Raw genomic sequence first — 144,179 nt, 5'->3', positions numbered from 1 at the left:
AGAGCAGCGTCATCCGCATATAATAAAGCGGGCAGTAGATATTTCCCTGCCCTAGGGATGTCCTTACACGCTGTGCCCAAAATTCCACCCAGATCGTTTATGTATAGTGTAAAGAGCAGGGGAGCAAGAATGCATCCCTGCCTTACACCATTGGTAATACTAATTTTCCCCGTACAGTTCCCTTTTCTATCGTAACGAACCGTGGCAGTAAGGTCCCTATGGAGGTCTGCTAAAAAATGCACAATATTTGGATCTACTCCAACACTAAGAAGCTGGCCCCACAACTTGGATCTGTTAACTCGGTCAAATGCCGAGGACAGATCTATGAAGGCGATGTACAAAGATCCTTGCTTCACTTGTGTATATTTCCCTATGAGCAGTTGTAGGTTTAAACTTTGATCAATGGTACTACGCCCCTTTCTGAAACCATACTGTAGAGGGGAAAGGGTGTTAGTCTCCTCTAACCTTTCAGTAAGTTTACATAGGACCACTCTCCCAAGGACCTTAACTTTAGAATCGATAAGGGATATGGGGCATTAATTTCCAGGGTCACCCCTATCCCATTTTTTGTAAATAGGGACAATCACTGATTGGGTCCATGATTCTGGGATTCCTGCTTTGAAAATTCTATTAAAAACATTAGCTAAGACTTTGGACCAAAATAAAATGTCAACTTTAAAAAGGTCAGAGGGAACCCCATCCGGCGCGGGTGCCTTGTTACTAGTCATTTTGCCAATGGCCACGGCCACCTCTTCCTCGTCCACAGTTAGACTATAAGGAAGTTGGGAAAAGGTGGTCGTAACCCCAGCCCCCAAAGTTTCCTGTTCATAAACAGACTTAAAGTGCAAGTGCCATTTGTCTGCTTGGATTCCACAATCCAGTTCATTATTGCTTGAATCTGAGAAAAAGGGTTGGTTGACCACGGCCCAGAACTTGGCGCTGCTTTTCAATACATCGATTGAGGTCAAGTCAGCCCAGGCATCCTCTCTGATCTCACGCCGCCTTTTTTCAATGGTTGTCTTGTATTCTTTCCTGAGGGTAGCCACGAGCATTCTGTCTACTGGTTTGGATTTAAGTGCTACTTTAAGTTTATGGTTAGCAGCAGAGCATTTCTTATCAAACCAGCCTTCCTTCCCTTGTATTTTACTTTTGCCCTGTCGCGTCAGGTTGTACAAAATGTCGGCACAAACCCTTTTATATGCCTCTAATACCTCATTGTCCCCCGCCTGATCATCCATACAGAGCTTTAAAGCCTCCTGGCTACTATTACAAAGATTACAAAAAAAATCCTCAGGAATTATTTTGCACCACTTAATTCTACGTGCCTGGTCAGTCAACCGCATATCACATTTATCTACTAGATTCAAGCTACATTCCTTAATAACAAGTACATTCTTAACTTTTAATACAACCAGATTGTGGTCACTAAAATGAGACCGCACAACTGAATAACTAGTGATTTGGCTTCCACAGCTGCTACTCAAAAAGATGTAATCAATTACAGACCTGCTGCCATGACCTGTGAAGGTGGGGATATCCTCATCACACCCAGTTGGTAATATTAACCCATTTTTGGCCAACAAGGATTCCAAGAAAATGCCCTGTTCTGAGTGTTCAAAGTGAATATTCTCCTCTTCCGGAGGACCGAATAGAACATTAGGGGGACATTTATCCTGACAGCCATGGACATTAAAGTCTCCCATTAAGATAATAATGCATTCAGACTCTATGGACTCCTTAAAGTTGGCCAAAAAAGAATTTAACCTCATCAAGTTACCAACTGGCTGGTCCCTATCAAAGGAATTATAAAAATTCATTACCAATACGGTATGGGAACCCCCTATGGGTAATTAGAACCGCAAGACAATAGGGGCTATCAGTTGCTATTTCTTTATAAGTGCCCGGGATTTTGGCGGATATCAAAGTAACCAGACCGCCTCTGGCCCGCCCCTGCGTTGAGCTGACTGCTGGGAGAAAAAAAGTGGTAAAACCATCAACTATGAGCATATTTTGGGTGGCCCAAGTCTCCTGTATAGCTATTATGTCCATGGTGCCTATGAGATCCCTCCAGAAGGGGTCATCCATTTTACTCCTAAGACCCGCAATGTTCCATGTAGCCAAAGTTATCTCCCGCCCTCCCATTGCGTTATCCATTTTCCCGCAGAGTGAGGCCCCGCCTTCAGCACCCTGATCTGTAGTTAAAATTAGATCAGTATTTAGCTCCTGCACGACGTGACTGCATTGTTCATTTTGTGAGGCAATGGGAAGGGTATTTTGCGTCTGTCTAATAGGTGAGCCCTGTTTTTATCAATCAACCCAATCCATAAATGACGGGCACTCATAGTGATTAAACGTCGGGATGTTAAAGTAGTTTTCTTGCCCATTCGCAATATGGTGGTCATGATATGGATGACTATTTCGAGGCCCTGCAGCGAACCCTCCCTGAAAAGGTCTGCCTCTTCTTCTCCTAACCAGGTTCCATCCGTCCTCACCGGCCTCATCCCACCCATGAGCTTGCACCTCCCATGGGGAATTAAACCTCTGTCTGGTTTTGTGTTCCTGTGGGCCCCTTAACCAACTCCATCTTTTGTCCACTTGATTCCCTGGTAAGTAGAAGTAAGAAAGGGGCCTGGCAGTGACAGTGCTTGCATGATAGCACGGAGTTCCTCCACAGATGTAATTTACCACTTGTGGGTTCTCAAAGGTGACCACGATACAGTCCCCTTGTAAATTTTTTCTATTTCTGCCAACCCAAGGAGTTCTCTCCACCATTAGAATGTTGCTGGGCATGTTGGGTGGTATAGGGTGGTTTTTAGACAGCCAGTGGCATACTTTGTTTTTCAGGGCCTGGTAAGATTCCGCTTCAGTTGGTGAAATTTCAGTAACCCCAGTCAGGATCACTACATATGGACATGCATCAGGAGGGAGATGGATGTTTCTACGGGCCTCTTATCTATTGGGGCCGGGTCCAGATTTGGGGTCAAGGGTGTGGAATCTTTAAATTTGACTTGAGGTGTGGAATCTTTAAATTTGACTTGAGGAGTTGTCTTAGGTTTGGCTGGGTTCGGTGTTTGTTTAGGGTCAGGGGTCTTTGTTATGGCACCTCCTGGATTGGTAGTATTACCAGGATTTCTAGGCACATTATTTTTAGCGATAGAGACACTTTTATCAGCTAAAGGTGGCTTGTTCACTGTGGTCTTCACATGGGGTGCCTTATTATTCAAGTTAAAGCTGGGGGCACTTATATCTTTGTGGATATTTTTTAGTATTGTTTCTAAGCAACGTAACCTGACCTCAATGGGTTCGAGGAGGATTTTTAACATTTCAAAGATATTATTGTTAACCATGCTTAGCCCACTTCTGTCCTCACTACTTCTAACTAGATTATTTACCTCACCACTTAGTTCCAAGATTTCCTCCAAACTACTGTCTACAACAGTGTCATCCGGGAGGCTTAAAGGTAGGCCAACATTGGCCGGGTGTGCTCCCCCAGTGTCATTAGTACGAGCAACCAGGTTGCTATTCGCAGTCGCAATCACCGGATCTGAGTTGGTTAAGTCTCGGTTATGGGTAGTGTGTGCTTTTTTCCCTTTACGAATGGTGGATTTGTTGGCCTTTTGTTTAGGAATTGCCCCCTCTTTCAAACCCCTTTGATTTGAAACACTAGCCATGGATAGATTATCAGCCCTCCTTTCCGTGACCGACAACATCAGGATGTCACTGGACAGGGGGGAATCCGTGATTCTAGTGCTGTTAGATTTATCCGCTGCTTTCGACACGGTATCACATGAACTCCTCCTAGAAAGACTGAGTGATGTGGGAATAGGAGGCACGGCTCTCTCATGGCTAAAAAGCTTTCTTTCCGATCGCACCCAAGGAGTCAGACTAGGCTCTCACTCCTCTCCATCTAGAGTGCTTACTAAGGGTGTGCCACAGGGCTCATGCCTTAGCCCCACGCTCTTTAACATTTATGTGGCCCCCTTAGCAAATATGATAAGATCCTTTGGATTCACTCCGGTGTCGTACGCTGACGACACCCAACTTCTGTTTCCCTTCACAACTCTCACACCGGCAATTCTTTCATCATTTGCCAGTGGGATGAGAACGATAGCACACTGGATGGCAAAAAACTTTCTTCAATGCAACGTGACCAAAACAGAGGTCATGCTGTTTGGAGGGGCGACACTCCTCTGGTCACCAGATTGGTGGCCTCTGGAATTAGGCCCGGTCCCCAACCCCAAGCCCATAGCAAAAAACCTTGGTGTTAAGTTGGACCAAGCACTCCTGCTCAAGGAACACACCACTCAGGTAGCAGGTGCCTGCATTCACGTGGTGGGGCTCCTAAGACGTGTCTTTCCTTTTCTGCCAGATAACCACAGAAAGACCCTCATCCAAACTTTAATCATAGGCAGAATGGATTACTGCAACGGGCTTTATCTATCGGCGAATGAAGAACAAATAGACAAACTTCAGGTTGTCCAAAATACGGCGGCAAGACTGGCCCTCAACGCCCCCCCCAGAACGCCCTCCCGCCCCCTACTGCACCTACTCCATTGGCTTCCTGTGAAACAGCGCATCAATTTTAAAATCTGTAACATCATACACAGATGCCTGTATGGTACCAGCCCCAAATACTTACGAGAGAAATTTATACCTTACTGCCCTAGACGCGCACTCCGCTCTAGTAACCATCTGCTGCTACAAGTTCCAAAAATAAGAAGAGCTAGACAGGGAGGCCGAGCCCTGTCCTACAAAGGACCCTTACTTTGGAACTCCCTGCCCACTGAACTGAAACAAATTAGCAATTTAATGTTGTTCAGAAAAAAATTGAAAACTTACCTTTTCACCAGGCCATAATACCTATCCCCCCCTCGCATTCACCCCTGTAGTGAGCTGCCCTAAAACTGCTGGCAACAGCGCAGAGATATCCCTTCGGGAATTGACTCAGGCGCTTTACAAGCAAATAAATAAAAAAATTAAAAATTATCAGTCTCATTACTAACTGAGCCACCGTCTGTCAGCAGATTGAGATTAGGGGTGGCCTCCAAACCCTCTTGGGAACTTGGAACATCATAGTCCCCATCGTTATGTACCATAACAAGAGTATTCGGACCGGTTACAGTGTTGGGCGTACAAGCTTGAGCGATAAGGCCTAAGGAGGATCGCTTAGCCATAGCTAAGTCTTGAGACACCCTTCTGTCCATTAAAACAATCCCCTCATCAATTAAGGAATGGGTGCGAACAATAAAGTCATCGAGGGTACCAGTCAACTTTTTTGCTCCTGCGGCTGCCATGCTTCTGGTCTCTCGACAGTTCATAACAGACCCTATAAATACCCACCAATAAAGCAGTTGGAAATATCAACAATTATGTTAACCGATCCCAATGATTCAAAAGCATGGGTAACTCCCAGCGGTGAAAAACATATAGGGTCGGCAAACTTACAGTTTAGATGTCCAAATGTCCGTAAGCTGGTGGCAATCGGGCAGGGTGTGTGGCCCAGGCCAGGCTCCTCAGGCCTCTGAGGGCCACAGAGGGCCCGCCCTTTGCCCGGGCTTAGCCCCGCGCTTGGTCCCGCACGCGTCCCGCTACACGGAGGGGGCGTTGCTGTCTTATGCGCCTCCGGACGCCTGTAGCGCGTCACTGATGGCGCCCCCGCAAAGGCTCCTGGGGGTTGTAGTCCCCCCGCTCGGCGGCCGCTCTGGTGGAAAGAAGCGGCGGCGGGGGGGACTCTGCTCCAGCTGCTGCTTTCCTGTTCTCCTCCTCTGGTCCTTTATTGCGTGGACACAGCGTTTCAGGGTCTGGCAAGTTCGTCTGCTTTGTGGCGTTCTCCCACAGCGCTCCGGGAGCGCTGCTGTCTTATGCGCCTCCGGACGCCTATAAAGCGTCACTTATGGCGCCCCCGCAAAGGCTCCTGGGGGTTGTAGTCCCCCCGCTCGGCGGCCGCTCTGGTGGAAAGAAGCGCGGCGGGGGGGACTCTGCTCCAGCTGCTGCTTTCCTGTTCTCCTCCTCTGGTCCTTTATTGCGTGGACACAGCGTTTCAGGGTCTGGCAAGTTCGTCTGCTTTGTGGCGTTCTCCCACAGCGCTCCGGGAGCGCTGCTGTCTTATGCGCCTCCGGACGCCTGTAGCGTGTCACTGATGGCGCCCTCGCAAAGGCTCCTGGGGGTTGTAGTCCCCCCGCTCGGGGGCCGCTCTGGTGGAAAGAAGCGGCGGTGGGGGGGACTCTGCTCCCATGTCTCCTTGTTCCCTGATCACAAAAGTAGGCGACAAGAGTTTTGGAACAACACCTTCATCCAAATGTTGAATCAACACAATGAGGTTTTGAATAAAATGAACTGTTGGGTCGTTGGTCTCCTGCCACACTCCACGGAGAACAACATACCCTTCCTACCTTATTCTTACTCTATACATGCCTCTTGTGCTGCCTGGATGTCGCTCATCATGGGCGCACATTGGTCCAGCTGCCTTGCCAACATCACTCTCCAACAATTGCAAGATGAGTTCTGGCAGAAAAAGACAGGCAATGCTGTTTGCTTAAAGAACAGTTCTACAAGCATGTCTAAGGACGAGAAGGAGGAAATGCTGGTATTCGACTCTACCAGTAGAATACGCTTCTCCAGCTTCAAAACAAGGACACTCGCCAAGTGGACCCCACCGGTAGCTATTGTTCGCATTTCTGGACTGATGTGTATCAGAGGCTTGGGAACTGAGTACGTTGGGGACAGCTCTTGTGCCATGACAATGACTCTAAATATGACATCTCCATCACCCCTTGTTGCCTCCCCAAACACCTACTTCGTGTGCGGAACAAAGGCGTACACTTGGCTTCACGAGAACTGGGGAAGCACATGTTACATAGCTTTCCTCCTCCCCCCTGTCTACATTGCTTCTCCTCTTCATCATCGCACCCGCCGCAGTGACAATGTGGCCAAACACACAGATACAACCTCTCAACAATTCCTGGATGCCATGAAGGGCATCCTTCCCTTCTGGGGACCAATAGCAAACAGTGGAGCCATTTGCCACCTCACCAGAGTCATGGAAGCCACCGTCAACATCACAGCTGGTATTCTGGCCAACAACACTGCAGAGCTCCAAGCAGTACGCCTCCTCACTCTTCAGAACTGCATTGTGCTTGATGTCATCCTAGCTGACCACGGAGGAGCATGTCGCATCATTGGCGCCAGCTGTTGCGTGAATGTTCCGGTTCATTCATCATCTGTCTACGAGGCTATTTCCACAATCCATCGAATAGCCTCCGACCTCCATGAAGCTACAGGCTCATGGTGTCTTGGTTCTTGGATATGGCAACTCCTATTGACATGGGGATGGAAGGTCCTAATGATTATCCTAGTCCCTTTTGCATTGATCTTCTTCTGCTGTCTTTGCCTTCATTGTGGCCCCCCACTCTGCGGCCTCTGTGCAAATGCTATCAAACCAGTCCCCATGAATGGCCGTGTCAAAAACGACAAGATAATGACTGAACGTGAGACACAGCTATTGATGAACATTGTAATTGTCTGAAAATGGTTTCGCCCTATGGCAAAAGGAGGGACTGTGGAAAAGTGGGTCTGCTATCTTGCCATTCACTCCACCATTTTGTGATTCACTCTACCACGTTGTGCCTTAACCTTCATGACTGACTTTCTCTCTGTATCACGAACACTCTGGAGCTGCACTTTTGACCTGTTACATTCCTGCACGGACACTCTGTTCATGCTTTGGCCTGCCACAAACTGACCAGCCCATGCTCAACCAGTCGGACAGGGTGTTTCCCAGATGTTTATCGTCCTCACCCTGCACACTACGCCCTGCACGCGTCCTTCAACAGGCTTATCAGACGTATCCTGCTTGCTGTGTAATCATACCTCTCACCTTTGCCCTGCAGTAGTCCAAACGACAAATATTTATGGACTCAATTGTATAAACATGCTTTTCGCCTACACCCTGCAGGGTCCTCACCTTTACCTGTGCTTATCAGATTAACCTTTTGTTTGACATGTAATCATGCTATGCCCTGCAGTACCAATTAATCAGAGTGACCTCTGTGTACTATGTAATTATAATGTTTTGCCCATATCCTGCGAAAACCCACAAAGGCTACTCACCTGCTGATTCTCCAGATTGACTATTTGCTTAGGAATGCAATAAATATTATTGATATAACTCCCTTACACGCCTGGGGCAGGATAAAGAGTATATAACACGTGAAGTAAGACCCTTTCTGCAGACTGCCTCCTCAGACAGCTATGGGTGTCTGTTTTTGATGCCTCTCCATCTCATGAGATTGTAATAAATATTCTTTCTTTCTGGCTCCAGCGTTGGTCTCAGTTTCTATTCCGGACCCTCGTGGACTATAGGGTGACCGTGGCACCTTTGGTGGTCTGCCAAAAGACCCCCAAATCCAGGAGAGACGAGAAAGAAGAAAAAGAGGAAGAGAAAGAGAAGAAATATAAAGAAAACATTGAGTGTTAGGAAAGTGACGAGTGTGAAGCTAGAAAACCAAAGTAAATCAGATTTAATTTTTTGAGGTAATGAAGATGAGACAGAAGATATTCTATGTTCATCACAAATAAGGTTTCACCAACCCAAAACACATAATTTAGAGCTATCTTTCCAACAAATTAGTATAACTTTGAATACAAGAACAAGAAAAAGGTTAAACAGGACAGTTTTGAAGAAAGATGATTAAAATCAGCAGGTGAGTACCAAGAAAAATATTTTGCATAGAGAATGGAAAATTACATGAAAAAAAAATCAATAACCATTTTGACCATATGGCTTTCCAAAAATCATTCACTTTAGGACATGATAAAGTAGATGAATAAAAGTACCATTAGAGGAGAGACATGAGCAACATAAGGGAGAAAGAGAAGTTTCAATTTTATGAAGGTAAGAGCGAGTAATAACAGCTCTAGTTGATACAAAAAAAAGATAGTGTAATATTGGCAGCTTTAGGGGTACTAAAACATGTATCCCACATTTTATCCCATTGATGGGAAGAGAATGAATAAGACAGATCTTTTTCCCATAAAAGTTCAATAGAGGATTTATCCCTCGTAGTGATAGAGGAAGACAGAGATGTGTATATGAAGGAAGTTCTGGGGTTGTAATGATTAGCAATATTGTACAACGGTGTCATACGGGTATCTGGAGTAACGTCAGATGTAAAGTTATTGTTTAGTAAAAAGGCATGATGTGCAGGAAATAATAGGTTATACTGTTGAACGCAAGAATCTATGAGAGACCAAATGATACACATAAAAAATACCCTTTTCCTTCTAATGTTTGAAATTAAATGATGATTGGCAAAATGTGATACATTTATTCTACCAAATAGAGGATGCAAGAAAACATTGACTAAAATCAAAACCTTGGGTAAATACTTTGTGTAATAGATGGTGGGAATACTTACAATTGGATTTTTAGATATGAATGTACAATTAGACATGGAAACAACATCCTGAAAAGAAAATTAATGTAATAAAGAGCGTTCAAAACAATCTATTTTGGTATAGGAGAGTCAATGTATTCTTTAGACATAGCATAAAATTGTCAAATTAAAAAGGCTGTATGATATAATTTAAAGCCTGCAAACCTTACACCACCTTTTGTCTTTGGTCGAATTAGCTTAGACCGAGCAATACGAACACGTTTATTATTCCAAAGGACTTTAGTACAAATAGAAGTGATTTAGAAAGAATAATAATTAGGGATTTGGATTTTAAAAGGTAATATAGAAAGCATAAAAAGATCATGAGGGACAATCATCATTTTAATGGTGTCTAATCTACCCTACCAGGATAAAAATAGAAGAGACCAGGAAGATAATAATTCATGTAGTTTAAGTTTTAAAGCAGTGAAATTATGAGCTAGTGTATCAGGTATGTTGGGGGAAACACATACCCCCAAGTATTTAATCTTATGGGGATACCATGTAAAGTTAGTCTTGTCAAGCATATCATGATAACGAGGAGTTTAGCGGTAAAGTCTCAGTTTTAGATTTTTAATTTGTAACCAGAAATTTTGGAATATAAAGCAATCTTTTGTAAAAAAAGGATCCAGGGAAGTGCAAGGATGAGACATATAGACTAGAATATCATCTGCATAGGCACAAATTTTGATTTCTTGGGAATTTAATTTAAAATAAGTTTTACAAGAGTTACATCAGACACGTTCAAGAAAAGGTTCTAGACAAAGAAGAAAAAGCAACCGAGAAAGAGGACAACCATGTCTAGTGCCTCTATGCAACTTAAAAAAGGGAGAGAATTGACCCTTAACAAACACACAAGCATGTGGTTCAATATATAGCAGTTTGATAAAAGAAATACATTTATGGCCAAAATCAAACCAATGAAGAGTGGAGAACATGCATTGCAAATTTATGAGATCAAACGCTGTTTCAGCATCGAGAGACAGGGCTGCTGGGGAGATGAGTATTTTTTTCCAAGGGTAAAAACATTCTGGAATTATCAGATACACGCCTGCCCTAAATCAATCCAGCCTGGTCAGGTTTAATAATAAGGGGGATGATAGCCTCTGAATGAGATGCCAAGATTTCAGCAAACATTTTACAATCGTAATTGATTAGCAAGATGGGTCAGTCATTTTTACAAAGGGTAAGATCTTTATCTAGTTTGGGTATAATATCAATAAGAGCTTCCAAAATAAACCACTGGCTTTAGAGTTAGACAAAAATTAACTAAAAAGTTCTAGTAATTTAGGAGCAAGAATAGAGGAAAAGAATGCAAGATGTTTGACAGAGAAACCGTCAAAACCAGAACTTCAGCTTTCTTTAAAGACTTAAGAGCATCAATAATTTCCTGAAGAGAAATGTTGTTTTTAAGGGTTTAAGAGAGTATCAGGAATGGAGGGAGGATTAGGGAGTCCCTGAAAAAAAGTTTTGATATCACATTCAGAAGGAGTTATATCTTCTGTATATAGTAGTTCAAATTGAACTGACAGATGTTCATATTATCAGAGTGAGAGGACATCATCTTGTGGTTATGTTCACAGTGAATAGGACCAATAGTTTCATCTTCTGATTTGATTTTTAAATTACTGTCCAACATTTTACCAGCCTTATTTTGGCCTCCATGGTATTTGGACTTAATCTTAAGAAGGACATTATAAACGTCGACCATAGCAATCTTATTCAGGGGAGACTTGGCTTTAATCATTTCCTGTAGGCTTGAGGAGGATTTGGAGGTGAAATAAGTATGTTCCAGAACCTTTCTCTACTGGAGAGCTGAAAGGTATTTAGCATTCAATGCTTTTTTCTTTCTGGCAGAGGAGGCAATAGCGAAGGCCCTGAAAGACGCCTTAAAAGCATCCCAATTATTATTTACAGAGGTATCTATAAATTGATTGATTTGAAAAAATTCATTTATAAAAAAGTTTGCTTCCAAAATAAAGGATTGGTCTGATAGTAAACAATTATTAAAATGTCAACGGCACTGTATAAAGGTGTTGAGGGACATATCAAAAGAAGACAAAACAGGAGCATGATAAGAAATAAAAATAGAACCGATTTCTGACGATTGAATAGAGGGGAGTAATGATTTGGAAACCAAACTATAACAAATACGAGACATAGTATGATGTACATTGGAGAAAAATGTGAATTCATAAACATCAGGATTACAAGTTTTCCATACATCAAAGAATGGACAAGAGGAAATGGCGTTCTGAAAAGCTTTGCAACAAGGGTTAAACTTAGACTTAGACTTTATATCAGTAAACGGGTCTAACCAATCATTAACATCACCAGCAACAATAATATTGAGATTAGGAAGAGAAGAAAGTTTCAATTTAATATTTTGCCAAAATTCAGGGTCAGATTTAACAGGGCTATGAATATTGAAGAAAGTGACTTGCTTTTGAATTATATTAGCATCAATCAAAACCCCTTGCCCATTTGTATCACATTCAGTTGGTAAAATTTTAATATTGAGTGGAATAGAATGGCAACACCACCACGCCGGCTAACAGCAGGAGAGAAATTAATCTGATTAACCCATTGACGCTCAAATTGAAGTGATTCAACATCATTTCAATGCGTTTCTTGTAAAAAGGCAGCATGTGTGTTAAGTTTAGATAGATGAGAAAGTACCTTTTGATGCTTGATGGGATGACCCAGACCACGGACATTCCACGAGACAACATTAAATATGTTGTGGAGTAAGTATACCGGAACAGGTACAATAGGCTGCAAGATATCAAGAAAACAGTCTGCTCTACCTGTATATTTCAAAGAACGCGATTAAGTCGTTAAATATACCACTCCAGCTATACTATGTGCGCAAGCAAGAGAATATAAGGCAATTTTTTAAACAAACATTTTATTTTTGTTTTGCTATTATTATCAGATCTCACATAAGTGTATAAATCATGTCTTTACACCATAAAATATATACAACAATAACATTGGCCCTCAATGGTGGAAATTCCCATGGACTACCTTTCATACAAATTATTTGTACAATCTCACACTCACATAGACCCATTCAGACCGTGAAGACACACTTAACATTCATCAAAAATTATACCTCGATTTGATACAAGGTCCCTATACAGATGCAACATAGAAAAAATTATTTTCCTGTAATAAGGCAATTGGGTTGCTGGTGTACGATCTAAAACGTATAAAGATTTGCATCAAAAGTTATAACGTAACTTTAAATAGATAAATTGAAGAAGTTGATCAAATCAGCATAATTCTTTTTTTACATAAATCAAACAATAAAATGCATGTGCAAGGAACAAAAAATTCAATCAAACACGCTGACGCGCATTTCGGTGTTACCACCCCCTATGTCAGGGTATCACCTTCTTCAGGGCGTGAAGGTAAATTTGTGTCAAAAGACCATGGGGCCTGTTAGATGGTGGAAAATATCAAATATAAAATAATTAGTTTTTCAAATAAATGATAATTTTTCAAATTTTTCATATTAATACTACACAGTTGTATATGTTTAAGTAGCACATGGTCTAGCCTGCGAGTGTTGAATAATATAAAAATATTGCAACCAATTAAGATTGCTCTGCACACGTTAAAAAGGTACATTGACAGAAAAAAGAAAGAAAAAAGGTACAATATGCGAAAAGAACATAAGAAGAAAAAATAATATGCAACACGTGCACAAAAATAATTAAAAAGGAAAAAACTAACAAAAACAACGATAACTTCAAAATCCCTAATTTGGAGGAAATATTTACAACCAAAATGACAGTGCAATCATTTTTCCTTCATGGTTAAGTATGGTCAAATCATGACTGCGTAATTTACTTGAAATATCAACGAGAGAGGTAGGGCTCGAGTCAACCCTCCTGTGCCCCATAAGGTTTATTAGAAACAACGGAGTTATTGTAATGAAGGACACGGGTCTCCTAACATAGAACCATTGGTTGTCCGACCTTCACGTTTTTAACCTTAATACGGGTTGGCCCGCATTAAATATTTTGTTTGGGTTCTAACCTTGTATTTCTTAACCCTGCACTCACTTATTTTGCACATACATCTGAGTTTAATCACTAGTGCACTCACCAACAAACCCGCTCCGCTGTAACTCAGGCGTTGTAGCACGCTGGGGCGGCATTCGGTCACCCCAGCGGGGACCCAATGATGAAGCATGTCACCAACTAGTGGTGAGTGAGGGTCCTTCTAAACAAAAGGCTGTTTGCCTTGCCTTGTTGGATTCAGTCATCCCTGCCCACAGTGTGGTCGCCTCCTGACTATTAGGACTAGACATGCTAAAACATAGTACTACCTGACCCAGGTAGGGGTCCGGGAATAAACTGTCACTTTATTTTGCTTTAGTATTTGGATTTTAAGTTGCACATAAGCACTCCTCTGTTGTTTCTAATTATGCGTAATTTACTTGCCTGGTGAAAAATGGAAGACTAAATGAGATAAGTTTGTCAACATGAGAGATTCAAGCAGGATGATTGAACTGATGGATGAGTCTGCAGCGGAAACAAAAAACTATGTATGGAACATCTGAAATAAGGATACATCTGATGAGGCACGGACAGAGTGAAACGGCTGTCCATGTTGTTGCTTACCTGAACAATAAGGATAAATGGAAAAAGCCAAGAGTAAAAGCGTTAAGGGATGGCAGCGAGTGAGTTTGAATTGGTGCACCCATCCACTAGGTGGAGTCATAAGCCTATAGATGGAAACAAGGAAAACGAATCGTACTCAGTCATGGTGGTTCCCAGGAGGAAAATGCTTGAAGTATCCTGAGGTTTACCCAACAAGACATTGAAGCCCATAGGATTTGCTTAATCAAAATTCTCATAGTGGAACAAGCGAGAAGACTATTATAATTTAATCTCTATACAGAGGGTTTTGTCACAACTAATAAATGGATCTGAATAATGGAATCTAAATGTTTAATACTGAGATGTTTTTCAAGGCTTAAAATGTCCGCCAATACTTGTGCTTGCTAATCTGCTTGTTACATTGTTTAAAGCATACAAACAACATAGCACAGATACTATTGACACTTTTGAAGGCTAAACCGTGCACCATAACTCGTGATTGAAGGCCTATTCGCTGCATTGTTTAAAGCATACAGATAACATTACACTAATACTGATATTAATCAAAAAGATGAGGACACTGCGGTCTACCTGGAAATGGGCAAGTCTCAGCCAACCAGGCGGAGAATCTACGTTGTCGGAACTGCTCAAATACCGGAAATTTTAAATAATACGTCGAAGATTCTGAAAAATACAAAACAATGAGGTAAACGGCTGGGTCAGATTGGAATTAACAAAAACGGAAATAAAGACAGGTCAACCACACGGGCGCTCGCAGATAATAAAAGAGGCTACCTCGTAGTAAAATGCGTCTCATCTTCCTGTGACTTTTAAGAACAGACCATGAGGCAGCAGCCCAGCGATAAAACCAGCATGAAACTCTAAGGCGAATGTTCCTGAAACACAAGAGGAGCTGTAATAAGATAGACAGACTACAAAATAATGCCATACGTGCAAGCTAATATCAGCTTGAAATACTTAACAGGAGACCAAGATAACAGAGTTCAGGGAAGCAGCCGGCAGATAAGGCTGTACACGGGTGCCCGCAGAGTGCTTTTAAGTGGAAACGCTGGAAAAGCCAGTCGTTTAAATCCTACCTGCAAGATCTATATATAAGACAAAAGACATCATTTATCAACCCTGAAATAATAAAAATAGGTAGTTATGAGAGAAAGAAAACAAGCAGTGTAGATGCACCGAATTAATATTTACTACTGCACGAGAAATTTCACAGAAAGTGCTTCAGATTTCGTTTGTGTCACACCTTTGCATCTGTACACAGCTTGCATTGTCTTTTGTTGAAAATATTTCCGTTCTTACAAACTTTATTATCATTGATAAATAATTGGATTTGGTGGCAATGGGAAAAAAACCTTTTCATCGCTCTTAAATACTTTTCCCGCATGTGATAAAGAATGCTCTTTACTGACGCCCCGTGTACACTTTGGAATCTTCCTCAGCCATAGTCATTATGCACCCGCTATAGGTGTTAACATCACTGGTTGTTATGTGTGCGGGTTGTATGTGAGCTGCGTCGCTGGTAAATCTGTGGAGATGCACTGAGCGGTACAGAGAAAGCCGGGAGTGGTGTGCGCGTGTCTGGGCACGATAATTAAAACCATATGTCAGCAATGCAAGTAATAGGCACCAATAGGCCATGGACCGAGCAATGCACCCGCCTTTGACCTATTGCGTGCTATCTTAAAAACGAACATGCAGGCAAAAGCCAATAGCATGACACAAAACAAAAAACACAAGCATGAGCGTGTACAATTCTAGGGTCCGTTTCAGAACCCAGACAAAAGGGCTCTCACCTGCGCGAGCAGTGCTGCGCACTGCAAGCTAGAGGCAAGCCCTAAAAAAGCACAGAAAAAATACTCATGTAAGAACAAGAATAGTAAAAGGGGGAGACAAGAAGCAAAAAAGTCAAATAAGAGAGAGAGAAGGGTGAGGAGAAATAAATAAGAAAAAGAGAAATGAAAGACAGATCAAGGATAAAAATCCAGGTCTGAATTGAGAAGGGTAAAGCGAAGGCCATGTGTACGCCATAAACAAGAACGGCAACAGAGAAGAAAACTAAAAAATTGGACAATAAGTAGCCTCAGAATAAAAGGAAACAAAGAGACAAGGGGTAAAGTAAGACATACCCATGCACAAACTTAAGAGTCTTAGTAACATTCATAATAAAATACAATAAAACAACAGAAAAAGGAAGTTAGTTATAGACAAAAAGAAGAATAAAATTGGAGCCGAAATAAAAAAAATCTGTGTAAAAAGTTGAGCATATTTGAAAATATCAAGCATTAGTCTCCATATTGTGATTTGTAATACTTTGCAGAAAGGTTTTCATTTCATCCGGATCATCTAAAGAACGTGAGGTGCCTTCATGGGTGATCTTACAGAGGCAGGGATGTCAAATGCCATATTGAATGTTCAAATGTCTCATCCGGGGACGAAGAGCTAAGAATTCTTTTCGACAGCATTTGAAACATCCTGTGAGATAAACAGGTTATGGCCAGACCAAATAAGACGGCATTTTACTTTAGCAGCCTTCAAGACAAGCATCAGGTCAGTGAATTCCAAAAAGAGCATCATGATGCCACGTGGCTTAGCTGAATAGGGTTAATGACGGCCCAAACGATGTGCAAGCTGAATGTTAAGAGGCGGTGTAGATTGAAGATCCAGGAGGTCTGGAAGAAATTTCTTCAAGAAGACCAGAAAGTCCATAGCAGTGGCTCAGGGACTTGGTATCCTGCAGAGAAAATCGAGTGTTGTATGCAGAGGAGCTGCTGTCGTCCTCTAGGCCAGATGACATCTGGGAGCGCTTATTGATATATTTGCATTCTGTTGCACAGTCAGATGCCCCCGACAATGCTTCCCTGTGAACATGATTTTTTGTGATCACATGTGCTGTATGATATATGTAACTATACCATCTATGACTACATTGCAGCCATGTGATGTTAATGGTTGTTTTTCTCTTATAGTTGTACATTTTTATTGCTCTTCGTGTACACTGTATGATACTCTATGAAAATCAATAAAAAAATGTAAAAAAATGGCGGCCAGAAGGTCATAGCCCTCAATGTTCTCAGGAAGACCATAGAGGTGAAGATTGTTCCGTCTATTTCGATTTTCAAGGTCTTCGGTGTGTAGTTTGAGCTTCTGAATTTCTTGTTCCAACATAGGTATCTTAGTAGTTACATCTTGAAGATCTCCCGTCATTGTTCCAACTCCGACATCTTCTCCTCTATAACAATCCATCCATCCTCAATTTGTTGCAATTTTTCATTAGTTGTACACATAAATGGTTGAAGACCACGTACCTCATCCAGAATAGAATCCAAGAAAGGATTCTGGGATGATAAAATAGGAGAAAGAGGATTGTTTGTCGCTCTTTTTGGTTTAGTACCTGAAGAAGACAGGGCGCTCAGGATCGCTTCTTTTGTTTTGAAGGAATGCATCTTGACGTTAACATCCCGAATGCGTCTGCAGTTGCCCATCTGTGGTGGCCCAACCCGATGGACCCTTTTTATTTTAAGCTTCATCTGACGGGGCTCAGGATCTCGGCGAAGAGGCCCTCCACCAAGGCCTCTAGATTGGACCCCTCCGCTCCTTCCTCCAGGTCCCGAATCTGAATGTTCTCCCTTCGGGACCAGTTTTCCAAGTCCTTTGTCTTCAGGAGTGCTTGGTGAAGTTGCGCCTGGAGAGCTTACTGCGCATCTTGTAACTTAGCGGGTGTCCAAGTCCTGTGCCCGTTCTTCCACTTCTAGTACTCTGGTCCCCACGGCATCCACGTTGTGTTGCAGCGTCATTATCTGCTCTGTGAGATCAGCCTTCAGTTGGGTAATGGATGACCGTAGAGCTTGCCTAATTTCCCGGCATAGCTCTGCCTTGATGTCCCTGAGGGAGGCCACAAGATCTTCTCTGGTGAGCCCCATCGCGCGCAACCCTTCAGCATGTGCTTGGCCCTTCTCGGTTGCCGTAAAGTAGCTTGAGACCTTGTTGGCCGCCTTTTTCAGTGGCATTGTGGCAGATAAACGCGTCTTCCTACACCGGGTCACAAGCCACCCCTCTGGATGAAAGCCTCCCAGGAACTGTTGAGACAAGTTGGTAGTGTGCTCCCAGGGAGCCTGGCTTGTGAGATAGCTCAAACTGTGGGCACCCTCTTAGGGTCAGACGCCGGCAATGTGACTGTGTCCTTAAGCCCAAGAAGTCGGCGCCCCAGCTTTGCTGGTCAGGATAGATTCATTGAGGAGTGCGCGCAGCCCTAAGTGCTCCCTCATGCAGCGTGATTGTTTGTGTCCTCATAGACGCCTCCACAGTCTGCCCCAGATCTACACCATTTTGAGGTTCCTTTGATAACATGGGCCAGACGTTTCCATCCTCACTCAAGAGTCCCACTGTAATGGGCTTTACACTGGGACACCTCGCACCCAGCAAAGGCGCCCCGCCTTAGGGCCCGCTCCCCTTTGGGCCTGGACGGTACCGTGTAAAGATGACGCTCTCCCTCTGAGCAGTGCCCCGGGCCATATCTCTGCTTTGTATCCGGGTGCAACGCCCGAGCGTCGTTGCGCCTCGTCCAGCTCTCCTCCACCTCGCAGCACAAACGAACGGCCGCTTCGGACGTCGCCGCTCGGGGCCCGCGGCACACCGTGCTCTCCGGCAACTAAGGGGTCCTTTATTCCGCAGTGATTGCGGCCCTCAGCGCCATCTTGGTTGCACCTCCCGGTCTCGGCCTCTCATCGGCTACCCCTCTAAGCTGCTTAAATGGCACAGAGTCATAGCCCCTCGGCAATTCTTTCTGGCCTGACTCCTTGCTGAAACTATCTGAGCATGCTGTAGTCCTCTATGTGTGCTGTGCGTGGCTTGTGGCAGTCTCGGTGGTCTGGAGCTGATGCGGATCACGTCAGCTCAACCATCTTGCCTTTAGTTATAATGGGGTATCCCAGTGACTCTCAGAACCTGGGTCCTAAAGTGAAACAAGAGTAGTGGTTCTGTCGGGGATAAGGAAATTTCTTAGTTAATCTAAATACATTGTCAGTCTTTACATATATTTGCAGGGGAACATTCAATGAACAAATTGTAAAGACACACCACCTTTCTTAGTATTTGTAAGATTTCCTTGTTTATATGAATCAATAAAGTATACAGAAGGGCTGTCCGAACCAAAAGTACTCATCTAATAAAAAATTACTCCAGTAAAAGAATATCAACACAGAAATCCCACGGAAGGGTGTCGGCTGACACCTTGTCCTCGAAAGTGCAGAGAGACCACCAAAGTAATCACCCTCTCCCAGGCTGTCCACTCCCTTGTCCTGATGAAGACCCACCTCGGATGCAATCAACTCTGCACCACAACTTAGGGTTGAAACGTTGACGTTATTCATATCAATCCGTCCATGACAAGTTACAACACATAAAGAAAAAGAATGCATTTAGTTGTGACTAATGAACCTCAAATGGACTGATGATAATTTATGTTTCCAGTATTGTATATGTTATTTGTTTTGATTCTTGTATAATCCACACATCACTTGTCACAACCAGTCACTGAAACCTTTTCACTCTATATGTGATTCCGTATCACTTTTGTTTCCGACAGCCCTTCTGTATACTTTATTCATACATATAAATAAAGAAATCTTACAAATACTAAGAAAGGTGGTGTGTCTTTACAATTTGTTCATTGAATGTTCCCCTGTAAATATATGTAAAGACTGACAATGTATCTAGATTAACTAAGCAATTGCCTTATCCCCGACAGAACCACTACTCTTGTTTCAACCATCTTGCCTGGCTACGCCCCCTTCAGAAAGAATTGAAGGCTCACCTCTGTAAAGAACATTTCATTACAATGGATTAACTTCCCACAACCCAGCTTCCACTCCCGTTACTTGTTGCCTTTCTGCTTGTCTTTTCCCAAGTGCAGTGCTCTTGTGCCTTTTGACTAAACTCGCTCTATAGAAATACTATATACATAGATACATTTAAAGGGTTAAACTTATTGAGACTATCGCCAGATGCTAGTCTCCCCAAAAAAACAAAAAAAATCAATGCTGCTCTAAAAATAAAGGCGCTGCAATTTGAGTTTAAGGCTGCAGCAAATGTACTTGCCGCCTTCTTGGGAGGTTAAACCCCTCATTAAAGGTCCAGGAAAAAGGATTGGATGTTTTCATTTTTAGAGGAGAGTTCTTCATTTGTGCTTGGTTGGCTTACTTTCAAGCAGGGTACACAGACTTTGTTAAGATCATACCAGGAGAAGTAACATATGCAACTTGCACATTGCTTGAAGTCAGAATTTAACATGAAGAGCATCGTTAGGGAGAGAAAAGTTAATTACAGCTCCTTTCATGGGCAATTAAAATGAAAAAGTTGAACCAAGAAGGATAACACACCCTTTTCCAGGAGGTGAAGCCAGAAAATACAGAGAGAATGGCCCAAAAATAGAAATGTGAGGAGAAGGGTCATGCCAATAAGGGGATGATACAGAAGCTAAGATGGGATCCCAAGTGTATGGGGCAGGGCTCGTGCACAAATAAAGTAGTTCTCAGTCCACCTACAAAAACAAATTTAAACAAGCATTGGAAATGCAATAGGTCTCGCAGCATTAGAGTTAGTGCTTTTAGAATTGTTTATGGTTTTTTTTGTAAATCTTTAACATTTTTGTTTCCTGTAGCCAATGCTAAAGAATTAAAAAAAAAGCCATAAACATTTCTAAAAGCTCTAACTCAAATGCTCCGAGACCTATTGCACTGTGTGAGGGTGAGGGGTTGAGGGTGAGTGAGGGTGAGTGAGGGTGAGTGAGGGTGAGTGAGGGTGAGTGAGGGTGAGTGAGGGTGAGTGAGGGTGAGTGAGGGTGAGTGAGGGTGAGAGAGGGGTTGAGGGTGAGTGAGGGGTTGAGGGTGAGGGTGAGGGTGAGGGTGAGAGTGAGGGGGTGAGGGTGAGAGTGAGGGTGAGAGTGAGGGTGAGAGTGAGGATGAGAGTGAGGGTGAGAGTGAGGGTGAGAGTGAGGGTGAGAGTGAGGGTGAGAGTGTGGGTGAGAGTGAGGGTGAGAGTGAGGGTGAGTGAGGGGTTGAGGGTGAGTGAGGGGTTGAGGGTGAGGGTGAGAGTGAGGGTGAGAGTGAGGGTGAGACCTGAAAAGCACCCCAGAATTAAACCGAGGATACAGAATAATAAAAATGGGGTCAATATTGGTCTCCTTTTCACAGCCGACAGCCAAAAAAACAGGGTGTTGTGGAGGACTCTGATTCTGGTGGAATCAGAATTTTTAAAAGTCATTGCCAATAAGGAATTTGTTTGTGTCTGCACATGTGTGCGCGCGCACATATGTATGTATGTGTGCTTGTGTGTGCACATGTCTATGTATGTGCGTGCATATCTGTGTGCATGTATTTGTGTGTGTGCTTGTGTGTGTGTGCATATCTGTGTGTGAGCATGTGTGGATGTGTGTTTGTGTGTGTGCATATCTGTGCGTGCACGTGCACGTATGCATGTGCCTGTGTGTGTTTGAGGTCATATCTGTGTGGGTTTGCACTTGTTTGTGTGTGTTCTTACCATATGCACAGCTTTCATTGTTGGATGCTTTAGTTAGCACCCCAGCACTGAGTGCCCTGGCGCATGAGACCGTTTAATCATTGACTGTCCTGGAGAAGGCTGCTGGATTCCAGACCTGATGCCTGGGCAACAGGCTTGTGCTGTAGAATCATCCCACGTTCAAGGGAATGGATGCACTTATACCTTTCTTGTATGACATGCGGCATAGTGGCCAGAGAGGAGGCATGATTCATCTGCATTCTGCTATATTTGAAATTGAAGATGATTTTTCGCTTGAAATGGGAGAGATCACAAGTAAACTCGTTTGTGCAGCTTTCAGATGGTTGTGTGGGGAGCTGTCACCAGGCCCAGGGGTGGAGCTAGACAGAATGTAAAAGTTCTCACTCTAAAAAGTCTTCCTGCAGACTAGATTGAAGATATAATGCCTCCCTGCAGATAAATGTGTATCGATGCTAAACTCTCTCTCTGCGGTCCTCAAACTAGTGGCAATATGTTCCTGTGAGTACTTTTTTTTGTTGTAAAGGTTAATCACAGTGAGAGACGGCAAGAGAAAGACGGAAAGGGCTTGTCTGTGCCAGAGCGGTCGGTGGACGAATGCCAGCATGCATGCACGAGTGGACGGAAGGCAGCATGCATGCACGGATGGGCGGCTGACAGCATGCTGCAAGGGTGGGTGGATGACCGCATGCATGAAGGGGTGGACGGAAGGCCGGAAGACAGCATGCATGCACGGGTGGACGGAAGGCAGCATGCATGCATGCACGGATGGGCGGATGACAGCATGCATGCACGGGTGGACGGGTGACAGCATGCATGCACGGGTGGACGGATGACTGGATCTGAACCGTTATAATTTCGTAAACGTTGAGAGCTGAAGCATCTGGTGACATTATATGTAAGAATGTACGCCTGCAAGATGTGTTTTGAACCCAACAGTATGGTGGTAGTAAAGTAATGCCCGTTATCTGTTCGGTTGGTAGTCATGCCTGCACTCGGTAGAAACATCTGCCATGCCTGCCCACCGGATGGCATTTTTTCATCACATGATTGCAGGGAGAGATAAAACAGCGGAAAGAGCTGTCTCGTACCATCGCCTGATACTACCCTCAGGGTACCCCGCCCATGTGGATGTTCAAAAGTGAAAGCGGTGCGGCGCTTTGGGCTACGGGCAAAAGGCTCCACGGCCAACGTTTGTTGCCAAGGTATACCTAGTTTTCTCACGGTGTTTCCCAGACTGAAAAGCCAGTGCACATGAGATATACGGGTGGAATGGCTGTCTTTATGTGGCTAATGTAAAGCCGCACGCCTACATACACACGTCTTGCTTTAAAAGCAGATCTCCTTTTATTTAACAAAAGCTCATGGAGTGCTAAAACGCCAAAAAAGTGCTTGGCGCGGCGTGGCTTGCAGTGGCCCGTAGAGGAGGCTCGAGAGGACGAGGGCAACAAACGGCACCGAACCTCCCGGCCAGAGGGGCACACAGAAAAGAGCGCAAGGCCGTACAGAGAGTTAGGGGGTGAGAGGCTGTCACCTAAAGCAGCAGCACTGGAACTCACACCTTGCGTGGCACTAAAAGGGCGTCCCCATGGTGCATCCACAGCGGCCTGGAAGAAAGAGAGTGTGTAACTGCCTTGAGTGCACAAAGCGATGAGCACTAAGTCACACCCAGAGACTTGTGGACCACAAAAGCGCATAAATGGCGAGCGCCAGACTAAACAAGAAAGGGTGGAGGGGGCAGGGGAGGAGGGGTCCGGGGAGGAGGGAAGGGCCAGAGGGACTTGATGGGAGTGGTGGGGAGGAGGGGGAGGGTATAGAGAGAGAGAGGAGGAGAGACAGGACAGGGGGAAGCAGCAGAGACACGGCGACGGCGGGCAGGGGAGGGGGCGGAGAGGGGAGAGGAGAAATGCGACACGGAGGGAAGGGGAGGGGGCGGAGCGGGGAGGGGGCGGAGAGGGGAGAGGTGCGACACGGCGTTAGACGGAAGGAAGAGAGGGGAGGGGGAGGAGAAAGAGAAATGCAACACGGCGGGAGGGGGCGGAGCGGGGGAGAGGGTGTGTGTGTGTTGTTAGGAGACGGACGTGCACGCGCACGCGCTTTTAAGGTCAATGCGCATGCGCATAAGCTCAATGCGCATGCGCATTGACCTTAAAAGTCACGGGCACTGCAAGGAATCGCCACGATTCCTTGCAGTGTGGATAAAGAGTGGATAACTCGCAATAGTCTCGCTTGCTCGATGCGCATGCGCATCGACAGGCGAGACCTAAAAAAGGATTTAGTGACAGCTTCTTCCCGAGTCAGCTTTTCATATTCTGACTACAGAACAATCATGCCCAACCAACCGGGGAGGATGGCGAGTATGACAGATAATTTATTTTATACAACAGAAGCTACCAACTTCTCTAAATGTCTGTGTCAAATGATGAATGCAAATAAATCTGTATTAAACAAGTTAACTCTATGAGGGTGATATTGCCAGGGGCGTCCTGTTAACGCAAAGAATACAATGCTCCTCTAAAAGTAAAGGCGGTGGAACTAAAGTTTATCTGCTGCTTCAAACGTATCTATCTCCCTCCTGGGAGTTCAATACCCTCAGTAAAAAAAATTGGAAAAATGATTGGATTTTTTCATATTAGATGGGAAAGGAACACCAGGTTTTTTTGTAAAAAGGTATTCGCATGAGGCCTATATACAGCTAATACTGTATTTGTGGAGAAAGTTCTGAAGTTCTGCAACATGAGAGGGGCTGGCTTGGAGGGGGCAATTTGACGAGAAGCATACATTTATGAGACAGAACAGGCGAGGTTACACTGGGGCTATCAAGATCACTGTAGACATACACCTTCTTGCCCATCTATGTGCAAAAGAGACACTACAAGGAAAAGGTACTTACCTAGAACCCTAGATGCCCAGGATGGGTATCTTCGTTAAATGCACAAACCTTAAATATCTCAGTCTAGATGCATGATTCCCAAACACTTGAAACAGAGAATGCAGCTCTCTGGTACTAAATATAAGGCCTACCCACAGACATCATCATCTCTGTGTTACATTTCAATGCAAATCATATAAAAGTATTGATTATCATGAAATCGCTCAAAAATTAGAAATTAGATTTAAAATGGAGCAGCAATTATGACCATACTAATCTCCCATCTTTTTTAGTAGGAAACAAATGATAGGAAACTGTTTTAACAGGTATACATCCACATATAAAGGAAAAGGTGCACTATCACTTTCAACCAACCAAGGAGCCATCGCATGTAGCATGGTGACTATTGGCACCCTAAGCCTATTTCTGTCGTTTAGATGTCCCTTCAAGGTCACAACATAGAAAAACTAATGAATCTGCTTCAGGTCCATTGGCACTTTCAGGGAAGAGGTTGGGCTGCTTATGAATTCATGAAGACACACCTTACAGAGAACTGTTGCTACAGTTAAGAAACCTTCTCGTCTTGAGTTTGAGATCTTTGTTAGCATTCATAAACACCATATTAATTAGGATGCTCGTCCTCTCCCAAAGAAGGTGGAAGAGGGATTACGAATGAAAGCAAAAGAAAAGGCAGAAGATGCCATAAATATCGGCATACTGTATTTAGCAACAATGCGGAACTAATTAGGAACCAGCTTTAGAGCTAAGCTTAAGGAACGAAAGTCACAATATCATTTACTTCTCGTAATAAAATGACACCTGCAGAGATAGCCCAATCCGCTGCCATCTCTGTGATTGCTGCAAAATCAAAAACATCCCTTATTGCCCTTGCAGTTTAGTTCAGGGACATGATTTCTTGTCCAATGAAGAGAGAAAATCCTATACTATACAGATGAGGACAGAGAGAAAATAACATCAGATATTCAAATGGAAACCTCTTCAAATAAGCCAACAGGTTTAGGAAGGCAACGAAAAAAGGAAGTGCACAAATCCCTCATTAAACCAGGACAATACAGGATTAGGTGAATAAAACTTTAGAGAATACATGACAAAATAATTCTACCCACCGAACCTAATTACATTGGAAAACATCCCTATTGACAAAGATCGGATATACATCTGCTTTGAATTAAGAGACCCAAGAGGCTAGAATAATCAGGTTCAATTTTAGGATGAGAAGAATAATCACATCAGAATTAGATTTTTACAGTTATCTCATATGCAGGTACATGCATTTTATGGTTTAAATCTTTTATTGAGTTTTCACAAAGAACATAACAGGAAGGCTTTGCGATGTCAGACATTCGTGGCATGCTCAGTGTCCATGCGCAATCGAAAAGTAAACGTAATGCCCACCGGGCCTGTGTAATGACGTAAAGCATTTGAAATACCTTGAAACTAAGCAACAGTTCTCTCCCCCCTCCTACCCCCCTTTGTCCACCAAAGAAAACGTCAGCTTCTTAACAATCTGCATGAGGAGGCAAAGAGACACTCATTTGGGCCTGCGTGTCCCTGTATTCTTAGATGTCTGTGGGTCTGGTAGCGGTGTGTCCGCCAGTCGTAGGAGACGTAGATATCTGGGACAGCTCAACTCGCGGAATTCCCCCTTGAGTAGTGTCACGAAGGGGCGCCACAGCTCTGGAAATTCCTCCCCCCTCCCGACCTGTACTAGAGACAGCTTTTCCATTCCGAGCACCATCCACAACCTGTGTAGCCAACTCGTGCGTGGGGGCTGTGTGGTGTTCTCCAGTGTGTCACAATGTATTGGGTAGCTGCCCCTAGGGCGATGGCGATTAGACGGCCCCAACGGGACTTCAGTGGGTACATCAGGGCTTTGGGCAGTCCCAGCAGGATGTAGGCGGGAAACCGGGGCAGCTGGGTATCCAAGTGGGAGTCCACCTCATCTATGATCGTGTCCCAGTATTCCCGTATGTGTTTACAGCTCCAGAGTAGGTGTTCCAACATGCCTAATTCCCCACACCCTCTCCAACAGCGGTCGCTGACATGAGGATCTGCCTGGTGCAGGCGCTCAGGTGTGTGATACCAATATGTGGCTACCTTGGTTAGGGTTTCAGTGAGACCAGAGTGGTATGCAGAATGCCGTGCTCTGTGATAGATCCGCTCCACTCCTTGTCTGTGAGGGCCCTACCTAGTTCCCGCTCCCACTGACATCTTCCTGCGTTGTATGTGTGGGTGTTTATAAGAAGCAGCTGTTGATAGAGGTCAGAGATTAATTTCTTCTCAGAGGTGCGGGTGACCAGCCATTTCTCATAGTGGGTAAGGCGACGTTGGGCTCCTGGTTTAACGTCAGGGTGAAGGGCCCAGTGTCGCACCTGCAAGTATGCTAACCTATCTCCCTCCGTGATCGCGTAGGCTTCCTTCATTTGCTGAAAAGAAAGGATGCCTTCCAGGTCGAAATATGCCCTAATGCCTTGCATAGAGTGCCTCGCCAATTAACAAAAGCTTTCGGGTCGAGACCCGGGGTGAAGTCAGGATTGGAGAATAGGGGTGTCAGGGGGAGGGAAAGGACGTCAGTTCATGCTTGGTAGCCACCCGGACCCACACCTCCATGACTGTACTAGTGATCTGGGATGCGTAAATTTTAGGTGGCCTGTGCCGCCGTGGAAGAAAGGGGATTCCCTGCAGGGGTATCCCGGCCACAGCCTGGTCCTGGAACAGCCAGGTCTTGCTCGATTCCAGCTGGTACCATTCCACTAGGCTCTGCAATTGTGCTGCGTAGAAATAGAGTTGGAGGTCCGGGACTCCAACCCCGCCATGAGCAGGTGGGAGGGTTGCGATGTCGTGTTTGAGTCACGGGCGACGACCCTGCTAAATGTAGCGTGCCAGCTCAGACTGCGTTTGCTGGATCCAGCCTTGAGGTGGTCGCAGGGGAAGGGTCTGGAACAGGTAGAGGATCTGTGGTAGTAGTGTCATTTTGGTGGCCGCTATTCTCCCAAGCCAAGAGAGCGAATGTCGTCTCCATCTCTGCAGCTCCTCTCGTAGCTGTGTACCAAGTCTAGTGTAGTTCGCTTCTACCGTGGCAGCCATGATGGGGCCCAGTAGGACTCCCAGGTCGGGGACCGTGGTGTCCGACCACTGCATATCGTGTTCTTCTCGTACCTCAGACAGGGTCTCAGGCGACAGAGAGATGTTGAGGGCGATCATTTACTTTGAACCCCGAGGCGAGCGCAAAGCTATGGAGTTCAACGAAGAGTGCACGCAGCAAGGGGATCGGTAATGGAGAACAGGATGTCGTCGGCGTAGAGGCTGATCTTATGAGTGTCACCTCCGAATTTAATGCCTTTAATGAGAGCATGTTGTCTAATTCTCTGCGCCAGTGGTTCCATGTAGAGGGCAAACAGGATTGGGGAAAGGGGACATCCCTGTCTGGTCCCTCTGCCTATCGGGAATCTGGGGGAGGTGTGACCATTAGCGCGCACCGTAGCATTGGGTTGCCTATAGATCTTGTTGTGTCCTGAGGCGGAAAGCCGGGACTGTTGTTCTTCATTTTTAAAAATAGAAACTTGTGTTTAGACTGATTTTGTGCTTTTAAAAATCACTCTCACTCTCACCTGGGCACTGTAGAGCGGCACTTGGCACGGGCAGCAGTCCCCAGCGCTACCACGCTGCCTCGACCCCCTCCTACGCCCCCAACGATCTCGGCACCGCGTGGACGGTGGCCATGCCCCCTTTAGGCCATGCCCCCTTCAAGCGCCAGCTTATAACGCTGAATACAAGCGCCTGGCGTTTAGATCTTGTTGTGTCCTGAGGCGGAAAGCCGGGACTGTTGTTCTTCATTTTTAAAAATAGAAACTTGTGTTTAGACTGATTTTGTGCTTTTAAAAATCACTCTCACTCTCACCTGGGCACTGTAGAGCGGCACTTGGCACGGGCAGCAGCCCCCAGCGCTACCACGCTGCCTCGACCCCCTCCTACGCCCCCAACGATCTCGGCACCGCGTGGACGGTGGCCACGCCCCTTTTAGGCCACGCCCCCTTCAAGCGCCAGCTTATAACGCTGAATACAAGCGCCTGGCGTTTAGATCTTGTTGTGTCCTGAGGCGGAAAGCCGGGACTGTTGTTCTTCATTTTTAAAAATAGAAACTTGTGTTTAGACTGATTTTGTGCTTTTAAAAATCACTCTCACTCTCACCTGGGCACTGTAGAGCGGCACTTGGCACGGGCAGCAGCCCCCAGCGCTACCACGCTGCCTCGACCCCCTCCTACGCCCCCAACGATCTCGGCACCGCGTGGACGGTGGCCACGCCCCCTTTAGGCCACGCCCCCTTCAAGCGCCAGCTTATAACGCTGAATACAAGCGCCTGGTGTTTAGATCTTGTTGTGTCCTGAGGCGGAAAGCCGGGACTGTTCTTCATTTTTAAAAATAGAAACTTGTGTTTAGACGGATTTTGTGCTTTTAAAAATCACTCTCACTCTCACCTGGGCACTGTAGAGCGGCACTTGGCACGGGCAGCAGCCCCCAGCGCTACCACGCTGCCTCGACCCCCTCCTACGCCCCCAACGATCTCGGCACCGCGTGGACGGTGGCCACGCCCCCTTTAGGCCACGCCCCCTTCAAGCGCCAGCTTATAACGCTGAATACAAGCGCCTGGCGTTTAGATCTTGTTGTGTCCTGAGGCGGAAAGCCGGGACTGTTGTTCTTCATTTTTAAAAACAGAAACTTGTGTTTAGACTGATTTTGTGCTTTTAAAAATCACTCTCACTCTCACCTGGGCACTGTAGAGCGGCACTTGGCACGGGCAGCAGCCCCCAGCGCTACCACGCTGCCTCAACCCCCTCCTACGCCCCCAACGATCTCGGCACCGCCTGGACGGTGGCCACGCCCCCTTTAGGCCACGCCCCCTTCAAGTGCCAGCTTATAACGCTAAATACAAGCGCCTGGCGTTTAGATCTTGTTGTGTCCTGAGGCGGAAAGCCGGGACTGTTGTTCTTCATTTTTAAAAACAGAAACTTGTGTTTAGACTGATTTTGTGCTTTTAAAAATCACTCTCACTCTCACCTGGGCACTGTAGAGCGGCACTTGGCACGGGCAGCAGCCCCCAGCGCTACCACGCTGCCTCAACCCCCTCCTACGCCCCCAACGATCTCCGCACCGCGTGGACGGTGGCCACGCCCCCTTTAGGCCACGCCCCCTTCAAGCGCCAGCTTATAACGCTGAATACAAGCGCCTGGCGTTTAGATCTTGTTGTGTCCTGAGGCGGAAAGCCGGGACTGTTGTTCTTCATTTTTAAAAACAGAAACTTGTGTTTAGACTGATTTTGTGCTTTTAAAAATCACTCTCACTCTCACCTGGACACTGTAGAGCGGCACTTGGCATGGGCAGCAGCCCCCAGCGCTACCACGCTGCCTCAACCCCCTCCTACGCCCCCAACGATCTCGGCACCGCGTGGACGGTGGCCACGCCCCCTTTGGACCACGCCCCCTTAGGCCACGCCCCCTGGCCGCCCTCTCCAGCAAACGCCATTAAAATGTGCCTTGCCAGGAAGCGCAGCGGACGAGCGCAGCGGACGAGCGCAGCGGGAGCGCCGTTTGCGCGCCGAAGGCGCGCATAAGGCAAGCCCGTCTGCGCCCGTCCGCGCTCGAACGGGCTCAGGGCTAGAACCTATGCCGGGGTCAGCTTCCAATAGGGTGAGTTACTCGCGCCGGGCCCTCTTAAGTCTCAGACCCACCACCAACACAATGTGTAATTATGTCCATGACTTAGACGAATCTTTCACTAGTTGTGCACTTTGTCACCCAGTCCATCTACAACTTACCGACCCACCTATTTCACACTCTGGCCTAAAACTAGCTGAACTGAATTGCAGGTCGCTCCCCATGCACGCTATGCTTATCAATCACCTGCTTGTGGACCACGACCTAGACATCCTGTTCCTTACGGAAACGTGGCTCACCACACACTCAGATTCGGATGTGGTTTTAGCTTTACCCCCGGGCTTCCTCATCCAGTCCCAATTACGCCCCTCTGGCAGAGGAGGCGGACTAGCCATCCTGCACCGGGATCATTTCTCTTGCAGAATTAGCGATGCCCACATCTTGGACTCTGAAAGTTGCCATTTTACCATCCAGCTGGCCCCGACAACATCGCTATTTACAACAAGGGGTGGTGAGGGACAGAGTCTCTGAATTAAGCAGAAAGCTCTCACCCAGTCAAGAGATCAGGGCTAGATCCAACACCGTTTTTTAGCTCACTGCACCATCCCAGTTTCAGAACCTGGCTGTATGCAAATTAGTCTGTTCCTGTCCCAGTGCATGATGGGAACAGGGCAAACCAAACTACAAAAGCCAATTCTTACACTGGGAAGGAAACAAGCTCCCGGGGACCGGTTTCTGGCATTACAGCCGTCTTCGGCCCGGTTTGCTTGAATCCTGATGGTGCAATGAGCAAGGGTCTCACATCTGAGAATACCCTTCCACGCTTAGGGTGGACAAAAATATTTACAACAAGGGGTGGTGAGGGACAACATCGCTGGCAGGCCTCCTAGTGTATCGCCCCCCCGGCCACTTTGGCCCCTTTGCTAGCACCCTTCTAGAATCGATATCATCACTGGCCCATTCAACGTCTAACTTCACTGTACTAGGGGACCTTAATATCCATTTTGATGACCCCCTAGACACAGGGGCCGCCGACTTGATCCTAGACCAGGCTGCCTATGGTCTCCAACTGGCCAACTCTGGAGCCACCCATATCAAGGGTCACCTGCTAGACCTAGTCTTTACTAATGTCCACACCCTCCAGGCCAAAGCGTCCCTCCCCCTTCCTTGGACGGACCATTTTTTGGTCCCTCTCTTTTGGCCAGGAGAATTCATGAAGCCCCACAAGCCCGGGACCTACACCCGGGACAGGGCATGGTCCAGACTCTCTACAGAGGACTGGGCCAGAGCCTTGGATTCTACGGGCCCTACCCCCTCAGAGGACCCTGTCACAGCGGACAGAAATTTTAGGAAGTGGATTTCCAACTCTCTTGATTCTATCCTCCCCATAAAAACTCGCGAAGATAAAAACGGAAAGACAGGATCAGCCCCATGGTTTAGCCCGGAACTCAGAACCCTCCGCAAGGAATGCAAAAAAGCGGAGCGACTGTGGAGAAAGGACTGGCTCCACTCCAGTAAGGACGCCTACCGAAGGTCGGTGAGAACCTATAAATCCGCCCTGAAACTTACTAAAGCCTCATACTACGATGCGAGAATAAAAAATGCCACCAACTCAGCGAGAGAGTCTTACCTCATCGCCAAAGAGCTCCTGAAAATACCACTACCCCCCTCTTCCAACAGGTCCCTTCCGGGCAGGAGCGATGAACTTGCAACCTACTTTGACTTCAAATCTCCCACATCTTAGCCTCTCTCCCACATCTTAGCCTCACTCCCGCAACCCAGCCAGCTAAACTACAGGGACAATGATGCGCCTGACACCCGCACAGGAAACACCCCACACCCACAGCTGACTGCTTTTAGGGCGGTTTCTCTGGACGAAGTGGGAAAGACTCTGGCCAAGATGAAAAGCGGCTCCCCTTGTGACCCCGCTCCCATGAGATTCCTGAAAACAGTTGCACCTGCTATCGTGTCCCCTATCATGGAGCTGATCAACACCTCGCTGTCCCAAGGCTCAGTCCCTCCGAGCTGGAAGGGGGCAGTAGTTAAAGCCCTTCTTAAAAAACCCCAACTGGACCCCGCCGACCTGGCAAACTACAGGCCGATCTCGCTCCTCCCGGGCATCAGCAAAATGGCCGAAAAACTGGTCAATGTCCAACTGTCCCAGTTCCTCGAATCCAACAACCTACTGCGTCGGTCCCAAACTGGGTTTCGTCCTGGCTACGGCACGGACACTGCCCTCCTCGCAGTCATCGAGGAGGCAAAGTGCATTTTGGATTCAGGGGGGTCAGTGACAGTGATCCTCCTGGACCTTAGTGCAGCCTTTGACACGGTGAACCACCGTGTCTTGCTCCACCGGCTGGCCAGGGCGGGACTCGGGGGCACCGCATTGGCCTGGATAGAGTCATTTCTGTCGGGCCGTTCGTTCCAGGTCTGGGACGGCAACTCCCGCTCAGCTTCCCTGCCTCTGTCTAGCGGGGTCCCACAGGGGTCCTCGCTAAGTCCCACCTTGTTTAACGCCTATATGGCCCCTTTGGAGGACGTAGTTGCCCCTTTCGGTATAAAGATTGTGAGCTATGCGGACGACACGCAACTGGTCGTCTCGCTCTCACATCTTGACCACTGCCCAGACAATCTGTTGAACTGCCTCCAGGAAATCCACCTCTGGATGTGCGAGTCATCACTCAAGCTCAACGGATCTAAAACCGAAGTCATGCTGATGGGCAAGAAATGGTCAGCAATTCCACCATCTGTCTGGCCCGATGCTTTTGGTGAGGTGCCCGCCCCGAAGAAGGAAATCAAAACTTTGGGGGTCTGGCTCGAACCAGATCTGTCCGTGAAAACCCAGGCATCCAAAACAGCGGGAACCTGCTTCGGACTCATGCGATAATCCGCAAGATCCTTCCGCTGCTCCCTCCTCCATCTAGGAAACTCCTGGTTCAAGGCCTGATCCTTGCACGATTGGACTACAGTAACGCCGTCTATTTAGGAGCCCCCGAAACTACTCTGGCAAAGCTTCAACGCACCCAAAATGCGGCTGCGCGGATGCTGATGAGTCTTCCCTCCAGAGCCTCTGCCAGACCAGCGCTCAAGGCCCTCCACTGGCTTCCAGTGCGAGAGAGGATAGAGTTTAAGGCAATGTGCACCGCCCATAAACTCCTCAACGGTCTAGGCCCTTCGATCCTGAGAGACATGGTCACCCCGTATAAAGCACCGAGACTCCTGCGCTCGGACAATGAGCGCCTGGCTAATGTCCCAAGATTCAGGAGGGTTCGCACTGGTGGTCGACGCTTTTCAGTAAAAGCGTCCTCAGGCTGGAACTCGCTCCCACGCTGTCTGCGGCTGGAACCCTGCTACCTACGCTTCCGCAAACAGCTAAAAACCCTCCTCTTCCCCAAATAGGACCACCTTTCCATTCTTGGTCATCGCAAGTTCTTACAGCGCGGGGATGCCTCCGGGTCACCAGGCGCTCTACAAATCGTTAAATAAATAAATAATTAATTAAAATGCGGGTGCAAAGTGTATCCCAGAGACCAAAAAGATGCAGGACCTGCTCTAGATAGGGCCAGTGCACCCTATCGAATTCTTTCTCCGCGTCGATGGTAAGAAGCATGCAGTCTGGCCGTGTCCGCGACCCGGCCTCAATGAGATGCAATGCTCTCCTGGTATTGTCGCTAGTTTGTCGCTGGGTTATGAACCCGGCCTGATCTGGTTCAACAAGTTGTTGCATGTACGGCGCAAGCCGATTTGCCAGGATGCCGGTATAGAGCTTAAAGTCAATATTCAATAATGAGATCGGTCGGTAGGAGCCGCAGCGGGTTTTATCCCTATCGGGTTTCGGTATAACCGAGATAGATGCCTCTAGTAGTTCTGCGGGAATTGCGCCCGGTTGGTCAAAGGAATTTAAAAGGTCCCGGAGGAGGGGGGCCACCTGATGGCAGAAAAATCGCTGGATACCAGTCGGGTCCAGGGTATTTCCCGGGTTTTTAGGCGGGAGATTGCGGATACTACCTCTTCTAGGGCTATTGGCTTGTCCAGGAAGTCAGCTTTGGCTGCATTTAAGGACGGTAGCTGCACTTCCTGTAGATATGTCTGACCTGCCTGGAGGTCAAGGGTGTCACCCGCGTAGAGGGACCGGTAAAATGCCCCGAAGGTCTCTGCTATATCAGCGTCCTCCGAGACTAGCCCACCCTCCTCCGTTCGCAGGGGCTGCACTCCCTGTCTCACGCGTTGCTCCCTCAGCCTGGTCGCCAATAGCCGTCCACAACGGTCCCCTCCCGTGTAGTATGCCTGCCGAAGATGGAGAGCTGCATACTCCGCCGCGTCTTGGTCGAGAGCAGTCAACATTTTTCTCTCGGTGCAGAGTTGGCACCAGGCCCTCATGGCTCCGGTGCGCTGGTGCATTTGCTCCAGTTCCGCCACTCGCTGCGTGAGCTCTGCTCATTTCTGTTCTCTGTCCTTATTGTTGGCTGTGGCCACGGAGATGAATTCACCTCGCAAGACCGATTTAAGGGCTGACCATTACATCGCCCGTGTGGTGTCAGCATTGTTGTCGTGGGTCAGGAATTGCGCAATGGCACTTTTAATCCGCTCCACCGTCGTGGGGGTACAAAGAAGGAATTCCCAGAGGCGCCAGTGTCGCTGTGGAGCCGGCGTTGCCGGTAGGAAGAAGGTGGCTCCCATTGGTGAGTGGTCTGATAGCGAGGCCGGTAGTATCTCGACGTCCTGGGCTCGTGCAGTTAGATGGGACGCGCAAAGAAAGTAATCTAACCTCGCATAGGATCTGTGGGCCCCTGAGTGATCGGTATAGGCTGTGCTGCGTGGATGAAAATGTCGCCAGAGGTCGGTAAAACCGAGCTCTCGTAGGTGTGCGTATCCCGATTCGGAAAGAGTTCCCACTTGTCCTGTGCGTTGGCAGGAGCGGTCTGCTATGTAGGTACATGCATTTTATATATGTTTAACTCTTCAAACGAATATTAATTTACCTTACATAAATTAAAAGAGGAGGCGTTTAGCAACAAAGAACTAGTTGCTTTAATTAAACACTGCAGCTGGGAGAGCCTGGATAGATTATATCTGCTAAAGATCTCTCGATGTACAAAGTTTTGCCCGTCAATTTATTAAGTTCATGAGGTACAATACATTTTTCACTACATTCCTAAAGAGCATCTTAGCTGTAAATCAATCACATGTGCGCATCATATAAGGACACAGATGGCTCTCGACCTCCAGGAGAACTAATGTGGGCCACTGTGTTTGTTCAAATGTTTGGTGTGAGGAGCGCGTGATCACTGCGCGTGGTGAGCATGTTGTGTCCTCATTGGTTGAGTGTACCTATCTACATGTGGTAACTAGCTTTGTGGTAGTTCTAGGGAACGTGAACCTTAGTGTTTTATTGGGGCTAATTACCTCGGACTTGTCTGCGGTGTAATTATCTATCTGTAGAATCGATCAGGGTTTTTCCCTGGGTATTTGCCTATAATTTATGGGGCACCCCACCTGTGACCTGTTTCTCGATAAGCGTGGGCATGGGGCGCAGGACCTGTCTGACCACGTATCTCTGACTTGGAGTTGATGGTGAGGTCACCTTGGGTGAATCCAACAGCAATGATGTGAGTTCATTGGAACTCCTAAGAATAATATGGCAGCCACTGGTATCATTTTTATCGACATTATCAACATTGTGTATGCAGTTGTCATCTTGCACATTGACACCGTTCTTACTGGTGGTATGTTTGCTTTGGTGTGCACGTACATTGACATTGTTCTTATTGGCAACAATAATAATGTACAAGCATGGATTATGGCTTACATTGATATCATTATTGCTGATGTCAGCTCTGCTGTCCAGGCACAAGTTACAGTATACATTGACATGCATTGTCAGGGTTATGTGGGCACATGCCATGGCATATGTTCACATTGCATTTACTGATATTACTGCTGTCGGGCCTGCACATATCATGACATTCTTTGACATCGTATTCATTGTTCAAGTTCAAGTTCAGTAATTTGTATAGCGCACTACTCACCCAGAGGGTCTCAAGGCGCTTGGGGAGGGTGGGTGGATTACTTATCGAATAGCCAGGTTTTTAGCTGCTTTCTAAAGGAGAGGTGGTTCTGTGTAAGGCGAAGGTGAGTGGGGAGGGAATTCCAGGTTTTGGCCGCTAAGTAGGAGAAAGATCTTCCTCCCATGGTGGATCTATTGATGCGTGGAATTGCGGCGATGGCTTGATTAGATGAGCATAGTTGGCGGGTGGGTGTGTAGAAGGACAGTCGTTTGTTGAGGCATTCTGGTCCAAGGTCGTAGAGGGCCTTGTGTGCGTGGGTGAGGAGACAGAACGTTACTCTCTTGTTGACGGGAAGCCAGTGGAGGTCTTTTAGGTGACTGGAAATGTGGGCTTGACAGGGGATGTCCAGTATGAGTCTGGCTGAGGCGTTTTGGATGCGTTGGAGTTTTTTCTGTAGTTTGGCTGTGGTTCCGGCGTAAAGGGTGTTTCCATAATCTAGTCGGCTAGTGACTAGTGCGTGGGTGACCGTTTTTCTTGTTTCTGTGGGGATCCAGCGGAAGATTTTTTTGAGCATGCGTAGGATGTTGAAGCATGATGATGAGACGGCGTTGACTTGTCTGGTCATCGAGAGGGAGGAGTCTAGGATGAAGCCTAGGTTATGTGCGTGGTCCGTTGATATGGGTGCTGTACCCAGGGCTGGTGGCCACCATGAGTCGTCCCATGTAGAGGGGGACGGTCCTAGGATGAGGACTTCCGTTTTGTCAGAATTTAGTTTTAAACGGCTGTTCTTCATCCATTCAGCTACTTCTTTCATTCCCTCGTGTAGATTGGTTTTGGCGGTGTTTGGGTCTTTGGTGAGGGAGAGGATTAGTTGTGTGCCGTCTGCGTAGGAGATGATGTTGAGGTCGTGTTGTTGCGCGATGGTTGCGAGGGGACTCATGTATACGTTGAAGAGGGTGGGACTGAGTGATGAACCTTGTGGTACGCCGCAGATGACTTCGGTGGCCTCTGATTTGAATGGGGGGAGGCGGACTCTCTGAGTTCTTCCGGCGAGGAATGAGATGATCCAGTCCAACGCTTTACCTTGAATTCCGACGTTGCTGAGGTGTTGTATGAGGGTGTTATGACAGACTGTGTCGAAGGCGGCGGAGAGGTCAAGTAGGATGAGGGCAACTGATTCTCAGCAGTCTAGTAGCATTCGGATGTCTTCCGTAGCAGCGATGAGTGCGGTCTCGGTGCTGTGTTTGGCTCGGAAGCCGGATGTGAGGGGTCAAGTGAATTGTTGGATTCAAGGAAGGCTGTGAGCTGGCTATTGACGGATTTTTCAATGACTTTGGCCAGGAAGGGGAGGAGAGAGATGGGGCGGTAGTTCTTAAGCTCAGAGGGGTCCGCTGTGGGTTTCTTCAGAAGGGCGCTGAGTTCGGCATGTTTCCAGCTGTCTGGGAAGGAGGCGGAATTGAGGGAACAGTTGATGATATTGCGGAGTTGGGGTGCGATGATGGAGTTTGCTTTGTTGAAGATGTGGTGGGGGCATGGGTCAGTTGGTGATCCTGAGTGGATGGAGTTCATCAGGCGGATGGTGTCTTCAGTGGTGATTGGGTTCCAGGCGTAAAGGTTGTGAGGGTGTTGTTTTAGTTCTAAGGAGGGTGGAGTGAATGAATGAATGAAAAACAATTTTTAACGCGCAACTAAGCCCAGATGGGCGTCAAGGCGTGGGTTGTTCTTCTGACAGGTTTTTAAAGCTGTCATGGATGTCGGCAATTTTGTTGTGGAAGAAAGAGGATAGAGAGTCACAGAGGTCTTGGGAGGGAGTGATGTCGTTGGTACCGGCGGTGGGGTTGGTGAATTCTTTGACGATGTTGAATAGTTCCTTGCTGTTTTGGGCGTTGTTGTCTAGACGATCTTTGAATGCTGATTTCTTGGTGGATCGGATCAATTGGTGGTGTTTGCGGGTTGCGTCTTTGAAGGTGGTCAGGTTGTCAGTGGTTGGGTTTTTTCTCCATGTTTTCTCGAGGGTGCGACATAACTTCTTGGATTTTTTAAGGTCATCGTTGAACCAGGGGGCCTTTTTGTTGCCTTGTTTGATCAGGTGGTTTTTCAAGGGTGCTAATTTGTCAGCACTATGGGTGATCCATTGTGTGAATTTGGTGGCAGCTTGGTTTGGGTCCGATGATAAGGTGGGGGTGTTTTGGTTAAGCGATGTAAGGAGCTGGTCGGTGGTGATTTTGTTCCAGTTTCTTCGAGGAATAGGTTGTGGTGGGATGTGGGTCGTGGTCTTTTTGTAGCTGAAGCGAATGCAGCTGTGGTCAGTCCAATGGAGAGCTGTGGTGTGATCGAAGGAGAGGAATTTGCTGGATGTGAAGATAGGGTCGAGCGTGTGTCCGGCTAAGTGGGTGGGGGTGTCGACAAGTTGTTTGAGTCCGAGATTGGCCATGTTGTCCAGAAGGGTGGTGGTGTTGCTGTCGTTTTTCTTTTCCAGGTGGAAGTTGAGGTCTCCCAGTAGAATGTAGTTCTCGGAGGTGAGGGCGTGTCGGCTGATGAAGTCAGTGATGTCTTCGTTGAATTGAGTGCGGGTACCTGGTGGTCTGTAGATGAGGGTGCCTCTAAGTGTGGTCCTGGGGTCGGTGTGGATCTGGAAGTGAAGGTGTTCGGCGATCGCGAGGTTATCGTCGGAGTTGCTCGAGATTCGGATGGTGTTCTTGTGGACGATGGCGATGCCTCCTCCAGTTTGGTTGCTGCGGTCTCTTCGGATGATCTTGTAGGTGTCCGGGATGGCCATGGCGATGTCGGGCGCTGATGAGGTGTTCATCCAGGTTTCTGTAAGGAAGGCGACGTCCGGTGATGTAGTGTCCAGTAGGTCCCAGAGTTCAGTGGCATCTTTGTGGATCGATCGGGTGTTCAGCAGGATACACTTCAGGTGGTTGGAGTCGGAGTTGTGTTTGGAGGGGGAGGATTTGGCATGGGTCCTGATGCAGGCGAACTTGCAGGAGTGGCAGGCGAATGGTCCGTGGGTGTGTCCTGGGGTAGCTACGCAGCATTGTGAGGTGTGTCCGGGGTTAAGGGCAAGGAGAGTAGCGGCGTCATATGTTATGCGGGTGAGGGGGGTATGCGAGGTCCAGGGGTCTGGCGCTGGGCGCGGTCCAGGTGCGGACGGGCGTAGACGGGCTTACCTTTGGCGCACCTTCGGCGCACGAACTCAGAAGTCCAGGCCACTTGTTCGTTGGGCCTACTTCACAGGCCTACGTGAGGGCAAGACTAAAATGGAGTCAGGCTTGAGAATTACAGAACCACAGACCCTCCTTTTGCCAATACGTAGGCAATAACCTAAACTCATGTCAATCTGAATCTAGGTCTATATCTATTCTCATCAGGTCATCAAGGTGTTGCTGTAACATTATCTTATTATCCTTCACTTCTCTCGGGACTGGTCTTCTCACACAGATCGTAGCACAAAGACTACAAATGGCGGGACCACACTGGATACATAAACAACACGAGAAAAGGATAGCTAACGCCATACCAAGGAACATCAGAATCTTCCATCCCCATTTGGACAGCGATTCCCATAACCATCCCATCAACGACCAGTTACCTTCGTCCACATGAATAGACTCAGAGATCTTATGTAGTCTAGAGATGGCTTGGTACACTCTCGGGGCATTATCTGGTATGAAAACGCAGCAACTAGATCTAATCAATTTGCTTACCCCACCTCTATCTGCAAGTATAATATCTAAAACAAAACGGTTCTGTAATGTCATAAGGCGATCCGCTTGAAGCTCAGCTGTAATATTGCTAAGGGCACCTGCGGTCTCATTTATAGTGGCCTCAACCACTCTCGTAAGCTGACGAATATTCCTACTATTAGCCATAGGACCCCAAAAGGGTAGGAAACCCTTGAAGAAGTCTCCAGCTTCTTGTGCGACAGTATCTTTCGCATCGATTATACCTCTACGATATCTTGTCTTATGGTAATCGGAAACAGCAGTGTATGTAGGGGAAAGCAAAAATGCCACGTAACATGTGCCGGTAAAATCAGATGGCAACCATGCGTATGCTCTATCATGACAAACAAAGTACGTGCCTTTAGCTGGCACGAACGGAGGAGATTTCTGGGACGTATAAACGTATGTGTGAACACACACACTCTTACCAAGCTGAGCTCTCGGATTCTGACCATTACCTTGCAAACAGAGATGACCTCGCTGGGGTATAATCCAAATAGGAGGAGACCTTTGCTGCCTTTCTTTCTCCGTCAAGCTAACACTATATGTCGTCTTATTCCAACCGACATATGCTCGTACCTCATCTCTAGGGATAGCGTTATACGCATCGATATCTCTAATCATATCAACTATTCCCCGTATCAAGGCATTATTACTTGCATTGTCTTTGACGGAACGTACATGAGAGGCTTCATTCGCATAGATAAACATTGATTGGAGTGCCCAAACTGACCCGTTAGGCGAAAAAGGCAAAACCAAATATGGCATTCCCTTATCTGTAGTATGTGGCATAAGACCACACACCCAACAATTTGTGGTATTTATGACTAGCTGATGCTGATGCAACATCTGTATAAACGAATTGTTCACAAATTCTGATCTTCGTGTCTGTTAATGTTCAGGTAACATATGAAACTCATGTGGAGAAACAGTAGAAAAAGAAAGAGTAGGTTGGGAGGTAGGAGTAAGTGGCAATTGTGTGACATAGAAAATCCAACCCACACAAGCTAACGTAATATTCACAAGCATAAGAAAACACATTATTAAAAAACATTTGCTACGAATCAATATACATATTCGGACTTTTAAATCAACTTTCCTAACACATTGATCAGACTCAAGAAACTCCATCCTCTAACGTGCTGCTCACGGAAATTTTCCTTCTTCACTTAAGTGTGCGCCAAGATCGCACTAACGACCCGGAACCACAGACCTTGTGTCAATACGCGGCTCACCCCTTAAGAACTTCCTACCGTGACCCTGCAGCTGAGTCCGGATGGTGACTCGAAAAAGGAAAAAGCAAAAAAAAGTCTCTTGATCTGACAAGGTGTAATTCACTATATAAAAAATTCTTTTTATTTGTCCATAGCAACAGGCTTTCTTGGCCTCAAATCCTAGCGTTCTTTATCAGGTTCAGTTGGATCCTTAAATAAAAGTTCCGGATTGGTGGTGTCAATCTTTAGATGAGGAGGCACAGCAGCTTGCAGAACATCATCATCCTCGCGTTCTGACCGTGTCCATGTCAAATGAGCATCACTAAATGGAACGAATTTGGGGACTCTCTCGCAATCTGTGTCAGCTATACCATCCCTCACCCACTGATCATACGGTAAAGGCAAAGGAACTTTTTTCGTATGGGTGGCATGCACCCAGTTCTTTTTACCAGCTACTCTAACAGGAGTTCTAGTGACCAGCAATACCAAATAGGGACCAGTCCATCTCGGTTCCAAATTCTTGGATCGCTGAAAATTCTTCATCAAGATAAAATCACCAGGTTGGATCGTGTGCCCTGGATCTGTAGTAGCTGTCCGCAAACTGTCATAGACCTGTTGGTGGAGAACACGTAATTTAGCAGTCAAGTCATGTAAGTAATCCACCAACATAGGGTACTCAATACTGCTGTATTCTTTAGGACGAGGCACACCCCAAACATTCGCAGGACGACCAAACACAATTTCATACGGACTAAGTCCCACTCGAGAATGCACAGTCGTCCTTGTTGACAAAAGAGCCAACGACAAGGCATCCGGCCATGTAAGACCAGTGCTCGCTTGTACCTTAGCTAATTTCAGCTTCAAGGTACCATTGTAACATTCAACAAGTCCAGCAGACTGGGGGTGATTCGCTGCATGGAACTTCTGATTTATTCCCTAACCAGCACATACTTTCTTCATGATTTGACCCACAAATTCACTCCCATTGTACGACCATACAATTCTCGGCAAACCATACCTAGGGAAGTACTCTCTCAGCAAAACCTTGGCTGTAGACAAGGCAGTATTATCCTTTAGGGGGTAGGCCTCTATCCACCTGGAAAAGGCACAAACAACCACAAGGACATACTTCAAATTATTGCATCTCTCCATATGTATATAATCTAGCTGTATCACCTCAAACGGATACGTTGGAGGAGCAAAATGACCAGCTGGAGTTGGAGTTCCCTTACCAGGATTATACTTCAGACAAATCATACAATGTTTCACCACGTTCTCTGCACATTTTGGAATTCCAGCATTCTGCCAAACTGGAGCCAACAACTTGCATATTCCCTTCGAACTTATGTGAGCCATTCCATGAGCCATTGTAACGACTGGGAGCACATACGCATCAGGCAACAGCCATCGCTGGTGTTCTGACAACTCAGCCCAACAACCTGTCGAATCCAACATACCCGTAGTCTCTCTCCAAACACTCACTTCTTTCTCAGTCGCTTCAGCCTGAATCATTTTCACACTTTCTATTGTGTTTTCGCACATTCCACCAGCCATAACCCAATTAGCTGGGCCTGCAACATACATACGGCTCATCATGTCTTTCGCTGTTTCCTTCGCAACTTCATCCGCAAACGCATTCCCTCGACCAACATCATCCACAACTTTCTTATGCGCACTACACTTCATAACTGCAATCTGCTTTGGGAGAATGAGAGATTCCAAAAGTTCATTCACCAACTGCCCATGCTGTATTTTGGTTCCGTGCGAAGTAAGGAATCCACGCTCTCTCCATAAACGCCCAAAACTATGGGCAACACCAAACGCATACTGGCTATCGGTGTAAACATTCACTCGCTTTCCTTCTGACAACACATACGCTCTAGTCAGTGCAATCAACTCTGCTGCTTGCGCAGAATTCTGTGGTATGCGTGCTGTCTCAACAACTGTATGTAAAGTTGTAATAGCATACGCTGCAGTTGTTTCACCATTCGGAAGCTTAAAACACGAACCATCTACCCATAGGGTACCATCAACATCCGTAAGGGGAGTATCCCTCAGGTCAACTCTAGCCTTCGTTTGTTCCTCTGTACGAAGAAAACAATCATGCTGTTCCTGAGGTTCCGTCTCTGTAGAGATCAGTAACAACGTAGCTGGATTCAGCACATTACATCTTTTAATGTGCACATGACTAGCCAAGCAATGTCAACTCGTAACCTGACAGACGTGCACTAGTAAGGTGCTGTGTCTTAGTCCTGTTTAATAAGGTATCCACTGCATGTGGGACCATCACAATCAACGTATTATCCAATACCAAACCAGCAGACTGTCGGATAGAAACAGCTGCTGCAGCTGTAGCTCTCAGACAACTCGGCAACACCTTAGCAACTGGGTCTAACGTTCCTGAAAAATACGCACATGGACGCTGCTTGTCCCCAAATGGTTGTGTCAACACTGACAATGCACAACCATTCTCTCTCGTGCACGTACAACGTGAAAGGCTTACTATAGTCTGGAGTACCCAACACAGGAGCCGAACACAATGCATCGTCAGACCAAGGAAGAGGATGCGGAGTATCTTTCAGAGTCAATGCTATCAGAGGTTTCGCCAACAGTGAAAAATTGGGGATCCACTATCTACAATACGATGTAATACCTAAAAAGGCACGCTCTTCTCTCTGTGTGGATGGTACATTCATTTGCGCAATTGCTTGAATTCGTTCTGGGGTCAATCTCCTTCCCTCCTTCGACAAGAGATGACCTAAGTAGGTCACTTCTTGGCGACAATATTGCAACTTTGAAGGTGACATTTTATGATGAAGGTCAGACAAATACCGTAACAAAGAAAGAGTAGCCTCTTTACAAATCTTTTCATCATCAGCAGTAATCAACAAATCATCGACGTACTAAATAAGAGTAGCACCAACAGGTAACACAAAACCGTCAAGCTGAGTTTTCAACGCCTGACTATAGATGGAGGGACTTTCACAATAACCTTGGGGAACTCTCTTAAACCGGAAGCTTCGGCCACCTAATGAGAAGCCAAAAATATCCCTGCTCTTCTCAGCAATAGGAATACTGAAGAAAGCATTCTTCAAATCGATGACAGAAAACAGAGTTGCCGAAGCAGGAATCAAAGACAACAAAGCAGTAATATCAGGTACCACAGGAAACTATGGCACGACAATCTTATTTACCTCTCGAAGGTCGATCACAAACCGGTACACAGGTGGCTGAGAAGCATCAGTACGTTTAAGGACAGGCAAAACAGGACTGTTACAAACATTACCTCTCGTTTCCTCAACTACACCCTTCTCAACCAGATCATAAACAATCGCTAAAAGAGCTCTCTCACCATCACTCGAGATCTTGTATTGGGGAATACGAGGTAGCCTAGCATTTGACTTAAGGGTGACAACATAAGGTGGAATCTGCAAAAGACCAACATCATTTGGACCTGTAGCCCAAAGTGTATCAGGAAGCGAACGCAATTCCAGTGGCAAACATTCCTTAGACAAATACATTGGGTAAATCACTTTCTTACCGAGGGTAAGTTGTACTCCTGAAGGAGAACAATGTAATGTTGCATACAATCTTTTCAGCAGGTCCAAACCCAATAGATTCTCACCACAACCAGTCGTTAGAATAAGTGGAGCTTCCAATTCACAAGGGCAAATGGAAAGGGACAAAGGACTTGAAACCGGATTACAAACTGGGACGCCTGAAAATCCTACTGAAACATTGGTCAAGCCAGACAAAGGTGCGCCAGGAAGTTTAGAGTGTATAATAGAACTCTTCATCGCAACAGTATCCAAAAGAAAAGGTTCTGCCACACCTGATGTAATCACTTCAACATAAGGTCCACTCTGATCTACTGGAACTGACACTACTCCCTCACTTTGTCCTTGGCTGTCCTAGTTATCATTATAACCAGAACTCTCACCTTCGACATAGTAATCCTCAACATAGTACTGGGCAGACTGACCACTCGGAACATTCTGTCTGTCAAAATAATTCGCAGAATTCTGTAGGGAAGAGGAACGCTCATTCTGAGGGATCACAGCACGTCCCATACCCCTAGGAACTTGCTGAAAACTACCACGACCTCTCTGACCATATACACCATTCGCACGCTGTAACAAAGCCGGGCAACTATTCTTGTAATGACCTTCCTCTCTGCAATAAGCACACTGATTAGGGCCAGGAAAGAATCGCTGAACATAAGGCTCAGGCTTCTGTAACAATCTCTGAAATTGTGGAGGTTGCTGAAACTGAGGCTGATTCTGACGAGGTGGATAAGCTTGCTGCAAAAGAACTTTCGTCTTTTAACTCTTTAGTTTTCTTATCCACTTTATCCTTCTCATCTTTATCCCTATTCTCGTAATATTGTGCAGTAGCCAATATCTGAGCCGACGAAGAGACAGCCCATGAACTCTCAGAGTCTTTTAACTTATTAGAAAGTTCGGGAAGCAAATTAAAAACAAAGTTATCCACAAACAACCTTTGACCACCCTCCGTACTCATATCCTGACCGCTATGATCAATAAACGTCTCTTCAAACCTAGTGAAGAAATCAGATACACTCTCGTCTTTCTTTTGTTTACATGTTGCTAACTTATCCCAATTCACTCGTAAAGCGGGCATCATCGTTTTCATCAGATTAATAATTCTACCTGGTAATTCTGAAACTAAAGGTTCAGGTTTAGCACCTCCCTCCTGTCTACCATCTGCAGCAACAATATTCGCCCAGGTATTACCTAATTCAGCAGCATGATTCTCATGACGAATCTTCGCCCACAAAGGTTAAGGGACTACATTACCCATCAACATATCGATGTCAGCTAAATTCATAATACAAGCTTCAACTGTCTGGGACAACTCCTTGTAATAACCAGCAGGATTCTTACGAGGGTCAGGTAAGGTCTGCTTAAGAGTCAAGACCTCTGCTCTCTTCCAAGGGACATGTACCCATACTCGCTGAAAATGAGCCGGAGCGGCCTGAATACCCAAATTTACATTAGCCTGAACTGCTTCTTTCCATACAGGAGGAACTTCTCTCATAGGGTACTGTTTCACTTTCCTCCTAACAGAGGAATCAGGTTCATACAATGTGTGAGGCGAAAGTCTAGATCTGGAAGCAGGTATTGTCTCTACGGCATCTGTAACATCAGATTCCACTATCATCCCTTTAGCAAAATCTGACTGAACATCGAGCACATCCTGCGGAATCGGACCCAACTCATTATCTTCCCATTCCTGACGCAGAAAAGTACACATCACATCAAAAACATACCTTTGCTTAGGCGGTTCCCACTGAAAGAAAACATCCATAACTGCTGGCAAATCATACCTCGGAGCATTTAAAATCCACCTACGAGCCAACAAATCCAACACTGTCCGTTCTTCAGAACTAGGAAGCTGACTACAACTCTGTTTACGTTCCGAAACAGGGGTCATAATCAGTGACCCAAACAATGGTGACAACAGATTAACAACAGTCTCGGTCATTCGTTTTCGAGCAGAAGGGGAAGGAGTAGACATAAGAACAGGAGAATAAGTATTCTGAGGCAAGGAAGGTGTAGGGACAAGAACAGTAGAAGTCGAAGATGCAGAAGCAGAAGGCAAAGGAGTTTGAGGCAAAGCTGGTAGCATGGCTGGCGACCCTAGAATGGAGGAGGCAAAACCATCTGTGGAGCACCGGGTGGCTGAACAACAGCAGGAGGTTGAACAACAAAGGGTGGAACAACCGGGGGTAATGGAGGCGCAGTAGTACCCTGCACATAGGGAGGTGGCAATCTCAGTAAATGAGAGATCAAAGGATCTTTTTCAAGGTCTTCCATTACTTTCGGAGGAGAAGATGGCAAGGCCGGATAACATTTATCTATGGCCATGCAACGCTGTCTATCTAAGACTTCACTCGCACGCTCTTCTCCATCTTCCTTAAACTGTCTAGCAGCTTGTAGTACTGACATATTCTTATCTTTCCTATCTCTCTTTGCTTGCTTAATTTCTCGCTGTTTGGCTTCCTTATGCCAAAGGCGGAAGGAGTCAAACATTGCCGGCCGGGCTTTCTTCTTAAATAGCCTAACTTCTAGATTGTCTAAAATCTCTGTTTCAAAACTACCATGTGGGGGCCATTGCAAAACACCATCTTTTTCCGTGTAGCGGACCCATACTTTGTTATAAGTAATAGGGCCCACTCCGTGTTTAGAATAGAGCTCATAAGTCGGAGTTCCAACCGGAGGTATTGGACATGAATCCTCCAATGGGGAATCGCTGTTACTACCACAAACAAACCAATTACCAAATTTACCAAGACCAGGCATCTTGCTCACTAGTCTGGTTTCAAACTTCAAAGGGAATCAAAAAATGATACACTCGTAAATATACAAGCCCTTCGGCTTTGGGTACTGCAGCAACCAAATCAAAACCAAGGAACCAAACAAAGTCGTGGGAGCGACCCACTTATACTTAACCAAATATCTGTCACGCCACCAGAAGACAGTCTATCGTCTCGCTTTACAAACATCAATCGGAGGGTCCAAGACAAGGCGACAGTCAGGGCAGCAGTCCTTCGTAGCCGTTGGAAAGCGGGAAGCCTCCCAGAAAAGACCTTTGGTCCACGTCGACATGCAGGGGTCGATGAAGTGAGGGCCCTCCGCCAGAATTTCCTCACGTGACTCCTCGCAATCTTCGGGCTTGGACCGGTACCACTGAAGTCGCCCCACGTTGGCCGCGCCAACAAAACACACACTCTGGCACAGCTGGCATTACTTAATGTGATTTAGATCCATTCTTCATCACCAAAACATAGTTCACACCAACCTCCACAAACATCCTTGACTTTTTCATTCATACAACTACAGCAACAACCACACAGACCCAACCCACCAACCCGAGGCTCCAGCATACTTGGACACCGAGCTCCTCTGTTGCTACTGAAGAACTGGGATGTCAAATACCCAGCGGCGCCAGGGACACGCCCAAAGTCCTCTGGGTTCCCTTGCCTTGGTACACAGAGACACGGAATACTTCTAGGTGGCGTCAGAGATCAAATTTATTAGCTGCAGCTAGTAGCAGACATCCCAGCAATACAACACAGTGTACAACTCAAGAAACTGCTCAATTTTCATAGAGCAAGACATCACCTTTTATACACAATATTCTCATTATAAATGTACACCCATTGCACCAAATTCTGACCAACAGGACACATTTTCTAACTGAGTATCACATTAACAAAAACCCAATTTACAGTAACCCAACCCAAAAGTTAATTATTAGGACTGTCCCAAATTCAATTTCCACAAGCCGGACAAACCTATAATTGAAAGCATTACCCATGTAATGAAAAGTCGTAAGGAAAGAAACAATTTAGATATTGATTAGGATAAGATATGTGCAAGGAAACTAAAGGTTAACGAGGTCCTGAACAGTGATTAAAAAACTCAGAAAACGATCAGCTAGTGAAACTGGGTTTGCAAAAGGTCAGTTTCAGGTGAAAAGGGTCACTCTCTCTGCAGTTCATTCAGAGTCAGAACAACCCAAGTTAATATATGCACGAACTCAGAAGTCCAGGCCACTTGTTCGTTGGGCCAACTTCACAGGCCTATGTGAGGGCAAGACTAAAATGGAGTCAGGTTTGAGAATTACAGAACCACACTACTTGCCTCCTACACAGGCATGGGCGGAAAATCCGTTCCGCTCGCGGATTTTGCGGATTTTCGGGAAATCCGCAATCCGCGAGATTTGCGAATTTCCTGCAAAATCCGCAAATCCGCGAGCAGCGGATTTTGCTCGCACTGCTCGCACTGTTCGCGTGAGTTCGCGCCCCGCGAATAAGTGCGAAATTGCAGAAATACGTTCTAAGCAAAACTGAAAGTAACTACTTACCAGGTTCAAAAGTTCAGGCACATCATTAGTAGCCATTTCCTGTAGTGCTTCCTGAGGGGCCCCTCCAGAGTTCAGTTGCCAGTTGAAACTATTATGTGACCCTGCTCTGAACCTCAGAATAGTTACACATATGCCACAAAGGTCATGAATTACAGCTAAGGGAGACAAGCAGGAGCCAGGCTGGAAGTTAAAATCCATTAATCAGCCCCTAATTCATTATTGTCAGTTGGGGCAGGGCAGGTGTTGTAACTAATTTTGCAACAATGAAAGCACTTAGCAAGTGCAAAAGATCACTAATCAGGGCGCACTAAGGAAGCAGGTGCCAGCTAAAAAAATATTCTGTGACACATTAATCAGCCCCAAATTAATTCAGGTCACTTGAGGCAGGGAAGGTGTGCTTTGCTTTGCCGAAAATAATGTACACTGGACAACCAGAGGGTGTGGTGATGAAACAGAGGGTGGCATGGGTGGGCCAGAGGGTGGCATGAGTAGTCAGAGAGTGGCAGTGGTGACAGAGAGTGGCAGTGATGAAGAAGAGTGTCCCAAACAGGTTGGACACGTAGAAACAACAAGTTCGCAAAACTTGCGACCCGACAGGTAAGTTCGCAAATTGCGAAATTGTAAAAACCCTCGCGAACTGGCAGAAACACGGGCGAACACAAAAAAAAAAAAAAATCCGCAAATTCGCGGGAATTCGCGGATTTTGCGGATTGCGAGTTCGCAAATCCGCAAATTCGCGGATTGCCAATCCGCAAAATCCGCTCATGCTTACTCCTACATCATCTGGTGCCACCCCCATTTCTTCCGATCTATAGAGCTCCACCCCCCCAATCGTACCCAGTAAAACGTTTATAGTCCAAATCTCAGATTTCATCACTTGTGCTTACATTCAGCAGGCCTACATTTCAAGGAGATTCACACCCACTATGCGACTCCAGCACAAATACAATGATGGAATGCGCCTACATACTCGGAGGACATTACCAAGCCAACCCACTCCAAAAGCAACACACTAGGCCTGTTGCTTGCGGCCTCTCCAAGCTCCAAGTAGAACTGAATGCTCCACTGAAAGCACACTACTTCGAACTGAGTGCCATGTTACGCTCAATACATCTCTGCAAACAAGCTCTACATACACAGACAAAGAAAGAAATGGGGTCTGATCAATCTCCCAAGTGACTTCACCCAACTCAAAGCACTTCTTTTACCAGTAGGCCCCTCATCACTTGAACAAAATAATAATTTGCAAGACTATAATTTCCCAGCAGTTAACAGAGAAGCAAAGTAGTCAAGCACTATTACTTCATCACCAAGAAGAGCCAGTATTGACAATGCAACCCAAAGATCCAGTGCAGATTGTTCCACATTGCGCCTTCCACAAGTGGGCTGCTTTCAATTTTGCAGACGTTTTCAAAATCCTGAACACTCACAAAGCCATCTTATATAATGATCGACACCGCTTCCTAAGCACCCCTTTGGTACTCCAGCCATCCTACACACGTGGCATACTTTGCATGGCAAGGTTTTAAACACAATCACTTCCCTTTATATTGACATCAGTCCTGCCCAGCAACCACCCCGGCAACAATTCAGAAAGAAACTGAAAACATCTCAAGAAGTGTTACAATTCCAGCAGACTAGGACTACCTGTTGCCTGCCTATAGGTCCTCTGATCCTCATTCAGTGCTCCGCAACCTCCTAGCAAGGTTTGCGCTATGCATGTACCACTATTATATACACACACACATTGGAAAATTATCCGGAACCACCTGTAATACTGAGCAATACATAACAGAGAAAAGTTTAAAAAAGGTTTCGGTATCTGAAGTGAAAAAATAGACTACATCACAAGCTCTGCTGCAGGCTGCGAGGAAGGGAGGCTCAGAAATAACTGCTGACATATTGGGGCCTATTTACGAACTTACCACGCAGTGCAGCGCAGCAAGTCACTTTGCTGCACTGCATGACAGCGAAAGGGCAGGATTGCACCATATTTAAGGCAATTCAACGCATTTCTGCCTTCCTCCCTGAGCTATGGCCCTTTTGGAGCCACAAGCGTAACTTTGTTGCATGCAGGATTGTTTATGTGCACAATGTGCTGCAGGAAGCAGCACACATAGAAAGAGGAAATACCGAGGAGATATAAAGGAATTTCTCCTCGTTACACCTCACCCGAGAAGGCATATCTTTTTTGGATATTCCCAGGTCTACCAGTTCTAGTAAATCTGGGATTGCGTCAAAAACCATGGGAGTTGCGTGGGAACACCCATGCAACACCCATGGAATGCCTCCCCAGGACAGAGTAAAGCAATGCAGTGATTTGTGCTGCATTGGCTTACTCCAGATTTATAGAACCACTCAGGGCCATACAACATGGCATTGTGTGGCTTCATAAATCACATGTAAGGGTTGCGTCACTCTTGACCTAAGTTGCGTGGTGCAAGAGCAATGCAAACCAGGTCATAAATAGGCCTCAATTTTTGTAGTCACAAAGAGGGTGGCTGTGAAGTTAGCATTGTTTTAATTGCTCCTCCATCACAACAGAATGCTTGAAGTTTTAAACTCTGCCATCTTGCAACACTGAAGTCACTACAATGATAGGACTTAACTTCTAGTACATTCGAGTGCTGAACAACTTCAAGGATAATTTCAAAATGACAGAAAAGTACAAAGATCCAATCTAAAATGTACAAAAGCTGAACCCCAAATTCTTCCCTGTCAAGAAAAAAACAGACATATAGTGTACCATGGAAACAATTTCCAAACTCACTATAATGTCCTTGAGATTGCTCAAAGCACTAAGGCAATCTTATGCAACTGGAAATCTCTGGAATGAGAAACAGCATCCAGCTGCTAACCGGAAGGAATACTGAGACAGAAAATAGAATATATAGCCTACAGGATTCAGAGGACAGAACGCTCTAATGTGCCTATTAATTTCCTGAAACTTTAATGTCATACTGGGAAGACATGGTGCTCCCTCTGCCAAGCAGAATAAAGTGCTCCTAATTTCCAGCAACATGGAAAGATCAAGCCACACACATATGGACCATCTACACCATAAATGTGGGTACAGATGGAATGCTCTAATTCACCTATTCATTTCCTGAATCTTTAATATTATGCTTGGAAGACTTGGAGTATATTAGGGCAGCACTGTCTCCGCCGAGAAGAATAAGACGCTCCTGATTTCCCCAGACATGGAGAGCTTGCCACACTCATATGGACCACCTAGACCATACAATTTCTTGACTACTCATTGGGTTGCAGTAATTAAGCCAGAGAGTAAATTACCTTTTAATATTCTCAATTGCTACTTGTGAGGAATGTGGAATATTATATAGTGTGACCTTACCGTGTAATGCACTCACAATACCGATTTGGGTCCAATTAGGCTCATTTGCTAAACCTTAGCTCAACCCTGGGTAGCTGTAGCTTCGAGTAGTCAGGCTTAAACTAAGGAACAAGTGTAAAACTTTTAGAATACGAAAACAAGGAAATAGGAAACTCCCAAAACACACAAAAGAAAACAGACACCAATTTATAAAAATAAATTCCATAGAAATGATCCCAGTATATAAGAAAGGGGAGGAAAGGAATATTCCAAGGAACCATAGGCCCATCAGCTTAATAGACAATGTACAGAAGATTTATTGAAGGCAAGTACTGGAGAGGGTCCAGGATTAAATGCAGGAGTCTCAGATCTTATCCCTTCTACAGGATGGCTTTATGGATAAGATAGGCACTATAGACCGAGTCTTCCGATTTGTTTTATCGCTATGGAAAATTGTTGTCCTGAGACGAGACCACTTGTATGTGGCATTTGTCGATCTTAATGCAGCATTCTATCTGGTCCAACAAGCAAGTCTATGAAGATGTGGAGTACTTTGAAAACACCAATTAACTTACTCCAGTTTATCTCCTGCCTTTATAGTGATAACTACGCCCAAGTTAGATGGGGGAGGAATAGAGAGTTGACTAACTGGATGAAGATAGAGCAAGGGTCTGTCGAACAAGTTACTTACCTTCAGTAATTTATCTGGTAGAGATTCTACCTAGCCGCAGATTGCATACCTTTGACTATCCCCAGGCATCAGACTGGATCTGGAAGACTTTCAAGCAGTACCCCCCTGTATGCCGGAGGTTTGCGTCTTTCGACTCCACCTCGGAGTTATCTGTGCTGGAAGTGATGTGCATGGTGCCTATATAGGTGCCACATTGGTGCACTGAAGTCAGTTACTTTTGAGACTTTTTATGCCAGGAGCACAGAGCCACGATGAGAACTGGCCACTGGTGTGGAAAACACTAAAACCCTGAAAGGGGGTGTCCCTCACACCTGATCTGGTTCGCAGAGCAGGGAGGATGAGTGGATCAGTACAGAATCTGTGGCTAGATCGAGTCTTACCAAAGGTAAGTTACTTGTGCATCTGATAGAGACTTCTAGCCTCAGATTCCCTACCTTTGAATAGATACTTAAGAAATAGAAGGTGGGATTCCGAATCCGATCAAACCAGAAAGTCCTGCAATATCGAATGGGCGAAGCGCCAGGCATGATGGACCTGACTGTCCAGGCAGTAATGTCTTTTGAACATATGCAGGCATGCCCATGACACTGCCTGACGAATATCCAGGACTTGAACGCCACACACTATCGATTTGGTCGCAGCCTTGGCTCTTGTATAGTGAGCATGCAAGCCCTCGTGGTCTGCTTCTTGGCCAATGCGTAGCAGAACTTAATACACCGAATAATCCAACAAGAGATGGTTCTTTTTTGTACAGCTTTCACTTTTTTGCTTCTACATAACCCACGAAGAGTAAATTGTCCACCCGGAACTCTTTTGTGCGGTTGAGGTAGAACAACAGTGCTCTTTTTGGGTCCAGGAGGTGAAGTCTCTCCTCTTCTTTGGAGAGATGAGGCGGAGCAAAGAAGGTAGGCAGGGTTATGTTCCTTTGGTAGAAAAGAGGAATATGTCTGGAGGACCAGTTTTTCTGGGTAAAAGGTGGTACAAGGAGGAAGCATTTTGATGGTCAACAACCAAGAGGACAATTATGTAGAGGTTCAAATGGAGTGCACATGAGAAAAGTAAGGACCAGGTTTAGGTCCCATTGAGCCTTAATAAAGGGAAAGGTGGAAACATGGCAACCACATAAGCGCTGAGATGGCACATATGCAACTATTAAAAGTGTCAAAAACAGAGACCAAAGACAGTCCAAACAAGAGAAATTGTGCTAGAAGTGCAGACAGGGGGTCCACATTGTGAGAGGCACACCATGATACAAACTTTTCCCAACGGCATGCATATACCGTCTTTGGGGAGGGACTCCTAGCTGCCAGAATAATATCACAGACTTCGGGAGGAAGGTCGAAGGTTGTCAACTGTTGCAGCTCAATCTCCACATAAGAGATGTAGGGTCGCAGGATCAGGACCCTGCCCTTTTGCTACAACAGAAGATCCTCCTGAAGAGGCATCCTAATAGGAGGACCAATGACCATGCACAATATCTTGGGATACAACACTCTCCAGTCCCAAGCTGGAGCTACAAGAATGACTTAGTCCTGGTCATGCTTTATCTTCTTGAGAACTCTGGGCAGGAGTGGTATAGGCGTAAAGATGTACAGGAGCCCAGACCTCCACTTGAGATAAAAAAAAGTGTCTCCGAACGAACATCGCCTTGGAAACCCAAGCGTACAGAACTGCTGACACTGCACGTTCTCAGCAGTGGCAAACAGATCTAACCAAGGCTTTCCCCATTGCTGAAAGAGACCTTGCACCACCTCCGGTTAGAGACGCCATTTAGGATGCACTAGGAATCTTCAGCTGAGTTTGTCCGCCCTGGCGGTCAGAGAGCCTGCCAGGTGTTGAACCACCAGGGAAAAGCCCTGCCGTTTCAGCCATATCAAGAGGCGCCAGGCCTCTTGACAAAGGGCCATTGACCACACCCCACAGTGCTTTTTGCAGTTACATATGTTAGTGGTGTTGTTCCTCAACACCTGCACCAGCCTTCCCTTGATCGAAGGAAGAAAGGCGTTTAATGTAAGTATGGGCGAATTTTGCGGATCTGCGGTCCGCAAATTCACGTGAAAACGCAAAAAAATCCGCACATTCGTGGATTTTCCCGTGAAATCGCTGATCTTTTTGCGATTTGCACCATACTTATATGGAGTACTTTCTACTGGCTAATCAGTAAGTGCTACCTCGTTCGGTAAATGTATAGTGCTTTTACTACACTGCAGCTTTGTAAAGGGCCAGATGATTTGTCCCCAGTGACAATGTGTGCCTGTAACTTGTTCCTCAACACCTGCACCAGCCTTCCCTTGATCGAAGGAAGAAAGGCGTTTAATGTAAGTATGGGCGAATTTTGCGGATCTGCAGTCCGCGAATTCACGTGAAAACGCAAAAAAATCCGCACATTCGTGGTTTTTCCCGTGAAATCGCTGATTTTTTTGCGATTTGCACCATACTTATCTGGAGTACTTTCTACTGGCTAATCAGTAAGTGCTACCTCGTTCGGTAAATGTATAGTGCTTTTACTACACTGCAGCTTTGTAAAGGGCCAGATGATTTGTCCCCAGTGACAATGTGTGCCTGTAACTTTGCCACCGTGGCAAAAGGCATCGAGGTCCCTTGAGTGAGCTGTCCATCATAGTTGGGAAAGGGCAGGAAAAACATTTGATACTGCTGGTGTGTGGTGCGGGGCTTCAATGCGTGTGCACATGCCTCTTGTGTAAAGGGTCAGAGAGCGAGCAGGGCAGCAGGTGAGGAGAAGGCAGCCTCCTTGCCACAGGAACTAAAAAGGGGATCGCGCTCGAGAAACTCATGGATGCAAAGACCTCCCTCAAGTATTACAACAAGTTTTCGATGGCAGACATGGGGTTAAAGCCCACTTGCCCAGCCTCGACCGTGCTCACTAATGTTTTGGGCTGATTAAAAATGTTACTGAATTTGAACTTCAACTCGGGCACCAGCTATATCTGTAAGTGCTTCCTGTTGAGGTTTAATGTTTGTGACAGGAGCCTCGTGCCAGAATGAATCCTGCCCTGCATAGTTATCCACGAAGCTGCCACCGTTTTGTGCAATACCTCTACTCAACTGGACTAATCAGTAAGTGCTACCTCGTTGTGTAAATGTATAGTGCTTTTCCTACACTGCAGCTGCGTAAAGGGCCAGAAGATTTGTCTCCAATGACCATGTGTGCCTGTAACTTTGCCACCGTGCGAAAAGGCGTCGAGGTCCCTTGAGTGAGCTGTCCATCATAGTTAGCAAAGGGCGGGAAAAACGTTTGATACTGCTAGTGTGTGGTGCGCGGCTTCTATGGGTGTGCACATGCCTCTTGTGTAAAGGGTCAGAGAGCGAGCAGGGCAGCAGGTGAGGAGAAAGCAGCCTCCGGGCCATAGGAACTACAAGGGGATCGCGCTCGAGAAACTCATGTGAAGACCTCCCTCGAGTATTACAACTGATTTACAATGGCAGGGATGGGGTTAAAGCACACTTGCCTAGCCTCGACGTGCTCACTAATGTTTTGGCTGATTAAATCGCGACTAAATTTCAGCTTCAACTTGGGCACCTGTTACTTATCTGTAAGTGCTTCCTGTTGAGGTTTAATTTTTGTGACAGGAGCCTCGTGCCATACTTGTAACTATTCTCTGACCCTGCTGCGAGGGTCAGAGCAGGGTCAGAGAACAGTTGCAAGTAGGCAAGGAGGACCAGCTCAGTAAGCACTTACAGGGTTACAGCAGGTGCCCAAGTTGAAGTTAATTTCTTTGTAACCATTTTGTAAATGGTTACAAAGAAATTAGCTTCAACTTGGGCACCTGCTGTAACCCTGTAAGTGCTTCCTGGAAAAAAATGTGTCCCGCTCGCGGATTTTTCCGCAATTTCGCGAAATTCTCGGATCGCAAAATTGCGGAAAATCCTCAAATTCCGCGAGTGGAACAAATTTTCGGCCCATACTTAGATTAATACCAAGCAGATCACCCGAAGCTCTAGAAGGTTTATGGGAAGCCTGGACTCCACCAGAGACCAGGATCCTCTGATCTCCACCTCCCCCAGGTTAATGTTAATGTTATAACAATTTATTATGCGCACAGCGACTCCAGCGAAGGAGCATCCTGGCGCAGAGACAAGGAGCAAACATAACACAGCAAGGCGAAAAGCAACAGAAAAGTGCAGAACCAGGGGGACTAAAATAGAAAAGTTTTTATAGCTCTACGAAACGACAGCAAGTCTTCTAACTGCCGAATTTCAACAGGGAGGGTGTTCCAGATTGACGCAGCTCTCACCCTGAAAGAACGGCCGCCCATCCTGCTGAGCCTAAATCTGGGGACAACAGCAAGGGCCTGACCCTGCGATCGAAGGTTGCGGGTAGGGACATAGAAGGAGATAGAGTTGGCCAAGATCTCAGGGCCTATGCCTCTAAGAATTTTAAAGGTCAAACACAGTACCTTAAAAAGTATACGCTTCCTGACCGGGAGCCAGTGCAGGGAGCGGATAACATGAGACACCGGGGACCAGGTGGCCACCACATCCCAGAAGTGATGCATCTGTCACTACACTCAAGTCTGGTTGTTGAAGGAAGAGGGGTCTGCCACTGGCCCAATCGCGGTTCATAAGCCACCACTGCAGATACTTTGCAGCTTCCTACAAGATCTGGACCATGATGGAGAGGTTCCTTTGATGCTGCGCCCACAGGGCCTTCAGGTCCCACTGCAGAGCCCTCATATGCCAGCGTGCAAGTGTCACCAGCAGGCTGCAGGAGGCCATGAACCCAACAGCCTCGGAGTTGATCTCACCAAAGCCCAGTATAGAGACTGAAACATCTGTATCAGAGCCTGAAAATCCTGGACTCACTGCTCGAGGGAGAGGGGGGAGGAATAGGTCCAAAACTGCACCATCTCAAGAACAGCTCAGATGAAAGGAAGCAACTGAGAGGGAGTCAGGTGTGACTTCAGCACGTTGATAGTGAGCCCCAGTGGGTGCAGGAGGTTTGCCGTAGTCTGAAGGTGGGAGATGATTGCCTGTGGGGGGGGGGGGCGGGAGTTCACCCTAAACAACCTGTCATTGAGGTAGGGGATGACTGAAATCCCTGACCAATGCAGATAAACTGTGATCACTGCCATCATACCTTGGTGAACACCCAAGGGGTGCTAGTAAGGCCGAAGGGGAGAACAGCAAATGGCAAGTGCTTGTGGCCCACTGTGAACCGCAGATAAAGTCAGTGGGCCAGCAGGACGGGGATGTGGAAATAAGCATTCTAGAAGTCCAATGCTACCTTTCAGTCTCCCGGATCCAGGGCAGACAAAATGTGGGCGAGCGTGAGCATTTTTGGATTTCCCCTTCTTCAAGAAGAGGTTGAGATGACACAGATCAAGGCTATCCTTGATGGAATCCTCCATCCTTCTTCGGCACCAGATAGTAGCAGAAATAGCAACCACGACCTACTTTCTGATGTCAGTACCAATTTTTTGTCTCCCTTGGCCAAGAGCCTGCACTTCTTGACGGAGCAAGAAGAGATGGTCCTCAGTCAGCCAGGCATAAATGGGGGTGTCACAACGGGGAAGGAGTAGCCCCTTTGGATGATCTGTAGTATCCATTAGTCTAATGTTACTGACCGCCAGTATGGGAGGTGGTGGCATATTGTGCCTCACACTGGGTGCCTTCCATAATCTGAGGGCGGACTAAAGAGGCTTGGAGGCATCAGCTGCCTGGGGGGTGGGGGCGGGTGTACTGACCTGACTGCAGGCCATCTGTCTCATGTAGTTGCTGGCACCGGCGCCCTCCACCACAAAAAGACTGAGAAGCCTGTTGGTCATGGTGGCTGGAAGGGTATGGGCACAGATGGAGACACCTTCTGAAACTACAAAAGGGACAGAAGGCAGATTGAGGTGGATGAGGGGCCATAGACAACCCCAAGGACCTGGCTGTAGCTCTGCTGTCCTTGAAGCACACAAGGCAGCCAACCATGAACTTGCTTTGCTTATCGAGGTGGTCATGTCTAGTCCACATATGATGGAGAACTTTGCTGCATCTCTCCCGTTGGCAAAAGCCTGAGAGATTATGGCACAGGCCTCCTCCGGGACCATAGGCAGGAATTGTACAACCGAATCCCAAAGACTATGGGAACAATGGACCAATAGGCACTCCGTTTTCACTGACCACCGTGCAGGGCTGGTGGAAGAGAACATTCTTTTACCAAAGGTGTCCAGCGTATTGGATTCCCTATCTGGTGGAGTGGTAGGGAATGCACTAGGGTGAATGTAAGATGAGGAGGTTTACCTCACCGGGTGGGGTGCTGGATAAGGAAACTGGAATCCTCAGGAGAAGTACGATGGTAGCGGGTAATCATTTTATTCACAGGAGTCACTGTACAAGGCTTGGAGATTGTCCCAAAGTAGGACGTCCTTAAGGGCTTCATTAAATGGGAGTGAATATTCTGAGGGGGAAACTCCTGGGTGAAGCACTTCCGTCAAAACATTAGTTATTACTGCCACTGAGGGTAGTTTAAGGTCCAGGACCGGAGCTGCCCTGCACACCACCATAGCAAAAGAGGCTCCCCAACTCTGTAGCCACAGTATATGGGTAAACCAGGCCAGAATCAGGTGAGGTGTCTAACCCATTGGCCTAACCCAGTTCCTCATACCCATTGTACTCCTCAACTGGTTCTTCTTCATAAGGGGCTATAGACCCCTCCCAAACGTCTCCCTCTCCAGGCCTATCTATTAAATAAAGCACTGCTTCCAATCCAGGGAGGATGTCCTTGGTTGGTGCCGGATGCCTCATCAGACACCCATTCGGCTCTCTGGTGGAGTAGAGTAATACAAGATGGAAGGCGGCACTAGGGGCATCAGCACTATAGAGGGTGCTGAGGAAGGTCTGACGGCTCTGCTCTGAGACCACTGGGGAATCCTTGGGGCCCGACAGGTGCCGAGGGTGAACCTGCCCGCATGGTTCCAATAGAGGCACATCCTGCACCAGAAGGCACTCCAGAGGGGTCAGGCTGCCCTAAAATGAGGCGCATGGCCTCATAAAATTCCTTTAACTGGGTGAGGATGGCTCTGCTGAAATCAGGGAAGTGAGAAGTGGACCCAGGATCGATCCCCGCCGGCTCAGAGATATTGAAGTGCCGACGCTCTCTCATCGGAGGACTTCAATGGAATCAGGAAAGTTGAATAGTGTTTGGATTTCTTCAACTTCTTATTGCTTGTGGGACTTACCCGACTTCTCTGAAGATTTTGAATGCGACGAAAAATGTCAGGAAGGGCTCTGCGTATGGTCCTGACCTCCCACACGAACGGACCTCAAACATCGTGGACTTGACAGATGCTGGGTGGCAAGGAGCTTGAGGGAGTGCTCCCTCAGTGCCTTCAGGTGCACGATATGGCAGTCCTCTCACACCTTGGAGTTGTTTCCCTGCTCCAGGCAGCAGAAACACAGCAAGTGAGGGTATGTAACAGAAATTTGCCATTGACAGGCTCCACATAGTTTGAAACCAGCTGGTTTCTTAGGTGACATCCTTGCACCAAGAGATGAATCTTGAAATTTTAGACAAAACATCCAGTCAAAAAGTGACTGAGGAGCAGCTCAATCCAGATCACAGCTATCTAGCGCCGAAAAAAAGGAAAGAACAGACGTTAGACCAGCGTGATGGTGCCTATATAGGTACCACGCACAAGACAACGCCCATGACGTTGAATCGAACGAAACAACTTCTGGCACGCAAGGGTACTGCTCGAAAATCTTTCAGATCCAGTCTGACGACTGTGAATATTCAAAGGTAAGAAATGTGCTGCTGGAAGTCTCTATCGGATAAGGTTGTGTGGTGGCGCGAAACTTGTTCGCCCTTTACATCAACAAGGTGAAAGACTCTTTATATGATTGTAATAATGATTCCTCCAAATTACGTGACAAAATATTCTTACTCTGCTTTTTGCAGATAACAGTCTCTTAATATTACGGCGACCAATGGGTCTACAAACTCTTCTTAATAAATTTGCAACCTCATGTCACGATCTCGGTTTAGATATTAATGCCAATAAGATAAAACTTATGGTATTTCTTCCTCACAAGATATTCAGGGGGAAACTGAGACTAGAGGAAACCATGTTGGAGAAAGTGTGACTGATTATTTCAGGGCCAAGCTAGCCGGTTTGCATTCCTGCTAACAGCAGATCTTAAAGAGCCAGATGACATTACATAATAGAGCTTCTGCTATATTGAAACTACATAAGTCTTCATCCTTCCACCCGGTATCAATAGTAGTAGAAATTTACCGAGATCAAGGTTTACGCGTTGCTGTATATGGTGTAGAAGTGTGGAGAAACTACAATCCATCCAGTTTAGTGAAAACAGAAAATAGGTTTATAAGATCTGCAGTAAATATTACAAAAAGTTCTCCTCTGACTTCCTTACATTTGGGTCTAGGGGTGAAAAATATAGCACATGTTGCTAACTGTATTGGCTGAGATTATGGATTATTAACTAGTTTGAGCCTTACAGGAAGGCTTGCATGGAACTGAAAGCATTGAGCAATCATTAAAAACTCCCTCAGTTTAGCTATATCAAATCTTGTTTTTTTTCAATTGAACCGCAGGAGATCTGGGATGCTCCTGAAACTATTACCAAGATTTCAATAACATTGGTAAAATCAAGTTACCGGTCACTTATGCATGATTACGGAGTAATTAATGGGTAGCCTGGTAGGGAAGCATGTCATGAATATTAGTATGCTGTCATTTTAACCCTTCCTCAAAAGATCTGATCCTGTGGTGGCAAAAACCTTGTAAATAAAATTTAGTTTAGGGATCATGCCAATAAACAATTTTCGGATTACATAGAGAACTTCTATCAAACAATCGGATATGTGTCCTATCTGCAAGTATCAATTCGAAACAGAGATTTATTTGCTTTTGTCTTGTAAAGCATACCATCACATCAGAAGGAAATTGTTACTACCAATGTGTGGTAATTTGGATGTAAAACCGCATGAAAATGCATTTTGGATTTTAAAAACAGATAATGTTGAATTGATTGTTTTGTGCAGTATCAAAATCTTTACTCTCAGGTTGGTGGTGATGGCACTGCTTAAGTTGACAGTCTTAAGGGAAGTCTGCTGTATATTTTTTTGCCAAAAGTACTATGACTTTATTAAATTGATTTAATGAGTACTGCAGTGTGCTTCGGTGATGTTTATATAATTGTTTACTGATAAACCTATAAAGTTTTGAACTTAGTGCGATTTAATATATATTCACAATTTAACTGATGCTTATATTTTCAGATTGTTATACAGAAGCACAGGTCCCACGATCAATAATATCACTGTCAACTTCAAATGTACCAAATGGTTACATTTATTTCTTTTATAGTTTTACTTTAAAAACATCAATGACAGGACAGCGAGTGTGTAGTGAGAAAAGCACTGGGTGTTCTTTTGATACACATGTGAAAATCAGTGAACAAGAATGTGTTTTTAAAAAAAAAGAACAAAGCCCATTTCTTCAATATACAGTTGTAAAGAAGGCTCGGTAATGCTAGTCGATATTTCACTCCCCTAGCGGTGTTTGGAGATCATCATCAGGACTCTCAACTTGAATGAACCCAAGACAAGAACCAAAAAGAGAAAACAATATACATCCAAAATTAAAAACAATTAGAAAAAAAGACAAAAAAAACACTAAATTGTGAGGTTTAAACATGGAATAGGTTGATTAGTCACAGAGCAAGGATCAGGATAAACTCCTATGAAATGAAGGAAGGGCCCACACTAAAACGAGGAAAATATTGGGGGCAAAGGGTACTAAGGACAAGAAGAGAGAATTTTTTTTTACCTCAATGTGGAAGTCTCTTGAATAACCAGTAACAAATTCCCAAGGAGATTCAACTACCACTTAATCAGAGGATTACATTCAGAAAATAGTGAAAGGGTCGTCACTGTTTTCCGAGAACACAAATAATATAGCTCTAGCATCCACTGATCTTCCAGAAAAACTAGAAAAATGTTGGAAGAAATACACTCATCTGCAATTAATGCTCAAAACAATGACTGAATATCTTAAGGCAGATGTGATACCGGTTGGTTTGCAGGTCAGAAACATACCTGGGTCTTCACGAAAGAAACACAATGCAAGCAAGTCTTTCATCACATTGGGGTCACATGCTCCAGGCACTGGATGGTGCTAGGGAGAGACGCGGAACTGGAACATTTAAAGAAACTTTTAGAAGAGAGTTCTGAATTAGAAAAGCAGATAAATGAATCTGATATGATTGCAGAAAGCAAAACCATCTAGATAAAATAGAGAAAACAATATCAGAGTTCACCCAGATAGAACAGGAAAAGAAGTCCAACAGAAAGGATATATAGTATTCAAAATTTGAACTGACCTTTCCATACTTGTCAGAGGATTAATACACTAATAGATCTTCGATGCCAACAGGCCCTAATAAACCTTGGGGGAAGTAGAATAGACCTCAGATGATTCATACTATAATTTGCATCCCGGAGAAGGCACCAGGGGGGTAGGAACTCAGAAAGGACAGGACAATTTTATAAGACTATGGGCCAGATGTACGACCATTAAGTTTAGCGGGTTTCAAATTGCTGTTTGTGATTCCCAATGGGGTTGCAAATTGCATGCCTGATGAATATAAATGAGACTGTAGTAATTTGGGATCCCATTGGAAATGGCTAGCAGGCCCAGGGATGGTGGCCTGCTTGGGTCAGCAGACCACCATGTCTGAGACTCCTTTTAAATAAAGCAGTTTTTTTTTTAAATGCAGCCCATTTTCCTTAAAGGAAAACAAGATGAACTTAAAAAAGAAAAATTAAACTTTTCAGTTTCATTCTTTAAGGGAAGGAAGTGGTCCCTGAGACCACTGCCTGCTCTTAAAAATATTTACGCATCCATTCATTTTCATTCATTCATAAAGCTTTATTCAATCTTAAAACAAAACAAAGAGCATAAAAGTGCAAAACATCAATAATAAAACATAAAATTCATCAAATATTATAGCTTAAAACCATAAAATTACAAGTACATCTCAGTATTACTAAAAGTGGCTAAGAAATGTTCCTTTTCTTTATACAAGCCCAAAGGAAGTTAGCTACTACAAAGCTAATAAAAGGGTTGCCGAGTTTTTTAAGAAATCTGAGGGCCACTCTACATTGTCTAAAATTGTAATGTCTCAGAGCCGGAAATAAGTGTCTAGTTCTTTCCGCTTTATACAGTTTACAAACTAGGATGATATGAAGGTCTGATTGATCCGAGACTCCATCACTTGGGCAAATGGTCAGGTCACAAAACTTGTATGTCCCCGCCCGATAACCCACCATCAGGGGAAACCGATTCATGCGAAATCTTACTAGGATAAATCTGTGCTGTAGGTTATGGATTTCCTCTAGATAGCGATAATCACCCTCTGCTAGAGTCGGGAGGTTTCTATATATCCCAACTGATGGTTTAACTTTATTTATCTCTGTATGGTCTCGCATCAGCTTAGACAAAATAAATTATTTTAAGACCTTCTTAGATATTTGGAGGCATTCACTAGGGTTTCTGTACAAATCCTCTAGACCCAGAATGCTCAGGGTCGACCTTACATAATGCAACCATCCTATTTTATGCACATTATCTAACTCAAGGCAATCCTTTAAAATATGGTGTGTTAAGAATAGCATGTCCTTCCTCCAATTGTCCTGAATGCCCTAAAACTGAAGGGGATAACCTTACCAAGTCAGTAATATAAGGGAAATCCAATTCCACATGGCAATTGAAGTTGGAGCATGATGCCAGGAGGGAAATCAGCTGCTTCAGAAATGTATCCTCAGTGAACTGCAACTGTTCGATTTGAGACATGCCCCACATCCCTGCTCCATATGTAGATGTCTAAACTGTCTTAGACATATAGATGCTGTTTATGACCTTTATAGGTTTGGTTCCCAATTTCTTGCCAAATTTATGAATAGCTGCCATGCTACTCTTCATCACTAACACCCTATTTATGACCATTTGGGCCCAGGTGTGACCTTTATTAAACATGACTTCCAGGTAAGGGAAAAAATCTTCAACCTCTAATTTGCAGGCCCCTAGGTGGAAAGATGGTATTTTCCCACACCCTTTGGGGTTTGCTATCAAAATAAACTACTTTGATTCCTTAACCCTTAAATCAAAGTAAGTCATGAATGAGGCGTAAGCCGTTAACATATGTTCCAAGGCTCTACCTGTTCTGGCAATCAGGACAGTGTTGTCTGCATATGCGAGCAGTGGCAGAGTTAGAGACCCAAATTTCGGTATATCCGGAGTCATACCCACCAAAGCTGCCTAGACCCCATCCGTGTATAATGAAAACAGGAATGGGGCGAGGACGCTTCCTTGCCTAACCCCCAGTAAAATCCAGAACGAGCGGTGCCCCGTCCTTACCATACAGCAACAAAGCAGTGGTATGGGAGTAGAGCGGTGTAATAAATGTAGAAATTTGGGGGTCCACCCCCATGGCCTCCGTTATCTCCCTTAGCTTACTGTGGTTTACACAGTCAAATTTGGCTGAAAGATCCATGAAGGCCATGTAGAATATTTCCCCTTTAACCCTAGTAAATTTCTCCATAACAAGGCTTAAGTTCAGACACTGATCGATCGTGCCCCATCCCCACTGAAAGCCATATTGGGCAGGGATCAATATATTGTTTGCGCTAGCCCATTCTTCAAGCCGATGTAATAATGTAAGAATAGCTATCCCATTCGTTTTGTTGTGCTGTCTGGCAAAGATATGGGCCTATAATTGCCTGGGTCACTTCTGGCTCCCTTTTTATAGAGCGTGACGATGACGCTTGTGCTCCATGATGTCAGGGGGCCAGTCTTAACTATAGCATTAAATATGTTCTGCAATAAGGAGGCCCATAAAACATGGTCTTCGAGAAAAAAGTCTATTGGGACCCCATCTGGGTCGTACTGCACCTTTCCAGCCCCTTTGTTATTTCCTCAACAGTAAACACAAGGGGCTCTGCATGGACCGGAAGAGCTAAAGACTGCTCAGCCATCCGAGTTGCTCCTGACCCAAAGATTACCTCAAAGTGAGCCACCCAGGCGTCCTCTCCCACATGGGGTTCCAAAGTTGGATCACTGGTGTCCTTAAAATAGGGCTCGTTTACCACCCTCCAGAAATCCCTGCTATTGGTGGTTAAAGCTGCCCTTTCTAATTGTTCCCAGGTGTCAGGTATCCCCAATGAAATCCTCAGGATTGTGCTGATTGTGCTGATGTTCAATGGGGTCCACCTCTAGACTGCCCCAAGTTCGGAATAATATACACACGGACTAGCGAGATAGTCAAGTGAGGGAAGGAAAGGGTAGGAACAGCAGGGTGGGAGATCTGAGGATGACACAATAAGAAAACTGTAAGTACACTGTCCCTCACTACTTAACACATACAGTTTCTATAGTACTAATCATTGAAGCAGAAGGACTGACAGTATCACACTACCTGTAAAGGAAAGAAGGAGCTGCATAAGGAGAGAGAAGAGGGTGTATTACAGATTTTCAACACAAATTCTTTTATGAAGAGAAAACAATCAAAGTTAGTTCTGTATGGAGAAATAACACGCTTACCAAAGAAAAGAGGTGTTAAAAAGCCTGGGGTGCAAAAGCAGTTGCCTTCCTGGACGCCCTCGACTAAACTCTCCTATAATCAGATAAATGAAAAAGACCTTGTAAAAGAAAAGACCAAAGCGCAATCTACGTCTTGCACTTATACCAATATAATGAGACTTTGCTTGTATTCCTGTTTCATGACACAGGAGTAAGGGATGATTCATACGATATACATTACGTACATATACACGGTCAAATGATAGCCTGGTTAGGACTCAGCATTCCACACTTAGTAGCATCACACGATGATTACTGGTCTGTGTCGTGTTGTAGGTAGGCCTGCAAGTATAGTAAAGGAGACCACACACGTGTATACTTGGTGGTCAGTCAACTGCCTGCCACGCCCAGGGTCATGGGCTATTTATTAACAATTTAACGTGCGCTCCGTCCCTACGTCGGGCGGAGCCATTTAACCAACGCTTACAGGGGGGGAATGGTCAAAGCACAATAGCGCTGCTCGTGGGCCGGGTGGTCGCGCCCTCTTTGCACAACATTACATTCCTCCTTTACCCTAGAGAAAAACAAATAAACAGCATGGCATAATGCATCAGTGTCTCTGCTCACAGTCTCTGAGGTCTATAAATGCAAAAGGAACAGTCTTACTTATGAGGTGGTTGCAGCGCAACTCGAGTTCTCTCAGCGTCCGCAGCAGGCCACGAAGTCTTGGTACTTCTGGGATGGTTTCGGGCAGGGGCGCAAGTTGTACCTGCTTTGGCTGCGCTCACCCGACTGGGTGGGAGTCAGTTATTCAGAGTTTCTGGCTGTACCATCTCCAGGGTGGCTGAATGCCACCTGCTGCTCCTGTTCATCCCTGACTTGGCGTCTACTTGCGGAACCTCTTCCTCCTCGGGATTATCTTCTCCTTCTGTTTCGTGTGGGCTTCGGGTCAGCCCTGGGAGGTGCTCAGCTGGATCTGGGAATTCATCATCTTCCCTATGCAACAGTCTCTTGAAAAACGATACGTTTCTTGTGACAGTCTCTCTCCCTTTCACTGCGGTGATCATGGTGCCATTTACGCCAGTGACAACCCAGGGATGTAACTCAAACGGGAGACGGAACTTCCCTCCTGGGTGACGATTCTTCACTAGCACACGGTCGCCCACCTGAATGGGGCTGTCTGCAGCTCTCCTCCGTCTTGATGCTTCTTTGTTAGCCTTGGTTCGCTGTTCCATGGATCGGCTGCTCGGGGTTGGAGCTGAGGCCCACCTGGGATGGTGTGCGAGAGTATCCACCACTGCTCTGTTGAAACACAGGCGGCTTGGAGGCACCCCAGTGGTGCAGTGGGGGGTCAGTCTGTACTCTCGTAAAAACTGGAAGAGGGCTAGTTCTAAGTTTTGGCCATATGCCATGGCAATTTGGATTGTCTTATTCAGAGTCCTCATCAGTCTCTCGACTTCGCCATTGGCTTGGGGCCATCTTGGGGTTATTTTCCGATGTTTGATGCGGTGTGATTGTAGATATTCTGCCAGATCCCCGCCATTGAAAGGAGGTCCGTTGTCAGTGCGTAATTCTCCTATGAGGCCATGGGTCGCAATGATTTTCTCTAGCTTTGGAATCACTTTGGAGGCTGCGGTGGAGGGTAGAATTTCGATTTCGGGGTACCTTGAGTAGTCATCCACCACGACAAACATGTACTTCCCGCCTGGGAGGCTACCGAAATCTGCGCTGGCCCGTGTCCACGGGGCGGTCGACCCTTCTTCTGTGATTACCGGTGCTGGGGGATTGGGCAGGCCGGCCGCTATGCATACTGGGCATCGTTGGATGACGTCTTCTACCTTCTTGTCCAGCCCCGGGAACCAGAGCTTGGTTCTGATGCGATTCTTCGATTTCACGATGCCCTGGTGAGCCCCATGGGCTAGGAGGACTGCTTGTTGGGTGAGGCTCTCGGGTAGAACTAGGCGGGGGCCTTGCAGGAGGCATCCTTCTGGCGAGATGGATAGTTCACTCTGGACTTGGTACAGCGCTCTTAGTGTGGCTTGAGCATTCGTACCACGTGGACTGACGCTGCGTCCGCTTCGTCGTCGTCGTCCATGTCACTGTTGGTGGCGGTACCTGGCGTCGGCTCTATCTGTCTCACTCTTCGGGGTGGGCCGCTGGGCTTCTTCCTCTGTGAGGATAAACACACGCTCGCGAAGTGATTGGCTTTACCGCAGGCGCTGCAGATTTTTCCTTGCGCTGGGCACGCTCCGCTGTGGGGGGTTGTCCCTCCGCAGCACATGCAGGGGCGGTCGTGAGATGACTGAGCGGGGCTTTGCCGAGGTCTTCGGGATTGTTTTGTGCGTGTGTCGGTGGCATTTGTTTTGATGGCGCACACTGGTTCAACTTTGACTGCGACCGTTGGTTTTGGCTCCATGTGAGCTGCTCGAGCTTTCGATAGTTCTTTAGACCGTCCGAGCGCTAGGATGTCGCGCATGGGCATGTTGTCCGTCTCTAGGACTCTTTCGTGTAGTTTCGAGGAGGCGCAGCCTTGTATAAATTGGGCGCGGATCTCGTCGTCCACATCCGGCAGGGTGCACGTGCTGGCTAACTTTTTGAGTCTCGCATAGAAGACATCAACAGACTCCTCTGGGAGCTGGCGGGCTTGGCGGAGCAAGAATCGTTCATAATCCGCGCTGGCGAAGGGTTCAAAGTACTCTGTTATGGCGTCGCGTAGCGTGGTGTAGTTCCGGCGTGGGCCGCCTTCCACCACGTCTTTCGACATGTCGTGAATAGCTTCTCCTCCTAGGTGCAGAAGCATTGCGCGCCGCCGTTCAACTGCGATGTCCGCCGCCACAAAGTAGTTCTCCAGGCGTTCCACCCACTTCTTCCACCGGGCAGCTTGGGAGGGAGGTGTGCCCGTGACCGTGAAGGGTTCCAGTGGCGGCATGGCGGCCATGGCCATCGGGGAAGGCGGGAGGTGCTGACGGCCAGGAGACACCCAGACACCAGGGGGCTATGGGCTCTGAGACACGCTGGTGGCAGCTGCAGGCAATTCTAGGTGAAAACGGCAGGTTATGGCAGCGTTGCACGCGAGATGCGTGGGAAACGGCAGGCTATCCTCACGCGAGATGCGTGTGAAATGGCAGGCGGGCCGCACCGGTGCACGCGGGAAGCGTGAGGGATGGTGCGGGAAGCGCGCGGCGGGCCCGGCAGGTCGCGAGACGTCAGGCCGGAAACAGGCAAGTGCCGGAGCACGGCTGGGCACCGGAGGCGGGGGCCTGTCCCAGGGGCAGCGCGGTGGGCCACTCAAAAGCACACAGGCCGGGAGCACGCACCTGGGGGCCGCGAGGCCGGTCCTGCTGAGATGAAAGGCGGCGGGGGCTGCTTGCAGACAGGTAGGATGATCGCGGCACTGCCCGCAGGCTGCCGTAGCTAGGCAGGGTGGCAGGGGCGCAGGGTGGCCGGGTGCCAGGCCCTCGTGGTTGGGCCTCAACACGGCGAGGCACGGATTTGCGTGTAAGGGTGGCTGTGAGAGCTCCGCTGGGCCGTTGCAGGGCAGAAGGATAGCGGGCACAGCAGGGGCTCGCCCTGAGTGGAAGGGCAGAGCGCGGCACGCGGTGGGGTGGCGAGACCACCTCGTCGCCAGTGTCGTGTTGTAGGTAGGCCTGCAAGTATAGTAAAGGAGACCACACGCGTGTATACTTGGTGGTCTGTCAACTGCCTGCCACGCCCAGGGTCATGGGCTATTTATTAACAATTTAACGTGTGCTCCGTCCCTCCATCGGGCGGAGCCATTTAACCAACGCTTACAGGGGGGGAATGGTCAAAGCACAATAGCGCTGCTCGTGGGCCGGGTGGTCGCGCCCACTTTGCACAACATTACAGTCTGCAGTGCAAGGTAAAATACACGAATCCTCCGAAACCTGATGTGCTCTCATCACATGAACAACAAGCGTATCCGGAAGGTTCCCCAGGATACTTCACACAGACCAGGCAGTAATGTTGAAAAGGAAACAATGCGCTTCCCACTCTATACTACTGTGCGCTTAACCAGTGATTACATACTGTACTTTTACTTAGCACTATTTCTTCCCTGCATGAGGCTGTGGGACCGTAAGTCTCACTAACAGGGAAGAAAGACAGAAACACCAGGAAGTAGCTCCGATCTCTCCCCCGCAAGAGACCACCGAAAACGCGTTCTCGCCAACGGAGGAGATGGCAGAACACCCACACAAGTTCCAGGAGGGATCAACAAGGAAATGCCCAGAGACAGTACCGCTGGTGCTACAAGCATCCTTATTGTCTCTTGCGAAACAAAAGACCGGGACAGCTCGGGAACCAGGAGTCACCAGAATTATCCACAGTGTTCAGGGTCTACACCGTCATTATATCCGGAGTCCCTGACGCTGCGCTCCTCCGCCAGACCATACCCTTTCCATGAAACAAGATACCGCAATTTTTGTCTTGTTATTCTGAATTCAAGTATGCCTTTACTCTCGTATTCTGAATCCTGTTGTACCCATATGGGAATAGGCCACTTCCTAGCAGGGCTATGAGAGGACTTCAAAAGGGAAACATGGAAATCAGGGTGTATACGGAAATGTGCAGGCAACCGTATTTTCACTGCTACAGGGTTTATGGGCCCGATGTAGGTAAATCCCATTTACCGATTTAGAAATACCGAATCTTACCGATTCGGTATTTCAAAATCGGTAAATGGGATGTAGGTCCCAACATCTGGATTCGTTACCGAATCCTTAACAATTCTTTAATTACCGATTCGGTAAATACCGAATCGGTAATGCCCATTCATTCCTATGGGCTTTGAAGCCCATAGGAATGATTAGGCATTACCGATTCGGTATTTACCGAATCGGTAATTAAAGAATTCTCAAGGGTGCAGGGGGTGTCACTTTGACACCCTCTAGCACCCCCAAAACGGGCATGTGTGCAATGTGGCACACAGACATGCCTTAAGGGCACGTCTGTCTGTCACATGGCACATGTGTACATGCACAGATGTGCATGTACACAGGAATCGGTATTTTACCATGGATTTGTATTCCATGGTAAAATACCGATTCTGTAAGCCATGTGCCAAAGGTAAATTTTCTACCTACATTGCTTTTTCGGTAATTTTAACGAATCGGTAAATATTACCGAATCGGTAATTATTTTACCGATTCGGTACATATTACCGAATCGGTAAATATACCGATTCGGTAATGATACCGATTCGATAAATTTACCGAAAATGTGCCCCTACATCTCGGTAGCCCTTTACCGATCGGAAACGGCCGAAAATCGGTATTTTCGGCCGATTCGGATCGGTAAAGGGCTACCTACATCGGGCCCTTAGTGTTTTATAACCTTGTATGGGCCTATGCACTTGGGGTTAAAGACGCGTGGTCTCTTAAACCTGATATTCCTTGTGGACAACCAAACTAGATCTCCCTTTTTGTATGTTGCCCAGGCCTACGGTATCTGTCTGCTTGTTTCTTACACTCCTTTTTGGCATGTTGGAGGTTGTTCTGCGTATTGGTTAAGGTTTTCCGGATATTAAGCATTCTCTTGTGCACCTCTGGGAGTTTCGTATTGTGACTGGGAATCAGAAAAGGAATGAAACAGGGATGGAAACCATTATAGTGTAGTTCCTATATTCCCAATAGGCTCTGCACATTGGAATAGTGTATCCTGTAGTTTAGACGTAGGACTGAAGTCAACTAGGTCTCTACCGAATATACTAAACTTAATTGTGTGTGTTCCAGCTAGCTCAGAGGTCACTAGAAACTTTCTACAATGAACAAGAAGGGATTCGTTTCTGACAACCGCTTAAAACATGACAACTTTGTTTCCCAAGAATAAGAAATCAATCTTTAGAGTCGTGGAAACAATAGATAGTTATTTCACTCAGTCAATCGTGCATGCTTAGTTTCACCAGAGGTGCAGAGAAATAGAGAGACGGGCGTTTTCGCTAAAAGGGTTTTTTATTGAACAGTCTTCTTTCCCAAGCATAAGAAATGAGCTGCTACAATCGCAATACTTAGCATGAAGTAAAGTGCGTACAGTAAAAAGAGTATTACAAAATAATTTTGTAATAGCATGATATGGTTTCTAAGTCATAGAATACCTAAAATGCATCAAATACATACAGTGACAAATAATGACTAAAAGTACTCAACTGGTGCTTCTAAAATACGCCTACCCCGGTGCACCTAACCTAGGTCTAGTACAAGGGAAGAAGTAAGTGAGGTGTAGCTTAAGTTTAGTATTCTTTTGCCAAGAATCTATTCCAAGAATTCTCTTAGGGTCTACTCAGCTCTGTACCTTGGTTTTAGACTGTAGGAGGTCTGGTATCCCTCTCTCAGGACTCGATTTCCCAGCAACCCGCAAGGGTAGCCTGGAAACACTGGAGCTGGATTTCTCAGCTGGAGAAAGTACAGCATCTCTCAGTGAGTCAGCTGGAGGGTCGGCTTCCTTCAGCACTTGCTGCAGCAGGGCGTCGGGCAAGTAGATAGTCGAACTGCTCCAAACCACTGTGTGTTTGTTTGGACAAGTGTGGGCATATTTATACCTTGAAGGTGCCGAGTTTGACGTAAGATTGGACATAATAACGTCATTAGAGACTTGATTTTCTGAAAACTCCATGATTTCTTGGATAAATTAATATTCATGCAGGGGGAAGTCCCTGACTGCTAAAAGGCGGGTTTTTACAAGAAATCATTGTAGATTTTCGGAACTAGTGGAAGTAGCCAAACCGTATTAGGACTACTTGAGCTATGTCTGGTTGTGATTTCTATGCCTATATTAGGATGCAATACTTTATACCTATATAAGGGCATGAATCGGGAAAATTACACTCGGGTCCTAAAACGCTATACAACACCATAGGAGCTAAAAAAAGGTGTGTGTTGTGTAGAGTTATGCGTGGGTCTGTTGTACACGATCTCGGCTAACCATAACCACTCCACCCATGCCTCTGTGTTGTTATCTACATAACACCTTAAAAACTGCTTCAGTGCTTGGTTTAATCTCTCTGTTTGGCCATCGGTTTGGAGGTGAAAACTGGTGGAAAGGGAGGATGCTATTTGGGCCTCAGAACACCACGTTTTCCAGAAGAGAGCTGTGAACTGTGTCCCCCTGTCTGAAACAATCACTCTGGGAAGTCTGTGTAACCAAACCACATTTACTAGCAGTAATTTTGCTTACTGCCCTGCAGACAATACCTGTTTACAGGCAATAAAATGGCCCATTTTTGTTAAATAGTCCACAACCACCACTATTGCTGTACACCCCGATCCCTGGGCAAACCCACACTGAAGTCCACCGAGACTCCTTCCCATGGAATTTCCGGTGTAGGCAAGGGATGTAGGAGACCTTGGGTTTTCCTGTGATCATTCTTCATCTGAGCGCAGGTGGCACAGCGTTTCACCCATGATAAGATGTCAAGATGTACGGTTGGCCACCAGAACCGGCATAACACCTTCTCCATGGTCTTCTTTCCCCCAACATGACCAGCATAGGGGAGTGTAAATAAGAACAATTCCCAACAGGTATCAATTGGAAGACAATTTCAACAAGTGTATGCAATATGCATTACAAAAGAAGGAAATTAAGGAGTCACTGCAGTTTTTTGAAAAAAAGGCGGGTATTATTCACCACTTAAAGAGCATGGCGGGTCTGTTGCAAAGTTATACAGTTAAACAGCACTGTACACATCAAATGGGGTGACAACCCGGTGGCACTTGGTGAGGGTGATATATACATAAATATATACAGTGAATAGTGGTGATAGTGCAAGTGCTGGGGTGAAACAGCGTGGTCGGCGCGTAGTGACAATAGGTGAAATATACAGAGTAATGGCTCCAGGGATCAAGTTGTAATCACTTAAAACAAGAATGAGTCAATTTCCAGGAGTACAAAACAAGAAGGGCGCCATAAAATTAAGCTGTGTGGTCGACGGCGTTTCGATCCCCGTCAGTCGGGATCGTCATCAGGACTGGGTTGTCGAGGGAACAGTGATGTCCGCCAATGGCAATTTCATGCGGATGGAGGGGCTGGTGTGTGAGATCCAATGCTGAATAGCGATTTGGAAGGCTTGAGGCAGCGGGGGTGATCGGCGTCTGAATAAATCAGGACGTCGGGTCGGCTAACGCGAAGGGCAGCTTCTGGCAATGCCCTTCGCGTTAGCCGACCCGACGTCCTGATTTATTCAGACGCCGATCACCCCCGCTGCCTCAAGCCTTCCAAATCGCTATTCAGCATTGGATCTCACACACCAGCCCCTCCATCCGCATGAAATTGCCATTGGCGGACATCACTGTTCCCGCGACAACCCAGTCCTGATGACGATCCCGACTGACGGGGATCGAAACGCCGTCGACCACACAGCTTAATTTTATGGCGCCCTTCTTGTTTTGTACTCCTGGAAATTGACTCATTCTTGTTTTAAGTGATTACAACTTGATCCCTGGAGCCATTACTCTGTATATTTCACCTATTGTCACTACGCGCCGACCACGCTGTTTCACCCCAGCACTTGCACTATCACCACTATTCACTGTATATATTTATGTATATATCACCCTCACCAAGTGCCACCGGGTTGTCACCCCATTTGATGTGTACAGTGCTGTTTAACTGTATAACTTTGCAACAGACCCGCCATGCTCTTTAAGTGGTGAATAATACCCGCCTTTTTTTCAAAAAACTGCAGTGACTCCTTAATTTCCTTCTTTTGTAATGCATATTGCATACACTTGTTGAAATTGTCTTCCAATTGATACCTGTTGGGAATTGTTCTTATTTACAGTATATACCCATCCCAACTCGGTCTATGGGTTTTCTCCTGTTTATCCTACACAGCATAGGGGAGAGCATGGCACCACTGAAACACGAGTCGTCTCAATTCCTGGGGAGGGATCAGTACTTGTTGGCCCGTCATCGGAACCCCATGACGTAGTTGCCATTCCGGGTGACACTTTAGCCAGTCCCTCCAGATGAAGGTCTGAGTTCCTTGTCTTACTTTCCTCAGGAAATCGTCAGTTTGTATTACACAAGGAACTTTACTGGGTTCAATGATATCTCTTTCTGTTGTGATCGGTTGATTGATGGGGGTTTCTTGTCGTGTTAAAGCGTCTGCTTTCCGGTTGTATTTGCCGGGTTGAAAGGTGACAATGAAATGGAACTCAGCAAAGAACAATACCCAGTGAAGTTGGCATGGAGTGAGGTGTCTAACAGATTTCATGAACTGTAGGTTGCGATGGTCAGTATAAATGATTACTTGGTGTTTAGCTCCCATTAGCCAATGCCTCCATCCAAAAAGGGGTCCTTGATGGTTAAAAGCTCTTTTTCAGCAATGGTGTAGTTTTGCTCTGCGGGGTTCAGTTTTCTGGACATGAAAGCTATTTGATGCAATTGACCTGTTGTATCGTGTCTTTGGGACAACACTGCTCCCACAGCCACTTCTGACGCATCGGCTTCTACGGTAAATGGTATCTCTGGGTTGGCCTGTGCCAGAATTAGAGCTAACGTAAATGCGCTTTTAAGAGAGTCAAAAGCGGTCTGTGCTTCTTCTGACCAGAGAAAGGATGTTTTCTCTTGCAGTAATTTTGTTATAGGGGCTCCTGTAAAAATTGGCAAAACCCAAAAAACATTGCATGTCTTTTATGTTTTGGGGGAGAGTCCATTCTGTGATTGCTTTTATCTTCCTCTCGGCCATCACTTGTCCAGAAGGGGTGAGCATTACCACAAGGAACTCTATGGTGGTCACGTGGAATTCACAGTTGCTTATTTTGCAGAATAAATTGTGTTTCCGTAAAGCATGTAGGACTTGACCCACGTGTGTTCCTTTTCCTGGGATGAAAATACAAGTGTTGTCAATGTAGACCACAACGAATCGATCTGAGAAGTCTCTGAGCACATCATTCACGAAGAACTGTAAGGCTGCGGGGGCGTTGCAAAGCCCAAACAGCATGACAAGATATTCAAACAATCCGTACAGTGTTTTGAAGGCCATCTTCCATTTGTCTCCATCATGCATACGGGCCAAATGGTACGCCCCCGGAGGTCGAGTTTGGTATATATGACCGCCTCTTTCACTTGTTCCAAAAGGACAGGGATCAAAGGTAATGGGTACTGGTTTTTCACTGTGATTGCATTTAAGGCTCTGAAGTCGATACAAGTCCTTAATTCTCCATTAGCCTTAGGATAAAAAACAGGGGAGTTGCCGTGGGAGACCTGGAGGGACGAATAAACCCCAAGGAGAGATATTTTTTCAGGTATATTCTCGGATGTTGATTCTCCGGTTCCGTGAGGGCGTAAATCCTTCCGCATGGAAATACCACTCCTGGAATAAGATAGGTCTGGCAATCATATTTCCGATGTGGGGGTAACTTTTCTGCCATGCTGTCGCTGAACACATCTGCATAATCCTGATAACAAGCAGGTAGGACTATGTCTTTTTCCGCAGTGGTAGCAATGTGATAACATGAGGCCGAAGCCTTGGAGGGATTCAAAGGATTTCGGATGCAATGCCTTTGGCAATATTCAGACTCCATATGCAACACCTTGTTGGACCATCCGATGGTAGGTTCATGTCTCTGCAACCAAGGTAGGCCTAGTATTACTCCATACCATGGTGCCTGGATGATGTTGAACGATAGCTATTCGTAATGATGTTAATCGTATTTAAGTTCATACTCTGGGGTGGTGTAACAGATGGGTCCTGTTTCCAACTCCATGCCATCCACTGCGTACCCTATTTCAGGAGTTCCTTTGGGAATGAGGATCACCCCAAGTCTGTGTGCCTCAGTTTCATCCATGAAGCAACTGGTTGCTCCCAATCCGCCATCGCTCGAAACCTTCTTTGGTCTTGATTTATCGTGATGTCCATCGTGATGAAGAAGTGATCAGAATGTGGGAGATGTGTTTCACAGAAGGGATCACACTAAAGCTTTACGGTTCCCCTTCCTTGACCTTCAAGCTCTTGGGTTTTCCACCCCCATATCAGCTGTGACCATGGCCACCTGCCCAAATCGGGACCAACGAGACAATGGGTTGTCTCTTCTCACTCTGGGTACCGCCCATTGTGCCACCTCACCTGCCAAGTAAGAGATAAAAAAGGCCAATAGGGCATGATTTGTGGCAAACATTTTAGGCTTACATGTGAAGTGGAGCAAAACCTGGGTCATGAAGGCCTGCACCTTATTAATGTCCCCATAAAACCACTCAGGAGGGGTTAATGGGATTTGTGAAGGCATCTCTAATACTACAGGAGGCTGCAGAGGGTGTGATGGCCCCCCAACAGCAAAAGGGTTTCTCTGCATCTTATCTACTTTTGCCTGCCATGCAGCAGTTTCGCTACGTGTTGCAGCAAGCTCTGTCTATACCACAGCCAAGGCTGCTATGACATTGTCTAAGGTGGCCATTATGTTACTAGCACAATCAGGAGGATAGGTAATTCTTGGTCTGATAAATCTGTCGGGTTTCCCCGATGAAATCCTCAGGATTGTGCTGATGCTCAATGGGGTCCACCTCTCGAATGCTCCAAGTCCGGAAAAATATACACACGGACTAGTGAGATAGTCAAGCGAGGGAAGGAAATGGTAGGAACAGCAGGGAAGGAGATCTGAGGATGACACAATAAGAACACTAAGTATACTGCCCCTCACTATTTAACAAATACGGTACCAGTCCAGAGTGTCGAGTGCCGAGTTGCTGCTGAGCCGCTGAGAGTCGCGGAGCTGCTGCAACGTTTCTGCCATTCCTGCCTGTGTTTTTTTTTGTCTCCCGCCCAATTCAACCCCCCGCAGCCCTCGCCCATTGCTCACCCTCTCCCTATGGAAGACGGGCGACTGGAGCCGCGGGGGGCACCTGAAACAGCCGCGCCGAGGGGGGCAGTAGTAGCGGCGGTAAGGAGGAGCCGCGAGAGGAGCCGCAAGAGGACTGCGGAGAGCCGCAAACCTTAGAAACTTTGAGCCTCAGAAACTTTGAGCCAGCGAGGAGTCAGAGCTGAGCCTGATATGCCTGAAACAGTGGCGTGGTGCAACGAGAGGCCGCGAGCACTACAAGGGGTCGTGAGTTGTACCCTCAAACCACGGGTCCCCACCTGGCTACTACTTTGTGACCTGGACCTGGAGACAGGTAACACGGGAGATGCAAGGGGGGGCAAGTGGGGGTTACTAGCAGTGTTGCCGATTGAGGGAAACCGAAGGAGCCTGGGCACCTGCCCTGCCTCTGCCCCCCCACGCTACCTTCACGCCACTAACATCAGCATCCCCGGAGATTCCTGGAGGTCCCTAGAGGTTTGGCGCCCAGGAAGGTGGTAGCTAGTAGCGGGCTGAAGGCGGGTGGGCTTATTGTCTGCCGCAGGCTGCGCACAGCGGACCCCCACGCCGCGCTTCAGTGATCAGTGACCAGCGAACGCGGGGAAGGCTGTGCTGTGGCGTGCTTTGTGTTGCAGAAGCTAAACTCAGAGCTGGTGTGTGATCGGTGTTATCTGCATGACCTGCTGGCAACCCAGTAATCCAGTAAGTTAGATCAGCAATTAAATTCCCAGGAACTCCGGGATAAAGGAGATAAAAAGGAGAAAAAAAAGAATAAAGTCTAAAACTGCGAAATGAGGCCTGGGAAGCCAAGGAACTATACGGCACCTGCGAACCTCCCCAAAAGATCAAGGAAAGCAAAGAAAGCCTCAAAAAAGATCTAATAGATGTCAGTAATGAAAGAATGGGGAAGGACAAGGAAAAGAATGGAGACGAGGAAGGAGAACTCTCCCTGATTTTCCCCCTGCACACTAGCCACAAAAATATTAAAGCACGTGAGCACTCAAACAGCCCCCCAGGGAGTAAATCTGGCTTTCAACCAAAAATCTATCCAAAATTTTCATTCATCAAAGATGCCAGCTCGGCCCTCTATCTAAATAGTGGCAACACAAGCAATCTACCAACTCCGCTCCAGCCAACTAAAGTAAGCAGGACAATTTCCTCGAAGCAAGAATTACAGGCGAAGGAGGAAAAGGACCAAGCTGACACCATAAAAGGGGAATGCAGCGCAGAGGCGGCTGCACCGGCAAGCAAAGAAGAATCGAATAAGGGGCCTTTGTGGAATCAATCAGCACAGGTTCAATGACAATAACAAGATCTGGCAGACTCAAGTACAAAAACACCCTCAAACGGCAATGAGCTAAACCGCACAAAGGAACACACAACAGTGGGCCAAAATGTGATCCCAAACCTTAACCTCTCATCAACAGCCAACAGGGAGAGGGGCCCCGGAACCCCACAAGCATAACGAGCATAACGAGGCACAATAATCACTATAACCATACAGAGGAAGAACACTTCGAATCCCCAGTAACTAAGAAAAGAAGGCAAGGACCACTGGAAAACTCTGAGGGACAAGGCGGACCAGATGGGGCAGCAAACTGGGGGCCCCTGGACTACACCCTGCAGGGTGACGTACAGAAGAGCGAACCCACGCAGTATGCAGATTCAATAACACAAAAAGAAACAACAACCTGCAAACACACAGTGACAACGTCAGAGGACAGGTAAGCAAGGTATGAGCCCTGGGATACGAGAGAACCCACAACAAGGGCAGACTTAGACGCAGTTGGGCAACTAAACACCATAACTACACAGGAAGCAAGAGTCCAGGGACAGTGCTCACCTCAATCTAACGACTTACAATGTACGAAACTTGAGAAACAACGGGATCTCGCTAAGCAAGGGGGTGTCCTAAGACCATCCAAAACAGATCCTCCTAGCCTACCTACTGTATCTAACACACAATCTAACACACGACTTACATCACCACGGATAAATGACTTGGAAACCTCATATCTCACCCCGGAAGAGTGGGAAGAACTGGTAGTATCTTACCCCACGGCTTTGAGGGGGGAATTGCCATGAGAGAGCATCAGTGTAAATCCGGGGAAGGAAACACCAAATGCAAAGGAAGATATCTGGGCAACCCTTCTGTATACAATGCAACTATCGGTAAATGCCATCCAATACCAGTCTGATAAGATGGATCTAGAAACTCTCTGTCCTCAACTCTCTGTCAATATTTGTTGCCAATATTGACGGCAAGCTAGCAGAGCTGAATAGCTTGACCAAAAGGGCGCAAGCCAAGACCCAATTAATACAATCTAACTGCTCATGCATAACAATTGTGGACAAATTGCTAACACTACCAACGGCAATGGACAACCTCCTTTCTGACATCAGGGAGGCAGTTAACAACAACCGTCCGAGCAACCCCGCCGATATTAGAGGCGAAACAGCATTGCCCATGCAAGCTGGATTACAGCCACCAACCCAGGAGAATTCAAAGAGAACCTTAGACCTACTCCCATCCAGGGAAATAGTAGAGGTAAAGAAGACATTGGTCAGCAATAGACAACAATATGAAGAACCCCAACGCCTCCAACTGAGAACATAGCGCAACCTGACAAAACTCATCAAAAAGATGCAGCGTTGGTACACCTCCAACAAGGAAAAATGGGAAGAAAACAGAAAAGGAAGGGATAGAAATCAAAAGAAAACAACAGTGGCAATAGCCTGGGGTAAGGGCACTACTAGTGTGAAAAAGACATCAAATTCACCACAAGATAGGCCGACTGAGACGAGAGACGTTTCCGATATGGAATGTATCACCTTAGAAAACAAAAACCGAAAAGGGGGAAAAAAACCTGAAAGAAATCTTTCATTAGAAAGAAGGCCTATCGTTAGCCCCCTAAAAGCGAGAAAGTAACACCAAACTTACCACAAGCAACGCAGAATGCAACGAGAGATGATACAGAAAAGGCGTATAACCCACAAGAAGCTGCAAATTTGGAATACAGGAAAAACCCCGAAAGGATTACACCCCAAGATCAAAGTCAAGTCAAGTCAAGTCAAGTCAAGATTATGTTTATTATGGCCATAGTCTTTAAACAAGAGCAAGAGACAATACCACAAGTTTAAAATATTCACATAAAACCCATAAAACGATATAAAATTAGTCCAATATCAAATTAACCTCTTACATGCCTTTTTACGTTTACTAACTTCACTAAAATTTGCATCTTGAGATAAAACTTATTCTTACATTTAAAACACATTGTTTTCCTTTAGTTCTTGTATCGTTGCTTCATATAAAAGTTCATACATTACTACAGATTATTCCTGGACTCTTAGTGCACTTAATATCACCTTTATATATTTCCCCAGGGCAATTGCAATGTCGATAGTTGGAATTTCGAATAGTAGATTTGTTGCCTGCACCCTTGTTCTTATGTCATGTTTTACAAATACAGGTCGCAGCCACATTTTCCGCTGTTTTAGAAATGACAGACAATCAAGTAAGATATGTACTAGGTCTCCTTTGCATCGTAAACCACACCTGCAACACCCTGTCTGATCTAGCATTTTTGCTTTCAGGTCTTTATTCATTAACCATGGGTGGATCCCTATCCGCAGCCTTAATATCTCCTGCCTGTATCCATGATTGGGAAGAATGTCTAGGTAGGGAAACCAATTTTCATTTGACCAGGCATTCAATATGTGTGTTACCCATTTCTTCTTCGCTAGGTATCCCATATCAGTGGTTCTGGATGTTTCCTTCCCATTTAATTTCAACTCACTCTTAGTACATGATACTTGGAGCGTTGCCTGGGACACCTCCACTTTTAACCTTTTACAAATTTGCATCAGTCTTTCCCTACATGCCTTTGCCCATTTTAGGTCGCTCTTTTGTATTTCTCTCCTGCACCATTGTGCCACTTTTTGCCCTTCTGAATCTTCAAACCGATTCCAAAGTCTAATTAGTCCCATTTGTGTTTGTATATCCCAAGACTTTGTACCTATTTCAGTTCTTATGGCTTGGACCATAGATGATTGTGGGAGAGATAGAAGGCTTTTCAGGCATTTCCCCTCCACCAAGTCCCAAGCTCCTTTACCGCTCAAATAAATGATTTCTGTTCCATATAGGAATTGGGGGGGGATCATTGCCTCGAAAGATCTTAGCATAGGTCGATGTGACATTTCTCCGTAGTCCCTATTAAACATTTTTAATCCACAAATTGAAGCGTGTGCTTTTGCTTTTTGTGAATCCAAATGAGTGTACCAGTTCAATGTTTTATCAAACCATATACCTAGGTATCGGTATTCATTTACCGTCTCTAGTTTAAGTTCCCCTAGGTACCAGTTAAACCTGCTTGTGTTTTTTCCAAAACATAGTATTTTTGTTTTATCTAGGTTAACTGTTAGGAATTTCCTGGCACAGTATGCGTTGAAAGCATTAAGCTTTCTTTGAAGGCCTCTCTCGGTCTGGTCCACTATTACCAGGTCGTCTGCATAGAGTAAACAGGGCACCTTGTTACCATTCATTCTCGGACTTGCACTGCCTTCAACCTCTAAGTAGGCCGGGAATATAGAGAATAGCTGTGGGGCCAGAACGCAACCCTGTCTTAGCCCATTATCAATGGGTATTTTTTTCGTCAGAGACCCCTCGGTATCCTTAATAACTTGCGCCCAGTTTCCTCTATGTAATTCCTTTATTATGGTCAAGAGGTCTTTGGGGATATTTACCTTTGTTAGGGTTTCCCATAAGCAGACCCGATCGACTGAATCGAAGGCGGCTCGGAACTCGACGAAGCAACAGCATAACTTGCCATTTTGTTCCATCGACTTCTTCGCCATAGCCCATAGTGCAAATCCGTGATCAATCTTGGAGTGCCCCTCCCTAAATCCTCCCTGTTCTATGGGTACAATGTGGAACTCCTTTACCCATGCATTAAGTTGGTTCAATACAATTTTTGAGAAGAGTTTCTCTCCTATGTCGAGGAGGTTAATCAATCGATAATTTTGTGGTTCCTCCATATTCCCTTTTTTATGGATTGGCCTAATTATTGAGCCCTTCCAGTTTGGTGGCATTATGCCTTCAGCGAGAATTATATGAAACATCTGTGTAAAGAATCTTGCCCACCAATTTACTTCCGATTTTAATATTATTGCAGGAAGATTGTCAGGTCCTGCCGCACGGGTTAGCTTCAGTTCTCTTATTGTAAGCTCTACCTGTTTTTCTTTAAACTTAGCTTTGAGATCTTCTGAAATTTCTTGCCAATTTTCGTTATCTTCGTGATCTCTGGAAGCTCTTAGTCCGTACAATTTTCTTATATACTCCTCCCATGCTGCCTCGCTAACTACACATTTTAGTTCACCATCTATTGGGTCAGTTGCTGCCTTTACCAATTTCCAAAATTGTCTAAGGTTTTTTTCTTCAATTGCTTCTAACAGGTTCTTTATATGTCCTTTTCGCATTGTCTGCCATTTTTTTTAATTCTCTTTTCAACTTGTTTATATGTACCTGTCTCTCATGTGTGAAGCTCTTTTTTTGCCTTCTTTGTGCTGCACGTATCTCCCTTTTTTTAGATTGGCACTCAGCGGAGTACCATTTTACTCCGCTGGGCGGTTTTACACTAGGATGTTTGTTCCTTTTTAGTTCTATTCTTAGGCACTGGACCACTTCCTCTAACTTTTCTATGAACCAATCCAAGTTTTTGTTCTCTAAGTTTCCGGGCTCAACCTTAATTTGCATGGCCTTTAGTTTTTCCTGATATTCCTCCGTCAGTCGTGTCGACACCCGTTTGGGATACTCGACCTCCTGGGGGATCACTTTGTCTCTAAGCATTTTGCTTCCCCCAGATAATGTTAGGTGTAGTAGATTATGATCACGGACCTCTTTTTGTTCTATCCTAAATTCTTGAACTAGGGGGTAGTTCCAGGCTTGTAGAAACATATAGTCTATTGGGCAATTCTGTGAACCTAACTTAAAGGACTTCCCTGCTGGGCAATCTGTCTTCAGTCTGCCATTCACACATTGGAAACCCCTACCTCCTAGGACGTGTACTAGTTCAGTTTCCTGTTTTGAGATCTCTCCTACTGGGAAGGTAGCAGGGTTTATTCCATACACCTCTAACAGTTCTCTATCCCAGAGGTCAGCCTTCTTAGGATCTAAATTGTGGTTAAAGTCCCCCATTATTATCAGTATGTCCAATGCATATTTTTCTAGTATAGTATCCACATCCTCCTTGAAATACCTCAACTTATTTTCATACTCTGCTCTATTATCCCACTGCATATATACATTTATCACAGTCAACATTTTGTACTTCATTTCCACTGTCAGTAGTTCTATTCTGCATGCTTGAACCCATTTACATTTCGTTTTCATCGGTGTAACTTCTCTCAGAACGTTTGTTGAAACCAGTGTCATCAGTCCACCTGAAGGTCGGCCAAAGCTTTTTTTCGTGGCCGGACGACTTAATTGTAGATATCCCTCAAAGATTGGGGTTTCGCCGCATGTCCAGGTCTCTTGTAGGCAGGCAATGTCCACATTATTTACTGTTTCCTTTATATATTTTCGCTTTAGCTCATTGCCTAGCCCATTCACATTCCAGGTTATGAGGCCTAGACTTTGCGGCAACCCCCCGTCCTATTCTACCACGCTCAAGCCACCCTCTTCTACTTCTTCCTCCGTGTAGCTCTCGTTATCATCTCCTGCAGGGCTACTATCGAGGGACCAGTTATCCCAGGAAGCATCATTTCCTGTGTTATCTATTACTATGTTCAGGCGACTACGGTTTCCTTCATTTTCTCTGTATAGTTTCACTTGCCTCCTCCCTAGACCTGCATGATGTTTTAAGAATGTGTTATCAATAGGGGCCATTACTTCTCTCTCTGGGATTATCTTTATTCCCTGTTGGTTTATCTCGCTTGTAGCTTTCAGGATTGCCTTTTTTACCAGGTCTGAGTGAAGTGACATTTTTGTTATTTCTTTCCCATTTCTATTCTCTACAAAACCGATTTGCCGAAGATCGTTTGTACTGATCCCACTCAAGCTACTGCATTTGGCGAAGGCGGAAAGTATCTGTGCCCTGTTTAGGGGGTTCATTTTTCTTTCCGACTTTCCCTTTTTCCATATCTGATCCAAGTATACCCATTTATTGTTATCTACCACTTGTACTTTCTTGGGGGTTTCCATTTTTTGCTGTCTGGCCTTTGTTCTCCCTATCTCCCACCATTTGCTTCCCATGCCGGATAGTGCCTGTCTCTGAGGGCTATCTAGTCTACAGCCATTACTGGATTGTTCTGCAACTATCCTTACTTTCTGCTTCACAGTATGGGATGTTACTGGTTTCTCTATTACCACCTTGCTTCTCCCATTTTTACTTGGTACTATCGGGGTCTTTGTTGTTTCAGGCTCCGATTGCAAGGGTCTATTCGGGACGTATAACGGGGCTAGGGGATTTAGACCGGACTGTGCCTCCCCTTCTATTGTCTTCCCTTTTCTCTTTGCTGTTGAATTTGTTGCACGCTTCTTTCCAACCCTATTCCTGGTGGTAGCCACTGCATACGCCCCTCTCCTTTTTATCATCATTGGGCGTCTAGAGATATATACATTATCTAATGCTTCATCAGGGTTGTTTGTTATGCATTGTTCTATGGGGTGAGGTGTCCCTGCAAGGTTTACCACGATTGCTTCTGCCGGTGCATTCTCTGCGTTTCCATCAGTGGGGGATGTTGTAACTATTGGCCTTAGCATATTTGGCATTTGGTTTTTTATCCCAACTAGTTCCTCTTCGATCTTTTTTAAATACAGTTTCTGAGCTTTCATCACTCCGTTATTTGAGAGAGTTACTTCTAAGATTCCCTGTAATATCTTCTGTAACATCAATATTAGGTCCACCAATGATAAGGTGGGCGTTACGGAGAGGTCCGAATCCTGTGTATTACTTCTTTCTGGGTTTATATGTTGACTGGTTTTTATGCTTTCTTGCTGTAGTTGGGGTTTAGGGGTCTTTTGGAGCTGCAGGGATTGGTCTGGCGCGCCCCCCCCAGACATAACTCTGGCTCTGGCTTTCGTTCCCCCCTTATATCTTCATTTCCCGATGATTGTAACAAGAACATTTTTGGAGATGATGAGAGACGAGGCGCTGATATGTGAAGATTTTGACTCAGGAGTGTTAAGTTTATCGATATGGGGTCGTCCCTTCCTTCCTCTCTGTCTGGAGAATCTTCTTCGGGGAGTTCTTGCATGGCTTTACTTATCTGGCTTGTGACAGCTGCCCCTGTCTTTTCTCCGCCCTTCAACCAATCTTCCTCCATGTCTCCCTCATGATCCAGGTTTATTGCTGGCTCTATAGGTTTGTAGTGTTTCCCCACAAAATCCTTTATAGATTTAGTCGCTGACATATTGTCTTTCTGTTTGGAGGTTGTTGGGACACAACCCCTTTTAGCCTGTTGGGCGTTTTTGGTTGCTCTTTTAACTTTTCTTTTCTTGCGTCGCCCCTTACTGTTGTCCATATTTGATGCCTGGCTTTCTTGGCTCTCTTCCAGTGATATTGAGCCCTCCAATTGTTTACTCTTCTCTGGCCCGTCTCTGAGCGCAATTTTTGCCCTCTTTTCTGCGCCATTTCTTTAGATAGATTACTTAGACTGTAGTACTATTGTTGTTAATGTCTCCGTTTTATTTAGTATTACTTTTTATTTTTTTAAAAAGAACTTAAATCCTTTCACTTACCTCTGTTGTGCCTTTTAACCGCCTGCCTGCCTCGCCGCACTTGTTATCCTCTCTTCCGGTGACTCCCCAGGCTTTTCCCAATACTTGCACTCCTTGTGCTATGTGGGTTCTGCGGGCGGGACTCTAGGCGCACGCTTCAGTTCTTGGCTCCTTGCTTATTCAGGTGCCACAGGTGTGTATTTAAGCCTTTGGTCGCTACTTTTGACTAATCCAGATGTCCAAATAGTCCAAAATTCAGTTTATCCAAATGCAAAGGCAGCCTGCCCCTCCTGCTCCTGCTCTTAACCCACTGTTGGCGTGCCTCTGCTGCTTTTGGCAGCGCCGTGCGGGTACCCCCTCTGTCTTGCCTCCATGGGGTTGGGGGGTTTAGGGGGGTTTTAAAGGCAGCTCGCTTATGCTTTTGGTAACCGGCAAACACGCACACCGGTTTTCCGCTACTGCTTTTCGCGGGCGCTGTTTGCCGGTCTCCTTCCTCCCTGGCGGCTTGTGACCGCCCTGCCAAGCCCCACACCACGTGCTTCGTTTCCGCGCGGCACGGGGGGGTGGAGCGGGTCTCGGGGAGGTCCGCAACGGGTATTAATTACCCTTCTTCGGCGTCTTCGCTCCGGGGTGCTCTTTGCGGTGCGGTGCACACGGCGTCCCGCACAGTGGTCCTCCGTTGGCTGGGCTCTGCTCTGCACGGCACGGCGCGGCGCTCGCCGCTCGATTATTCTGGCTGGCTGCGGCAAGGCAAGGCTCAACTAAGCAACAACAGAGGGAATCGCGTGAACAACCATATTTCTTTCCCAAAGCTGCCATGTACTTTGTCTCCAAGATCGAAGTCCTATTAATAACCTTTACCAGACAAAGGAAGACATACAATCCCGAGGAAGCCCCCAACGGGCCGCAACTACGGCAAGTCCCCCCAGTCAAAAATTAACGAAGAGCAGTGAAATGAGCGATAACCGACATGCAGTAGGAATCGAGGAACACCGCGGCCGAGGGGAAGACTCAATTAATAATATTGATAACAGTCGGACATAAGATAGGGGGCAAACGCGTATGACCTCAATAATCTTCCACCCGGAGTACAAATCAAGGGGCCCAATAGACACCCTAAATAGGGGGAACATATTACGGCTACTGAAAACTATTGATAGCCTCAAAAACATATCATTCAGCGATCTGGAATCTGTACAATTTATAGAACCCTCGGGACACTTAGGAGTAGAACCAACAAAAACAGTATGGGCCACAGCAGAATTCCCGGAGAGACTACTAAAAGAACAAGCACAGTTTGATTCTTGGGGAATAAAACTCCAGCCTTTTTTTAAACCAAGATATCCAGATCCTTTATTACTTGACAGCCAACACAGGAAAAAAGTAAATGAGCAGCCACATCGGAACACAGTTCTAAGAGGGGCACGAAGCAAAACCCCCCAGAACTTAGCCCATCAAGAACAGTCCAATAAGAGAATATCTGTCAATGGTAGTCCTTCCTCGCAAAGCTGGAGCTGGCTATCGAGAACTCTAAATATTAAAGTCACAACTCAATGACATAGTAACGCAAAAACAACCAACACACTTAGCACTCTCAGCTTGTGCTCCTGGAACATCAATGGCCTAGGAGATAAATTCTCGGACGCAGATTTAAACGTCTACTTGCAAAGATTTGTCATCATTACACTGCAAGAAACCTGGTCCGACTCTCCACCAGCGCTGTCGGGATACAACTTAAACTTTCTGCCGCCTACACAGAGCTCACCATTTGGCCATAAGAAAGGAGGTCTTGCCACATATAGTGCACTACATTCAATTACTGAAGCAGTACCCTTGGCTTACAAGTTAGCCCCCCTAAAAGCAATGCAAGCACTGCGACTGACATTCCGCGAGCAGACCAAAAAAGAGGATATAACCTTAATAAACCTCTACTTACACCCTAGGGAAAAAAACCAAGGGAGCACAACAGCTGAAGGAAGAACTCATAAAACTAATAAAAATCCAGAAAACTAACAGCTTAATCATTACAGGGGATTTTAAATTAAATATGCTCAGCAATTCAGCCCCCGAAAGCACCGACGACGAGGACCCCTTTGCTTGGGAGCAAAGCCACCAAGACAGCGCCTCGGGAGGCAGAAGCACGAAAACAGCTAGGAGTCTACTGGCCAAATTAGAAGAGCTGGGCTTTCGAGCACTCAACGGTAGATTTCATGGCGACCGACCCCAATCCGCAACATTTCACAGCACTACGGCAAGCTCCACAATCGATTTCACATTCTTCTCTCGCAGCCTGTATCAAAGGGTAAGAGATTTCCATATCAGCCTGATGGACTACAGTGACCACCTTCCCCAGGAAACCACGATCGAGGCACCAATAACACTAAGCCCTCCAGGTGCTAACAAATTAGGCTTAGATTTTGCAACAAACGAAAGACGGATAAAATGCAAAACCAGTGACCCACAAAACCTCCTACTGCAAGTGAAACGAGCTTTAGAGGAGGCACAATCAGCATCCTCAAACTTAATCAAATGCTGGGAGGTGTTTACAAAAAATCTGAGAGACAAAGCGGAAAGGAACAAAAATATAACGTCAGAAGGAAAGGGCAATGCAGTGAAATATAAGATCCACCATAACTTCAGAAACGATATCCGGCTAAAAAGATTGAAGACCCAGATTAACAACACTCTGCGTAGATGCTGATGAGGCCTTTTGGGGAAAACTCCTACACGATGCCAATACAAACGACAGCGGGCAGTTTTGGCAAAAGATTAATAGCTTGATCAGCAAGCGAAGCCAGGGTATTGAATCCCACGCGACGGAATAGGCCTGGATAACTTTCCTTGGCACACATTTTAATGATGCCCAGGAACTGCGGAAAGAACCATGCAATTCTAAAACCGGCTGCAAAGCACAGAAGTCCCCACACAAAGAAATTTCCGGAAGTGACGAGGAATTTTTAATTACAAACTCACAAATGTGTAACAGAATCTCAAAAGGGAGACGAGAGGGAGCCCCAAGCCCAAACGGCATACCTCCAGTCGTATTTATTTATTTATTTATTTGCATACTTATAACGCGCTGGGAATCGACTCCCTGAGGAGTATCTCCACGCCTTTGGCAACATCTGAGACCAAGCAGGCTCTATCTTAAGTTTAGTAAATGCCTAACCATGCCTAACCAGAACAGTAGTTAAACAGAAAAGTTTTTAATTTTTTCCTAAAAGGAAAATGTTCCTTACAGAGTCTGATGTCGTAAGGAAGATCATTCCAGAGCTTTGGTCCTACTACAGACAGAGCCCTTCCTCCTTGTCTGGTCTTCCAGAACCTGGGGACACATAACAACTCTTGATCTCCAGATCTCAGAGCTCTCGAGGGGATATAGGGAACACATTTTTTAGTTAGATAATCAGGACTTTACCGGTGAGGCATTTATGGATGATGCAGCACGTTTTAAACAACACCCTCTGTTTCACTGTGAGCCAATGCAGTTGATTTAGTAACGGTTTTGAGGGTGTGCGTGCTGGGGCATTCAGAACTAAACGTGCCGCCGTGTTCTGCACGACTTGGAGTCTGGTAATGATGCCCTCATTAGCGGCTAACAGCAAACCATTACAATAATCCAGTCTGCTCAACACAAGCGACTGAACTAGAGTTTTCCTGGTGGTATCAGGTAACAGGGGGAATACCCTTCGGAGAAGACCAATAACATGGAAACAGGAGCCTACCACTTGATTAGTGTGATGTTTAAGGGCGAGCTCCTGATCCAGTTTCACTCCTAGTTCTTTCACTACCCCTTTGGGCACAGGGACTGGGCCTAGGTCTTGAGGCCACCAGTCAGGAGTCCACAGTCGTTTGGCTTCTCCAAAGAGCATCACCTCAGTCTTTGAGACAAGAACCAGAATACTGGGCCGACGTTTTCAAACCAATGTTCAAAAAAATATGGCAGACTTCAACAATCCCACAATGATGGAGGGGAGCAATTATCTCCCCAATATTTAAAAAAGGAGATAGGAACGACCCAAGAAGCTATCGCCTCATAGCCTTACTTGATAACGAGGCAAAATACTACGCTGGCCTCCTACTCCAGGAGCTAACAGCATGGGCGGAAGAAACATTAGCAATCCCATATAACCAAACCAGCTTCCGGAAAAATATGGGGATGACCACTAACATACTAGCCTTATCGCTTTTGATTGACTCAGCTCTAGAGGCAAAACAACCTCTACATTTGTGCTATATTGACTATAGCTCCGCCTTCGATCACGTAAAGAGAAACTTGTTGTGGCAAAAACTGAAGAGAATGAAAATTCCACCAGCATTGTTGAACCAACTAATTCTCTTGCACAGCGAAACCTGGGTCCAGATTAAACTAGGAGCAGGGGACTTCCTATCTAAGAAGATCCCAACAAGCACAGGAGTAAAGCAAGGATACGTGCTTGCGCCAACTCTATTTAATCTTCTTATGGCTGAACTATCAATCATGCTGAATGAAAACTACTCCCACGCACCTAAATTAGGGGGGGATCCAACTGTCCAATCTATTCTATGCGGATGACCTGGTACTAATCAGCCGGACCCCGATAGGTCTACAGCGGCTGCTTGACATCACCTCGCAATACTCCAAAACAAATAAACTCAGTATCAATCACGACAAAACAAAAGCCATGTGTCTTAATCATTGCAAAAAGAAATCAACACCCAGCTGGTTCCTGGACACAAGGAAACCGGATGTCACGAATAAATACAGATATCTAGGAGTCACCATAGACCATATGAGCAGCTTTATACCACAACGCGAGGAAATAAAAAAGAGAGGTTTAATGACAGCTGTATCTCTAAGAAATTTAAAAAACAAGATCACTGGGCCAAATCTTGCCCCTCTAATAAAGCTGATTCAAGCAAAACTGATTCCATCTAATACCTATGTAAGCAAAGCAATGAGAGGTAGGGATGCCGAAACAGTAGACGGAGCAATAACAAGAGCGATGCGCATGATCTTTGGCCTTCCGAGGTATACCTCAGCGGCGCAAATTCGACTCGAATTTGGGTTGGCAAAAGAAGAGCTGGCACGGAAAGGAGTATACCTTAAAAGTTGGTATAAAATCAGCAGAGGAGAATCAAATACCCTTAATGCTCTTCTTTTTAAAGACCTACAAAGTAAAGACAACTGTCCAGCAAGGCTTTTTCTGGGGAAGCAATAAAACAACTGGGGGTGCAACAACTGTGGGATCTACAAGGGAATCTGGCAGGCTTTAAAAAAGCAGTAAATAACATTGTCAGGAAAGAATCTCTCTAACAGGACAAAGCTTCACTGACGGAGCGAGCACACGGCTGGCTAACTGTACAAACTTACACCAAATTCAGACCGCAAACATATCTTCTGATCAGCTTTACTAAAAAAACAAAAAAGTGTCATTTTTGAAATACCGGCTAGGAGTACTGCCCTCAGCAGACCATATGGCCCCCTGGCTGCGTCCCCCAAATCCAGCAAAATGCCGCCTGTGCGGGAATGATGAGGAAAACATCTTACACCTCATCACCATCTGCAAGGAGCTGCAGCAAGACCGCAAGAACCTTCTGAGACCACTGTTTAACAAAAAAGGGATCAAGTCCTGTAGGCAAGCGGTCCTGGCATGTTTTTCAGGTGATGAAGTTAAAATGGCTTGCCAACTGGTAAAATATATCAAAGCTGCAGAAGCCCGATTTATCAAAAAGAAAGAATCACCTTACCGACTCTGCTGCCCTCTTCTCTGATCTAGATACCCTAGGGCTAAAACAACTTGTTACATCCTCTACCCATCAAGCAGGCCACATTCTGGACCCCATCTTTTCTAATCTAGAAGGACTGCAAATTACCAACATTTTGCCTATGCCTTGGACTGACCACTTTGCAATTTTTGCAAATATAGCCACTAATAATCATTGCAATATCAATCCTCATCCTACGCCTAAACAATCTTTCAAAGACTGGAAAAATATAAATCATGACGATCTGAAACTTATACTGGAACAAACCCATCCAGTGTTCGCTTCAGACCCCAATCTAGCGCTCCAGCAATTCTACGACTGGCTGGGCCAGGCAACACACCAATCAGCCCCCTCCAAAGAACATTCAAGTAATAGAGCCAAACCTACTGCCCCCTGGTACAATGATAAACTAAGGGCACAAAAACAGATTAATCGTAGTAAGGAAAGAATTTGGAGAAAAGACTATGATATAACCAGCAAATTAGTCTACAAGGAAACCTTGGCACTTTACAAAGCCATGATCGCGGAAGCAAAAAAAGAACACTATAGTGATCAAATTGAGAAAGCTAAGAATTCTAGCAAACAACTATTTCTAATCACTAAAGCACTATTAGGTAATTCCCCAGACCTTACTCCACCCCCGTCGCAACTTTTGTGTGACTCTCTTGCCTCCTTTTTTTTCACCAAAGTAGACGATATCTACCAGGCTTTCTCTTCCAAATCACTTTCTAGTGCAATCTCATCTACTACCTCCTCTCCAGCCAACACGTTCCTCAGCTTCCAATCGGTCACCCCGGACCAAATAAAAAATACACTATCTACTATTAAATCAGGATCACCTCTGGACCCCTGCCCTCTCTCTGTACTCAGACCGGTAATGGATGCCATCCTACCGGCACTCACGCAGGTTTGCAATTTAATACTTTTGTCAGGCAATTACCCGGACCCCCTCAAAAACACCTTATTAAAACCTCTGTTAAAAAAACCCTCCTTGGACAAAAGTGAGTTAAAAAACTATCGCCCTATTGCCAGCCTACCCTTCATGGCGAAGGTGATTGAAAAAATAATGAACACCCAGATATCCGAGTTTATTGAAAAACATCAGCTCCTCGACAACACGCAGTTTGGGTTCAGGAAACATCACGGGACAGAGACAGCCCTGATTAAAGCCGCCGATGATATCAGGGTAATCAGGGACCAGGGTGGCACTGCCATACTGGTTCTGTTAGATTTATCGGCGGCTTTCGACACGGTCGACCACAACACCTTGGTCGACCGTGTCCAGGGATTTGGCATCTGCCACACTGCCAAAGACCTAATTGCGTCCTTCCTAGCCAAAAGAACGCAGGCTGTCATTCTGGGACCCTTTCAATCAGCCCAACTCTCTGCTCCTTGCGGAGTTCCTCAAGGCTCATCCCTGAGTCCGACACTTTTTAACATTTATGTGTCGGACCTTGCTAAGACCATCAAAGCACATGGGATGAGCCTAACCTCTTACGCCGACGATACCCAACTAGTGTTGGCGATCAAAGGGGATGGAGAGCAAGTAGCTGAAAATTTTAAGAAAGGGCTCCTAGATATAGGAGAATGGATGGCTACCAACTGCCTAAAGCTAAACTCGGAAAAAACCGAGGTACTTATCTTTGGACCACTCCTACCAGCCTGGCCTACCAGTTGGTGGCCAGAGACCTTCGGTACCCCTCCTACTCCCACCTCGAAGGTTAGGAACCTCGGTGTTATCTTTGATGATGGTCTGAACTTCATGAACCACGCCAACAAAACAGTATCGACGGCACATCTGAAACTAAAAATGATCCGGAAAATACGCCCTTTCCTCCCTGACTCTGCCATCAAGACACTGGTTTCTGCCCTTGTCCTTTCATCCTTGGACTATTGCAATGGGCTATTCCTAAATGCTCAAACCAGAGTAATTGCAAAACTCCAAACAATACAAAATGCGGCAGCTCGCCTTCTTTCCGGCAAAACAAATTTTGAATCCATCTCCAAAAACATAAAAGATTTTCACTGGCTCACTGTACAAAAAAGAATTCACTTCAAATCCCTCTGTATTGTATTTAAATCAGTCAATATTCAAGGACCACCTTTTCTAAAAGATCAATTACAGCATTACAAACCTACCAGAGCTCTACGATCAGCTACTCTCAGCCAACTGGTCGTCCCCCGCACCAAAACAGTCACCTGGGGTGACCGACGCTTTTTGGTGGCGGCCCCCAGACTTTGGAACACCCTGCCTCTTAACATCAGACAAAGTGCCACACTCCTTCAGTTCCGTAAACTTTTGAAGACCTGGCTGTTCACTCAATAACCTTTCTTCCCTTACATCTGTTTCTAATTATCTGGTTCACCCCCCCACATTTCCTTGCTTTATAATGGTTTTCAGCGCCAATACGCCCATTGGTATATGCAGCGCTTTATAAATATTAAAAATAAATAAATAAATAAATAAATAAATAAATAAAGGGAGCGCATCATCTACATCCCCAGGGCTAAAATAATCGGACTATACAGAGGCACAGCAGGCTCGTACGAGCACACAAGGACAGATTATTATAAAGCACGAGCACACGGGGAAAAGAACGTCTTATATAGAATGTGGACTGCAACGCACTTAGAATAGGAAAGTAGGTCAGGATAACCATAAGAAACCCCCCATGAGGAACATAGAAACCCCTTAGTGGCGGACCAATTTTCCTTCCTAACTGCTTTTTAGGTCTCAGACTAGCGTCGCACTGCGTAAGCAGTGGGCGGAGTCTGAGATTTTTTGTTTTGGCAGTATGGGGGCTTGACCCTGCCCCTCTTCTCCATTGGCTGGCTTCCTAAATGGAGGCCAGCCATTGGAGGAGAGAGGCGTCACTCAGTTCGAGCCCCGTCTTTTTGCGATTCCGGGGCGTGTTTTTTGCAGTTTTTAAGCCGTGACGTCATCCATCACTCAACTGCTAAATACACGCCCCTGAATCACAAAAATGGCGGCGCTTTTGTTCTGCCATTTCCCCCCGACCGCCGCTGGAAGAAGTCGCTGAGTCCTACGCCCCAGCTGAGTACTTGTCTTACCGGCTGTGAGAGACAGGTCCGCCCCCCTTCCCCTGTCCTGGGTCCCCCCCTTTTGTTCCTCGCTTGCCGTGTGCTGCCTAGTGGGTGAGGGGGTGGATTGCGGTCGTGGGGCCAGGGACCCGGGCGGGGGGTTGGCCGGGTGCTTCTACGGTGTTGCCTCGTGTTGCGGGGAGGGGGTCCGCTCCTCATGCTGGTGTCGCGCTGGCGGGTGGGCCTTGGAGCGGGTATGCAGCTTGGGCTCGGTGCGGCCGTCTTTCAGCCTGTGGGTCCATAGGGGGGAGGTGTTTGAGTTTGCATGCGGATGTGGTCTTGCGTGGTTCTGGGAAGAGGGACTGTGTTGGGGGGGGGCAGTGCGACATGGGCCCGGCGCGGCCGTCTTGCCTGCGGGTCTCGGGGGGGGGGGGTGTTGATGATTTAATGCACGGTCTGGTCTGTTACTCGGCCTGCGGGTCTCTTGGGGTTGCGATCTCGGTCACCTTCCCATTCCCCAGGCCCCCTGGTGCCGTGTGTCCGCCTGCCCCTTTCCTTATTTATTTGTTTATGCGTTTTTATATAGCGCAGCTTTGTGCGAGGGCGTCGGAGCGCTTCGCAAGGGGGGCAGATATTTACAAGTGATCAACTTACAGGGGAAACGTTATGTCACATGAGGTAATGGTGACAATTGTGAGCAATCGGATTGCATGTGGCAGCATTCAGTGCATTACAGGACGTAAGGGTGACAGGTGTGGGGTTTCAAGAGATATCGGGGTACATTTAGGTAGAGTACTGCAATATTGCTGGACACTCAGGCAATGGAACAAACGTTGCGTGAAAGGGGGGCAGATATTTACAAGTAATCAACTTACAGGGGAGACGTTATGTCACATGAGGTAATGGTGACAATTGTGAGCAATCGGATTGCATGCGGCAGCATTCAGTGCATTACAGGAGGAAAGGGTGACGGGTGTGCAGGTTACAAGAGATATCGGGGTACATTTGGGTAGAGTACTGCAATATTGCTGGACACTCAGGCACGGGAACAAACGTTGCGTGCAAGGAGGGGCAGATATTTACAAGTGAACAACTTAAAGGGGAGACGTTATGTCACATGAGGTAATGGTGACAATTGTGAGCAATCGGATTGCATGTGGCAGCATTCAGTGCATTACAGGAGGAAAAGGTGACGGGTGTGCAGGTTACAAGAGATATCGAGGTACATTTGGGTAGAGTACTGCAATATTGCTGGACACTCAGGCACGGGAACAAACATTGCGTAGGTAATGGTGGCACTTGTGCAAGAGTCTATGGCGGACAACTTGCCTGGTGCCCGGGGGTGGGGCGCGCGCTGCTGCTCCTTGTTGTTGGCTGTGCACCTTGTGGCCGGTCTCCCTGTGCGCGATTGAAGGCGGAGGACCGCGGAGTGGTTGCACAGTGTTAGTTCGTTTTGGCCTCGTTTTCGCTCTTCGTCCAGGACTGCTGTTCCCTCCCAGTACACCAGTGTTCATGCTGTGGGGCTCAGAGGTTGGTGGCTTTAGATGTGAGTGGTGGCTGTGCTTTTCACTAAGACAGCTTGCTGAGAACCCCCTCTGCTCCCAGCAGAATCAAGCTTCAAGAATCAGGTGTGATGGTGCATTACGGGAGGCTGCTGTATCCCCTGTAGGATGTTGTAGCTCCCAGAGACGTAGACCATGTGGACAAGCGCTGCTGCGGTGCCGGTGTAGACACAACTGAGGCACAGACAGGAACATTTGTTAAGCCGTTTTGCACGCTCTGTCCATCTCGAATAGTTCCGAATCCAGATTGTGTTTATCCTGAAGCTACGGGTTCTGGGCCCGGTAGATCCTGTGTACCTTTGCTATGCAGGCATTCTGCTTTCTTGAGCGAGACTTGCATGGGAGTCCACCGTGAGTGGCAGTGATCAGTGGTGGCTTTGGGTCTGCCTATTTCTTATTTTCAGATTTCTAATGGAGAGCATTCTGTTCAGGCTCTGGCCGTATTCATGGTGAATGAAATGGATTACCAGGGCCCCTTCCGTATCCACAATACCACACACAGGGTCAGTGGAATGTTTGCACAAATGTGTATTAAAATCGCCCACCCACACAATGTTGAAATAACCTCTAGTTCCCGCCCCCATTTTATCAAGCTAATTTTCCAGTTGTGTCACCAATAAGTGCATATCAGCTCCAAAGTTGTTATTAGAAAAAAATTTCAATAGCCAATCCTGTCTCCCTGTACCTTTTAATAACATGAAGTGGAAAAACTGAGACATCTTCAGAAATTTCTTTAAGCTTAATGGGAGGTTATTAGATATTAACATTAAACACCCCCCCCCCCCGCCCCCTGCTCAATCTGCACCTGCAGGGACTGCCTCTGTTTCGAAGGAGTGATACCCATCTATAGCGATTTGGCCGGTTGCCCAGGTCTCCTGTAGGCAGATATCATACTTTTGCCAAACATCCAACCAATGCATATTGCCCACCTTCCCGTTAATACCGGCAACGTTCCAGGAGGCTAGTTTTATCCAGTTCCCATCGACCCCTTCCAAGGCCCCTATGCGAGTTACCTCCTCATGTATTATGCTCTCTGGTTTTCCGAGGCTTGGTTAGATAGATCCCCTATGAGTAGTCAATCACAACTGTGAAGCCCTTCTAAAGGAGCCAATCTATTTCCTGTTTCCCATTTAGAGAATCCCAAGTTACCCAAGGAGTTTGCGCCGTTTGATGGGGTCTGTAATGAGGTCTATGCGTTCCGTATATGGATATTTATGGGTCTAGTTTCCCCTGAGCAATCGGTGCATAAAAGAAATCCAAGGACAGGGCTCAAATCTGAGTGCCAGGGAGAGGAGCATCACATAGGTGATGTTTTAAAAGGCTTACCACCTGGTGATCATTAAAATAACCACAATGCAATCAACTTTTAGACTTTTCAGTGCTGTACCCACCCAACCCACTCTTCTTGCCATTATGATGTTATGAGCTAAGCCCCCATTACTTTCTAACCCCAAGCTTTCATGCTTATTAAACCAGAACAGTGATTTATCCTTCAGCTGCACTGTGGATTCTTTCTGGTCCTCCCTCAATTCTGGGACATTAGCTAAAACCAAGACCAGGAGAAAGGCAGCAGGGGAGAGATCTATCGGAACGTGCAGCTGCTGGTCCTTATTAAATCTCAAATCTCGTGTCTTCCATCTGAGGTGTGTAGGAGAGTAGGGTCTACTTCCTATGGTTACCCCCACTTTTTGCTGTGTTTCACTGGTTTTTCAACTTTAGTTTGGCTATGGCGCTGCTAATCAGGCCCCCAGCCTAGCTGTTCTCTCTCTAAATTGATACCATGTACTTTAGGTACATACCAGACTGGTTACTGGGTCACCCTTATGAGCCCCTGTATATGGTACCTTAGGTACCCAGGGCATAGGGACCCCAGAGGCCTACCAGGGGCTGAAGCATGTATTGTGCCACCCCTGGTTAGCCTTCCAAACTGACACCACAGGTCTGTATTTACAGCCTGGATAAGGTGGTGTAAGCACCCCTTACTTAGATATAGTATACCTATATCTGCCTTTACATATAGACACATAGTAACCTATACGTCACTCCCATGGCAGGCCTTGACAATGCTGGAGGCAGAGTGATTGGTTTTATGTGAGAGGGTGCCCTAGCATGAGCTGAGCCCCTCTGCAGCTTTCGGAACCATCTCCTTATAGCTGTTATATGATATAGCCATACCATATGTGAGAAGTTGGCCTGATATATAGTGCTCACTATTCTAGTGATCACTGTGTATCATTCCAAACGACCCTTATTGATGATTGGTTGTAAGTCAACCTTATAGACCAGCTATCCTAGTATCCTATGGACAAGAGCAGTCTTTAGGCTAAACTCTAGAGGGCGTGTTAAGCCAGCTGTTATACCATCACATATACCCCTTGAGCACCAAGTGAAAGGACACCACACAAGTTGTTATGAAAATAAAGGATATTTATTTATAACAAGTCTACCCTGAACTCTTTATGAGTCAGGGAGCTAAGCACAATACAAAACTCTTATGAAAATACTTTAAGTTGCACAATTTACACAAATGCTCGAGGGGCACGAAAAACCATATACACTAAAAGTGGAATGCGAAATACTAGCAGGTAAGTAACAAGATCCAGAGGCTTCAGGATCGCTAGGACTACACTACTGAACCCTAAGGTTAGGAGCAGGAGGCCTAGGGAGATCGGGTGCAGAGTGTGCACTCTCACGCGGGATGCGGGACAAAGTCTATGGATACTAGTATTCGTAAAGTTACAGTTATCGGACGAATCCGACTAGATAGACTGAAAACGACAAAGGATCTGGACACTTGGATAGTGAACCTACGTTGGAGCACCGAAATGCTCAGGTTACCTAGCCCTGGGGCTGCGGCTGCATAGGGTTCAAAAGACGTCGGGAATCCTCGTTGAAGTCTATGGAGCCTGAAAGAAGAAGTTGCTGGCAGGCGACCAGTGAAGATATTCGGAGGGATCCAAGCCTGGATCGATGATGGAGACGACCTGAAAGCAGAGGGGACTTAGTTCTTAATCACTAGCCAGTGATTAGGTGGGCACCAGGATGGCACAGGATGAAGTCACCTCGACCAGGTGAGTGGGCGACGCTGGACTCTGCTGTCCCTCGGACCAGGAGGCGTTGTCGGCGACCAGGATGGAGGTGCGAGCTGTCCCACGAAGGTGTCTGCTGTCGGCGATGCTGGACCAGGATTGGGGCAACAAACCTTGGCAAAGGCAAGCCCACGCGGTGGAGTCAAGATGGCGTCTGGAGTGGACCAGGAGGGTCCGGGGTGCTCCTCTCTTGGAAGAGTGGTCTGCTTAGTTCATCACCACCCCCTTTTCTCCTCTCTTGGAAGGGAGCAAGGGCCAGTCTGGAGCAACCAGACCAGCGATGTAATCGTCGTGGTTCGTCGTCAGGAGGGCCACTAGCCAGCAGGCAAGTGACCGGACAAAGCGGTGGGCAGCAAAGAGCAGAAAGGCCCCACGCAGATCTCGTGATGCTGGGGGGCTGGACTTCGGTGCTGGAGCTGCTCAGGGTTAGGGCTTCTCAAACCCCAAAGCACTCACTCGAGGATCCCTCGGCGGTCGTGCTGGATAAGCGTCGTGCAGTTTTGAAGATGGCCGGTCCCTTCAGGTCTCGTCACACCCACGAATCTCAGCTGGGCTGATGATGCAGGTAGAGGTCAGAAATGCCAGGGAATCCGGGTCTCGTCGAGCTGGGCAGTCTTGATCCGGAGGATGGACTTACAGCAAACTGCAAGCGCTTAGATGGTGCCCGCTGGTTCAAGGCTGGCTACTCCTTAGCCACAAGGGAGAGTCTTCAGAAAAAGTCAAGAGTCCTTTCGTGGAAAGTAGTCAAGATTCAGAATTATCTAATTTGGGAATGGGGCCTGCTCCTACCTTTATTCTAAAAAAAGGGGCTGGCACGCGACTAGGTCCTGCCCATGGGTGGGACCAGGAGGGGGGTGGTTACACCCCTCTCCCTTGTCCGGACTTTCCCCAGCTCAGGGGCTGGTGTGCCCCTGGAACTGGTTTAAGCCGGCATATGCACACTGAGCACCGGGGTGCCACTTGCAGTCACCTTCCTCTCAGCCCTGCCTACCTGGGATACACAAAACCCTGTCTGGGATGGTGCTAGCACCGCCCCTGACAGGAAACCCTTTGTCCAAGCTCTCCTCACTGGAAGGACTCCCAGCAGCAGGAGGTCAGACTTGTGTCTGTGGTGGCAGCATCCATTTTGTGGAGCTGAGGCTGTGTTAAGCTTTAACCGGGGTTCACAGTTACATACATGTCGTGTCCCTCTAGAAGGGTGGAATGCTAACCCCGTCGCCAGAATTGGCGAGGGGTTAGTATTCCAATTCGTATGATACCTTACTCGACATGTTTTGATAAAGCGATACCAAAGTTGGCAAATAACCGCGAGGATTATAAGGCACTTAAGAGTATATGGTACGCGTTATCATGGAACAGCTATTAGGACTTGGTTCCGCAAGCTGCAAACGGGCTCAGCTCATGCCAGAGCACCATCTCACATAATTCCAAGCACTCTGCCTTCAGGATTGATAAGGCCTGCCATAGGAGTGACTGATAGGAATACATGTGTCCATTTTAGGGTTAGATATAGGGATACTATATCTAAAGCAAAGGGTGATTACACCACCTTGCCCCAGCTGTCGTGCAGCCAGTTGTGTCAGATTTGGATGGCCAGCCAGGGGTGGCATAATACATGCTGCAGCCCCTGGTAGGCCCTGGGTACACCTATGCCCTGGATACCTAAGGTATACTGTACAGGGACTGATAAGGTGAGTCAGTATCCAATTAGATATGTACCTAAGGTACATGGAATCCATTTTACAGAGAGAGCAGTAGGCCTGGGGCCCTGAATAGCAGGGTCCCAGGTCAACTAAGTCGGAAAACCAGCAAAACACCAGGCAAAAAGTTGGGGGCAACCATAGTCCGGTATCCACCTTCCTACATAACCCCCTCCCCCCCCCCCAAACGAAAGGAGATAAGGCTATCCTTGACCAGGTAAGCCTATATTGCCTGAGTGGCCATATGAGGTGGTATATGCACTGGCATGGTTACCCCCTATCTCATGGTCCACTAAGCAATCCCTCACCCTAAGGGTATCTGAGGGTCTCCACCATAGGGAATCTCTACCTGTGTTTTGGCAAAGTAAGAGGCTGGTGTGGGAATGGAGTACTGAAGTGAGACTCCACTAATGTTGGGCTCAACTTCCTCCAATCACTATCCGCCATATGTGCCTTTCTTTCCAGGACTGAGTTGCTGTGAGCTCTCAGGGACAACCTCTGGCTACCTAAAGCTGGAGGCTGAGTCCCTCTGTTTGGCTTACTGGAGGGATAGGTCAGGTTTGGGGTTTTTAGGCCCCAGGTTTGGCTGTGCCCAACAGTGTCCATCTGTGGGAGGTCCCTAGCTAATTTTAAGGGGGATCCCTCAGGAGTTTGTTTTATTTTCACTTGGCTAGGACTACTAGCTTCAGTGCCCTTAATCTGCTGATTGGGGAGTTCTTTTGGACAGGGGGCCCTTTGGGGTCCACCACTGGCCTCCCTGACCTCTACAGCCCTGGGCTGACTGAGGCAGGGTAGAGAAGGGCAGGTTACCTGCTCCAGACTGGGTCCCACCTTGGAAGGGTCCACTGACATCAGGGGCTCTGCCAGGCTAGGCCTGACTACCTCTGGGGCAGTTCCTTCACAAGGGGTCAGATCAGTTCCCTGAGGAGGCTGATCTTTCCTAAAGTCTGGTGGGAGGGAGATTTCTCTTCCTCCTCAATGCTCTCTGTCTGAGTGGAGTGATCCATAGTTTCAGGCTTCACAACACTATTATCTGTCTGAGTTTGAGCTGTGGCCATCACAACTCCACCAACCTTTTCAGGAAGGGACTCAGTTTGGGTATGAGATGTGACCATCACAGCCTTGCCAACCTGTTCAGGAAAGGCATCTTTCTGGGATAGGGCTGTGACTGGCACAGCCCTCCTGACCTGTCAGGGAGGACATCTTGGACTGGGGCTGTGGCTATCACTGCCCCACTAACCTTACCATGGAGGTTTACCATTTTAAAATGGGTTTCTTGCTCTAACTCAGCCCAGGCTGAGATCTCTAAATCATTCCCCAGTAGGCAATCTACAGGCAAGTTTAGTGACACTGCCACTCTCTTGCGGCCAGTGACTCCTCCCCAGCTGAGATTGACTACTGCTATGGGATGATCTCTCTGCACTCCATCAATGTTGGTTACCTGGTATGTGGCTCCAGGTATAAGTTGCCTTGAGGGTACTAGGCTCTCAGCCACCATGGTGATGCTAGCCCCTGTGTCTCTGTGGGCCTCAACTTTTGAACCATTGATGAGGGGCTCCTGTCTGTACTTGCCCAAAGTGTTGGGACAAGTTGTGAAGTTGGCAAACCCCATGCCAGTCTCACAGACAAGAGTATCTAAGTGTGGGGACCTGGTTAGGCCAGAGTCCCCAGGAACTCCCAAAGTAAATGCACCCAAATTCTTGGGGGCACTTCCACCACCTGGGGGATTACTACTAGTAGTAACAGGAGGTTTGGAAGTGTTACTTGGGGGTAAGTTCTCCTTATTGTCAATGGCCCTTGGGCAACTGCTGTCAGTTTTGTAATGGCCTACCTGTTTGCAGGTATGACAATAGGGTTTCTTTTGGGTATTGGAAGGATTTTGGGACCCACCCTTTTCAGAGGATGTTTGGGGCCCTGGGGTTTGATCAGAAGATTTATTCCCACCCTTCTCTTGAGGCTTGGTTGATTCCTTCTTTTGGTCACCACCCTGGTTCTTTAGCCTAACCCTGGTTCTGACCCATTTGTCTGTCCTCTTACCCAATTCTTGTGGAGAGGTCAGATCAGAGTCTACCAGGTGTTGGTGTAATAACTGGTTCTGACAATTAGTTAAGGCTTGCTCTCTCATTATTAGATTGTACAATCCTTTTAAATCAGTAACCTTACTTCCCAGTAGCCAGCCTTCAAAAGCCTTAGTGGCACAATCAACAAAGTCAGTCCAATCCTGAGACTGAGTTTTCTGGGTGTCTCTGAACAGCAACCTGTACTGCTCAGTTGTTAAGCCAAACCCATCAATCAGTGTATTCTTCAGGACTTGGTAATTGTTAGCATCCTCAGCTCTAGTAGTGAGGAACTTATCTCTACCTTTGCCTTCAAAGGAGAGCCACAAGATAGCTGCCCACTGACTCTGGGGGACGCACTGGACAGTGCAGGCCCTCTCCAAAGCAGTCATCCATTTGTGGATGTCATCCCCTTGTTTAAAGGGGGGCACTATCTTACTCAGGTGTCTAGTGTCTAAACTCGTGTCCTTTTCTCTAGGTAAAATGCTGCCACCAGTGGGGTCTGCCCCACTCAATTTCTGCTCTCTAGCAAAGGCAAGCCTCTCCTTGGCAAGGGCAAGTTCTTCCCTCTCAATCCTCAGATTGACTTCCCTCATCTTAGCTTCATGCTCTCTTCTCTGAGGGGATGTCATCCCTCTGTGAGAAGAGGTCTGAGAGCCATTGGTACGAATGGATCTGTTAGAGCCTCTGGATAGAGACCTAACTCGTCCACTCCAAGTGTTAAGCCAGCCTGAGAGTGGGCCTGGGGGTCCCCCAGTTCCATTTTCATGCATACTTAAGTTGGTCCTGGTGAGCCTTCTGACTGCTACCTGACCTTTGTCTGCCTCATCCCCTGACAACTCCTGATCCTCTTCCTCTCCTTTACTTCCTGTTCCATTGAGGTTGAGGTCAGGGTCCCCAAGGGGTCCCTCTAAGGGTGGCACGTTCCCATCTGGATTAGAAGGGCCTGTGTTAGAAGCTCTCCTGGCATCATAAGTCTCTAAGAGACCAATCAGAAATGGGATGGTAGGGTTAGAACCCTGTTTTAGCTTCCTGGAGGTACACACTTGTCTCATCTCCTGGAAGCTAAGAGCTGCATATCTTGACATGACCTGTGGAGGGTCAACTGACTCAAGGGGAGCTTCTGAGTTCTCTCCTTTGTCAGACATGCTTTTCTAGTGAGGTGTAAGTGGTGCACTTACCTACACTATTTGTTTGCCTACTGATCCCTTGCTAAGAGTTGTAGTCAGGGTGTGCTAAGCCCTGTTACACAACAACAGCTGGTTCAGTAGAACTCAGAGTATTCTAAGCTAAGTTATATGTACCTTGCTACTTATGTGATCTTTCAAATGATATTCTTAGGATACGTGTGGTAAAACAACAGCAAGCTCAAATCCCAACCGCTGCTCACCAATGTGAGGAGTTGGCCTGATATATAGTGCTCACTATTCTAGTGATCACTGTGTATCATTCCAAACGACCCTTATTGATGATTGGTTGTAAGTCAACCTTATAGACCAGCTATCCTAGTAGCATGGACAAGAGCAGTCTTTAGGCTAAACTCTAGAGGGCGTGTTAAGCCAGCTGTTATACCATCACATATACCCCTTGAGCACCAAGTGAAAGGACACCACAAAATAAAGGATATTTATTTATAACAAGTGTACCCTAAACTCTTTATGAGTCAGGGAGCTAAGCACAATACAAAACTCTTATGAAAATACTTTAAATTGCACAATTTACACAAATGCCCGAGGGGCACGAAAAACCATATACACTAAAAGTGGAATGCAAAATACTAGCAGGTAAGTAACAAGATCCAGAGGCTTCAGGATCGCTAGGACTACACTACTGAACCCTAAGGTTAGGAGCAGGAGGCCTAGGGAGATCGGGTGCAGAGTGTGCACTCTCACGCGGGATGCGGGACAAAGTCTATGGATACTAGTATTCGTAAAGTTACAGTTATCGGACGAATCCGACTAGATAGACTGAAAACGACAAAGGATCTGGACACTTGGATAGTGAACCTACGTTGGAGCACCGAAATGCTCAGGTTACCTAGCCCAGGGGCTGCGGCTGCATAGGGTTCAAAAGACGTCGGGAATCCTCGTTGAAGTCTATGGAGCCTGAAAGAAGAAGTTGCTGGCAGGCGACCAGTGAAGATATTCGGAGGGATCCAAGCCTGGATCGATGATGCAGATGACCTGAAAGCAGAGGGGACTCAGTTCTTAATCACTAGCCAGTGATTAGGTGGGCACCAGGATGGCACAGGATGAAGTCACCTCGACCAGGTGAGTGGGCGACGCTGGACTCTCCTGTCCCTCGGACCAGGAGGCGTTGTCGGCGACCAGGATGGAGGTGCGAGCTGTCCCACGAAGGTGTCTGCTGTCGGCGATGCTGGACCCAGGATTGTGGCAACAAACCTTGGCAAAGGCAAGCCCACGCGGTGGAGTCAAGATGGCGTCTGGAGTGGACCAGGAGGGTCCGGGTTGCTCCTCTCTTGAAAGGGAGCAAGGGCCAGTCTGGAGCAACCAGACCAGCGATGTAATCGTCGTGGTTGGTCGTCAGGAGGGCCACTAGCCAGCAGGCAAGTGACCGGACAACGCGGTGGGCAGCAAAGAGCAGAAGGGCCCCGCGCAGATCTCGTGGATGCTGGGGGGCTGGACTTCGGTGCTGGAGCTGCTCAGGGTTAGGGCTTCTCAAACCCCAAAGCACTCACTCGAGGATCCCTCGGTGGTCGTGCTGGATAAGCGTCGTGCAGTTTTGAAGATGGCTGGTCCCTTCAGGTCTCGTCACACCCACGAATATCAGCTGGGCTGATGATGCAGGTAGAGGTCAGAGATGCCAGGGAATCTGGGTCTCGTCGAGATGGGCAGTCTTGATCCGGAGGATGGACTTACAGCAAACTGCAAGCGCTTAGATGGTGCCCGCTGGTGCAGGGTGGCTACTCCTTAGCCACAAGGGAGAGTCTTCAGAAAAAGTCAAGAGTCCTTTCGTAGAAAGTAGTCAAGATTCAGAATTATCTAATTTGGGAAGGGTGCCTGCTCCTACCTTTATTAAAAAAAAAGGGGCTGGCACGCGACTAGGTCCTGTCCATGGGTGGGACCAGGAGGGGGGCGGTTACACCCCTCTCCCTTGTCCGGACTTTCCCCAGCTCAGGGGCTGGTGTGCCCCTGGAACTGGTTTAAGCCGGCATATGCACAGTGAGCACAGGGGTGCCACTTGCAGTCACCTTCCTCTCAGCCCTGCCTACCTAGGATACACAAAACCCTGTCTGGGATGGTGCTAGCACCGCCCCTGACAGTAAACCCTTTGTCCAAGCTCTCCTCGCTGGAAGGACTCCCAGCAGCAGGAGGTCAGACTTGTGTCTGTGGTGGCAGCATCCATTTTGTGGAGCTGAGGCTGTGTTAAGCTTTAACCGGGGTTCACAGTTACATACATGTCGTGTCCCTCTAGAAGGGTGGAATGCTAACCCCGTCGCCAGAATTGGCGAGGGGTTAGTATTCCAATTCGTATGACACCTTACTCGACATGTTTTGATAAAGCGATACCAAAGTTGGCAAATAACCGCGAGGATTATAAGGCACTTAAGAGTATATGGTACACGTTATCATGGAACAGCTATTAGGACTTGGTTCCGCAAGCTGCAAAAGGGCTCAGCTCATTCCAGAGCACCATCTCACATAATTCCAAGCACTCTGCCTTCAGGATTGATAAGGCCTGCCATAGGAGTGACTGATAGGAATACATGTGTCCATTTTAGGGTTAGATATAGGGATACTATATCTAAAGCAAAGGGTGATTACACCACCTTGCCCCAGCTGTCGTGCAGCCAGTTGTGTCAGATTTGGATGGCCAGCCAGGGGTGGCATAATACATGCTGCAGCCCCTGGTAGGCCCCGGGTACACCTATGCCCTGGATACCTAAGGTATACTGTACAGGGACTGATAAGGTGACTCAGTATCCAATTAGATATGTACCTAAGGTACATGGAATCCATTTTACAGAGAGAGCAGTAGGCCTGGGGCCCTTAATAGCAGGGTCCCAGGTCAACTAAGTCGGAAAACCAGCAAAACACCAGGCAAAAAGTTGGGGGCAACCAATAGTCAGGTATCCACCTTCCTACATATTAATTTTGTGTGAGAGGGTGCCCTAGCATTAGCTGAGCCCCTCTGCAGCTTTCGGAACCATCTCCTTATAGCTGTTATATGATATAGCCATACCATATACTCTTAAGTGCATTATAATCCTTGCGGTTATTGCTAACTTTGGTTTGGCTTTATCAAAACATGTTGTGTACGGTGTAAAACACTTTGGAATACTACCCCCTGGCGGCGGGGGTAGCTTTCCAGCCTTCTAGAGGGAGAAGACATGTACATACTGGTAAACCCGGTTAAAGTTAAACAGAGCTCCAGCATCACAAAATGGATGCTGCTGCCACAGACACAAGTCTGCCCTCCTGCTGCTGGATGAAACTCCGGCAGGCGATGCCTGGACAATAGGTTTCCTGTCCAGAGAGGTGCAAGCACCTCCCCAGACAGGCTTTAGTGTATTGGGGCTGGGTGGTTGACCTGACCTCAGGACACCCCCGCGCCGCACGGCCACCAGCTGTAGCGTGTGCGTCCCCTCGCTACTGTCCTCAGCCTCGCTGAGACCGCCCCGTCGACCCCGCGCCCCGTCGACCCCGCCGTCATATTTAGCGTGTGTTTGCTTTATTTTGTGCTGCCTGTACCGTTTTGCCCTTCTGTTCTGTGCCCTGTAATTTTCCTTTTTTTGTGCCTTGCTTTGTTTAGCGCCGCTCTCTGTGCCCCCCCACCCGCTTCCCGCTCCCCGCTTCCCGCCGCCTGCGTGCGGCCACGCCCCCTTACCTTCTATGCCCTCCCCGCTCCCACCTCCCAGCTGCTCCGCCCTCCCTCCCACTGGGCCATAAATGGCGACCGTGCAGCGCAGGTGAGTGTGACCTGACCTCAGGACACCCCGCGCCGCACGGCCACCAGCTGTAGCGTGTGCGTCCCCTCGCTACTGTCCTCAGCCTCGCTGAGCCCGCCCCGTCGACCCCGCCCCCCGCCATCATATTTAGCGTGTGTTTGCTTTATTTTGTGCTGCCTGTACCGTTTTGCCCTTCTGTTCTGTGCCCTGTAATTTTCCTTTTTTTGTGCCTTGCTTTGTTTAGCGCTGCTCTCTGTGCCCCCCCCACCCGCTTCCCGCTCCCCGCTTCCCGCCGCCTGCGTGCGGCCACGCCCCCTTACCTTCTGTGCCCTCCCCGCTCCCACCTCCCAGCTGCTCCGCCCTCCCTCCCACTTCGCCTTAAATGGCGACCGTGCATACGCGCAGCGTTGACGCGCAGCGGGCGCACCGATTGTGCACCGAAGGTGCGCCAAAGGTAAGCCCGTCTGCGCCCATCCGCGCCCAGCGCCAGGACCCCTGGCCCCCGCAGTCCCCTGTCCACCCGCCGGACGTATGACGCCACCACCCTCAACGCACTCAACGCCGGCCGAGTCCCGGGCTGCTACCGTGCCACCCCGAGACGCACCCACGGACCCTTCTGCTGCACCGCCTGCAAGTTCACCTGCATCCGGACCTGCACCACTCCAGCAGCGCCCAAGACCTCGACGAGCAACAGCAGCAGCCACCTGAGATGCATCCTGCTCAACACCCGCTCCGTCCACAGGCACGCCATCGAGATCTGGAACCTGCTCGACACCACAGCCCCAGACGTCGCCTTCTTCACGGAAACCTGGATGAACGCCTCCTCTGCACCTGACATCGCCATCGCCATCCCAGACGGCTACAAGATCATCCGAAGGGACCGCATCAACCACACCGGAGGAGGCATCGCCATCGTCCACAGGAACACCATCCACATCACGACCAACACCGATGACACCCTCGCTAACGCCGAGCACCTGCACTTCCAAGTCCACATCAACCCCAAGACCACCCTCAGAGGCACCCTCATCTACAGACCCCCTGGACAACGCACACAATTCTGTGAAGACATCGCCGACTTCATCAGCCCGCACGCCCTCTGCTCCGCTGACTACATCCTCCTCGGGGACCTCAACTTCCACATGGAGAACAACAACGACCGCAACACCACCACCCTGCTGGCCAACCTCGCCAACCTGGGACTCAAGCAACTGGTGACCACCCCCACCCACTAGGCCGGACACACACTCGACCCCGTCTTCTCATCCAGCAAGGACATCGCCTTCAGCCACGCCACCGGACTCCACTGGACGGGCCACAGCTGCGTCCACTTCAGCTTCGGAAGGACCACGATCCACCACCACCAGCAACAGGCTGCACGCAGGAACTGGAACAAGATCACAGCCGACCAGCTCGCTTCCTCCCTGAGCACGAACCCCCCCACCAGCACAACGAACCCTAGCCAGGCGGCCACCAACCTCACGAAGTGGATCAGCGACTGCGCAGACGAGCTCGCCCCCCTGAGGACCCCGCCCAGCAGACCCGGCAGCAAGAAAGCCCCATGGTTCACCGACGAACTCAAGAGCTCCAAGAAGAACTGCCAAGCCCACGAGAGAACCTGGCGCAGAGACCCTACAACGGACAACATGACTGCCCCCAAGCTCGCCACCCGGAAACACCACCAACTCATCCGAGCCACCAAGAAAACTGCATTCAAGGAACGACTGGACAACAAAGCACACAACAGCAAAGAACTCTTCAACATCGTCAAAGAGCTCTCCAACCCCAACGCCGGAAACAACGACATCACCCCTTCGCAAGACCTCTGCAACTCCCTCGCCTCCTACTTCCACAACAAGATCGCAGACATACACAACCGCTTCAGCACTCAACCGACGAGCACCACGACCGAACCACCGCCCCCCACCACCACCCTCCGCTCCTGGACTCCGGTCAGCACCGAAGACACCGTCCGCACGATGAACTCCATCCACTCCGGATCTCCAACCGACCCCTGCCCTCACCACGTCTTCAACAAGGCCGACGCTATCATCGCACCCCACCTGCGGGACATCATCAACACCTCCTTCGACACCGCTACCTTCCCGGAGAGCTGGAAACACGCCGAACTCAGCGCTCTACTCAAGAAGCCATCGGCTGACCCCACCGACCTCAAGAACTACCGCCCCATCTCGCTGCTCCCGTTTCCTGCAAAAGTCATCGAGAAGACCGTCAACAAGCAGCTGGCCGCCTTCCTCGAGACGAATGGCTCCCTCGACCCCTCGCAGTCTGGCTTCCGGGCCAACCACAGCACCGAGACCGCCCTGATCGCAGTCACCGATGACATCCGAGCGCTGCTCGACAACGGAGAAACAGCGGCCCTCATCCTCCTCGACCTCTCCGCGGCCTTCGACACTGTCTGCCACCGCACCCTAGTACAACGCCTCAGCAACGTCGGAGTCCAGGAGAAGGCACTAGAGTGGATCATCTCCTTCCTCGCTGGAAGGACACAGAGAGTCCGCCTCCCCCCGTTCAGATCCGAAGCCACCGAAGTCATCTGCGGCGTCCCTCAAGGCTCCTCGCTCAGTCCAACCCTCTTCAACATCTACATGAGCCCCCTCGCAGACATCGCACGCCAGCACAACCTCAACATCATCTCCTACGCCGACGACACCCAGCTGATCCTCTCCCTTACCAACGACCCCGCCACCGCCAGAGCCAACTTTCACGAAGGGATGAAAGAGGTAGCCGAATGGATGAAGAACAGCCGCCTGAAACTGAACTCGGACAAAACGGAAGTCCTCATCCTGGGATCCTCACCCTCCGCCTGGGACGACTCCTGGTGGCCCCCCGCCCTAGGCAGCGCACCCAAACCAACAGACCACGCACGCAACCTGGGCTTCATCCTGGACTCCTCCCTCTCCATGACCAGACAAGTCAACGCCGTCTCCTCGTCGTGCTTCAATATCCTGCGCATGCTACGTAAGATCTTCCGGTGGATCCCCACCGAGACCAGGAAGATGGTCACCCAGGCCCTCGTCACCAGCCGTCTGGACTACGGCAACACCCTCTACGCCGGAACCACCGCCAAACTCCAGAAGAGACTCCAGCGGATCCAGAACGCCTCAGCACGACTCATCCTGGACATCCCCCGTCGCAGCCACATCTCCGGACACCTGAGAGATCTGCATTGGCTCCCGGTCAACAAGAGAATCACCTTCCGTCTCCTCACCCACGCACACAAAGCCCTACACAGCCAAGGCCCAGGATACCTCAATGGCCGCCTCAACTTCTACGCTCCCAAACGCCAGCTCCGTTCGACCAGCCACGCCCTCGCCGCCGTCCCCCGCATCCGCAGAGCCACCACAGGGGGACGGTCCTTCTCCTACCTCGCCGCCAAGACATGGAACTCCCTCCCCACCCACCTCCACCTGACCCAGGACCACCTCGCCTTCAGGAGGCAACTCAAGACCTGGCTGTTCGAGCAGTAGCGGATCCCCCCCCCAGCGCCTTGAAACCCTCTGGGTAAGTAGTGCGCTATATAAATACGATGATTTATTGATTGATTGGTGGTTTGCATTCAGTGAATGCTTTTCAGACACTGCCTGGGGCACACAAGGTGCTCCATGCATTTTCCAGTTCAAACCGGTTGCTGGGGCACTCAGCCCCAGCTCTGGTGCGAAACTGGACAAAGGGGAAGGGGTGTAACCACCCCCTCCCCAGGTCCACCCATAGGAGGGACATTAGAGTTAGTCCAACCTCTAAACTTGCTATAGGAATAGGATTCCAGTCCCTAGGACTTTAGATTACCCTGGATGAAACTCTGCAACATATATCTTGGACCCTTGACATTCCATATCGACTGGAAGACAGAAGAAATCTCCCTTGTGGTCAAGGAGTGACCACCCTGTTCAAACAGGCACCAACTGCATCTTTGCTGGTCTGCATTTTCAAGGCTCCCGCCGGATCCCGAAGAATCTGCGACACAGGACATGGACTTCCAGACATCGCTGAAGCTGACCCGAGCTCCCAGCAAAGCTGACACCCGTAGCTCACACGAGAGACGTGGGACCGGAACTCCTGGACATCCTGCATTTTTGCAACTGCACCTACTTCCCGAGGTATCCAGAAGTTGTGCATTTGGGTATTTAAAGCTCCTGCCCGAGCACCTTTTGCACTGAAGTACAGAGGCCAGCACTCCATGAGTGACCCGTGAGTCCCCTTTCTTCACCGCAGCTCTAAGCGCCTTCGTGGTTCCTAGTCCGTTGGCTAGTGAGCCCCCATGAAGGCCAATCCTTGATTTCTTGAGCTTTCCTGGTTGCTCTAGATGTGCTCTCACTCCTCTCCAAAGGAGGAGTTCCTCAGACCTTGCTGGTCTGAACCGAAGCCATTCTTGTCATCTTGCATGGGGTGCTGTTGCCAAGGCTTGTTGGATCCAATCCGGATTCTGATGCTGCAGCACACGACATCCTTCGTGGGACAGCTCGAATCCAGCTACTGGTTGTCGTCGACGCCTCCTGGTCCTCGTGGCTGAAGAGTCAATGGGGATCCATTGGTCCAACAATGTCAATCCCTACACGTTCAAAGGGAACCCTCACCACAGGTAGTGGTATAAGGGGGGCCTTTGTAGTGCCACCTGATTTACCACTGGCTTGGCAGGTGGCACAGGAGCGACAAAACTCCTTGGTGTCTTCAGACATGTGTGGCCAGTGAAAGTGAGGGACAATTCTGTCCCAAGTCTTATTCTGACTCAGGTGTCCTGCTAGGGGAATATCATGGGCTAGTGACAAAAGGAAGCCCCTGAATGCCAAAGGTATGACCAACCTCCTGGAAGCACCAGGCTTGGGGTCTCTACTCTCTGAATACAGGAGCCCTTCATCCCAATAGATTCTATGGGTGCCACTAGCATTCCCAGCAGCCTCAGCAGCAGCTTGCTGTCTGAGGGGTTCAAGAGAAGGGCAGTCCAACTGCGCCTGACTCAGATCTGCCCTGGAAGGGCCCCCTGTCCCTAAGAACTCAACCTGATCAGGTTCAAGCTCCTCTGGGACAGTTCCTTCTTCAGGCTCACAATCAGCTTACTCAGAAGGCTGATTCTCACTCTGAGTCATGGGGGAAGGCACTGCCTTAACCCTACTGCTCCTTTTCCTGGTAGGCAACTGGTCCATTATTTCAGAATCCAGTGCCTGTTCAGTGTTACACTTTTTGACCTGTGTCCTAGTCACTGCAAGGGCATGTGCTGAGATTCCTAGCATTTCTGCGTGTGTCCTAAACTCCACTTCAGACCAGGCTGAAGTCTCTAGGTCATTGCCAAGCAAACATTCTACAGGGAGGTCTGGACGTATCACAACCTTCTTAAGGCCAGTTACCCCTCCCCAGGAGAAATTAACAACTGCCATACTATGTGTGGTAGTGACATTGCTAGCATTGGTCACTTGGTAGGTTTCACCAAGTACACTTGTCCAGGGTCCACAATGTCAGGTATCACCATTGTGACACTGGCACCTGTGTCCCTATAGGCTGAGCCTTTTTCTCATTGATTAAAGGAGTTTGTCTGTACTTGCCCAGGTTACTGGGACTCACAGAGGGGGTCACACCCATGCCCCCATCACAGATCAAAACAGCTTGAGTTGGCACTCTGACTAGGCCAGAGTCCATCTCAGTTCCCAGGGTTAACCCTACTACACCCTTCTGTAGAGAACTACCACTTGGAGCTGAACTAGGGGAGCATTTGCCTTAGGGGCAATGGTGGCTGGAGCCGTCTCCTTCTTGGTGCACTCACTAGTCCAGTGAGTATTATTTTTACAAACTTTGCACCGTGGTTTTCTTGGACCTTCTTTCTTTTTAGATTGGGGACCCCCACCATTAGAAGCTTTTTGGGGACCTTGTGAAGACTTCTTGTCTTTAGCTTTCTCCCCACCCTTTTGGTCTTGCTTCTTCTGGTCAACACCTTGGTTCTGTACCTTCTGCTTCACACTGGTTCTGACCCATTTGTCTGCCTTCTTTCCAAATGCTTGGGGAGGGGTCAGATCAGAGTCGACCAAGTGCTGATGCCACAACTGGCTCTGACAGTTATTAAGAACCTGTTCTCTCATGATTAGATTATACAATCCTGTATAGTCACACACTTTACTGCCCAGTAAACAGCCCTCCAGAGCCTTAGTAGCACAAGCTACAAAGTCAGTCCAGTCCTGAGTCTGTGTCTTCTCGGTATCTCTGAACTGCAACCTATACTATTCAGTGGTTAGGCCAACCCCATCTATCAGAGCGCTCTGCAGGACATTGTAATTGTCAGCATCCTCTTCTCTTATAGTGAGGAGTTTATCTCTACCTTTGTCTGCAAAGGAGAGCCACAAGATTGTTGCCCACTGTCCTGTTGGTACCTGCTATACTTTGCAGGCCCTTTCCAGTGCAGTTATCCATTTGTGGATGTCATCCCCAGTCTGATAGGGAGAGACAATCTTGCTTAGGTTTCTATGGCCATAAGACCTATCCCCAACACTAGGGATATTGCTGCCACCATGGGGCTCTAGCCCCATCTTTTTTCTCTCTCTATCAAGAGCTAGGGTCTCCTTTTCTAAGGCTACTTCTTGTCTCCTTATCCTAAGCTTGGCTTCTTTCATCCTAGCTTCATGTTCCCTCTTCTCAGGAGAAGTTCTTCTCCTATGAGCAGAGGCAGAGGACCCTAAAGATGACCCAGAATGGTTGGATTGCACTGAAGGTGATCTTTCCCTTCTAGGCACACCTACAGGTCTACGTGGGGGGATGAAGGGGAGCCCATTCTGACCCACCTCATCTCCTGGTAGCCCTGTGTTTCCCAGGTTGAGTCTACTGACATCATCCTGGTCTGCATCACCCTCATCATCATCAGAGTTCTGGGGGGGGCTTCCCACTAGTATCCTCTTCTGCTGATGGATGCACCCCACGCCCATTACCTAATCTATCTGGATCTGATGCTTTTTACAAGTCATCTACCACTAAGATATCTATCAGGTGTTGGGTGGTGGGACTTTGTCTTTGCTTTAATTTTCTTATGGCACACAAACCCCTTAACTCTTGAAAGGTGAACGTGTCATATTTAGATGGCAGCACTGGGTTGTCATCTGGCAGAGATCCACTAGGTCCTGCCTTTAAAGCCATGACTAGTGAGGTGTGGTGTGTGCACCTACCTACACTACTTGGTTTCCTACTAAACCTCTCTAGTAGTTGTAGTCAGGGTGTGCTAAGCCCTTAACACCTACAACTGCTAGGTTCAGTAGAACCTATGTATTTTAAGCTTGATTTATATGTACCTACTGGTACCTTAATGTGATTTTCAAATGATATTCTCAATATTATTTGGTAAAATAATGCAAGCTCTAATCCCACACGCTGCACACCAATGTGAGAAGTTGGCCTGGCATATGATGTCCACTATTCTAGTTTAGAAGATCTCTTGACTGGGTGTGAGTGTCTGATTGATTCAGAAGCTCCGTCCATCACCAACCCCTTTTGTACCGCTTTTGGCCGCCATAAGTGTGGCAGGGTATACTCAGACGTGAGTCCCTTGCTCACTTTGCCACTGGATTCAAGCAAGCCGGGCTGAAGAAGGCTGGAATGCCAGAAACCGGTCCTCTGAAGCTTGTTTCCGGTCCAGGGAAGACATGGCTTGGCAGTTCGGGCTGCACTGTTCCCATGAGGCACAGGGTCAGACTGATTTGCATATAGCCATGTCTGAACTGGGGTGGCAGAGTGGGCTAAAGAACGGTGATGGATTAAACCCAGATCTCTTGACTGGGTGTGAGTGTCTGATTGATTCAGAAGCTCCGTCCATCACCAACCCCTTTTGTACCGCTTTTGGCCGCCATAAGTGTGGCAGGGTATACTCAGACGTGAGTCCCTTGCTCACTTTGCCACTGGATTCAAGCAAGCCGGGCTGAAGAAGGCTGGAATGCCAGAAACCGGTCCTCGGAAGCTTGTTTCCGGTCCAGGGAAGACATGGCTTGGCAGTTCGGGCTGCACTGTTCCCATGAGGCACAGGGTCAGACTGATTTGCATATAGCCATGTCTGAACTGGGGTGGCAGAGTGGGCTAAAGAACAGTGATGGATTAAACCCAGATCTCTTGACTGGGTGTGAGTGTTTGATTGATTCAGAAGCTCCGTCCATCACCAACCCCTTTTGTACCACTATTCTAGTGGGCACCTTGCACCAGTCCAAACGACCCTCATTGATGGTAGGTTTAAAGTCAACCTTTATAGAAAGTTATCCGAGTGGTAGCTGTGGAGAGCAGCCTTCAGGCTTAGAGGCGAGTTAAGCTAGTTGTTTTACCAATTATAATCTCTTGAATGATCAAATGAAAGCACATCACACAAGGTATATATCAAATATATATGTATTTATTCTAAACACAACCCCTCTGGACTCTTTATGAGGTCAGAGGTAAAAGTACAATACAAGGAACTTAATTAGCATATGATATGTTGCACAGTATACGTTATGCCCTAGGGGCCTCACAAACCATATACTAAAATAGTGGTATAAGAACCAGGTGAGGGTTAGAAAGCAGGCCTAGGGCCTGTAGAACCGCTGGGGCTACCAGGAACCACCCAAGGTAGGGACACAGGAGGCCTACGGGGGGCACGTGCAGTGTCTAAACACAGCCGCGGATCACCATTGGCTTTCTATGGAGAACGAACAAGTTACAATTTCAAAGATTAAGGGCACTTTGAGGTGAACTACAATGGAACCCTTTTAGACTAGGACACTTCGAGAGTCACGACCCATGGGAGCACCAGAGTACTTGTGTGACCTCACCCAGGGAAGCCGGGTGCATAGGTGTCTTTTGGTGTCGGGTTTCGTCGTCGATTCCTATGGAGAGCTGCGAAGAAATGCTGCAGGCGACCAGAGAAAAAGTGTCCGGGTGGATCAGAGATGTGAAGAACCTGAAAGCAGAGGGGACATAGTCTGGGTCACTAGCCAGTGACCAGGATGGCGAGGAGAAGATGCCAGCCGTTGTCGGATGATTTCAGGTGAAAGAGGTGAAGCTTGACTCTTCAGCCACGAGGACCAGGATGCGTCGACGACAACCAGGAGCTGGATTCGAGCTGTCCCATAAAAAATGTCGAGTGCTGCAGCATCAGAATCCGGATTGGATCCAACAAACCTTGGCAACAGCGACCAACACAAGATGACAAGATTGGCTTCGGTTCAGACCAGCAAGGTCTGAGGGACTCCTCCTTTGGAGAGAAGTGAGAGCACATCTGGAGCAACCAGGAAAGCTCAAGAAATCAAGGATTGGCCTTTGTGGGGCCCACTAGCCAATGGACTAAGAACCGCAAAGGCGCCTCAACAGGGCTGAACTGGCTACCGGGCGTTTCTGTGTGCTGCTGAGCTGGGGGCTAATTTCTCTGCGGTGTGGGCTGATTTTGTTGATGGGGACCTGCGTGCGCTTTGAAATAAAAAAAGCAAAACAAATTTTGTTCAGCACACGAAGCTCCCCATCAACGAAATCAGCCCCCAGCTCGGCAGCACACACAACAGCCCGGTAGCCAGTCCGGCCCTGCGCCTCAAGCTGCGGTGAAGAAAGGGGACTCTCGGGTTACTCGTGGAGTGCTGGCCTCTGTACTTCGGTGCAAAAGGTGCTCGGGGCAGAGGCTTCAAATACCCCAATGCACAACTTCGGGATACCTCGGGAAGTAGGTGCAGTTGCAAAAATGCAGGATGTCCATGAGTTCCGGTCCCAAGTCTCTTGTGTCAGCTACGGGTCTCAGCTTTGCTGGGAGCTCGGGTCAGCTTCAGAGATGTCTGGAAGTCTGTGTCCTGTGTCGCAGATTCTTTGGGATCCGGTGGGAGCCTCGAAAATGCATAACGGCAAAGATGCAGTAGGTGCCTGTTTGAACAGGGTGGTACTCCTTGACCACAAGGGAGATTTTTTCCATCTTCCAGTCGATATAGAATGTCGAAGGTCCAAGATATATGTTGCAGAGTTTCGTCCAGGGTAATCTAAAGTCCTAGGGACTAGGATCCTATTCTTATAGCAAGTTTAGGGGTTGGACTCTAAGGTCCCTCCTATGGGTCGACCTGGGTAGGGGGTGGTTACACCCCTTCCCCTTTGTCCAGTTTCACACCAGAGCTGGGAATGAGTGTCCCAGCAACCGGTTTGAACTGGAAAATGCATGGAGCACCATGTGTGCCACAGGCACTGTCTGAAAAGCATTCACCTAATGCAACCCACCCTGCCCCAATACACTAAATTATAAATCGCTATGGGGTAACCCAGTATCCCTCAGAACCTGGGCAGTAGAGTTTAATATATACAATGGTTCTGTCGGGTATGTAACCTGATTACTTCAAAATGCATATACATCCTTCCAAAATTGTTTCTTAATTAATCATAGGTTACTTTAGACAACCATCAAATGAGAACATGGTCAAATAGCAAATCCCAAACCAAGAAGAACAGGGTAACAATATATTTTTAATCAATGAATTGTTTTCATTCATAAATACCCTGTTTATAATACATGTAACTTAATCAAAGAATCAAAAATTACTTAGTAGAAAACGGCGCATATAAATACAGTGCGTGCATTGTGACATATAGTGCACTCGTGAACAAGTGAATTATGTACACGTGAGTGAGGGGGGGGGGGGGTTGAAAACAATTTTCAGGCCAGTTTCAGTATTTAATTATAATTCATTCAGTATGCCACTTCAGTTGGCCTCAATAACTGAGTATTCTGTACTGGTCCGATGGTTTTAATAACGTCGACTTTTCGACCCTTGAACGCCTTGATTATGGGTCTGGGGCGGGTCTTCTTCAGGACATAGGACGGGTGGGGTAGTGAAATAGCGCCTGTTGGTCAAAAAGGATAGGCCATCACTAAGGGACTTACGTGGAATTAATAAACAAATTAAAATAAAGTGAGCACCATGGTTAATACTGCACTCACCTAAAGGCCCCTTCGTGGATTGGACCCTGGAGGGTATGTGGAATAATCACCCATTGGTTTGAGCCATCCGGCTTCTAGGAAGTTCGATTCTGTTAAATTAAATTAAAGGAAGCATGTGGTAAGAAATAATCCATTGTGCTTCGGTTGTTTAAGGCAAGGTAAATCATTAAATTAATTGCCGTTGGATTATGAAACGATCCGATTATTCAGCACTACGTTAAACTCACCCTGATGCTTGAATTTAGCGGGTCCCTGTACAAACTTCACAGCTGATCCTGTAGTTCAAAAACATAGGGCCCATTGATATCATGGGCGCTCCTTACATAGAGTACCAGCTGCAATGAATAAGCGATCTGGAAGACAAGAGGTGAAGGTAGCAGTCAATGCGGCATGCAAATTGGACATGTCCAATTTGGATGCCGCATAAACAACCGAAGCACAATGGATTATTTCTTACCACATGCTTCCTTTAATTTAATTTAACAGAATCGAACTTCCTAGAAGCCGGATGGCTCAAATCAATGCAGAGACCAAAGCCAGTTGTGAATGATCGCAAGTTTGAAATTCAAAGTGGGATGTTTTACGCAGTTCTGGGGCAGTCACAGATAAAGATAATGGAGCTGGGCAGCCTCTCATTTCTTCCAGGGAAATTCGACGCTCTGTAAACTCTATTTCGTGTGACAGGGCTCTAGCAGCCCTTAGCAAAAAGGTGTTGAGTGTATTCACGACCCCCTCCCCGGACTTTGCTTGTCGCCCTTCTCTTTTTCATTGTAGGTGGTACTCCTTCCCGCATAGAAACCAGTCCTGGAAACCTCTCAAAATGTGGCTGTTAGAGGGGCGGCCCAGTCTAGCCTCTTCCGGGCGTGGATGGGCTTGCCCTTGGCCCAGGCGCGTCCCTGCACGCGTCCCATTCCACGGGGATGAAATGTGCTTTTGAGCACGAGCAGAAGTAGTGGCTGTGGGGATATGTGGTCCTCCCAGCAGAGGCTTCATGCAGGTAACAGGTGGCTCTTTCCTCAACAGAATATGGCTACACAGCCACGGGCCGCAAAGCGCTTTTGAGCGCAAGCAGAAGCAGTGGCTTTGGGTATATATGTGGTCCTCCCCAGCAGTGGCTTGATGCAGGTAACAGACGGCTCTCTCCCTGACCAGAAAATGGCTACGCAGCTGCGGGGCAGTGACGTGCTTTTGAGTGCGAGCAGTAGCAGTGGCTGTAGGGATATGTGGTCCTCCCCAGCAGTGGCTTGATGCAGGTAACAGGCGGCTCTCTCCCCGACCAGAAAATGGCTACACAGCCGCGGGGCTACGATACACTTTTGAGTGCGAGAAGAAGCAGAGTCTGTAGGGATATGTGGTCCTCCCCAGAAGTGGCGAGATGCAGGTAATAGGTGGCTCTCTCCTCGACCAGAAAACGGCTACACAGCCGTAGGGCAGCAACTCACTTTTGAGCGTGAGCAGAAGCAGTGGCTGTAGGGATATGTGGTCCTCCCCAGCAGTGGCTTGTTGCAGATAACAGACGGCTCTCTCCCGACCAAAAAATGGCTACACAGCCGCGGGTCGCAAAGCGCTTTTGAGCGAGAGCAGAAGCAGTGGCTGTAGGGATATGTGGTCTTCCCCAGCAGTGGCTTGTTGCAGGTAACAGACGGCTCTCTCCCGACCAAAAAATGGCTACACAGCCGCGGGTCGCAAAGCGCTTTTGAGCGAGAGCAGAAGCAGTGGCTGTAGGGATATGTGGTCCTCCCCAGCAGTGGCTTGTTGCAGGTAACAGACGGCTCTCTCCCGACCAAAAAATGGCTGCACAGCCGCGGGTCGCAAAGCGCTTTTGAGCGAGAGCAGAAGCAGTGGCTGTAGGGATATGTGGTCCTCCCCAGCAGTGGCTTGTTGCAGGTAACAGACGGCTCTCTCCCGACCAAAAAATGGCTACACAGCCGCGGGTCGCAAAGCGCTTTTGAGCGAGAGCAGAAGCAGTGGCTGTAGGGATATGTGGTCTTCCCCAGCAGTGGCTTGATGAGGGTGTCCCTAACCAGAAAACCGGGACCCCTTCCCGTTTGCGAGTAGCTGGCCACTGACTTGAAATAGGTGGTAAACTGCGAGTGTTTTGCAGCCGCAAATGCAGCCGCAAAACAACAGTACATGGCATGGAGACTCGCTATTTGGAAGGGATGCCCCTTTCTAATAGCCAGAGTCTCAAATGCTATTTTGCGAGTCAAGTGACTTGCAAAATAGCATTTGTACATGCCTGAAACATTTTTTGCTGTCGCAATCGGGCCTATCTCCTGTTTTTGGCAGCAAAAAAGGGTTGTACATCTGGCCCTAAATTTTAGGCAGGGGTCAACCACAACCCACCTGGAGGGGCAGAGGGAGAGGAAGAAGACAGAAATGGTACAACAATACCCCAGGGGAAAGACTACCAGTGGGGTCCTCCTCAGGAATAATTAATTCTCAGCTCATCCACATTTTAATTTCTCAGTTTGTCGACACATAACTTATCTTCTATAGCTATTTCTCTACCCAGCAGAGAACTCTCATTCTTCCTGACTGAACGTGTACATTCTATTGATCTATAAACAGATGTGATGGGATTTTTCATAGAGATAAAATTAAAAGTTCTCCCCCCCCACGTAACCGGGCCCCATAGCTGCAGCTAAAGGGCTCCGTCCATCCTCAACGTTCTTACCTCCCCCTCCAAAGTATCCTGACATCTTTACATCATATAGTGTTTGATTAGAAGAACATAAGACCTTACATGCACTTAAGTACTTTAAGGAAAACAGCTCTCTTATAATTAGGACAGCTTAAAAGGGGGCGGTATAGTGTTACACAACAGGGACGTTTACAAGCTAGACGTAAAATAGCTAATAGAGAATATTAAATTAGACTGACCCCAAAAGTGACATCCAGGAGGAGATTCTTAGATTGACCACAGAGGCCAAGCCAAAAATGCAGGAGTCCCCAGTCAAAGCGAATACCTTATCCTGATTACTAAGAACTCCTGCAGCTTGGTAGTTAACATATTGCCCTACTTACACAAGAACTCATAGAATTCACAGAGCAGACTTATGGTGTCTGGTTGTAGGTTTATATTAGAACCCATAGAGCAATACGTGGGCGTTTTCAGAAAACCCTTCATGCCTCTGACACCATGCTACATCTGTGACACTAAGGATTTCATTAACTCAATGGAGGATATGCAATTTTCACAAACTGACTGCATACTGGGCACCATGGACACTGAGAGCCTGATTTAGATCTTGGTGGATGGGATACTTCGATACAAACGTGACGGATATCCTTTCCGCTATATGAGAAAGGGCCATAGGATGTAATGCACTTGTGATATGGCAGATGGGCTATTGTCACATTTGTGATGGACCATTCCATCCGCCAAGATTTAAATCATGCCTGAGTCCTTATATAATAACATACAGCAACAGGGAGGTACTTGGAAAATGTCTTAGCTCCTCAACAGCAGACCTAGATCACATCAAGTACTGACCTCCTTTATAACTGATATGCTCACCTTGGCAAAACCATTTCAAAATTGGCAATGACTTTTTCAAGCAGGCTAAAGGTACATCCATGAGAGTTGTCTTTGCTTCAGATTTTGTGATTCTGTATATGGACAACTTAAAATCCTCAATCATTCTTGTTCACCCCAACCCCTTCAGAGACCATATATGAGTATGGAAACAATACATTAACAATATTTCCTGATCTGGTAGGGTCCCAAAGAGACCTTGGTTATTTTTCAAAATTGAACAAGGCTTATCTTTACTTTAACAAGTGATAGAAATTAAATCCCCTTCCTGGATGTAATTGGCAAAGTGGAAAACAACACTTTATGTATAACATTTTCCTATATACCACCCAAATGAAATACCCTGCTGTAGTATTCCAGTTTCCATCCTGGACCATTAAGAGATTCTTTACATCATAATCAATTTTTGTGGATACTTAGAAATTGCCATCATAAATCTGATTTCTTTAAAGGCGGAAATACTATATGACAAACTCACAGCAAGAGGGTATCCCAAACATTTAATGGGCTTGGTATTGCCCCAGAGACACACTCCCCACACCAAGAATCAGGGAGAATATGTCTGATAAACGATTATATGTGACCGCTTTTTAACCCAATGCCACTTTGGTATTCAAAAGTATTAAAAAGCATTGGAAGGTATTAACAGCAGGGGACATTGCTCAGAAACCATCAATGTTTTCCTTCAAAAAAAGGTAGAAACGTAAGAGAGCACCTTGTCATGACAGGTATTACACCTGAGAAATCACCAGAGAGACTAATTCATCAGTGGCGGTTATCTCCAGTAATTAGCCATTTTAAATGCGACTACTGCAGTGTGTGCCAGTTCTGCACAGAATCTAAAACATTTTCTCATGCCACTATCGAAATGCTGTTAACAAGTTTCTCAAATTGTAATACTATAACATGATTTACAGCATTATGTGCCCATGTGACCAACTTTATATTGTATAAACTAAACAAAAGATCAAAATCTTCATTTGCCAAAACTACAGCCATATCTGCTGCAAGATTTCTACTGCTCCCTTAGTGGAACATTCCACTGGTAAAGGCCACACAGAAGATGAAATAAAATAGGAGGTGATCGGTGTCTTGAAATTACCAGAGAGGGGTGGTAACATGGAACAGCTGCTTAACAAGGAGGACCTCAAATGGATCCTCACAATGGATACCGTGAGAACTGACTTGAACCTCCAGGAAGAATGGATTAACTTAATTTGAGCAAGCAGCATACAACCGATTCCTTCTCAACTAATCAATGTGATTTGAATTTTGTCCTGAATATTGTGTGGAACATCTTTCTGGTATTATTTTTCCAAAGTTTCTTTGTTTGTGTAAATTGTTCACTGGTATGGATGTTTTCTCTTTTTTGGACACACCTGTGTAAGGTTCACGGCTCATATTTATATCTACTTTTCTACTCTTCTGGTATACCAGATTAATTTCCATGCTGTCCCTTATTCAAACTGTATTTGACATATTTTTTCATATTCACATTTTTTCGTACATCTGTTTTTTTTAATATGTTTTGGATTATGTCTCATAAAATGTGTGGAACATTTTTTGGGAACGATTATTTTGTATGGATTCTTTGCTTATGCATATTTGGAGAACTTGTTCTTGGTTATTGATATTATCACTGTTTTGCATGCACCTTTGTAAAAGGTTTCTGCTCATAGGTATCACCACTTTTAATGTGCCTTGATTTGTATGCCCTCCTGGTAGGCCTGATTAATTTCTATGCTGTCTGTTTTTCACACTACACTTTGCACCATTATTTATATGTTTTTCTGCCTCTATGCAGAACTGTATCCTGTAGTCTGTTTTGGCCCTCTCTCTTCCTAAGATGGTAGCTGTAGCCCCCCTTGTACATCCAGGCTGCCTTTTTAGGACTATTGTACTCCATCTGATGAGCGGCTACCACTTGGCTTGGAGCACGCTCACCACTGTGGGGTTGATATGCATTCTATCAATTACATTACTAATTTTTGCAATTTGCCAGACACAAACAGCAGTGCCTTCCAAACTGTACTCCCAGGAGACCTGCTTGCCACAACGATTTATCCCAAACACATTACTTAAATACCTTTTGGCAGTGAGTTATCCAATTTACATCCCTGGACCTTTTTTGATTGCTCAATGGGATTTTGTTTCCTGCTCCTCGAGGGATATGCACATTGAGGTAAATTTTGTTTTCTCTCTTGCTCTTAGTCTCCTTTCCTTTTTGTCGTTGCAGCTCTCAATATTTATCTCTTTTTTTAGTTCTTGTCCTTCTAGTCTCTGGCTCACTAAAGTTTAGAATCCTGATAATGTTCCCCACATCCATCTAGAGCATGGGTACAGACACATATTTTCCCAGGAACCACAAAGATTGGCCTGTGATGTGATGGAGGGCCACTTTGATGTCCGCTGGGTTGCGGTTGAGGGTTGGGGGGATTGGCAGTAAGGTGGGTGTAAGGGAAGCAAAGCACATATTTATAGTGCCTGAATTGCACAATGGGATACCAAAAACTTGGGATTAATCCTGGCTTCTCCACTTAACTAAATTGTGTGATCCTGGACAATTGTTTTATTTCACGTTCCCTCCTTTTTCATTATCACATAGATGGATCTTGAAATACATAACTTTAGGATATGTGCTGTACAAAACCTTCTCCTGTGTTTGATTTAATAAATCATAATTTTGTTCTACAGGATAGCCCTCGTGTGAGGGCTATCCTGTTTTAGGTTTAAATCTATAATAACTAATGAAACCCCACCCTAATGAAAATAACCCTCACCAGTGTAAACATATAAACACTGAAAAAACACCTTCGCAACAACAAACTAAATGACATTCAAAGAATGGAAAAGGTGAGTGAAAGTCATTTCTATTTCTTCCTGAAGGGGTCAATACAATGTAACTTTGTTATACAAGGCAGCAGCAAGAAAGGCTGGGTTAACATTATTCTGCTGGAGTTTTGTTGTTTAGGGATTGTCACTAAAATACTGTTTCTTTTTCCTATTGCTTTTTTCAGTTCTGTGGTTTTTGTTTAAAGAGGCAGGGTTTAACAGCATGTTTTAGGTCTTATATAATTTTTTTATAAACTGTATAGAATCAGGAAATATCAAAATCATATTTGATATTTTGGCTATGTTTGATTCTCTCACTTATAGGTAAAATGGCGGTTTTCATATGAATCTTTCCCAATATGTACCATCGCATTTACCCATAGACAGAGAATGGGTGAAACCCTTTGCTACATCAGCCCCCTTTTTTAGTGAGTCAGTATTGATAGTTGATGAATTGCCAAACACCCCAGGCTGTAAACATTCAATGTAAAGTGTTGTGACGGATATAGTGAAAAGAGTGCTGTCACGAAGCATCTGAGACAGCGGTGAAAACATGACACCAGATGTTTGGAAAACATGTAACGCAATGTCACTTGAAATGCTGCTGCAAAATGTTTTCACCAAGTTCCACAAAGATTGGAGTGATATTGTTCGAATTTATAGTAATTCTGCTACATATATTTGAATAAGCTGTGTTATGACCTGTCAAAATAATATTTGAGCTGAATTGCTTCCCTGTAAGACATCTTTGCCACTTGCTAGATGGTATGCTGAAAGCATCTTTACAATCTTCAGAGTTGAATGCTATTGACTTTGTAGTCCATTCTGGTGCACTGTTTCATTATGCAGGGTAACTAAAACACAAATATTTCTCATGTTGTGCTTTGTGGCATCAAAGAAAGAGTCCTCCCAACTGGGTCATTTAGCCGGTGGTTCTCAGTACTAGAGGCAGAGAATGCTATATTATCCATGTGGAAACCGTTTCCAGAATTTTTGCTTAGTGATGTGAAAAAAAGTACACTATACTGCATTCTTAGATTTTTACAGGAAAACATGACTGCTGTACTGGACTTAATAAAAAAACTGGAGTCTGAAAAAACATTGTTGTCTACCAAGTGTTCAGCGTTAATTGGTGTAGACGTGAAACATCTGCTTGAGAGTAGGCTAGGCGACACTTTTAGTGAATTTGGCACTGCAACATGTTCCATGTTAGAATTCTTGCCACTTGGTAAGCAAAGAAATGTTGAGGAGCAGTTCAGGAAATGTTATTTTACAGTGCATGAGAAATGGCTTGCAATGATGCATAGAAATGTCCCTTCACCAACCATGCATTTGAAGTCAATGCAGCATCATTGAGGTATTCTGCACACGTTCTTAATCCCTTCCATAAAGGGGTCATTTTCTCTGGACTTTGAAAAGTACTGCTTCATTTTTTACCACTTCAATAAGTGAGGGCATATGTGCCCAATTCAATGCATATGTTGCAGAACATGTACCAGAAACTCACAATCTTCAGGTGCACTGGTATTAGTATAGAAAGCTATGTCAGTGTCCAGAGTTAGCAGATTGTGTACTGGCAGTTGAGAGGGCCTTTTCACAGATACACGTTTACATGGGAAGGAAACAGCGAGCGCGCATGACTAAAAACTCACTAAGGAAGTATTGTATGGTGTACGACACGTTTGATTTGTAAAAATGTATTTGGACCTCATATACCCTGTACACACACTGTCTATACACATGCACTATCAGTGTAGAAAGCAATCACTAATAAAAGCAAAACATTCTATAGCACCAGAAAAACACAGTTTCAGTTGTTTTTATTGGTGCGAAAATGTGCATCAACTGATAACTACAGTTTTTTGAGTTATTGAAAACACCGAAAACCCCCCACTAGAATTTACCAAAAATAGAAACTGAAAACAGAAAAGCCTATGTATAATATAAACCCAGGCTACAGAAAGAGTGCACCTAACAACTGACTTCCCTCTTATTGCACTACTGGCATTGTTGTCAGGAGCGGAGGGGAGGGGGACTAAAGAATGAAAGATTCTAAAATCATGTTTGAAAACTATCACTTTAAAAACAAAAACTTCTCAATTCACTGATATAATCTGATGCACTAAAGTGAAACAGTGCTGTATGTTAATGATATACTTTTTGAATTTTGAATGGACTTTATCATACTTTTACACTTTTGCTGCAAGATGTCTTTAAAAATGAAGGCGTTTCTAAATTTAAGCGGGCAGCACATCCTATTTACTTCCTTTCTTTAACTTAAATGAACTTTTAAATAAATGTTTGCCTATTTACTTTATAACATTTTAATGTTCATAAAGAGTTGATTCCAATGCTGCTGTTGACCATGGGGCCCCATGTAAAGGTCAGGAGATCATGCTGCCCCAGGGCCATACTTTGAGTAACATTGCTCTAGGGGATTGAAATGTCAACTAGCATTACGGATCTTTTTTTATGACTGTAAATTGAAGAAATGGGCAATGTTTGACTTGTTTTTGATATATATTCTTGATCACGGATTGTCTTGTGTGTGTCACAATTTCAAAAGCACTGATCACGTTTATCACTACACACCCACAGCATTGTCATTGATGTTTTTAAAATAAAACTATGAAAGCAATAAAAGTAACTACTTAATACATTTGAAATTGACAGGCTTATTGTTGGTCATAGGGCCAGTGTAACAGGAAGTCAGTCAACTTACTCTTCTGTCTGAGGCTCAAGAGCGACTATTCCTCGAGCCAGGCACCACAGGCACTATCCTCTCTTTGCTAGCACAAGGATCAGCAGGTGCAGCCCAGCAGTTGGTGCAGCCTCTCTTGCCAGGTGGGTCCCAGGGACGGTAGGGTCGTCCTTCTTCGGTCCTCTCTACAATCTACATGTGATCCATGGTGTGGGTGCCATATTTATGCCTAGAAAGTTGGTGATGTAGTGGCTACTAGCCAATGGACTACAAGGACCTTTCTCGCCTGATGACAACATCCTGCAATGTGTGGCATCTAGCTATCCCAGAGCACACGCTTCTGCCCGTTCCCAAGATGGCTGAACTCTTCTCTTACTGTGTGGAGCCCAGTAGCCCACCCTAGAAGCATGGCTACAAGAAGGCTATACGCCCACGCAGAAACCGGTTTGGTAAAAGGTCTCCCTTTTCTGTCCCAGATGCCAACCCGTCATCCCTGAAGAACAGCCCTTCTCATGTGTGTCCGCCATTTGCCCTAAAAAAGGCAGCTCCCTCTTTGAAGTCCGCCTTTAAGGCTCACACCTCGTGGGGCTTCCTGCGAGGGAGAAGTAACACCGCTTCCAACAGCAGGCCTTTATTGTTCTCGCTCCTAAGAATCATTCATACTTCTCCCCAGGAGGGGGGAATGTTGTCTTGTGGCCAGCACCCGCAAATGGCTACAGGAAAACTTGGGCAACATAGTAGAAACTTTCTAAAAGTTGCATTTCTTTAAAAGTTACATTAAATTTGACAAGGGCATCATTATTTTGGCACCTGTAAGTACCAATGTTAGTAATCCCATTCAGAAGTTAGCACAGCTAAGTTGTCAGTGTAACCATATACTCACCCATGGGGCTACTAGCTTTTCTGCAGTCAAAATGTTTTTTCAATTTGGGGGTTTTACTGTTAGAACATAACAAAAAACTGCATGTCCTACTTTTCAAACATACAGCATCCTGTCTTAGGACTCGAAAGGCCTGCTGTAGGGATGACATATATATTAAAAAATTGAGGTTTGGGCTATGCTACTAGTTTAAATGTCTAACTCAAGTTAGCAGTTAAAACTGCTCTGCTAGTCTGCAGTGGCAGGCTGGGAGAATTATTTCATTTTGACACTTTCAGGGTGGCACAATAAGTGCTGCAGACATGGCACGCCACTAACACACAAACCCACCCTGGCTGCCGCTGGTACCATATTTTAGGGACTTTCAAGTAAGTAAAGGTACACCAATTGGGTATAAGTCAAACAAACATATACTTTTAAGGGTCAAAGCACTGACACTGAGGTCTTGTTAGCAGAACTCAGTGCACTCCTAGTCGAAAACCAGCAGCATCAGTCCAAAACGTCTGGGAGTGATCATGCAAAAAGAGGCCCTTTGTTACAATATTACACGTTTCTATCACCTTCAGGCATCCCTAGTGTCCACTTGACTGTTCCAAGATGTTCCACATTTTTGCTAGTCCTGATGAGACCCCAACAATCCAAACGAGGCTGGAACGTCAATCAAAAAGTATTAAACACAAACTTATGTCCCTAATCCGGGCTTCAAGAAACCTTCTAAATACTCAAGGTTGTGTGCTGCTTGAATGCACTTATATATTCTGTTTGCTCATTTCCCCTTCTCTCCGTGTATGATCAATGGGGCCACAAAAACACTGTTGTTGGCACTTGTTCTGTGGCAAATATGAAATGCAATATGAAACCCTTATATGATTTATGACAACGTGTTATTGATGAGGTTCTGAGGCAAAAAAACTTATGAGATTTGTTCACAATTAGGGCCTGATTCTGATGCGGGTTGGAAAGCTTCCCGATCGAATCGGTTTGGAAATGTTTTCCGACCCACTCGGATCGGGAGAGTCCGACCGATGGAGTACGATGCATCCGGATGCTTCCAGATACGATTTGGTTGGACTCCCATTGACTTCAACGGAAGCATATGTTCCTAACCGCATCATAATTGGGCCCTGAGTCGGGAAGACACGTTCCCGATCCGATTTGGAAGGAGCAAATGCCATTAGGAGGCCTTCCTAACCGCATCAGAATCAGGTCCTAGGTGTGAATGCTTTCCTAACCGCATCAGAATCAGGCCCTTAATGTGTTAAATAACTGATTCAATTGAAAAAATGTAAGTGTTATTCAATGAATTGGCAGGTGAGCCACTGTTTTCTTTTGGTGTTAGTCTCTTTTTTTTTCTACACTGTCCATTGATCAGGCTCGATTTTCTAACATCCTGAACAGAAATTTTTCAAATTGGCCACTTATTCTTCAAGTAAACAATGCATGACAATTATTCTGCACTTCGTAAGAAATACTGACCATACATTGCACGTTAATTTTCTTGGTACGTATCCAAAATTTCCCAAAAGCAATTCTATATGCAGAGTCAGAACAACAACACTCTTAAAGTGATCTTAAATACCAAGAGTCTCAAGCACCTAGTTAGAGAAATATCAAAATATATACATTGACTAAAAGCCAACTGAATGTTTCTCCAAGAAACTAAGGTGTGAAAGAAGCCTTATAATACACAAGGAAGCTTGGTAAACAACATAATTTGTTCTTCTGCAAATGATACAAAAATGGTGCAATCATCATGTTAGCTAAAAAAAATAATACATACGTAATCGATAGTTGTCAGATACGAAGGCGGACGGAATATAAATAAGCTTTCAATCGATGGCAAAGAATGTTATACTTATATATATGTCCAAAAGCTGATGAATCAAATACTAAGAAAAATACCAGGAGATTCAATAATCATTCTAGGAGGTGAGTTTAATGTTGTGTAAATGAATTATCACCCCCAGAAGGTACACATAACTCTACTTAATTTCTGCTGCAATTATGCATGGAGGCTGCCAAACCTCAATGAAAGGGATTGTTCTCCTGTCATCAACTCCACACAGGAATTGACAATACTCTAATTTCTGACAATCATCTGTGCATGCTAGATATCACAAGTATAGAACTCGGAGTCATCTTTGGTCAATCACCTATCACCTGGAATTTGCTTTGGAACAGTCCTAGGCAAGATAACAAATGCTGGCAATCATGAATTTCTGAATGATGCCAACAAGATTATGACTATCAAATCTGTGATTTATAACTATTCAAAGAAAATATGAAACCAGGGATAAATTTACAACTGAGAAGGGATGCCTATAAAGCCACCTTGATAATTATCGCGGTAAGAATTAATAAGAAACTAAATACTGACACTGAAATAATAATGATAGTAATAATAATAAAGACATTTGTATAGCGCCTGGTTACACTACAACAGTGTGTCCCAGCGCTGCAGATACAGACCATAAAAGAGCCACAACAGCTATCCCGGCTAAAGACAGGGGTGGGAGCCACAAACGACCTCAGATCCTCTCCTTAGGGAATAGGGGAGTCTTTAGCTTCAGACGGAACCTCATCTCAGACGGTTCCATCCGGAGCTCAATAGGAAGTAAGATCCATTGTTTACTGGCTAAATACCTAAACGATCGGCCGCCCATCCGTGCTTTGTAAATACGTGGAACCTGAAATTGCATACTTCCTAGGGATCTCAGAAGCCGCTTGGGACGATCAATGGTCAACATATTTTGCAGGTATGTAGGGCCCTTTCCCTGAGCAATACGCTGAGCCATGCACATTGTTTTAAACAAAATACGTTCCCGTATGGGAAGCCAGTGCAAGGTGGCTAAAGCACGGTTCCCTGATGACTTCGTGGGCAGATTCAGTACTAGTCTGGCAGCCGCATTCTGAACAAATTGGAGTTGGTGCATTCCTTTCTTACTCAAACTGATATACAGTGAGTTCCCATAGTCAAGACAGGAGGTGACTAGGGCGTGTATTAACGTTTTCCTCGCTGTAATGGGAGGTAAGTCCAGAGTCTTGGGAAGACTTTTCAGAATGCCATAGCATTTGCCTGCAACCCCTCCAATATGATGTTCAAAGGAGAGATTAGCATCCAAACGTACATCCAAGTTCTTCACATGCTCGGAAGGAATGGGCGTAGGACCTAGTTCTGGTGGCCACCAAGCCGAGGACCAAATTGATGGTGCTTTCCCCTTCATTAACAGCTTTGTTTTATTTCCATTGAGGATGAGGCAGTTATTATTCATCCAGCCAGCTAGTTCTACTAGACAGGCGGAGAAATTGGCCGCCGCCTCATCCGGGATTTGAGATAGGGTGACCACCAGTTGAGTGTCGTTGGCGTAGGACAAAATGTCCACCCCATAGGTTTCCACAATCTTCGCAAGGGGTTCCATGTAAAGATTAAACAAAGTGGGGCTCAAAATAGAGCCCTGGGAACCCCCTGCTTTAAGGATCGGGATTCCGATTTGAAGGGGGGACAATGCACTTGGAATCTTCTATCCGCAAGAAATGAGCACAGCCAATCGTGGGCCGACCCTACAATCCCTGCCTCCCTTAAACGGGCAAGCAGACGTAGATGCGAGACGGTATCAAATGCCACACTAAGGTCCAGCAATAACAAGGCCGCCGTCCGTCCTTCATCAACTTTTTTCCGAAGCAGCTCTGTGGAGAAGAGAAGAGCCGATTCCGTAGAATGGTTGTCTCTAAAGCCGGATTGTGAAGGATGGAGGAGTTGACACTCCTCCGTAAATTTCACTATCTGGGCATTAACTATTTTCTCCACCACTTTGGCGCAGAAAGGTAGGAGAGAGATAGGACAAAAATTGTCCAAATGGGACATGTTCAGTTTGGCCTTCTTTTTTATCGGAATTACCTGAGCCAATTTCCAGTCACCAGGCACATAGCTTGCCTGAAAGGATAGCTTAGCCAGACGTCTTATGTGATTTATAAGAAGTTCCAGCTGGTTTCTAAAGATCTTGGGCGGGTCTGCGTCAATAGGGGAGCCTGATTGAATACTAAGCGCTATTTTCATCAGTTCCGGTTGGGGGGAACCTCAAACTGATTAAGGCACCTATCTCCCATCCGTCTCCTTTTCCCAGCTCGGTCAGGTTTATTCTCCCCAACCCCCGTCGGGAAGGACAAATATATCGTCTCAACCTTCTTCACAAAGTAGTCTGCGAGAGACTCACAGACCTCTTCGGAGTAGGTATCTGGAGCCAATGTTCTATTAAGCGAAGTTAGCTCATACTATATAGAAAAGAGTTCCTTAGAGGAGTTCTCAGCGAACTCAATTTTCTCATTTAGAAATTCTCTTCCCGTGTTCCTTATCAGGCCATGATACTCTCTCACGCTTTTCTTATATTCCAGCTTATGAGCCATACCTTAGTCTTTACACCATGTACGCTTCCGGCATTTACATTCGGACTTGGCCGCTCTTAATTCATCATTGAACCATGAAGCAGTCTTAGTGCATCTCGCTGGGGCACTGTTAGTCCATGGCGCGACCTTATCTAGCACTCTGGTCAACCACTCCTCATATTCTTTCCATGCCTCATCCAAATACCCTCTTAAAGGAGGGCAACCTTGCTTCAAGGCAAGCTCAAAGGCTTCCTGAGAAAATTTACCCATTTCCTACATTTATGCGTCACCAGTCCATTATGTGTATCCCTTTTTGACATGCCTAATATAGAGAACGGAATAAGATAGTGATCCGACCAGGGAACGCTGATAGGGCACTGTGTCTTCACTCCAGCCCAGTTGGCAAAAATAGGGTCAAGGAAGTGGCCCGCTTGATGAGTGGGCATCAGAGATTGGAGTTTCAGCATATGTGACTTTAAAGTGGCAATCACCCTTTGTGCTTCCTTATTGCCTACATCCTCAAAGTGCAAATTCAGGTCACCTAAAATTAATAGCCTGTTATATCGTAAAGCCGGTTGAGTCACAACCTCCATCAGACTATCTACAAATTGTGTAGCCACCCCTGGTGGACGATAGATAAGATAGCCATTTATAGTCAGGTTGGGAGCCGCTTTAATCGAGAAGAAGCCTGCTTCACAATTGGTGATGTTCACTGATTCCAGGGAGCATATCACCTTCAGTTTATGCACCAATGCAATCCCCCTCCTCGTTGAACTCCACAATCTAGTCTCAACAGCCCATATTCATGGGAGAGAGCTTCCAGGATTTCTGGGGTGGACTCACAATCTAACCAGGTCTCCATTAGAAAGAGCACATCCGGCTGATAGTCGACTAATAGGTCAAAGATTTCTAACCTATGCTTTTTTAGGGAGTGGCAGTTCACCTGAATCAGACCTAGTATCTCGTCCTCCCCCTCAGAACCCGAGGGTTCGAGGGGTTTATAAAGGCAGACCTTACACCGATGAGGCATCACTTCCGCCTCCATTCTGTGCCTACAAGCGTCCTTCATAGGAGGGCACATGCGTTTCATCTGATCTTTATTATACTGAAGTCTGATTAATCCCTCTGGGGGTTTTTGGGCAGGGGTTCTGGCCCCAGGCCGTGTCTGGGCGCAGACGGGCTTGCCTTTGGCGCGCCATCGGCACGGCCGCTGTCCTTCCCTCATTAAGTAAGGGGCAGGCCGCTAACCTCCTTTCTGCTATGCTTGGAAGTGAAGGGCTCCTCACCCTCCGCAACAAACGCCCACAATGGAATCGGCAGAACGGGGCGGGCTACACAGATAGCACTCAGGTCATTGACAGTGTGCGGTTCCAGCAGCTAATATCACGCTAAAAAGCAATTAGGCTAAAACAAAGCTCGGCTGAAATACAAATAAAGTTTTAAAAGTTAAGATAAGCTCTCACAATTCTCATGCCATATACCGGAGTTTTATGCCCCCCAAATGGATATGTCTGACTCTGCCACCGACAGACTTCTATCAACCGCGCAGCCGCTGTCCTTCCCTCATTAAGTAAGGGGCAGGCCAGCGAGACTGGACCGCTAACCTCCTTCCTGCTATGCTTGGAAGTGCAAGGCTCCTCACCCTCCGCAACAAACGCCCACAATGGACGTGGCGGAACGGGGCGGGCTACACAGATAGCACTCAGGTAATTGACAGTGTGCGGTTCCAGCAGCTAATATCATGCTAAAAAGCAATTACACTAAAACAAAGCTCGGCTAAAATACAAATAAAGTTTTAAAAGTTAAGATAAGCTCTCACAATTCTCCCACCATACACTGGAGTGTTATGCACCCCAAATGGATATGTCTGTCTCTGCCACCGACAGACCTGTATCCACTGAAAGGCTAAACAAAGAAATAAAAAAAGTGGGAATGGGGGCGTGGCTTGCGCCCAAGGAAGTTGGCGGCACTTTTCGAACCTGGCGAGTGACGGCGGTATGACGACGGGATTCTCTTAAGTAAACAAACGGTGTACGCTTCCTCTTTTATGAGCTGATATCGGAACTGTTGCTATACCCGAAGAGGTGAATTACGGATCCTCTCCTGGCGAAGATTAGCAGATATAACGCTCTTTTCTTCCGCGACCGAACAGAAGAGTTGGCTGCCATTTTGTGAATGCCGGTGACCTGAGGTACGCGCGCATGTAATGCGCAGCCCGTTTTCTTAAGGTCCCATGTTTCTACACAGACGGCAGCACCACTTGATAATTCTGAGGTAATAGAGTCTTTACAAATACCTCAATTGCATTTTTGTGTGCTCATGCCCCATTATGTCATATGAAGACAGCTTTTGCCTATGTGAGGTGAAAGGCAAACACTCGCGCCCACACGACAAAGCATATTATGGAGTTTATATCAAAGTACACTAAACAAGACTATGTATTGAGCTACATTCATAAGTATTCTACAACATATCAACATACTATGTCAAAATCCTTCCAGGCTATGATTTAATGGACGCTATCCAAGTCCTCTCTGCTCAATACTCACCTCATGTGACCCCTACTTCATAACTTTCTTCATAGACTGTTTCCATCTTCACTTTATTCTTGCTGTAAATGATTTTACATATAAAAGGTGGTTCTTTTCAATTTCTTTCAATTAATACTCAGACACCGGTGTGCTTTTCAAATATCTTTATTCAATTGTTCGATATATGCCATAATCCCTGTGTTATTCAACTTATAATTTTTTTTCTTTCAAATGACATTAATAACATGAACAGATGTGTTATTGAACTTCAATATTTGTGAGATAAAATGTTTCTGTCAGTGTTATTTCTAACACGCATTTCTGGTCTAGATCATCAAGGCGCTTCCTTTTTCTAAATGGAAGTGTTCCTGGTTTCATGATCTAAAATGGCGTCTTCACCTCCTGCTACTGTCTCTTCGGCAACGACTAAAGTAACCTCTAAAAGATTGAAAAAAGATCCCCCTTCACCGGTAAAGCAGACTTCATCGGTCTCCATGGATCTTCTTTTGGAGGAGACCAGAGCCTTAAGACCATTTGTTGAAGAGACAAATACCAAAATGCAATTCCTCACAGATGGTTGGGAGAAACTAGAAGAAAGAGTTATTAAAGTTGAACATAATGTTGAGACGTTGAACTCATCATATGCTAAAACAGAGGCTCTTCATTGTCAAGTCATAGCTCTGCAAAAACAAATTGAAAACCTCGAAAACAGAAATAGGAGGAATAACCTTCATATCTATGGCATAGCAGAGGGTTCAGAAGGGCTGGACACAATTTCCTTCTTCCAAAGAATTTTACCAACACTGCTTAATCTACCAGAAGGCACCCCTCTCAATATTCAACGCGCACATCGACTTGATCCGACACATTCAGCTTCTTCCAGCACAAGAAAACCGAGAGGATTTATATTGTACTTCTTGGAAAACACTGATCTACTCAAAGTTCTAAAAGCAGCTACGTTTATAAAACGGATCTCTTTCTCAAGACATCAACTATTCTTCTCACAAGACTATGCTAAACCCACAGCAGATCGACGCAGAGAGTTCCTTGCAATGAGACCAGTGCTTTGCTCCATTGGAGCTCGATTTGATTTGTTTCATCCCTGCATTTTCAAAGTTACCTTCAACAACAACACCACAGTATACGAAGATCCAACCAATTTAAGAACTTTTCTTAATATTCACTCTTCAGACCGAATGGACACCTCAAGCACACACTTCAAATGAAAAGTTGTTATATGGTTTAATTATAGACAGCGTCTTTCACTAATGTTCTCTTTTTTTATATTTAAACATGTAGCCCAGGTTACACAGAGTTGTTTTGGATCGCATGTTTTAATATTTATCTTTTGTTTTCAGGTCACTAGTTTGTAATATGTTTCTCTCTACTATAATATCTTATAGTAAAATGTGATAATGCTAACTATATCTTCTTTTTACAGGTTCCGTATAAGTCTGTCAAATTTGTACATCATATATGTTGTTTCATCCTGAAGTCTTCCCCGCCTCACTTTCTGAAGTCTGGATGTCCCATCGTTCCATGTGGCCCACCCCCTCCCCAACCCACTCATTGTTTTGAGTTTTATGTAGGTATGATCTTATTATTCTTATTTTTTCTTATTGTATTGGCATCATATTTATTTCTTTACCCTCCCTGCTCCCAGACTTTTATCTGTACATTGTTTCCCTCCTTCCTTATATCCTTTTGTATCCCACATATATATGTACTATTTTCTCACCCAATTTTCCTATATACATCATTCATTCCTATATTGTGTCCTTTATCTCTTTCTCTTCTTTTATTCTATCCGTTCTTTCTTCTTAAATTGGTTTTCACATTTATTATCTTCGTACATATTATACATTTTCTTCTAAGCCTTTATTTTTTGATTACTGCTGATTTTCTTGGAAAAGATACTCTTTATAATGTACATAATTTTATTGGTTCACTTATGCCCTAAATTCTCTTAATTGATACATGTCCTTAAAACTTACCTCATGGAATGTCAGAGGCTTGAATTTCCCTATTAAAAGACAGAGAGTCCTGTCCCAGTTATCAAAGTTAGATGCTAATATTGCAAGAAACTCACCTTACTGAAAACGAGTCACTAAAGCTCAAAAGAAATTGGGTCGGTGAGGTTTTTTTCTCGCCAGGGGATGGTAAAAGGAATGGGGTTATAACTCTCTGTCACAAGGCAGTGAAGACGCAGCTTTTTTCTCAGGAGGCTGACACTGAAGGTAGATGGGTTTTCACAAATCTTTTGTTAGAGAAGACCTCATTATCCTTACTTAACATTTATGCTCCTATTAATGGTAATGCAAGCTTCCGGACACACATTTCCAAATTATTAATCAAATATCTGTCAGATACCTTCATCTTTACAGGCGACTGCAATCAAGTGATGGATCCATTTCTCGACAGAAACTCTAGTTCCCACTTTAACTCAAATGCAGCACATAAAGCTTTCATACAGACTATTAAACAAACACATTTATTAGACTCATGGCGCCTTTGTAACCCATTTACAAGAGAATACTCCTTTTTCTCCCACCCACACCAAACACAATCCCGAATTGACCACATTTTTATTTCATGAAACGTTGCCCAATCATTACGCTCTGCTGACATAGGTCCCATACTTATTTCAGATCATGCCCCTGTTTCGATTCAACTAGACCTTTTGAATCACTCCAAATCAACAAAAAAATGGCGTTTTAATAACTTTACTTTTCAACCACAAGCTTAAATCATCTTTTGTTTCCTGCTCTCAAGAGTTCTTCTCTATCAATCTAACAGAAGATCTATCCTTTCACACTATATGGGATTCTTTCAAAGCCACTGCTAGGGACTTCATTATTAGATTTGTATTAAACAAGCACAAAGATTTCCGCTCAACCCATAATACCCTTCTTGATCAAATCAAAAAGCTTGAACATGCTTTTCATACTTCTAAGTCAAAAGATTCTCTGAAAGACCTCATTAATCCAAAGATAGCCTTCAATGAAGCAACTACTAAACAGGCTTCTTTATATCTACTAAAATCCTCTGCAAAGTATTATGGAGGCCAAAATAAATCTGGCAAACTCCTAGCTAATTATTTAACTTCATATTGATCCCATTATAGATGACAATCAAATGCCAAAACTCAAAGACCCTGACATTCTTCAAGAATTTGTACACTTCTACAAATCTCTTTATACACCAGAAAACACACCTTCGGATTCAGATCTCTCCCAGTACTTTTCCACTATTCAAAAACACTTCAATCCCCAACTGGATCTAACATCACTGGAATCTGATCTCACACAAACAGAATTATTCAAAGCTCTACAAACTCTTAAAAAAGACAAAGCCCCTGGCCCTGATGGCTTTACAGTGGAATTTTATTTACACTTTGCTCATTTACTACTCCCACACTTATACACTCTTGTTTCTTCCTTCATAACCTCCCGTAAGTCCATTGGTTCTTTTTCTGAAGCTTTGATCTGTCTAATACCGAAAACCGGTAAAGACCCTTGCTTTTGTAAAAATACAGACTCATCTCCTTAGTCAATTTGGACTATAACATATTCTCTAAAGCTTTAGCTTTGAGATTAGAACCACATCTTCTCCTATTACTCGACAAGGAACAATAAGGTTTTGTCAAAGGACGACATATCACAGATAACACACATTTATTTTTTGACATTATCTCCAAATCATCACATTACTCCGATTCCCTAGCAGCAATTGTGTTAGACGCAGAAAAAGCTTTTGATCGGGTTTACTGGCCATTTATATTCCACGCTCTTAAGTGGTTTGGTTTTGGACCAAAAATTACATCCTTAATTGCCTTACTTTACTCTGAACCCATAGCTGTAATCTCAGCTAATGGTCTCATTTCCCCTTACCTTAATCTTAAACAAGGAGTTCATCAAGGATGCCCCTTATCACCTTTTCTTTTTAATTTAGCTTTAGAACCATTCCTGTAAAAAATTCACCAACATCAATCTAGCATAGGCTTGGTCTCAGGCCCTCAACAAATTAAATTAGCAGCATATGCTGATGATATCTTAGTCTTTCTTTCCCAACCACAATCCTCACTCACAGCCTTTTTAGGGGAAGTGGAAGATTACAGTCTAGTGTCAGGCTAAATTAAACAGTGGGAAATGCGAGATACTACCCTTAACCAAATACACCTTCAAAGATGATTTAAAGATTTCTAACTTCACCTGGAATTCTAAACAAATAAAAACATCCATCTCTCTAAACATAGATAAAGGTTTTCACAAACTGAAATCACTAAGCACAAGATGGCATCGCCTGCATCTATCTTGGTGGGGTCATTTGGACACTATTAAGATGATGCTAACACCTTTAGTCCTATACATTCTCTCTAACATGCCAATACTCATTCCATCCAATTCTTTTAAAAGAATCAATTCCATTCTCACCTCTTTTTTATGGAATGGTAAAAAAATCAAGAATGGCGTTACAGAAATCAACAAGACCAAAATCCGAAGGAGGAGTTAACTTCCCCCACTTATTTAATTATCATAAAGCCTTTCAACTTAGACAATTGTCAAACTGGATCAATACTCAATCCGAAAATAGGCCTCTTTGAGTTGATCTCGAACTTTCTTTTTTAACCCCTTACTCATTCCAGGAATTTCTTTCCTTTACCTGAGAACCACAAAAACTCTCTACTCCCATTCTTAAACAATAATGTAAACTATTATATAACGCACCCCATTTAGTCACACACAACTCCTAATCTTTTCTTAATTCCAAAATTTGGCATAACAAACAGATCCTTATCAAAGGAAAACCTATATACTGGAGGTTTTGGAGGAACAAAGGTTTACTTTAGGTACACCTATCTTTTGATCAGGCTCACCCATTCAATTCACACAAATACAAACTCTATATCAGTTACCCTTCTCCTTTAAATCAAAATGTCTGACCTTGTAGAATGTATTAATCGAGGCATATGCTAAATTTCAAACCTTACCCTCTTCACAGTCCCAGCCCCTCTTTATTTTATTTTATTATTGGAAGAGTTTTATATAGCGCTGGCTACACCCAGTGGTATTAGAGCGCTTTACATGAGGATCAGCGAGTTACAGGTTACATGATTACATAGCCAAGTATGGACATAGGAGAAAAACATGAGATTGCACAATAATATGAGTTATTAGCGCATACACACGTCTTATGTGGGGTGAAAAGTAGAGGGGGAATGGTAAAACAGGGGTAAGAAAAGCAGGTAGGAAACACAACGGGGAGACAAGGAAAACAATGTCTGATGTCCGGCTGGGTAGGTGACAGACGAGAGGTGAACCAGAGCCAAACTCCTCAATAGCTGCATAGGACAGCTCCACCGGACATCAGCCAAGGTTGGTTGGGCAACCCGGTAAGTACAGAACAGTTTTGGTTTCCGCCCAGGGGGCATCTTCAAAGTTCAATCGAGAGCATCAGTCGCAGTGTTACAGGGCAGCGCCGTCCGCCTCATCCTCCAGCTCGCCCACAGGTCAAGATTGGTGAGAGGAGAGGTAGAAGGGACAGATCAAAAGTCTGCAGATCATCCCCATTCCCAGCAGCAGTAGTGAGTGTTGGGCATTTGAAATTTGGGCATTTCTTAATGGGAGAAACAACTCAGCCCCTGCAATCAGCTCACTGCAATGGCGTCAGTCCTGTCCTACTCTATACAAATCAAACTCAGCAGCCTCACGCTGCCGGCTAGAACACACTGTCATTATAGTGCACAGAGGAGCAATATGCCACTAGCTCCGTTATCTTACACTGCCACAAAGTCCTTATCTCCAAGCTTGGACAGACCTCTCTAATTTACGACCTATCTCCCTCCTACCCTACCTGGGCAAGGTTACGGAGAGGCACGTGAACACCTATCTCTCTCAACATCTTGAGGCGACGGATGGCCTGGACCATTCGCAATCAGGGTTCAGGCCAAACCACAGCACAGAATCAGCCCTTCAGACGGTGACCAACAACATCAAAATGGCACTGGATGATGGCAGCTCAATGATTCTGGTGCTGTTGGACCTTTCCGCCGCTTTTGATACGGTGTCTCACACGGTGCTCCTCAACCGCCTAGGCGAGGTGGGTGTAGAGGGAGAGGCTCTGGCATGGATGAAGAGCTTTTTGACTGGTCGTTATCAAGAAGTTAGGCTGGGCTCCCACAAATCCACTCTTAGGGAGCTCAATAAGGGAGTGCCACAAGGCTCGTGCTTGAGTCCTACACTCTTCAATGTGTATGTGGCCCCCTTAGCCAACTTAGCAAGATCTTTCGGCTTCACCCCAGTGTCGTATGCCGACGACACCCAACTCCTTTTTCCCTTCAAAAACCTTACACCTGCAATAAAACGATCTTTTGCAGATGGCATGAGAGCCATTGCAGAGTGGATGTCATCTAACTGCCTGCAGTGTAATGTAGGGAAGACGGAGGTCATGTGTTTTGGGCAAGCGGCGACACACTGGGCATCCGACTGGTGGCCCTTAGAGCAGGGCCCTGTCCCTATTCCCAAGAGTATAGTCAGGAACTTGTGAGTGCTTTTTGATCAGCAACTTACTTTCAAAGGCCACGTTAACCAAGTTGCTGGAAACTGCTTTCGGGCTATTGGTATGTTAAGACGTGTCTTCCCCTACATACCGGAACATCATAGAAAGACGCTTGTACAGGCTCTTGTCATCAGCAGGGTTGATTACTGCAATGGTTTGCTCCTCTGAGCTAACGAGGAGCAACTTAGTAAACTGCAGGTAATCCAAAATACAGCTGCAAGGATTATCCTGAATGCCCCTCCAAGGACACGCTCATATCCCCTGCTGATGAGACTCCACTGGCTCCCAGTGAGGAAACGAGTCCAGTTTAAAACGCTATGTACTATCCATAAGAGTATGATAGGGGAGGGCCCAAAATACATGACCAAAATTTTCCAGCCCTACACTCCAGGGCGCCTTTTGCGCTCCAGTCTTCAGCAGTTACTGCAAGTACCCAGAGTAAAAAAGACCAGACAAGGCGGCCGTGCACTAGCCCATGCCGGACCAATACTCTGGAATTCTCTGCCCCCGGAATTAAGATCTCTCTCTAGTCACCTGACTTTCTGTACCCTAGCAAATAATGCCCTGTAGCTTTTTACTTTTAGTTTGGACATACAATTTAAATCAGAACTCTCCTTGTTGCAGCAATAGCGC

This window comes from Lissotriton vulgaris, chromosome 5, assembly GCF_964263255.1.
Source record: "Lissotriton vulgaris chromosome 5, aLisVul1.2, whole genome shotgun sequence".
Taxonomy (NCBI): domain Eukaryota; kingdom Metazoa; phylum Chordata; class Amphibia; order Caudata; family Salamandridae; genus Lissotriton; species Lissotriton vulgaris.
This window is presented reverse-complemented; position numbering follows the sequence as displayed.